At 43.4% G+C, this 119,400-nt stretch overlaps 2 protein-coding genes across 8 annotated transcripts; one reads left to right on the top strand and one right to left on the bottom strand.

Moving 5' to 3' along the window:
• Window positions 1–1,571: 1,571 nt before the first annotated feature.
• Window positions 1,572–66,773, bottom strand: SEC11A (SEC11 homolog A, signal peptidase complex subunit). 5 transcript variants are annotated; one of them, XM_005602764.4, is made up of 8 exons: window positions 66,596–66,773; window positions 63,852–64,016; window positions 61,319–61,459; window positions 19,192–19,301; window positions 14,073–14,222; window positions 8,215–8,334; window positions 2,306–2,363; window positions 1,572–2,097 (listed from the first exon to the last, which is right to left on the bottom strand). In XM_005602764.4, exons 4-8 carry the CDS (start codon window positions 19,272–19,274, stop codon window positions 2,047–2,049), a joined length of 462 nt encoding a protein of 153 aa, XP_005602821.1. In that variant the 5' UTR covers window positions 19,275–19,301; window positions 61,319–61,459; window positions 63,852–64,016; window positions 66,596–66,773; the 3' UTR covers window positions 1,572–2,046. The 5 variants fall into 5 exon arrangements, with proteins under 5 accessions (XP_005602821.1, XP_070086743.1, XP_023505224.2 ...); XM_070230642.1 differs by lacking the exons at window positions 61,319–61,459; window positions 63,852–64,016; window positions 66,596–66,773 and adding exons at window positions 7,646–7,683; window positions 41,147–41,903; XM_023649456.2 differs by lacking the exons at window positions 61,319–61,459; window positions 63,852–64,016; window positions 66,596–66,773 and adding exons at window positions 7,646–7,683; window positions 25,674–25,810.
• Window positions 66,400–115,484, top strand: ZNF592 (zinc finger protein 592). 3 transcript variants are annotated; one of them, XM_014733696.3, is made up of 11 exons: window positions 66,400–66,525; window positions 76,682–76,790; window positions 81,155–81,235; window positions 96,106–98,368; window positions 104,565–104,743; window positions 110,521–110,697; window positions 110,977–111,136; window positions 111,237–111,524; window positions 111,761–111,873; window positions 112,518–112,653; window positions 114,074–115,484. In XM_014733696.3, the coding sequence occupies exons 4-11, from the start codon at window positions 96,125–96,127 to the stop codon at window positions 114,590–114,592; spliced, it is 3,816 nt and encodes a 1,271-aa protein (XP_014589182.1). In that variant the 5' UTR covers window positions 66,400–66,525; window positions 76,682–76,790; window positions 81,155–81,235; window positions 96,106–96,124; the 3' UTR covers window positions 114,593–115,484. The 3 variants fall into 3 exon arrangements, with proteins under 3 accessions (XP_014589182.1, XP_023505213.1, XP_001916274.1); XM_023649445.2 differs by lacking the exon at window positions 66,400–66,525 and adding an exon at window positions 67,053–67,207; XM_001916239.6 differs by lacking the exon at window positions 66,400–66,525 and adding an exon at window positions 67,433–67,670.
• Window positions 115,485–119,400: the final 3,916 nt, after the last annotated feature.

Here is a 119,400-nt window from a genome sequence, read left to right as displayed (position 1 = left end):
TAAACACCAAATCAGACATGTCTGGCATTTCTTATATTTTCAAAGGGTTTGTAAAATACATATTTACTAGTAAAATCTCCCAGTTCTAAGTTTTAGCTTTTAGCACTAAAACTAGACAATATAAAAACTGGGAACGTAATACCTCTCTCCACAAATTAACTTTTTACTTTTGGCTAATACAGTGATTCAACTATTTTTAAATGATTTGATTACTTTTCAGAGAAATTTAGCTGTTGCTTCCAACTAGGGCATCCAGCAAAGGAGGCAAAACAGTAATTCCACAAAATTGGGTGTGAAAATATACGAGTGAGGAAAATAATGTTTTCCTCCCAATAAGTGTGTAAGGAGAAATCCGGACAGCCAAGTATGTAAGTGCAGGGATGGTGACACTCAGGCAGGCTAGGCTCACAAAGAACCCTGGATCCCAGCGTTGGCCAGCAAAGCACACTACTTCTCCCCTAATGTACTCCCAGAAAGGCTGATACGGAAACAGAGCCAGGACACTCACGAGGAGGAGCCGTTAACCCCTCCTCTCCGGGTGACTAGGAGGAAAAAATGGAGCAAGCAGCAATTTTCTGCCATTCCTCACCCAGAGGGCTACTTCAGCACTCTCCTTGGCTCAGGAGAAATGTAAGTACCAGAGAAGCCTCACAGACAGCTTCAAAGAAGCACTTGTTAGCAGTGACCTGCCAAGTTTCATCCTCTGTTGAGATCACTAAGAGCCTGTATCCAGAGGTGGAGGGCTAAAGCCTAGTTAATGGACTTAGGATGTACTCTTCTCTACAGGCGAGGGCTTTAGAAGAGGAACTGTCCCTACTCTCATTCCATTAGCATAAAAGTATGCACTGATATCCACCTCCGTTGAACAAATAATAGGAACTGTTCGTTTAACCCAACACAGATAACGTGCTCACTTTGAGATTTCACATTAATACAAGAAGAGATCAGAAACGAGAGTATTTTGTGCTTAAAATACATTGGCTTCCGCTACACTCCCTACTTCCTAAACTGTCTCCATATTAACAGAAGAAAAACACAACTGGGCTTTGCATTCACTACTTCAAACCTTGCCTTCTTTAAGACCGCATCAGAGCAAAGCCAAGCCAGGCACTTAAGAGAACAGGTTCAGGCAAATTAAGAGTTTAAAGACAACAAGTAGCATGCTTGCCCTCCGGCACCTTCCTCATGCCCCCTCCCGATGCTAAAATGCACTGCCATGGTGTAGGCAGGCTGAGAACGACTCAAGTGCAGAACAGGTTACGAGTCTTTACAGCCTAGTGAGATTTTCTCAACCTCTCAGCCACGCTAGCTGGGTAGACGCATCTGAGTCACGCCCTAGTGAAGAATCAATTTTACAACTAAAAGATTTCCTATGAACGTCAATGGCTACTTTTGCCTCACAAAAACAAAAACAAACAAACAAACAGAAAAACAGTTGTTAGTATTAGGACAACCTTTTTAGCTGAAGGACTGTTCACATCAAAGCCTTACCTCCCCAATGTGTGCTAAGAACAGCACAGGAAGGCAAATTTCAGAAGCTTTCCCGACAAACACAAGTCAGGGATAAGGGGTTCAATATGCAAAGTCTTTTATTTAAAATTTTGAAAAGTTAAGTCTTGTGATCACCTCAGTATATGCCATTCCCATTATAAGGAGAAATGACGGTTTTAAACTCGTGTAGAGCTGCATTTTCATGTACAGAACTCTGTAGGCACTTTAGAAGTGAAGCTTGGCTTCAAAATACAAACACTGGGGGCTTTGGCTCAATCTTTTAATATAAAAAATTCACTGATGTACAAAAATGTGAAAGTGTGACAATGACAACATATGAAATTCTGTGACTGAAAGTCCCCTTGAGTGCCCGCCGTGGCGCACGTGCACCAGCCCACACACATTCTGGCGTGGAAACATAAACTAACGCAAACCAGTGCTACCAAGAAGCGCCAACCGGTGTGTTCTCCATTCCACCAATCACAGACCGATAGCTACTCCAAACATTCAGTAACAGAAAGGACGGCATCTTCCAGGAACAGCAAGGCGGATTTGTTACTCACGATGGACCAGCACAAATAAACCGAGCAGAAAGAGTACTGCATACTAGAAAACAAACACAGAACCACAAGTCAGAGAAGTTTTTACAGGTTCACATGTCCTTACAGTTAATTAATAAACTGGCCTTTGTGACCATGATAAATTACTAAACTACCCAATTAGTCTTTAATCTTTTAACAGTAATCTATTTAACAGTTTCCAAAATTAAGCAAAAGATCACAATTTTAGTGAAGCATATAATTCAGGATCTTACCTTAAATTTAGGATAGTCATTCATGAGGATCGTCACAATCCCAATATAAGGAACAAATCTAAACAAACAAAAAATTGATCATCACAGAACGTCCTAAGTAGCTGTTATCATTTCCTGAACATTCTCAATATCTTCCATAGAATACTAATTTTCAGTTCACAAAGTCCACTTGTGTATACTGTCCTATTAGACCCTTTCAACAGCCCATGTGATAGGGAAGTTAGGAATATCGCCATTTTATAGATGAGGAAACAGAGGCTCATGCCCAAGGTTATATAGCTTCTGTGTGGCAGAACCAGTACCAGATCTGAGGTCTTAGACCTCTAGCTGGCAACTTTAATGCATTACATGCTGATTCAGTGCTAGGGGCTGGGTTTGTCATCAGAACCGCTGTCAATCTAGTTGGGAGCCAAGGCATACACAGCCAGAACGTTACAAGGTACTTCATGTTAAGTGTCCAAAAAGTGAGTATAAGAGCTCTATTATAGTACTTAAGATTTCACCACCCTCTCATTTTTTAACCACTGTAATCTGGCTTTGGCTCTTTTAATCCTGAAACTTTTTCTAGAACGGTTTTAATCACTGCACGCAGCAGACCAGTCTCAGTTCTCATCTTCCTTTACATCTCTGCAGCATTTGACTTTGATGACCACAAATTTGCCCTTGAAATCCCTTTCTCCTTGGTTTCTGTAACACACCACAAATTTATTCCTCCACCTAACTCTTGGCTGCTACACCTTTGTTTTTTTTTTTTTACTATCTCTTTCTTTCCTCTTGCCCCTAAAGTCTGTCCCCTCAAACTAGGTAAAACCACCTGTTCAATAATCTCACAGCACCTTATATATTTCCTTTGAAGTCTTCATCACAATTTTAATTATGTAATTAGTTGTATCACCAGCTGGCTAGTGCCTGTCTCCCCTACTAGACTCTAAGGTCTACAGGGGCAAAAACAATGCCAATCTCGTTCCCCACTGTATCCTCAAGGCCAAACATAATGCCTTGCACATGGTAGACATCCAGCAAACACTGCCTGATTCAAGTGTCAATGTCCAGGACGCTTCTTTTCTTTTTCCCTTAAGGATCTCATGTTCTCCCAGGACTTCAATTCTCCCCTCAATGCAAAAGATTCTTCAACATCATAAGAATTCAGGACAGAAAGAGAAAGTTGGCAGGGTACCATCAATGTGGTAAATGGCAGTTAGCAAATGTACCACTTTCTTCTTTTTCCTCCTCTTTTACTGCTGGACTCCAGAGTGGACAAGGTGATACTGTCCTAGAGAAGGGAGGTTGGGCTGAAGTGGAGATTGACCTTTGTGCACTTTAAAATAGCCCAGATACTTTTATTCAGGGCATTCACAACATTTGCACCATGCGAAAGGTGCACAAACAAATTACCTCCCACATAACACCTCCACCATCAAAGCCTTAGGCAAATTTGAAAAACAGAAATTTTGGCTTTAATGCATTTCACTTCCTTTAAAGAACTCCTCTTACTTCCTGTTCCCTGTCCTGCCACTCTCCCTTCTGGCAGCATTACTCAGACCCATCTCTCTCCCCATTCCCAAACTCCCATTCTAGAAGTTGATGTTTCTTAAAACCTAGACCTCCTTTGTCAGAATCACTTGGATAGCTTGTTAAAAATGCACATTGCTACATGTTCCCCAGACTTACTGAGTCAGAGCATTTCTGGAAGGTGGGGCCCAAATGGTGCTTCCGTACACTAAAGTACAAGAAGCACAGTTCTAGCAAGTGAGATGCATGGAACAGGCATGTGGTGACAAATAATATCCCCTCTCAGGGCCCATGCTTTGCTTTCAACCCCTGGAACATCTAAGAGCTGAAAAGTAAGTCACTACAGAAGGGCATAGCTAAGCTCCAGGAGGGTGGGTACAGGTTTTCTGCATTTTTAATACACATATTTTTCCTTTTTAATGTAATAACTTATTTCTTTTGTCTCATTGATAACACTTTCATAAAAGCAATAGCTTTCAATGAAGGTAGATTATCTCATTTAAGAATGCAAAGGCAAATGCCCCACAGTAAAACGTAGATTAAAAGCTATAAAGGAATCTGTGATTTCCATTAAAACAATATCAGGCTGCTAATTCTGGTCTGCTTATCAATCATTCAGCACGTAGAGACTTTCACTGTTACCTCCATGCAATGACATCTATGCTCAAAGAACCACATCCTTTGGCTCCCAATGATCACACAGTCTGCTTATGAATTATTCATGGAAACATTATTTTCCCTAAGGTTTTTCCTTGCCCAGCATAAGTGAAATGGAAGCAGCTTGATCTTTAGGAGTAATATAAGCAAAACGTACGGCTGCCAGAATATGACAGGCAGTCCAAAGTCAAACAACAGATTTAATTATCTGCACCACTCTCTCTCTCCATGGACAGAGACAGCAAAGAGCTGCTAATCAAGTGCACGATGCTGCCATCATCAGTTATCATAAATTTATATCAGATGTTCTTTTCCCCTACTCCGCTCACATAAACTCTGCTAAAGCAGAGCTGATAATGAGGTTTAAAATAAGTAAAACAAATGTCACCCATGAAGCCAACTCCAACACCAGCCTGTGCCAAGTCAACATCTAGAAGGCAGAGTAGGGATAAATACACGTCCCTGGGCGTTCCTGGGGTCAAAGTTGCTGCTAAGGAAGGAGCCTCAGAAGGAAGAACTATCTGCTGATGTTTTGGGAGAAAGTAATTTTGTCAGATGTCAAAAGAGGTCTATATCTGGGAAGTCCCAACTCTGGTTGGGATCACTACTTTTCTCCCACAATGATATGTTTCAAGTTAAGTAAAAAGTACATTTTCAAAGTCTCATCCATTAAATTGGTTTCAGTCAAGAGAGAGCACAATTCCGCTGCTCCTTCTTTATATTTTTATTCCTCTTTTCATTGTCAGTGTTCCTCACCTCCCTGGCCACCTGCGTCTTTCATCCCCTGTCCCCCGCCGCCCCCCGCCCCACGCCGCTGCTCTCTACTCTGCTTTGACCAACAGGTCCTCTTGTGTTTTCAACCTCCTCAGTTTAGAAAGAATCACCCCTACTAAATACTTAGCTGGCTCAGTATTAGTTTTATTTTCCAAAATTGTTCTTATTACATGGTACGACACGAACGAACCTGGAAAACGTTATGCTAGGTGAAAGAAGCCAGACACAGAAGACCACATATTGTAAGATTCTGTTTATATAAAATGCCCAGAACAGGCAATCCAGAGACAGAAAGTAGATTAGTGGTTGCTAGGGGCTGTGGGAAAAAGGGGATGGGGAATGACTGCAAATGAGTATGGAGTTTTCTTTTTAGGGTGTGGAACTGTTCTGGAATTATATAGTGGTAAGGGCTGCACAACCTTGTGAATACAATAAAACCCACTGATTGCACACTTTAAAATAGTAAATTTCATATCCCAATATATGTGAATAATACCCCAATAAAAATTTTTTAAACTTGTTTTTATTTATGGCCTTAGGCTTCAGTTTAAAATTTTTTAGTGTGCAGCTGCTTGAAAAAAAAATTTTTTTTTAATGCATAAAGATATTTGTACCACAGTCACAGACTGGTCTGCAGAAAAGCTCTACTCTTAAGGTTTGGGTACAGTCTGACTTTGAAATATCAGTTTAGTGTTTGACAAACACAATTTCCACAAAAGGAAGTGTGATGCCCCATTATGTGTCAAGGTAAGCGGTGGTATAATCAACGGAAAGTGAATTGGTACAGTTAAGATTCTGTGCTCTCGCTGTTCATGCCCCAGATGTTTATGCTTCACGGAAGTGAGCACCAGGCTATTACATTTTTTATTAAAAGCCACACAAAGGTCCATATTTTCAATGTTGGGATTTTAGAAACAACATTGTATATAGTTTGGGATTTTTCAAAAATTCTTCAGAAACACAAATTACCTGAGTGAAAGCCTGGCTCTCCTACCCTTTTGTGGGATAACGCATCTTTTCCCACGACAGGGGGCCAGAGTGAGCAGACAGGAGCTGCATTAAACACCTAAGCATCAAGATCCAGACAAAGGGACACTCTGTTATACTGATAGGAGTATAAATAAAACAGTATGGCAAAATTTGTCAAAAGCCTTGAAATATGCATGTTTCACCCAGTAATCCCACGTCTAAGAAGTGACTGTGAAGAAATGATTGGGCAGAGGACTGAGATTCATGTCACAAGGATGCTCATCATAACACTGTTCACAATGGAAAAAATGGAAACAATCAGAACATCCTACAATAGGAGATTGGCTAAATAAAAATATCCATACAGTGGAATAGAATACAGCTTTGAAAATAATGACATGCAGATAAATCTTTCGATTTGTAAAGATACTAATAACTTTGAGGAATGAAAAAAGATATAAACAGTGTGACCACTCTCTCCCCATAGATAAAAGGTGTCCCTGTATGTATACACATATATATTAATAGCTGCATCTTTATACATAAAGGCTAAAAGAACATAAACCAAAAAGTTAAATATTCATGGAGAGGGAGGGGAAGGAGAGAAGTGACGCTGCTTTTTGATGATTGCTGTTTTCTTATGTTTCTACATGAATCTGTACATTTACAATTAAAGGAAAAACATGGACTCAAAGAAGTTGATAAGTTTGAATAACTATATTAGCAGCATCTTGAGAAATGAGGGAGATGGGGACTATAATTTCTCCAAGGCACTGATAATCTAATTTAGATTATAAAAGTATGTTTAGCTCCATGACAGAAAATGCAGTGCCCTTGAACTGTAGGCATGCACAGAAAACCAGCTCTGCAGGAGACAAAACACACTGGTGCTTGCTCTGCTCTGCTCTGATCCCTGTGGCCCCGAAATGAGTGTCTCTCATGCTGTAACTGAGGCAGGCTTCACTTAATGACTCACATTGACTTCTCTAAGGGACAGAGTCTCAGGGTGGTGGCCCGTGTGCTAGCGTAATCACTCTGAATCCACAGTGTCTCTTCTAGGTCAGCAGGGGCAGATGTTCTGACAGTGGTAAGAGTACCAGGTGGCATCTAAATAGCGAGAATCAGCAGCTACTCATTTCAGAAGTGTTATGCCAGTAATTCTGGTGTGATGGTTAAGAGGGTGGACTCCGGAGTCAGCCAGCTTACCATCAGTGTGACCTTAGATAAGCAACCTAATTCGTCTGTGTTTCCTCATCTGTAGAATGGAAATATTAGGGTTGTTCTGAGGTTAAAATGAGGTAATACTTGTAAAGCACTTAGAATGAGTCTCTGGCACACAGTACGCCCTAATGAATGTGAGTTATTGTTAATACTATTAATAACATGAAGGTAGTAACAATCCCATACTTCCTCATACCAATAACTTACAATTCCTGTCCTCCACTGATCTGTTCTCCTGATAAAATCTGAAATAAACAGGCTTAATATAACTTTTTAATTTAATTTGACCTCAATAATTTCAAGACTAGAAATAAAACAGTATGGAATAAACTAACATGACAAAGTTAATTTAGATGAACACTTTAAGTTGTTGACTTAGTAACTACTTAAGAACTGTAAGTTTCATGAAACAGGATTAATACTGCTCTGGATCCCCAGAGCCAAGCACAGCACAGACATTAGAGCACATGGAAGGTGCCCAATAACATTTCTTAAATGAACTAAATAAACAAATGAGTTTTTAAAATTGTAACTCCAATTCCATCTCATCATTAACATTCTATTCTTTATTGCACCCCATTTCCTCCCCTCTGGAACAGTATCCGTGAAGTTTCAGATGCATTTTAAGATGCGTACTTTTCTAAAGGACACAAGGTCACTTGGTAGAACCAGGACCAAACCATTATGTTCAATTGTGGATGACCAGACTACATGACTGAGAGAGCCATGTTTCAAGTGACCTGAAAAGCTCAGGAAATGCTCCCCTTTATACTTACCCCCTCGCTCTCCCTACAACATCTTTTTTCTCTAGCCAATGTTGTCCTTGTTTATAGAGGCCTCGGTCATCAACTGCATTATTATCTCCTTTGGTCAAAAACTTGATATGTCCATTTTGCCTTAAAAGAACAAGGGAAAGCCAAGTCATCAAACACCTTCATGCCATTTGAAAGCACAAAATTTGCTCTTATTAACCAAAAATTCCTGTGGAACTGTGATATTTTATCATCATTCCTAATATCAAAATTACTTATTTAGCTAAAAGGATGTTCACAGCTGTGCTGTTTATAATAGGGAAAAACTGGAAACAGGCTAAAAGTCTAACACTCAGGAGTTGAAATACTATGCAAACATTAAGGATGATATTATAGAAGAATAGTTAATGGCACTGGAAGATTATACAAATTTTATTAAGAAAAGATTACAAAGTAGCATATACAGTATGATCTCATTTTTATATTAAAATAAACACAAACCACCAATTTTCTGGAAATACAAAGAGCAAAGGGTATAATCCTACCTCATAGAATATAATTGGCAAAATGAAGACTATGGGAAACTACAGAAAGACCCAGTTTCTTCAACCAATAAGTTGCAAGGAACAAAGAAAGTTGGAGAAGGAATTTACAGATTAAATACAAGAGATTATAAAGCCAGATCAGCCAATCGCAACTGAGAACCTTACTTGAATCTGGATTCAAACAAACTGTCAAAAAAATTACGACACAACTGGGAATTTGAACAAAGACTGGAAACTAATGATATAAAGGAATGAGTGTTCACTTTTTTTAGGTGTAATTCTAATTGTAATCATGCTTTTTAAAAGCTCATTGCCTATTTTATAGATATTTCCTGAAATACATACGACATAACATATCTAGGATTGATTCAAAAGAATACAGGCAGGAGGGCAGGAAGAGGTGGTAGCGTAGGTGGGGCAGAACTGGCTGGAGATTAATAACTACTGGGACTGGGTGATAGGTACATGGCAGTTCTTTATACAGTTTTGCCTATTTTTGTGCATATTAGAAATTCTCCATTTTAAAAAATAAAAGCAAAGAAAAAAGATATTAAACAATATCTAAAATGATAGACCAAGGTGTAAATAGCAGCTATCTATGGCTTTCTTTATAATTTTTTCTTCAGCAAACACACACAGCTTTTACACACCAGGGTTTATAAGGACAGCATCTTACTTGATCAGAAAATTACTAGTTTAATCATACTAAAGAACCATGAGGTCTCTAATAATTTTAAAATTTAATTGAACGCAAAGTACTTTTTACAGTTGATAAAGACTATCTTAAAACTACTTCAAGTGAGTTTGGGTTAACCACTACCCTAAAAAGAAAAAATCAGCTTCAGACTGCCACTGACTAATATCTACTTAGATTCTAAGCCAGAAACTGGTTCACTAGACACTAAATCTGCAGATGAAACTAAATTGAGAGGTGTTGCAAACACCAAAAACACTTAAGTGCAAACAGTCACTCTTAAAAATTAGATTCCAATTAGAAAAAAATGCAAATATATACAGAGAAAAATAATCTGTAGCTGACAACTTGGTAAGTGAAAGAATGTCTGAAAAGTCTGGGAGGGTGAAAGAGGACAGGTGCTAACAGGGGCTAGCTGCAAGGGTGAAAGTCAGGAGCAGCAGGAAGAAGAGTCAATTCAACCAGGAAAATAACAGCAATCCTACAGAGGCTGAAGAATCAAGTCAGATATGAGGAGAGAAAAGCTGGGAAATGGGAAACCCCCCAGGAAAGGAAAGGGCTGCTACAGGAGATGTGGTTATTCCCAAAGATGTGATTTGCCAACAAAACAAGCCAACAAACAGACCCCATTCCCCTCTCTGGAATGTAATCAGGAGACTACTACAGCTGTTTGAAAAAGCACAGGTCCCAGGGCCGGCCCTGTGGCATAGTGGTTAAGTTCAGTGCACTCTGCTTCAACAGCCAAAGTTCAGTTTCCAGGTGTGGACCTACACCACTCATTGGTGGCCATGCTGTGGTGGTGACCCACATACAAAATAGAGGAAGACTGGCAACAGATGTTAGCTCAGGGCAAACCTTCCTTAAGCAAAAAGAGGAAGATTGGCAACAGATGTTAGGTCCAGGCCAACCTTCCTCAGGGAGGGAAAAGAAAGCATAGGTCTCCATCTCCTTTATGTACTTTATAGTGTAACAAGTATTACTGATGGCAACCAGTTCCTATTAGACTTACTACTAAGACCTACTCCAGGATTCATAACTCACAGGCCCAAAATACTGATTGACGACACACTTATACAGGACTTTTCCCTGGCTAGCACAGGGACCAATTATTTAACATCTACTTTCAAGGAGCTCAAAGTACTTATAACTTAATTCACCTATCATAATACTGTGATGTTAGGAGGGAGGAGACAATCATTTTATAAAAATGGGTGCAAAATAATATATCTATCTGCATAGAAAAAGCAAAGCTAAGGACTAAGCCACCCTGATGGTGAAATTTCTCTTTCCAAATACTTGATTGCTTGCCAGTATCCAGTATCATCACCTCCTACAGGCCAAACTTACTAAACACATATTAGAGTAGGCTATAAAATAAGATAAAGTAAGAGTTTATGTGTGGGGAAAATATAAGTATTAAGAAGAGCTGACTAAAAGGCCAATATGAGGAGCTATCCAAGAGAATTAAGTCAACTGATAACATTTAAAAACAATCTCACCTTCTAAATTAAAAAAACAAACTTCATTATCTCCTAGCTCTCTCCTAACTCATCTATTTTGGAAGAAAATGGAAAATAAGAGAATAGGTAAGGGGGGAGGATTCAGAGAAGAGACTTCTCGCTGTTTGCCACAATACATACAACCTTGCCTGTATTCCTATCTCATATCCCTCATGTAGCAGTGAGGAATAATGATTCTCCTTTTTTTACTTAATTAAAAATATGGTAACTATAATAAGTGCAACATAGTTGTGTCTTTTTAAAAAACAATGCCAACCACTTTCTCTCAATTTACTGTTGTCCCCAAATACTAGAAGTTTCTCCATGTTTCTGACAAGGGAATTTTGCTTGAGCTCAGCAGCATGTTAGAGACGAGCTCTGGATTGCGTGTGCTTTTCCACTGCCTCGTCAGACAGTTCAGTCCACATAATTGGCGTCATCTGGAGAACAGGTGGGACCAGGCAAATGACTACACCGAGCACAAAGAACAGGTTCCAATTCACAGATCCATTACCATTAGATTAAGCAGTACTTGGCATGCTGATTTTTCAGTTCAGGGATTCTTTGCATATGAGGCAATACCAGGTATACTCTACCATATGTTTCTGATATAATCACATTACAAAATAAGATTGAGTAGATCCCAGTGTTATTTGGGGGAAAAAAAAATCTATGTTTAAAAAACAAAAAGAGAATCACCCAAAATTTAACATTACCTCTGGGTACTAGGACTACATGTGATTTTGTTTTCTGTATTTTCCAAGAACACACATGTAATAAGAATGTTTACAAGACGGAGATTCAATAAATGAAAAAAGAGCTTTATATGATGTTTATAAATTTATAAAGGTACATTACATCAGAAGCAGGTGGTGAAGGAAAGGAGGGATGGGACAAAAGAGAGAGGCCAGTTCAACAGTTCCTACCTCTATTCCTCTTAAAGCTCAAGATTTTATTTCTTAAAACAAGGTTCAAACGAGAAATGAACAACAGTGCAAAAACCAGGCTGAAAACGTTCAGGACACATTTACTACAAAAACTTAATTCATTTTTGTTGCCCTTTGGTCTCATATTTAAGAACAATGTTAATACTATTAAATCAAATGATTATTACAATCAGGTATTTTAGTCTCCCCAAAAGAAAAAAGGAAATTGGAAACTTCATTATATATATTTTTTTCTTCTTTAAAGCCCCCCAGTGCACAGTTGTATCTTCTAGTTGTGGGTCCATCTAGTTTGTAGCATGTGGGACACCACCTCAGCATGGCTTGACGAGTGGTGGTAGGTCCGCGCCCAGGATCTGAACCAGCGAAACCCTGGGCTGCCAAAGCAGAGCGCGTGAACTTAACCACTCGGCCAACGGATCTGCCCCTGAAGTTTCATTATATTAATAGGATCTGTTATCTAAACAGGGCTGCAAGTTGAAGGCATCTCAAGAATCTAAAATAAATCAGCAAAACTCCAGATTACAAGTACCACACACCTTAAAATACTCAGAATGCTGTTGAAAATTGTTTTTAAAATGTAAGGGATCTGTCATTGATAGGGTATCTGTTAATGAACCTGCCCTCAAACAAGAGGAACTGTTTTAAAATGAAAAATTCACTCAATTTCACACATGAAAATGGACAACTTCTGCCGCACTCAAAGCAAGGCCTGTTTTAATTTGATTTTCTCCGATTCAGGGGATTCAGGGGAAAGTTAGTTCTGTTTTGTTCACAACAGGCAGCACTAAGAACAAACACAAACCCACTGTGAGAATCTGCAAAACACTACCTGTACTGAATAAGCCTTCACAATTCCAAAATAAACTTCTAAAACAATTAAGTTCTTCCTTCCTAGTCAATAATAGAATGTCATTTAAAAACTATAATCTTTCGGGGCCAGCCCGGTGGTACAGCAGTTAAGTTCACACGTTCCGCTTCTCAGCGGCCCAGGGTTTGCCGGTTCAGATCCCGGGTGTGGACATGGCACTGCTTGGCAAAAGCCATGCTGTGGTAGGTGTCCCACGTATAAAGCAGGGGAAGATGAGCATGGGTGTTAGCTCAGGGCCAGGCTTCCTCAGCAAAAAGAGGAAGATTGGCAGTAGTTAGCTCAGGGCTAATCTTCCTCAAAAAAAAATATAAATAAATAAATAATTAAAAAATAAATAAAAATTATAATCTTTCAAAATATATACTGAGGTCCGGAAAAAAAGAGCAGTCAGATCTTTATTTCATAAATGAAGAAAGAACGCTTCTAAAATAGAATGTTTGCAGGGATTTTAAAAAAGCAACAGCTGACAGTTGCCTCTTCTTCAAGTGGAGAAAATAAAATACTTCAGAGGGTGGTAAGAAGAAGATAGTATTTATTTAGGGCTTCATCATACTCAAATCACCCCCACGGTTTCACTCGCGCTCTCTGTGTCCTCCAGGACGCCTCCCTTTTCCTTCATTTCTTTCCTTCCCTTCTGCAAATTTTCCAAACCTAGAAATACCATAGCTTTGGAAGGGAGGGGTGAGGAATATGCAGTAGGACAGGGGAGCACAGGCTTGGAGCTCAGAGGTCTCATGATTCATCTTCCTGAACTCTTTATATTACAGATAAGGAAACAAACCCAGAGGTAAAAGCTTTTCCTCACTGTTATGCCCCACCTTCACCCCCAGGTGACTCTCAAGGTTTTACATATGTCCTTTCCAATTCTAAAAGGCAAGAGACTATATTTAAAAGAGTAACTTAAGATTTGAGAAATTTTCTTTGGAATTTACAAGTTGATAAATGATTCTTATTTGAAATGTCTGTTACAATGCCTTAAAGATCTTTTTTTTTGGAAAGATTAAGGCTACCTCATCCATTATATCAGAAGATTTTACTTTTATTTAGGATCAATCTTTATGTCATGTCTTTTTGGGGGTTATATACTGGGTTACTGATTTAGTGGGAAAGCAATAGGAAACCAAGAAAAACCTTCAGGGATATAAATAAATTAATAACTATTTGGTTTTCCGAATGTTCACCAAACCTTCAGACATTCATAAAAATGGATTGGAAGAGGGACCTAGGAGTTCCCCACCCTTTCTTAATCTTTAGGTTATCAAAATTAAATACTGTAAAAAATAAAGCATAAAAATATTTTAAAACAGAGAAGATATAGTTTGCACATACTTTTCATGAATCTTCAAGACTCGGTGAACTATAGGAATCTCTCTCCCTTCTATCCGGAAAACAACAATTTCTCCCACTCGTATGGGATCTTCAACTCGATTTGTTAGAAAGAGAAGATCTCCTCTATGAAATGCAGGTTCCATGCTGCCACTGGGAGGGAAAGAAGAATATAAGAGTAAAAAGAAAGCCTGAGATTAAATTTACTTTCAAAATTAGATATTCCACAAAACAATCAAAAGTATCACCTTTGGAGTATATGAGATACCTTAACAAATATATCAGCATAAATGTGTACTGTTCTCTAAATATGGTTTCCTCAGACTGAGTTATATTAAAGTTTTCTTTAGTTATTAGCTTTCACTAACTAGTTCCATTTCAAGCATTACTATTCAAAGGAGCTTAAATTTTGAAAAGGGCAATGTTACTAAATTCCTTAACCTTTTAAAATTTCAAGTGACAAATAGAATATAAAAGAATGAACTTTATAGTCACTGCCCTTATTCTCACTTCATCTGAAAACGCTAAACATATTCAAATATTCAAATGAGAGCTGGATCATCATCTTCTGCCATTTACAAAGATACAGACCAAGATGACCTTATAGTTTCAACCCATTAAGAAGGAAAAACAGCTCCTCAAGTCAAAGAATAGTCAGCTACGGAGATAATGCTTGTGCTACCACTTTAATTATTTATTTATTTTTAAAGGAGAAACAAGAAAGAAACCCAAGGACAAGAGCAGACATTCTTGCCTAAGAATTTCAGAAATGAGAAAAGGATTCAATTCCATGGTAATTAGTGAGGACAAACTTCTACAGTGTCATCTCACCTCTCACCTGTTCTACCTTATACCAAGTACTTCAAAGGTCTAAGATATTTGCACTATTTAATGAATTTTTTCTTTCTATGAAGAAGTAACCCATCAGTACTATTTTCAGAAACTCAAGCTCCAGTTTTCAGTTACAGTAGATTTAGTAAGAAGAAAATGGATCGACAGGGAATAAAATTCAATACAGAATAACTACAAAGTGCAAACACTTCTGTTTGAAGACTTTGGTCCTTCTACATAAGGGAATATGGCAGTGGTTCCCAAACTTTTTTTTTTTTTTTTAAGATTGGCACCTGAGCTAACAACTGTTGCCAATCTTTTTTTTCCTGCTTTTTCTCCCCAAATCTCCCCAGTACATAGTTGTATATTTTAGTTATGGGTCCTTCTAGTTGTGGCATGTGGGATGCCACTTCAACATGGCCTGATGAGCAGTGTCATGTCCACACCCAGGATCCAAAGCAGCGAAACCCTGGGCTGCCAAAGCGGAGTGTGCCAACTTCACCACTCAGCCACAGGGCAGGCCCTGGCTCCTAAACTTTGCTGCACGTTACAATGACCTGGGGAACTTTTAAAAAAATCCCACTGCTAAGGTCATATCTCAAACCATTTAAAGTTTTTTCTTTCCTTCTCCCCAAATCCTCCCAGTACACAGTTGTATATTCTAGTTGTGGGTCCTTCTAGTTGTGGCATGTGGGATGTTGCCTCAGTATGGCTTGACAAATGGTGCTAGGTCCATGGCCAGGATCCGAACTGGGGAAAGCCTGGCCCGCTGAAGTGGAGCACACGAACTTAACCACTTGGCCATGGAGCCGGCCCTCAATCCATTTAAATTAGAATATCTGGGGATGGGAGGCAGGCGTCAGTATTTTGTAAAGATCCCAGGTGATTCTAATATATATCAAAATTTGGGAACCACAAGGAACATGGATTTTCAGTATATATTTATTCTTAAAACTTTTGCTAAAGTTCCTCATGGGGCAAAGAGTTCCCTTTTACAGAAAGTGATCCGAAGGAAGACAGGATGTGTTTGGTGAAAATATCATAGAAGTTATCCTAGATATGTAGTTTTCAAGTTTTTACTTTGATGGATTTATTAAAATCAGTGACATCCTTTGTTCAAATAAAACCTTGTTTGAAAATTATATAAATAAAACAGGTAAAAGCTGAGTTGCTCTGGTTGAATGACTCTTCTTTATGAGCACTTATTGTATGCGAAGTGCTATTCTAAGTTTTTGGGGTTTTTTAAACAATTTTCAGAACAACTCTATGATGTAGGTACTATTATTAACGCAACTTTATGGATAAGGAAACCGAGGCTTAGAAAGCCCTAAAGTTATAAATCAAAAAAATGACAAAGGTGAGATTTGCACCAAAGATGTACAGCAGGATCCACTCTCTCTGTGCTAAAGTGCCTCCGAGCCACTCAAGAATTTTAAGCATGGAGTATCATAATCATACTTGCATTTAAGAAACACCAAGTCAAAAGTTAGAGTATATAGAAGACATTCAAATATTTATTGAATTAATAAGTAAACTGGAAAAGATAAAAAGTAGATTGGGAGACCAGTTCTCCAGGCTATTACTTATAATTAAATACTTGGCAACTATTAAAAGTGTTATTAAAAACATGAAAACAGGAGAATAAGGGGAAAAAATTGAGAAAAGGATGCACGAATAGAATTACTTCAATTACGTAAGAAATAATATACCTGAAAAAAGAGACTAAAATATTAATAGTGATTACATCCCAGAGCTATGGGTAACTTAGTTTCATCTAGATTTTTTGTGTGATTTCAACATTTCATATAACGAAAATATATTATCTTTTTTCTGATTATAAAAGCATTTTTTTAAAGGTCACTATAGCAGCCTAGGCAGGAAATGATGAGGGCTTGAAACAGAACAGCAGGGAGAACAACTATAAAAGGGTAGAATAGAGAGAGGGAAAATAACAAATCTGATGGCCAATTGGATACGACACAAGAGGGGATCAAAAACAACTCCTGGATTTTTAACACTGGCAACTGAGCGGATGGCAGTGACAGTCACAGAAATAGGAGAAAGAACAGGTTTTGTGGGAAAGGGAGATAAATTTCACTTTCATTACATGGAGTTTCAAGTACCTAGTCAACATCCAGATGGAGATGTTCAGTGTAGGGTGAAAACAAGAGTCTAGACTTCAGGGAAGAAAGTTGGATGAGAAAGAAAAAGATTTAAATGTTCAGATATAGATGGCAATCAAAAACAGATAAAAGTGTGTAGTGAGAGGACCGTTAAATAAACCAGGGGAAAATTTTTAAACATTAAATAACTATTAGTAAACATTATTATCTGATTAAACTATACTTTTAAATTTAATACACCAATCATGGTAAATTTTATAAGATATATACAAACCATTTAAATATTTTTAAACTGACTTCAGTTATATAAAGAGGAAAAAACCAGTTTTGAATGTTCCCCGAAACTTCAGTTAATAAAATAAATAATAAGAAAGTATTTGTCTTTACCCCCAATGGCTTCACAGAAGTCCTAAAAGCAGATTCTCAGGTGGCCTGAGTCCTCTGAGGCATATTTGGTTCCAGGGAAAAATTAGATCCCTTGAAGTTACAAGAAACCCTAGCCAGGCAACACCTACTTGGCCACCCAATCACGTAAATTACCTTTCTTTAAGGACTGTTCCTTCCAGGCTTGACCAAATTCTCTTCTAATATGTCCTGGTCTCTCAAGTTCTTTTTTTTATTCCACACTGGCAATCAGAAAAGCTTAGTATATAAACAACCTACCTACCAAATAACTTAGCCAAATACCACTTTTAAATCCCAACTGATATCACAAATTTTCCAGCTATAGCAAATTGGACTATTTTCAGGACTATCCATGTGTTGAGCAGATCCTTAGTCTAGTCCCCTGCTCACTCCAACACCCCCAGTTTAAAGGTCATTAGATTGTCCATAAACATCTCCACTGAAGGGAACTCAATCTGAAACAATCCCAGAAGAATCACCAAAAGCCCTCCTGGACCCTCGCTCCATACCTTTCCCCAAAGCGCCAATTAGTGTGGCTTCTCCTTCTGTTAAGGTTCAAACACTTCACAAACTGAAGCTCTCCACTGAACTCAAGACTGTCTGAGAACTCAGGGCCACATAATTTTAGAATGGGAAAGGTCTTCTGACATCATCTAGGTCTACACTTCATTCTATAGATGAGCAAACTATGGTTCAGTGAATAGGGGGCTTGCCCAAGGCTATAGTTAGACATGAAACAGCTAGAGACCCAAGTCTCTATTCTCCCAGAGCAGTACATTATTCATGCTTTCCTAGCTAATAAAATCCACACATTTCTTTGGATCTCTAAAATTACAGTCGAATTTGATCATTAATAAAGACAGAACTAAGGTATGAGTAACAGTACAAGTAAGGTACAAGACACTGTAGATCCAGTGCCTCCAATCACTTGTTACTGGAAGTATATCCTAGTAATGACAAAGAAGGAGTCAAATTCATCTTGTCAAGAGTAATGTACTATTATCCAGACTCTAGGTAACGTTAATGATTGCATTTATTTTATATTTACACTCTATTATCTCCAGAAAAGACTTGAGACAGCTTACATAATTAAGCCCAAAATAAGACAGAACTATAATGATTCAATTAAATAACCAAGTGGTAATTATCCAAAAATGAGCTACTAAATTAGGTTTTTAAATCACTAAGAGTATGAGTACCAGATTAGGGAAGAAAATTTGGTGGAGAAAAAATTCAGCATTATTTGTCACTTTAAGAGATGGCATTAATATCTTTCAAAACTCCTGAAGTCTATTTAGAAGTGATATTTAAAGGTCAGCAGGAAACATGGAAATAATTAGTGATGCTTCTGCAGAAAATGAACATGCTGCAGAAAAACTCAATTCATGGAGATGATATATAATCTAACAAACAAACAACTAAATATCAATCCTGATGTATCAAAGCAAAGTGTGTAAGAAAACAGAAGAATTTCTGGAAAATAAAGTACATTGAAAGACTTTCTTAAGAGACGTGCCAAAAATAAAGCTCATATAGTAAACATTTTATAGAAAAGTCATGAGCCCTTTGGGGTCTGAAAGGAAAGTGCCTAACAAGGTTGAGAATTTCTCACAATTGAGAAATAGCAACTAATTTTCTTCCAGGCCCTCTTCTGGGAAAGATTAGATTATAAAGGAATGATACAACAGTTGTTCAATATCTCAATTTTTCTCCCAAGTAATGCCAGGCAATTCCATGCTTTGAAAAGAAAAATTAATTGTTACCTGAGCACCACTACAATTGGACTTTCACTTCCAGTTATGACCATTAATCCCTTCCAGATCATTAGTGCCGAGGAGACAATCATTCCAAAATTTAGGACTTGATAATAGAGCTGTAAGAACAAAAGAGAAGAGATCAGATCCATAATTATCCCCACCAAGAAAGCAACTGAGAGTAGTAACAACTTAAAGTTTCAAGTAGCCCTATTAGGACAGCTGACGTTCTGAGACACTCTGTAAAATGCTGTACTAATCCCACCATCGGCATCCCGGAAGAGCCCTCCTTCTCTCGCCCAAAGTATCCCGCTCCATTTTGTTTGTTAAACGTGTTATATTTATATAATAACTTATAATTTTCAGAACCTGCCACATAAGTTGTTTTATGTGGGCTTTACAACCATTCAGCTTAAATTCAATCACACCCATGATACATACCAGCCAAGAGGAATATACCTCCACTTCTGAACTCGAGTACTTACTTTTCTACAACACTTATCCTTTGATAATCATCGGCTATTCAATGACTTTTAACTCCACCCCTCATTTTATAGTTGAGGAAATTTAGTCTCAGAGAGAGGAAATGACTGCCAAAGTCATACAGCTTGTCAGTCACAAAGTTAGGACTTGAAGGCCAGCCTTCTGTCTTACTAAATTTCCACTACTCAACAAACTAAAATTCTGTGGCATGAATAACCAGATACAATACCAGAAAGCCATTTCAAGTGAGGGAAATAATGTGAGCTAATTGTGTTGGTCTAAGGGTGGACCATGGGTAAAAATAAAGAGGATGACTGGACACCATGGCAGAGAGGTCAAGGAATGAAAAGACGGTGCTGGAGAGCACTGGAAGAAATGTGCAAAAGCATGTTAAGCTCAGATATGGAGAGCCTTGTATGTACGACTGAAAATGCGGAACTGAAAAGACATTCATAAAATGTTGTAAAGTGAAAAAAACAAGTTTCAAAAATATGTACGAGTAAGGTCATTCTTGTTATTTTAAAAAATATATGTGCATGTGGACATTCTGCAAGACAACTGTTCTAGTCTTCAAAAGTTCAATGTCATGAAAATAAAGGTGAGAGATTGTTCTAGATTAAAAAGGACTAAAGAGATATAACAACCAAATGTAATGCACAAACTCTGACTGAATCTTGGTTTAAAAGAACAAAATGGATATAAGAAAAAATCCCAACTATAAAAGACATTTTGGGCTCAATTGAGGAAACTCAATATGACAAATTTTTTGTGGGTGTGAGGAAGATTGTCCCTGGGCTAACATCCATGCCAGTCTTCGACTTTGCATGTGGGACTCCACCACAGCATGGTTTGATGAGCAGTGTGTAGGTCTGTGCCTGGGATTAGAACCTGAACCCTGGCTGCTAAAGCAGAGCACACACACCCAACCACTACTGGGCCAGCCCCTGTCTTAAATACTAAATGATACTAGAAAACTAGGGTTAATTTTCTTAGGTGTGACAATACTATGGGGGTTATGTAGGACCCTGTCCTTATTCGTAGGAGATGTGTGCTAGTAGGAGTCAGCTAGCAGTAGTAGGTAGGGATGAACTGTCATATCTGCAACTCGCTTCATGTGAGTCAGAAAAAAATTTATATATATGCACACACACATAATTACATATAGAGCAAATATGGCAAAATGTTAACAATTGTTGAAGCTATGTGGTAGCTTACAGGTGTTTGCTGTACTACTCTCAATTTTTTTTTAGCTTTATTGAGGTATAACTGATGCATAAAATTCTAAGATATTTAAAGCATACAACGTGATGATCTAATATACGTATCCTTTGTGAAAGAATTCCAACGGATTCATTAACACATCCAACACCTCACATATTTATCTTTTTGAGTGTGTGTAAGATCTTTCAATTTTTCTTAAAAATTAAAAAAAGAAGTATAGGGGCTGGCCCCGTGGCCGAGCGGTTAAGTTCGCGCGCTCCGCTGCAGGCGCCCCAGTGTTTTGTTGGTTCGGATCCTGGGCGCGGACATGACACTGCTCATCAAACCACGCTGGGGCAGCGTCCCACATGCCACAACTAGAAGGACCCACAACGAAGAGTATACAACTATGTACTGGGGGGCTTTGGGGAGAAAAAGGAAAAAAAAAATAAAATCTTTTAAAAAAATTAAAAAAATTTAAAAAAGAAGTATAGAAATAACTGGAAGAGAATAAACTAAATATGTCAGTGGTTACATCTGGGGCTATAACACTACGCAATATTGTTTCATCTTGTTTACTCGTATTTTCTACTTTTTTCCTTTTTAAATTAATTTTTATTTCCCTTGAAATATTATATACACATAGAGCTAAGAGATACATGTGAGAAAAACCAGCAATATCCTGGTGACGGCAGGCCAACTCCAGCAATCATTTTTGTGTCTTTTAGCTACTTCTTCTGGTATTTACTCTCATCCTTTTAAAAACTAATTGCTTCTCTTGTTTCCATAAATTTGGAACATCATCTATTAACTACCTATCATGATGAGGATTTTAGCGCTCTCAGACCATTTTCTGTTTGTGTTCGCTACAGTAATTACCTGTCTTTCCTATATATTTTTTTGAAAAGTTTCAAGTTGCATCTTCTTATAAATGCATAGGTAATCTCTGGAAGGATACCCAAGAAACTGGGGACAGTGGCTGCCTCTGGGAAAAGGAACTGAAAGTCGAGGTGGAAGGAGGATACTTTCCAATATATATGTTGCATGTTTTTAAAGTTCTTACTAAGTGCAAGTATCACCTTTTCAAAAATAAGTTGTTTAGGTTTGTTTTCTTAAGTCCATATTAACGGCCAGAACATTATCTTTCTGGCATTCCAACGAAGTATGACACACTCTATCAATATAATTAATGTCACCCACAAAGGAAGAAAGAAACTATGGGTATTTTCTAACAGACTCTATTTCTAACAAATAGTTGCTATTCTTTGAGTAATGGAGTAATATGAGCATACAGGTATAATCTGAAACCCAGTTTAATACTTCTATTTATAGGTGAGGAAACTGAGGCACAGAGAGGCTAAGCAGTGCACTCATGGCTGCACAGCTAGTGGCAGGCAGAGTAATAACTGCTAGAACTGAGGTCTCCTAAATTCCACCTCTTTAAGATGGCAGCTTTAAAAAAAAAAACTTTTTATTCAGAAGACAGAGTTAAGGAAATGGAGTGGGAGAGGCTAGAAGTAGGAAAACTAGCTTCTAAGAAGTAATTATGGTCAACCAGTGGATGAGCAGTCAGCAATTCAGCTAAAGGTTCTATTTTCCAAACTTTCCAAGCTAAAAAACTGACCTACAGTACTGATTAGGACAATAGATTCCGGGCTCCAATCCAGAATCTTTGAGGGAGGCGCTGTGGGGTTCCATGGAAACTATACACTATAGTTCCATGATCCCTTATTTAAAACCTTTGGGGGTCAGATGTTTCATAATTCAAAATTGGCTAATTTTGAAAAAGTAATACCAGCATGTACCATGTATTATCTGACACCCCTAGCAGGGTCTATGACAATGTCCCATTATCAAGTATATTGATATTTCTGCAGCAAAACATAAAAAAGTTCACACTGAAATAAAAACTAAAAATAGCCATGTCAGTCAGTTCAAGTTTGTTTTGTTGAGGAAAATCTTTCCATTTTCAGAAGGGCACAGATGTAAGGAGTGGCAGAACAGGTGTGGGATATCCAATAACCGTTCTTTAAAAGAAGAATGAGGGACCAGCCTGGTGGCCGAGTGGTTAAGTTTGTGGGCTCCACTTCAGCAGCCAAGGGTTTTGCCGGTTCTGATCCTGGGCGCGCACCCAGCACTACTCATCAAGTCATTCTGAGGATTCATCCCACATAGCAGAGCCAGAACAACCTACAACTAGAATATTTAACTATGTACTGGGGGGCTTTGGGGAGAAGAAGAAGAAAGAAAAAAAGAAGATTGGCAACAGATGTTAGCTCAGGTGCCAATCTTTAAAAAAAGAAAAATGAAAGGCTTTAAAATCATGATTTCTTATGTCCCTGCAAGGAGGTCACTATCCTATCCACAATTACCCTTCTCTTTCTCCTCAGACATGTAACGCCACCTTTCACTATAGAGTCATTCTTGTGAAATTTTTCTAGACAAGATCATCCTCATGACTATTATAGGGAAAGAGCTTAAAAGTCCCTCACCAGTATAACCGGTAATGTTCCTTAAAAGATGCCTATTTGCATACTGCTAAGTCTGTCTGTGAGCCAAAGCTAGGTAGAAGCACACTATTTGCTAAAACAAATGCCCTATCTGAGCAAAAACTTGAAAAACGTCATATTCTTTTCCCTTTCTTTTTTCTCCTCTTTTTCCCATCAATAATCATGACTCGAAAGACAAATATATTGCCTCCCTAGCCCCTGCTTTCTTTACCACTACATCTGAATGCTTATGAACGCACATTACCAGAAAAAGTGCCGTCTCCTTCTGGTATTGGCAGAAATCAGGTGGCAGCCACCTAACCTTCTCACACCATTTGGCCACACCAAGCTAACTATTAATAAGACATTGTGACGTATGTAGCAAAACAACGCAGAATTGAATAGTCCCATTATTTTTTCTCAGAAGTGACTGGAACAATACACTCCTCAGTGCTCAAGGTGAAACTAGAAAAGAATGTTATTAAAACCGATCAGAGCTCTATGTAATATCTCTTGGTAGGTATGGCATGGGGATTTGCGTCTGCTATTTTTCTTTTGCACTTTTAAGAAGTAATGTGTGGACTCCTTCCCCAAAAGTTCTGTGACAATTTAAAATGCACCGTAAGCAATATATAACAAGAATTTAAGAACAGCCTAGGACAGAAAATTCAGCAAAATAAAAAGCTGATATTTCCTATTCTTCTAAGAGATATCTGAAGTTCAGCATATAAGATATCTTCATAAAAGTCAGACCTCCAGCAGGCTCACGCAAAGACAGAAGTGACCATGGAAGCAAAAATGTATCTCAGAGGGGCAGGTCCGGTGGCGCAGTGGTTCAGTTCGCACTTCTGCTTCGGCGGCCCAGGGTTTGCTGGTTCAGATCCTGGGTGTGGACATGGCACCGCTTGTCAAGCCATGCTGTGGTAGGCGTCCCACATATAAAGTAGAGGAAGACGGGCACGAATGTTAGCTCAGGGCCAGTCTTCCTCAGCAAAAAGAGGAGGATTGGTGGCAGATGTTGGCTCTGAGCTAATCTTCCTCAAAAAGAAAAAAGCATTTTAGAGCTACAAAATAGCAGTTGGCCTAAGTCTTAAATTCAACTTATCTTAAGACCTCAAACTAACAGTCTCATTAATCTATAACCAAAATTTCCCTGCTTTCTAACTCACAGAATAAGAAGCAATTAAAAGCTAGGATATGTGAGGCGATATATGGACAGCAGCTAGAAGTAAAACTGATGTCATTGGAAAAACTGAAGCATGTTCAGAGTAGACATTGTTACCATGGCCCAATAAAATCACTGATATTCCCGGCGAGGATCTTAAATGATAACAACAACAACAACAAATCTTAAATAGTCTAAACAGACATAATATCACTAACAGTAAGACAAGTTTCATTTAAAAAATCTGTTAAATCTTTTTGAAGTCTGACAAATGAAAACATATCTACACAACATATGTACAGCAGCTTCATTCATAATAGCATCAAATTGGAAAAAACTCAAATGTCCATCAACAGATGAATAAATCAATCACAATATTTCATACAGTGGAATACTACTCAGGAACAGAAAAGAAAGAACTACTGACACATAACAACATAAATAAACCTCAAAAATATGCTATTTGGGCCAAGTTGGAGTAAGAGGGACTAAATTTACCTTCTTGCCTGAAATAACTAAAGCATTGCACAAAATAAATGAAACAAAGATTTTCAGACATTGGACATGTAACTGTGTTCAGGCAGTGTAGGATCATGACTACTCAGAAAGGAGAAACAAGGTGAGCCCTACGATCGCCCCAACTTACAGACTGGAGAGTTACCAGACCACAGGGCAAAGGGGAAATGCAGACAGAGCCTGGAAGTCTCCCTGACTTGAGGATAAAGAACTGGGAGTTTGGGAAGGCAAAGGGAGCTAGAGATTGCAGGCAGTACAGAAATGAGAGCTACATAAAGATCTGCAGAGGGTTTCCTCAAGTCTTCAGCTGAGTGATGATCAGCAATGATCAGTGCGTGCACGTGAGGAAATAACAAGGATGGAAAAAGAACCAACTAAAAGGAGTAGATGGAACAACTCTTAAAGCTCATAAGGGGCAGGAACAGATTGTTTCCACCAGCCAGAGTGGAAATCCTCATAACACATGGGCTTTGGGTAGAGTATTCAGAAAGGTACTGTTCAGTTGTGGTGCAAAATTAGCCTTAAACTAAAGGCTGCTCTGGACTTGCCCAACAATGCCTTAAAAGAGCCTGGAAAGAATTAAACTGTTTCCAAGTAACCTGACTGTATCCCAGAATAAAGCTCAAAAATACACATACAGGAGTTGGCCCCGTGGCTGCGTGGTTAAGTTCGTGTGCTCCGCTTCGGTGGCCCAGGGTTCCACCAGTTCGGATCCTGGGCGTGGACATGGCACCACTCATCAGGCCACGCTGAGGCGGCAATCCACATGCCACAACTAAAACATACAATTATGTACTGGGGGATTTGGGGAGAAAAGCAAAAAAAAAGAATACTTATGCAAATACAGAAATATCCAGCATCCAAAAAGGTGAAATTCACAAAGTTTGGCAACCAATAAAATATCACCAGATACGCAGAGGCAAGAAACTATGACCCATAATAAGGAGAAAAATCGGTGAATAGAAACAGACCCAGAAATGACTGACATGATAGGATTAGTAGACAAAGACATTAAAACAGCAGGTTCAAGAAGGTAGAGGATACATTGAGCATGATAAATAGAGACTTGCATGACAGAACCTAAAATTCTATACCCTGAGAAACTTCTTTCTAAAGAGAAGGAAAAAAAAACCTTGGGGCCGACCCGGTGGTGCAGTGGTTAAGTTCACACGTTCCGCTTCTCAGCGGCCGGGGGTTCGCCAGTTCAGATCCTGGGTGTGGACACAGCACCGCTTGCAAGGCGTGCTGTGGCAAGCGTCCCACATATAAAGTAGAGGAAGATGGGCATGGATGTTAGCTCAGGGCCAGTATTCTTCAGCAGAAAGAGGATTGGCAGCAGTTCAGGGCTAATCTTCCTCAAGAAAAACAAACAAAAAACTTTTTGAACACACAAAAACTAAAATAATTCACCATGAGCAGACTTACACTATAAAAAAAAGTTTTAAAAAGGTCCTCCAGGCAAAAGGAAATTACCAAATACACAAAGGAATGAAGAACACCAGAGATAGCATATGTTGGTAAATACAAAATATATTTTTTATTATTAAAAAAATTAAACATAACTGGCTATTTAAAGCAAAAATAACAACAAAGTTTTGTGGTAACGTGTAGAAGTAAAATGTATGACAACAGCAGCAGAAGGGCCAGGAAAGGGGAAATGGAAACATATTATTGCTATGTTCTTGTGCTATACATGAAGTTGTACAACATAACTTGATGGTAGACTGAGATAAGTTAAAAACACAAGTAACAAACCTTAAAGCAACTTAAATAAATAAATAAGGTATATCTAACAAGCTAACAAAGGGAATAAATTACAAACATTAAAAAGCTCAACTAAACCAAAATAAGGTGGAAAAAGAGGAATGGGGAACAAAAAACAAATGGGAGAAATAAAAAAAAAGATGGTGGATTTAAACACAACCATATTAATAATCACATAAAATTTAAATGACCCAAATACTACCCTTAAAAGGTAAATACTGTCCAACTGAAAAAAAAAGCCCAATTATACACTGCTACAAAAAATGCACTTTACATATAGACACAAATATTGTAAAAGTAAAAAGACAGAAAAACACATCATGCTAACATTAATCAAAAGAAAACTGAAGAAAGAAAGACAAATGGAGTGGCTACATTAATATCACACAGAGTACATTTCACAGCAAATAACATTACCAGGCACAGTGAGCGTCATTTCATAATGATAAAGAAGTGAGTTCATTATGAGGACACAAACCTAAATGTTTATGCAACTAATAACTTAGCTTCAAAATACGGGAAACAAATACTGACAGAACTACAAGGAGAAATAGACAAATTCACAGGTATAGTCTGAAATTTTAGGGCCGGTTCTGTGGCCTAGTGGTTAAGTTTGGTGTGATCCACTTCAGTGGTCTTGGGTCACGGGTTTGGATCCTGAGCACGAACCTACACCACTCGTCAGCCATGCTGTGGCAGTGACCCACATATAAAAAAGTAGTGGAGGACTGGCACAGATGTTAGCTCAAGGCTAACCTTCCTTAGCAAAAAAAAAAAAAAAACCAAGAAATTTCAAAATCCCTCTCTCAATAATTGATATAGCAAGATGAGAGAAAATCAACAAGGACAGAAAAGATTTGAACACTAACAACAATTTGACCTAAATGATATATATATATTTTTTTCTCCCCAAAGCCCCAGTACATAGCTATATATCCTAGCTGTATGTCCTTCTAGTTCTTCTATGTGGGATGCTGCCACAGCATGGCTTAATGAGTGGGTCTGAGCCTGGGAACCCTGGGCCGCCTAAGTGGACTGCATGAACTTAATCACTACATCACCAGGCCAGCTCCTGACCTAAGTGATATTTACAGAACATTCTGCTCAACAACAGCAGATACACACTCCTTTTAAGTACACACAGAACGTTACCCAAGATAGACCATATTCAAGACCACAAAAGAAGTCTTAATAAATAGAAAAGGATCTGAATTATGCAAAGTGTATTCTCCAATCACAATGGAATGAAAATAGAAATCAGTAATGAAAGATAACTGAAAAATCCCCCACATATTTAGAAATCAAACAACACACTTCTAAATAATCACGATAAAAGAAAGTATTTCGAACTGAATAAAAATGAAATACAACACATTAAAATCTGTGGTATGCACCTAAAGTAGTACATTGAGGGAATTCTATAGCAGTAAAGGGCTATAATAAGGAAAAAAGAAAGGTCTTGAATTATATGTTGCATTTTTGTTTACGCTCAGTTTAAAACATTTTGTAATTTCCCTTGTGAGTCTCCTTTGACCCATGGGTTATTTAGAAATGCACTGTTTAATTTCCAAATATTTGCAGATTTCCCAAATTAAGCTCCCACCTCAAAAGACTAGAAAAAGCAAATGAAACACAAAGTAAGTTACAGAAAGGAAATACTAAAAGGAGAAATAAACGAAACAGAAGACAGGAAAACAATAAAGAAAATCAACCCAACCAAAAGTGGGTTCTTTGAGAAGATCAATTAGCCAGACTAATCAGGAAAAAAAGGAGAGAAGATGAATTACTAATATCAGGAAGGAATGAGAGAGGTGACATCACTAGAGTAATACATGTTACTTTGTACTAATATACAAATATTAAAAGGATAAGTGAGCATTATGAATAGCTTTACACCAATATATTACCAATTCCTGAAAAGACACAAGCTACCAAAGCTCACTGAAGAAGAAACAGACAACTTGAATACAACTACAACTATTTAAAAAATTGAATTTATGGTTTAAAAACCTTTCCACAAAGAAAAACTCCAGGCTCAGATGGCATTCACTGGCAAATTCTACCCAGTATCTAATGAAAAAATTGTAACAATTCTACGCCACCTCTTCTAGAAAGTTGCAGAGGGAGTACTTCTCAACCTATTCTACGAGGCCAGCATTACTGAAACCCAAACCAGACAAAGATGTTACAACAAAACACAGAACAGTATCATGGATATAGATATAAAAATTATTTGCAACATTTTAACAAATCAGATCCAACAACATATACATCATAACCAAGTCAGGTTTATCCCAGGATAAAAAGTAGGAGACTTCAACATCCCTTTCGCAATAGTTGATAGAACAAACCAGAAAATCAGCAAGCATAGAGAAAACCTGAACACCATCAGCTAACTAAACATCTATAGAACATTCCACTCAACACAACAGAAAACACATTCTTTTCAAACACACATGAAACATTCTCCAGAGATCAGGCTCTAGGTAAGTAAAAAAGGGCCTCAAATTTTAAAAGACTGTAATCATACAAACTATGTTCTCCAATCCACAGTGGAATTAAATTAGAAATCAGCACTGGAAAGAAATTTGGAAAATCCACAAATATTTGGAAATTAAACAACAGTTTTCTAAATAACCCACAAGTCAAAGAGGAATCACAAGGGACATTACAAAATATTTTGAACTGAATGTAAGCAAAAACACAACATATCAAAATTTATGGAATGCAGCTAAGGCACTGCTTAGAGGGAAATTTATAGCTTTAAATACATACATTAGAAAAGAAAGATCTTAAATCAATAACCCAAGATTCCACCTTAAGAAACTAGAAAAAATAGCAAACTAAACACAAAGCAACCAAGGAAAGAAATAAAGTTTAGAGCAGAAATTAATGAAATAGAAAACAGCTAAACAATAGAAAAAAATCAATAAAAGTCAAATTCATAGAGACAGAAAGTAGAATGGTCGTTGCCAGGGACTAGGGGAGGGAGAATGGGGATTTTTAATGGATATAGTTCTAATTTTGCAAGATGGAAACTGGTTGCACAACAACATGAATGTAGTCACCACTACCAAACTCAACACTTAAAAATTGGGTTAAGATAGGGGCTGGCCCCGTGGCCAAGTGGTTAAGTTCACACACTCTGCTTCGGTGGTGCAAGGTTTCACGGATTCAGATCCTGGGTGTGGACCTAGCACCACTCATCAAGCCATGCTGAGGCAGTGTCCCACATGCCACAACTAGAAGGGCCCACAACTAAAATATACAACTATGTACTGGGGGGCTTTGGGGAGAAGAAGGAAAAAAAATCTTAAAAAATAAAAATAAATAAAAAATAAATATTAAAAACAATGTTTAAGATAGTAAATTTCATGCATATTTTACCACAATTTTTAGAAATTATGCTAAATGAAGGCAGCCAGTTGCAAAGGACTACATTTTGTGTGATTCTATTTAAAACTGTTAAGTAAAGGTAAATCATAGAGACAAAGCAGATTCGTAGCTGCCTGGGGCTACAAGTGGGAACAGGCACTGACTGTAAAAGATACGAAGGATCTTTCTGGGATGACAGAAATGTTCTAAAACTGGATTGTGGTAATGGTTGCACAACTCTATAAATTTACTAAAACTAGGAATTAGATACTTAAAATGGGTGAATTTTACAAATTATAGCTCAATAAAGCTGTTTAAAAAGAAAAAAAATACACATACAAAAATAATAGAAGAAAACAGAGTAGAAAAGGCCTTGGAGTAAGGGAGGTCTTTTTAACTGACCTGAAATCCAGAAGTCATGAAGAAAAGATGGGTAAATTTAACTACCAAAACAAAATAAAACAGCAAACAATAACCTAAAAATCCCACAACTATGCATGGCGAATTATACTATAAGCTAAGTCACAAGACAAATGACAAACTGGGAGAAAATATTCACCACATACATAACAAATGATTGAGTTTCCTATAAAAAGCTCCTAGAAATCACTAAGAAAATAACAATCCAAAAGGAAAGTAGGCAAAGGATTTTAAACTGTTAGTTCATGGAAAATGTATTAAAATGACTCCAAAGTCACAAGAAAATATCCTCAACCAAATTCATAATAAGGGAAATACAAAGTAAAACCTGTCCTAAGATACCACTTTTCACTTATTAGAAGGGCAAAAATCTGAAATTCTGAAAACACGCAATGCTGGCAACACTAAAGGATAAAGTCACTTTCACTTTTTTATTTTTGAACAATGTAAATATATCACCTATTAAATTTCATTCAAAAGGAGGAGGAATGAGTCCATGAACTTATTTCAACTACCTTACTTGTCTTTCTGAGGCATTTGGCACTTGATTAACTCTATTATAACTCCCTTATCCCTTGGTTTCTATGTCACCTGCCTCAGACCCTCCTCCTTTCTGATGTCCCCTTAAGTATGAGTGTTCTAGGATTCCAACCTTCGCCCTTTACTCTTCCCGTTCTGCATGCAACCTTGTCTACCTGTGGTTTCACTTACAACATATATGCTGATGACACCCAAATCTCTATCTCCATACCAGACCAATTATATCCAATTGGTAATTAGGGACTGAAAATTACGTAGACGTTACACAGACACCTTAAATTCAACATGTCCAGGGCTGAAGTCAATCATTTTCCTCAAGTCTCTTCCTCCTTCCACATTCCCTATCTTAGTGATTAGCACCACCAACCGCCCAAGTCCTCTAGATTTTACCTCCCCAACATCTCTCACATCCACCCCACTGGCTTTCTTCCCATGGCTATTGCCTTAATTCAGGTCTCGTCTCCTCTCACCCAGACTATTAAAATAATCCGACAATTCTACCTCTAGACTTGCATCCTCTAATTCATCAGCCCACATATAATTTTTATAAAGTGAAAATAAAACTATTGTACTGTCTGCTCAAAATTCTCTCTCACCACCTATAGGATAAAATCTGACCTCCTCAGTACACAAGGCCTTCCGTGATCTGGCCCCTGCTGCCCTCTCCAACCGGATTTCTTGCTCCAAGTGAGATTCCAGGCTCATAACCATAAAGATAATTTGGCTTGTAATGCAGTGTATCATAGTTTCTTAACAATGCTACTACATGGAGCAATATCTGAAGAAAATTCATAACCAATCAGAACTGAAAGTTACATGTTCTTAATAAGTCTGGATGATGAAAATAAAGCATTAGGTACCCTGTCTTAGCAAGACAATCATCGGCTTCTAGCAATGCCAACTTAAAAGAGGCTCACTCCATGTTTTTCTGACAGTTTCCTATCCCTGAGGACCTCTGAAGCAAGGAATCCATAGAAGAACTATGCTTTGATGGCAGGGCCTACTTGAGGGTTACATCAATTCTAGATCTTTCTCTCATAATCTGGTCGCTGGGGACCCTGATTGGCCCTCCATTCCACAGAGTAAACTTGTTCACTCTATTGATGATACTGGATGCTGACTAGACTTGGTGGTTGAACTTCGTGACCTAGACACCTTGGTAAAACACATACATGGCCAGAGTGTGGGGGATAAATACCACACAAGTTCTGATCCCAGTGAAAACTCTTGGGGTCCAGTCGTCCTCTTCCAAGACAAAGGACAAGTTGCTGCATCTAGTTCCTGCTACCACCAAGAAACGTAAAGCCTAGTGGGCCTCTTCAGATTTTGGAGGCAATGTATACCTTATTTGGGTGTGCTACTCCAATCTATTTATCTAGTAAACCAATTCTGGGCCAGTTTTGGGTAGGACTCCACAACAGGTCCAAGCTGCAGTGAAACCTGTTCTATCACTTGGGCCATAAGACCTGGAAGATCTCATGGTGACTGAAGTATTTGTGACAGATAGGGAGTCTCGAGCAGTCCTCTACAGGTGAATGACAGCCCAGACCTTTGGATGTGGGAGCAAAGTTATGCTATCCTTTGAAGTACTCTCCTCTTGAGTAACAGCTTCTAGCTTGCTACTGAGTTCGAGTAGAGACTAAACACTTGACCATGGGTCACCAAGTTACCACGTGACCTGAACTCTCCAGTATGAAGTGGGTGCTGCTAGAGCCACCAAGTCATAAAGTTGGGCATTCACAGCAGTACTTCATCATCAAGTGCAAGTGGTATACACGAGACTGGGCTCAAGCAAGTCCTGAGACACAAGTAAGTTGTATGAGCAAGTAACTCAGATACTCATGGCTCCTACTCACGCTATATTGCTTCCTCTCTCATCTTACACCTATTGCCTCAGGGGGAGTTCCCTACGACCAGCTAAGGAAGACTTTGGGCCTGGTTTTTAGATAGTTCTGCACGAACCATCCAGCACCAACTGAAAGTAGATAGTTGTGGCATTACATCCCCATTCAGGGTTGACCATGAAGGACTATGATGAAGGGAAATCCTCCCAATGGGCAGAACTTTGAGCGATACAACAGCTGTTCATTTTGCCTGGAAGGAGAGATGGCCACAGGTGTAGATTTACACTTATTCAAGAGTGACTAGCAGTTTGGCTGGATGGCCAGGGACTTGGAAGGGACATCATTGGAAAGCTGAAGACAAGAGGTTTGGGGAAGAGGTATAAAGACAGAGCTCTCCAAGTAGGTATATAGAATGTGAAGATTATTTGTGTCCTATATAAATGCTCACCAAAGAATTACCTCAGCAAAGGAGTATCTTAATAATAAGGTAGATAAAATTACCTGTGCAGTAGATGTCAATCAGTCTCTCTCCCCAGTCACCCCTGTCTTGCCCCAAGGACTCGTGATGAAAGTCACTGCAGCAGCTAAGAAGAAGGTTAGCAACATATCTTTCACTCGCCAAGACCAATTTGGTTCTAACCAATGATGAGTGCCTAGTCCACCAACCGCAAAGACCAACAATGATACTGGATCATTTCCATCACGGAAGGGGCAGCAATTTCTTCTTACTAGAATAGACTCTAGACAAGGATCTGTCTTCCTTGTCCGTGGTATTTCTGTCAAAACCACCATCCATGAATTTACAGAATGCCTTATTCTTCATCATGGTATTCCGTATAACATTGCTTTTGATCAGGAATCCTATTTTACGGGTAATTAAAGCACAAAAATGGGCACATGGTTATGGAATTCACTGGTCTTACTCTGTTCCCCATCATCTTGAAGCGGCTAGCCTGAAAGAATAGTAAGCCAGTTATCAATTTATTGCCTCTCAGCTTCAAATCCATCCTTCTTTGTGTCACTAGAGCTGAACCCTGTAAACAAATTCTCCTTTTCCAACTGGCTCAATGATGTTAGATTTTACTAATAAAAGATGCTGAGGGGACACTGCAAGGTGATAGAGGGAGGAAGCGGCTTCTCTTCTTGGTTCTGTGCTTTTATTTCACATACTAGTTAGTGGATCTATGTGCAGGGGGTCTGGTAGCACCCATCTCAGTGACCATCACAGACTGGCTCCCGCCCACACACACTCTCTGGCAAATTTCTCAGCCTCCTAGCAAGCCACTTATATGGACCAGCTCTAGCTCACTGCTCTGTCAAATGTCATTGCCATGTGGGTGCATGTTCCTGTGGTAGCCATACCCTCTCCAAAGAGGTCTGAATCTCAGGCTGGGGAGGTGGGTTGGAGGAAGGTGTTTTTTTAATTCTTTCCTTGTTCATTCTCCCTCATCCTAGAAGGTAGTGGCTATTTTCCACATATGCTACTTCTGAACCCCTTAAGCATCCTCTTACCCGTTTTAGTAGTTAACCATCCTTTACTAGCTAAAATTCTCTACATTAAATTTTTCCCTGTTCAATTACTGGTGTGGTTTCTCTATCTTCTGAGTGATACAAATGGCTTTTTGAGGACAATTATGGCACCAGCTGGCCACCAGCAACAATTTGTGGGGCTGGGATAACATCTAATGCCCCCCAGTATGTGGTGTATGCTCTGAATCAGCAACCAATATACAGGGTTATTTCTTCTATAGGTAGGATCCACTAGTCTAGAATTAAAGGGTAGGAATGGGAGTGAGTCTTCTCACTATTACCCCTAATAATCCACTAACGAAATTTTTGCTTCCCATATTCACAACTTTGGGTTCTGCTGGTTTACAAGTTTTCATTCCCAAAGAAGATACCCTTCCACCTGGGGACACAAGGGTTCCATTAAACTGGAAGTTAAGACTGCCTCCTGGCCACTTTGGGCTCCTCATGCCAGTGAACCAAAATGCAGAGAACAGGGGGTTATTTATTGGCAAAGGTGATTGATTCTGACCATCAGACAAAAATAGGGTGGTTACTACATAATGAGGGAAGTGAGTATAACTGGAATACAGAGAATCTTCTGAGGCCTCTCTTAGTACTCCCATGTCCTGTGATAAACGCCAGTGAAAACTATAACAATCCAATTCAGGCAGGACTACTCAAGACATTAACCCTTCAGTAATGAAGGTTTGGGTCATTCCAATAGGCAAGAAACTATGACCAACTTAGGTTCTTGCTGAGGGCAGAAGGAATACGGAATAGTTAATGGAAGAAAGAATATAGCTATAACCATGTGACTAATTACAGAAACAAAGAATAGCTGCATATTAGACAGAAGCATAATTTTGCTTTTATCTTTATTTGAAAAGTCTAATATGATTAAAGGAGGGTGTATAGATACCATGTTGACAAAAAGGTAGACTATAGTAGTTTTGTATTTTGCCAACTTGACTAAGCTATAACTAGGTCTCCCCAACCCTCTCCCTGTATGGGTCTGGGTTAGAGTTGGCCAAGGAGAGAAACTTGCCCAGGATCTAGAAGTTGAAAGGGAAGCAGCTGCTATTATGCTGAAGGTCACTGCGGTCAGAAGTAGTGAAAGACAGACATTAAGGGCCTGGCAAAATCCAGTTTGTCCTTGCTCTGCCCTGCTCCACATCCAGCTCTCTGGCTGACTAACAGAGACTAGATATAGCGGCAACAGCCTTCCACAGACTTCATCTACTCTCCTTTGGTGTGACTCCACTTCATCAGCCAGACATGGAATCCAGCCCCAAATTCCATGGCAAGCTTGGATTTGCCCACCCATCAAGAGCGTTTCAGAAGAGCTGGTTAGTGACATTTCTCCAGTTCTCCATCTCTCAGTTTTAGACTCTTATCCAGCTCATCCCATAATTGTGTAGGATCTTATTGCTATAATAAATCCCTTAATTCCATAACATTCACAGTGGTTCTGCTTCCTAAACTCTGACCAATAAACCACGTTTTCCAGACAAAGCTTTCTGTCCCTGTGGACATCATCTGTGTTTGGACACTACATCTCATCTCCTTTCTTGAAGTCAGAAAAGACAATTCTTTTGAAAAAAGAGTTACAGTCACAATTTCTGCTTAAGTGGAGTTTATCTTTATTGTTGTAGGCTTGTGCCATCTGGCCATGCGAATGAATAATCATGCTTGCCTTTATGTCCATGGAGAGAGTATTACGGGGGGTGGGGCGGAACTACCTAAAAAATATGAAGTATCTAGGAACAGTAACAGGTAAAAGCCTTAATCCTTACTATCGTCCTGTATTCTAGATTTTGTTCAAAGTTACAAAGGACAAAGAATGATTTCTGGACGCTCAAGAAGAATATACCCATTGATAGTAAGTGCAATTTTCAACATAATTTTACTTGTGATTTCCTTGTGTAGGTAGCGGAGACGGATGTTAGTATTTCTACACTGAAACTTGGCAACTCATTACTAAAGGCTGACACCCTGCCAGTGATAAAGATTTTCCTGATCCTAAACGAGACCAGATTAGTTTCCAACAATCACACACCTCCTATTTGCTGCATACTTACTCATATTAGGTCCAACTCTAAGAAAAATCTCCTAGGTTTCTTTGTGTTTCACTAGAGGGCCAATTCATAAATAAAAAAAGTTACCAAAGACATCCAGAATTCAATCACATACCACTAGAATAACCATTAAGGGTTAAGTGATCCTAAGAGATAGGAAGATATAAAAAGAAATAAGGATTCTGCCAAGTCCTAAGGCCTTTAGATTGAGGCAGGAAGACATACAGATAATTAAAATCCAACGAAATGCAAAATTCAATCAAGTAATATAAGAGGCCTAAGGAGGAGGTAATAAGCGAATTCTGTGAAAGTCAGATTAGTCCCATCAGGGCTCAGATGTGGATCTAGTCACATCCTGGCCAATATCCTCTGGTCATTAAGAATTTTCAGCAAGCAGAAAAGACAATCCCCCAAATCACATGTGAAAATAACATAGAAATTAACTGGGATGACACACTTACTCTCTTAGTGAGTAAACATCTTTTGACCCCAGAAAAGTTTATAATTAAGAACAAAAATGGGGGCTGGCCCCGTGGCCGAGTGGTTAAGTTCGCGCGCTCCACTGCAGGCAGCCCAGTGTTTTGTCAGTTCGAATCCTGGGCGCGGACACGGCACTGCTCATCAAACCACGCTGAGGCAGCGTTCCACATGCCACAACTAGGAGGACCCACAACTAAGAATATACAACTATGTACCAGGTGGATTTGGGGAGAAAAAGGAAAAAAATAAAATCTTAAAAAAATAAACAAAAAACAAAAATGCTTAAAGGAAATTAGGTATAGTTAATATTTTTATGTTAAGGACTCTGGGCATATCTGGTATTTTAAGTATTTGTAAAAGTGAAGAGAATTTGGCCTATTAAAGTAATAGGTCAGGTCTGCAATTCAAACTTAAAATATATAATCAATTTTTGTAGACTTATTATTTTAATCAGAAAGTTTACTATTAATACACACTGTTGAAACATTTGAGGAAACTTAAGAAACCCAGGATTTATAAAGATTAAATAACTATGCAGTGATGTTTATTGAATAATTGACATTTTTAAAAAGGAAATTTTTAAAATATATAAATTAAACGTATGGGTCTTTCTGTTTTGTTTTTTTTTTTTTTTTTTTGGTGAGGAAGATTGGCCCTGAGCTAACTCCTGTGCCACTCTTCCTCTATTTTGAATGTGAGGTGCCACCACAGCATGACTTGATGAGTGGTGTGTAGGTCCACGCTCAGGATCTGAACCTGCAAACCCTGGGCCCCTGAAGCGGAGTGCACAAAATTAATCACTATGCCACCAGGCCAGCCCCTGAATATTATTTTTCTAAAATGAAAGAAAATTCTAAGTAGGCTTTTCTGTACACAAAGGCCATCTCACTGGGGATCAAAAAACTAATCAACAACCAGTGGTGTGCTGGAGTCAACATTCTAAATTTTCAGGAATTTTGCAAGCTGATTGTTAAACACAGTCTTATGAAAAATCAGTACTATTAAATTACATTAAAAACTAAGGTAAAAAATATTCTAAACTCATCAGTTCCTAGTTATTTTACTATTACCTAAGTTCTTGAAGTTATCTTTTCTATTGTATCTATAAAGTCGAAATTACAGTTGCATGCTACCACATCTCTTCCTAGTTCCACATTCAGTGATGTCATGTTAGTAGCTTCAAATCAGCCACTTGGGAGTATTTACACTACAGAAAAAGGCAAACTCTATAAATCGGGGCTTCATGGATTAAGAGAAGCCTCAAGAAAACAGTGATCTGACACTCCAGCGAAGGAGCCACACTCCAAACGGGAGAAGAAAAAGTAGTATATAACAGCTAAAAGGACTTTAGATTTCACCTAATATTCTAGGGCAGTCCACAGAGACTCAGAAAGAACACAAGGGGAGTTCTGAAGACAGTTAATTTACGTACACAAGGTTGGAACAGAACAATGTTCATAGAGACAATGATATGAAATAGGTAGGAAAAGTAAACTGGGACAAGATTGGAACGAAAAACGGAAGACTATAAAATGACTGGGACTTAGTCCAGCTGCCATTCTGAGGAGCTCAGGCTTTAACCTACGAGGCAATGAGAACTACAGAAGGTTTGAGGGCAGGAGAGACAAGATTAATCTGGCAATAGTGTACAGGATACAGTGAAGGTAGTGAAAATTTTATTTTTGAAAATTATGAAGTAGACCCCCCAAATTACATTATATATAATAAACAACAGTCTCAAGTAAGGCTTTAAAAGTCAATTAAAACTCAAAGCTCTTGGGGCTGGCCCCGTGGCTGAGTGGTTAGGTTTGTGCGTTCTGCTGCAGAAGCCCAGGGTTTCACCAGTTCCAATCCCGGCGCGGACCCAGCACCGCTCATCAGGCCATACTGAGGTGGCGTCCCACGTATCACAACTAGAAGGACCCACAACTAAAATATATACAACTATGTACTGGGGAGCTTTGGGGAGAAGAAGGAAAAATAAAATCTTTTTCTTTTTTCTTTGAGGAAGATTAGCCCTGAGCTAACTACTGCCAATCCTCCTCTTTTTGCTGAGGAAGGCTGGCCCTGAGCTAATATCGGTGCCCATCTTCCTCTGCTTTATATGTGGGACGCCTACCACAGCATGGCTTTTGCCAAGCGGTGCCATGTCTGCACCCGACATCCGAACCGGCGAACCCCAGGCCGCTGAGAAACAGAACGTGCGAACTTAACCACTGCGCCACCAGGCTGGCCCCAATAAAATCTTAAAAAAGAAAAACAAAACAAAACCTCAAAGCTCAAAAGAACACATACTCTGCGATTCCACTTATATAAAACGCAAACCCTTCTATACTGACAAAAAGCCTATCAGTGGTTGCCAGGTGCTAGAGGAGCTGTGAAGCACAAGAGATCTTGTGGGTGACAGAAATGTTCCCTAGCTTGACTGTGACATCTAACTGTAGAAACCTGTCAAATGGTACAGTTTAAATGGACAGAGTTTATTGTATTCAAGTATTCCCCTAGGAACCTGATAAGAAAAAAAAGCAATTACAACTCAAACAAGTTAACCAGACATTTGATGATATGTATTCAGGCATAAATGGAAAAGTAACGCTAATGACAGCAACCTTAGAGGAGTCCTACCAAAGTTCTAGTTTCCCTCTTCTCTGATTAGCTCAGTGACTAATCACTGCCCATTTTCCCCCCAGACATGATGTCCAGGTAAAACCTCATTTCATAACTTTTCCTCACCTGTCCCCAAGCTACCCAACCCCTCCTGTCCCCTCCCAACGACCTCTGGGAGGCTGCCCCTTTTCTTCATCTGTATGGTGGGAATAACACTACCTCACAGGTGTCTTTGCCCTTCACACAGAGCAAGAGCTCACAACAGTTACGTTTTGCCTTAGTCACTTTCTACACATTTATGCTCCTTGAAGGCAGACTCTGTCTCATTATCTTTGCCTTTCTCTCACTGTACCTAACATGCAGTACGATAAATAATAGGCCCAAAATAAGTACTTCTTCAGAGAAATGTCTGTGGCACCTAGAAATTCAGATATGGATGAAAGAGACAACACTGTACAAAAAGTGACAATCTGAAGTGTTATCATAAAGACATAAACATTTTGTGCAACTTGAAAAGAGTGATCAATTGTGGCTGAAGGAATTAGGAAACACGTCTAAGAAGATGACACTGAGCTAGCTAAGGCCTCAAGGGGAGTAAGGGGAGGCTCCATGACTACTTCCCCAAACGCCGATTACAAATAGTGCAACACACAAGTCCGAGAGAAAAACCTTTCACAGTGACATCGGGATAATCCTTAACAGCCAAATACTGGAAAAAGGTCGGAGGTGAGCAAAACCAGGCTCTAGAGACACACCTGGTGCAGAGGACAAAAAGGGGCACCTTTTCTAACAACGGAAGGATCGCAACAGTATTCCCAGTACCCCTCAGCATGCGATCTAGAAGTTCAAGACGGAGCAGGGTTTGAAAACAAAACCAGATCTAAATCTCAAGGTCCCTGTGCCACCAAGGCTGGGCGGCACCCCCGAGGATTCTGAGGGCTGCCACCCTCGCGCCGAGCGCACTCAAGGGCAGGGGCAGCAACTGCTCCGGCTCCAGACTCAGCGGCGGTCCACGCCAGAGCCAGCAGCCGGCCGGGCCCAGCGGTGCGAGGAGGGCTGCGACCGGCTGTAAGCAGCAGAACGGCTTCCGCGGGGCCTGCGGCCGCCTCCCCGAGCATCCCAGGAGCCAGGGCGGCAGGGCGCCGCCGGAAGCCCTCGGAGTCCCCGCGGCGGGAGACGCCGGGAGCGCGCCGCCCGACCGAGCCCCAGCCGCAAGCACCCCAAGCCCCGCTCCCGCAGCGCCCCCGGCCGCCCCCTGCGCCCCCGCCCCGTGGGAGGCACGCGACGTAAGGACCCGGCTCCCCGCTCCGCCCCCAGCAGGCCCCAAATAAGCTGGAGGCTAAAAACAGGGGGCGGGGAAGCGACCTCCGGCCACAGACCCCACACACAAGCGGACGGACCCCGGCGTCAGAGCCGTCAGGCCCGCGCACAGGGGCCCCGCGAGGACAGCGTCGAAGGGACAGCGGAGCCGGGGACACAGCGGGCGGCCGATCTCACCTGCCGCTTGTTCATCCGCCGCACATCGTCCAGAAAGTCTAGAGACAGCATGGCGGGGCCGGCGAGGGGGACACCGGCAGGGGACAGGACGCGACGGCGACCAGCGGGCGGAACGGCAAGCGCACGGGCCGAGCTCCCTGGACCGGACCCCGCGGCGCCCGCTCTTCCGCTTCCGGGGCGGACACCGGCGCGGCCCCGCCCCTTGGCTGCGGAGAGCGGACAAAGGGGCTTGCGACCCTCCTGACCGGCCTCCGCGCCTGGCCCCGCTGTATGCGGGGGTCGGGGGGGGGGGCTCTCTCCCACTCCCGACCTCGCCAGCTGAGGACCGGCCGCAGCCCACTCCCCGCGCTCAGCCCCGCGGCCCCTCACGGGGCGGCGACCTGGGCTTAGCCGGGAGGCCGCCCTGCAGCCTCAGGGAGGCGGGCCCTCGTGCACGCCTGGCCAATAGGGAGCGAGTCTCCCGCGTCCGCGGGCAGAAGCGGCCCCTGAGTGGCCGGCGCGTGCAGCCTCGGTTGCCAGTCTGGGTGTGGCGCCGGCCCTGGTAGGGCCGGTTTTCCGCGCCGGTGGAAGCGGACCGCTCTGGGTGGTTCCCATAAGGGTTTCCGCGAAGGGTGGAGGTGTGAGAGGCTTTCAAAGCGCTGCCTGAGCAGCCCAGGAGCTTAAGGAACTCTTGGAAAGAGAGAAACCGCCAAACCTGGCGACAGCGGTGGAGCCGATTGTCACGAAGTCCCGCCCTCCCCGAGCGCGACTTCCTAACAGACGGGCCTCCTCCAGTCTCGTTACCTCGGGCGCCGTGATGCGACCCTCTTCTCGCCGCCTTCTGTCTCTATAGAAACAGCCTTCGCTTTGACTGGCTAACAAGAAGGACCAGAGCCGGTCTCTTGTTATTACTTGCCTTTTTAAAAGTATTGGTTATCTCTCGTTAGGCGAAGCAGAGTGAAGGATATGCTGGAACTCTTTGTCCTACCTTTGCAATTCTTTAAATCGAAACTTATTTAAAAATTAAAAAGTTAAATATGTTGGAGGACGGCTATAATATAAAAGACAGATGATAAGTTTGGGGAAGGATGGAACCTTCATAGACGGCTGGTGGGAATGTAAAATGGTGCAGCCACTTTGGAAAATAGACGGGCAGTTCCTCAAAAGATTAAATATAGAATTACTATATTAACCATATTAATCAGCAATTCTGCTCCAAGGTATATAGCCAAGACAATTGAAAACGTATGTCCACACAAAAACCTGTAAGTGACTGTTCATGGCAGCATTATTCATAATAACCAAAAAGTGCAAATAACCCAAATGTTCATCAACTGATGCAGGGATAAGCAAAATGTGGTATATCCATACAATGGAGTATTATTTGGCAATAAATACTGCAAAACGGATAAAGCTTGCAAACATTAGGTTTAGCAAAAGAAGCTAGTCACAAAAGACCACGTGTTGTATGATTTCATTTATGGAAAATGTCCAGAATAGGCAAATCCATAGAGACAGAAAGCGGTGGTTGCCTAGGGCTGGGAGGGTTGGGAGAAATGGGGAGTGACCACCAATGGGTATGGGTTTTCTTTTGGGGGGTGTGGAAAATATTCTAAAATTAATTGTGGCTATAATTGTACAACTTTGTGAATAGTAAAAACCATTGAATTGTACACTTTAAATTAGTGCACTGTATGGTATGTGAATAACACAATAAAGCTGTTATGAAAAAGAAAGAAAAAAGAACCATTGACGTCTTGTTCATTGTTAAATTCCCAGTGGCAAAAACACAACCTGCCATGTATTAGGCACCCAATAAATATTTGTGAATTTAAAATATGTTTGTGTGTGTATCTCCAGCTGCTGCCCCTAGGCACCCCATACTTATGGAGTTGAAGAATCAATTCCTGATTCCTCCAAATTAGGAAGTCCTGTGGAGGAAAAGACACATAAACCCCGTGAGGGCAGGGGCCTTGTCTTGTCCACCCCTCTACCCCAGCTCTCATAACAGTGCCAGACTCATTAAGCATTTGTTAGTAAATGTTGAATGTGGCTTCAAATCTGAATTCTGGATAATAGAGCACTTGGCCTGTGCTTGTTAATGTTGAATTCAAATCTAAAAGTGAGAGTCGGCACCATTTAAGTGGGCATGAGCCTCAGTCCACCTTTGTATTGTGAATAAAGAGCTCTAAGTGGTCCTGTGGGGCTTCAGGTATAGGAAAAGTCAATTTAGTTGGGGAGCTTAAAAGGGGCCTCAGAATGAAGAGAACATTTGAGATACTGATAAAATATATTTGATATATGGGTAAAGTTGGCAGGCAAAAAGGATATACTCAGTGGAAGGAATTGTAGCAATAAAGGTATAGAGGCAGGAAACTGGAAAATGTATTTGAATAATCCAGTCTGATTTCCAACCTTGCCCATATCTTAATGAACAGGGCTGGTTGGGTCTGCGGGTGCTCTCTCACCACTGATGAAACTTAGCAAGCCTGAAATGTCACTTGTTGGATATGCACACTTAGCACTCATGGGCACGTTCAGGTACTGCTCTATGTCTGAAACCTTATGCTCCCATAACCCACTTTCTGATGGTTACTTCTTTTTCCTTTCTCTGTGTGTTTTAAATTATACAAATAATACATGAGTACATTCTCATGATAAAAGAGTAAAACAAGACAGGCAATCAGCCATTCCACTTCTGGGCATAGACCCAAAAGAACTGACAGCAGGGTCTTGAAGAGATACTTGCACACCCATGTTCACAGCAGCATTATTCACAATACCCAAAAGGTGGAAGCAACCCAAATGTCCATCAATGAACAAATAAATAAACAAAATGTGGTATAAACTGACAATGGGATATTATTCAGCCTTAAAAAGGATGAAGTTCTGATACATGCTACAACATGGATAAACCTTGAACTTAGCATGACGTCATGCTTAGTGAAATAAGCCAGATACAAAAGGACAAATATTGTATGATTCCAGGTACATGAGGTACCTAGAGTAGTCAAATCCTCAGCGACAGAAAGTACCTGTCAGTGTACTTTGTACAGTGTACAAAGAACAGTGGTTACCAGGGGTTAGGGAGAGGAAGAAATGGAGAGTTACTGTTTAATGCATATAGACTTTCAATTTTTCAAGATGAAGAAGGTCTGGAGATTGGTTACACAACAATGTGAAAATATTTAGCACTACTGAACTCTACACTTAAAAATAATTAAGATGGTAAATTTTATATTATGTGTATTTGACCACAATTTGAAATAAAATAGATCAGCATATATAGAGTAGAACGTGAAGGTTCTCTTTGCTCCCCCAGTCTCTCCCCTTTCTAGAGTGACACCACTGTCAACAGTCTTTCCCTCTAGCGCTTTTTGCCTATGTACTTAAAATTGACACTCACTTTTTCACATAAATGAGATCACACTGTACATTTCCTTTCACTTTTTGCTTTCCTTTCATCTATTTATTCTTTTCCACTTCAAAAAGTTCTCTAGTCCCATCACTTTGCAATTTTCTCCCAATCTATCAGCATTCTTCCAAGTGGAGGTCCCTGGACTGGTGATCTATCAAGTTGTCTACAGGCTATTTTCAAGAGATGAGAAGCTTTATTCACATCTACTTCACAAATTTTAATTGTCACATTAATTACAATTTTCTCAGAAATCATGTTACACTCTCAATAGCCATTTTGCTCCTAAAGTTTAGGTTGTGTCGGGTCTATAGTTTGTCTCAGCTAATATTCGGTTAGTAGGATGTAATCTAAACTAACGCATTGTTTCATAATATGTGTTATTGTTTATGTGTTAAATTTGAAACTTCATTGTTACATTTTATTTTCAATTCACAGAAACAGATGAGTAATTCAAATTAGTTAGCTGAAAGTTAATTAAATCAGGATGCTGAATATTTTCAAACTCAGAAAAAAAAGTTGTAAGTGAAATGTTAACCAGGAATCCAGTGCAAATAAATATAGAAGACAAATCTGACTGTGCTGGGCTGGGTAGTCCACAAGTGTGATGAATTGGGATGAGCAGCTGAAAAAGAAAAGTGCTAATAAGAAATACGATGAGCCTCTAAGAAGAATGTTTTATTAAACTGGGAATCTATTTGCCCCTGGTTCCCAGTACATTATGTTATGAAACTTGGTCAAATAGTGGCATAAAGCCAATGAAGCATTAGTGCCACTTTTTTTTTTAAAGCTCAGTGGCCAACCTGATAATCAAAACAAATGTTTCCAAAGGAAGAAAAACACGCAAACTAATGCTTCCTAATAGAACATTGACAAAATTTCTCCCTGAAGAGAACTGCTCAAAACTATAACGGCATCCTTTAAAGTTGCACTTTTATAGCCAAAACACTGACAGGTCACATTCTTGCCAAGAAGCTTTTAAAATCAGTCATAAAGTTAAAGATAAATATGCTCATTTAGAAAGCCAAATAAGCTTTTGGTAAAATTCTTTTATCAAAAGATATTATTCAAAAAAGAAGGGGCTGGCCCGGTGACATGGGCAGTTAAGTTTGCACGTTTGGCTTTGGAGGCCCGGGGTTCACCGGTTTGGATCCCGAGTGCGGACATGGCACCGCTTGGCAAGCCATGCTGTGGCAGGTGTCCCACATATAAAGTAGAGGAAGATGGGCATGGATGTTATTAGCTCAGGGCCAGTCTTCATCAGCAAGAAGAGGAGGATTGGCGGCAGATGTTAGCTCAGAGCTAATCTTCCTCAAAAAAAAAAAATGAAGACACTGTTGGACACTGCACAGTATGAATGACATACAAAGTGGACGAACACATTGTCTGGGGTCGTCCAGGGCTGTTGAAGAAAGTCATCCACCCATGCTCAGCCCTAGAAACCCATCTCACCACTTTCCCCTCATTTTAATTGATCTGATGAATTGGTTATCTATTTCTGCATAACAAACTACCCCAAAACTTAGGAACTTAACACAACAAATATCATCTCACAGTTTCTTTGGGTCAGAAATTTGGGGCCAGCATAGCTGGGTGGCTCATGCTCAAGTCTCGTGAAGTTATAGTCAAGTTGTCCAGAGGGGCTGCAGCCTCATCTGAAGGCTTAACTGGGGGAAGATCTGCTTCTGAGCTCCATTCATATGGTCATTGGTAGGTCTCAGTTATTCCTAGACTGTTGGACTGAAGCCTTATTTCCTAGTTGGCTATTGACCATAGATCTCCCTCAGTTTCTTGCTTTGTGAGCCTCTCTTTACAGCAGTTTACAACACGGTGGCTAGTTTCCATCAGAGTGAATTATCCAAGACAGAAAGAACCAGCTCAAGACTAGGATGACTAACTCATCCTGATTTTCCCAGAACTTTCCTGGTTTTTGCATTGAAATTTCTGTATCCCAGAAAGTCCCTCAGTCCCAGGGAAACCAATATGGTTGGTTACAAGTTGCAATCTTTTTTATAGCCTCATCTCTGAAGTGACATCTTATCATCTCTTTCATATTCTATTCATTAGAAATGAGTCCAGTACAGACTTAAAGAGAGGAGAATTAGGTTCCACTTTTCTTTTTCTTTTTTGCTGAGGAAGATTCACCCTGAGCTAACATTTGTTGCCAATCTTCCTCCTTTTGTATGTGAGCCACCACCACAGCATGGCCACTGATGAGTGGTGTAGGTCCACGCCTGGGAGCCAAGCCCGGGCCACCCAAGTTGAGCACACCAAACTTAACCACTAGGCCACTGGGGCTGTCCCAAGTCCCACCTTTTGAAGGGAGGAGTATCAAAGAATTTGTTGAAATAGTTTTAAAACCACCACATCTAGAGTCCAGTTTCATGGGGAAAAGAAAGTATTAAAGAGAAACTCAACTTTCTACCTTGTTCCCTACCCAACTTACCTACCTCCACAATCATCCCTTCCTCCTTTGTTCTTCCTGTCCATGAAAGAGGCATTCCTCCTTCTGTCTAAAGGTAGTCCTTCCACCTGCCCAAAGCTTATCTCTTCCATCTCCTCAGAACCTTGTCTTATTCATCATTCCTTCTCTCCCTCAATTTCCTCCCTTGACTTTCTCTTTTCCCAGCATATGATCATATTCAAATATTTCTTATAAAATTTTTTTTTAAAGATTTTTTATTTTTTCCTTTTTCTCCCTAAAGCCCCCCCCCCCCGCACATAGTTGTATATTCTCCGATGTGGGTCCTTCTAGTTGTGGCATGTGGGATGCTGCCTCAGCGTGGCTTGATGAGCAGTGCCATGTCTGCGCCCAGGATTCGAACCAACGAAACACTGGGCCACCTGCAGCGGAGCGCGCAAACTTAACCACTCGGCCACGGGGCCAGCCCCTCTTATAAAATTTTTATGCTGAGTGCCTTATTGAGGTATAATCTACTTACTATAAAATGCATGAATAATATGTATACAGATTGATGAGCATCAACAAATATATCTATCCATTTAAGCATCATCTACATCTTTCCTCAATTCACTGAAAGCTGGTTTCTGCCCCAATCCCATGGCTGAAAGTCAGAAAATAGCCACTTGAAATCCTTTAGGTCCATTAGGTCAACTTTTCCAGTTTGCCTCCTACCTCTCTGGCTGGTGGTTCTCCGTCTCCAGCATGGACTCCTTGGCCTGCTCCTTAAGTGGTAGAATCTTGCACTGTCTTCTCACTCTACACTGCCTCTGGGTGATCTTATCTGCTCTCATGACTTCAACTACTTTCTCTGTACATTCATCTCTCCCACATCTAGAACCCTGATCTCCTACTGGATAACAGACCTTTATAGAAACTGCCTCTGGACATCTTCACTTGGATGTCCAACTGACAATCTCAAACTCACTATGTCCCAAATGTCACATCTCCCCATCCTCACTACTCCCCATAAGAGACCTGTTCTTCCTCTTATGTTCCAAATCTCCATAAAAGGCACCACCCAACCACAAAAGTAAGCAATCTGATTGCCATCTTTGATTCTTCCCACTCTCTCACCTCCCAAATCCAATTAGTCATCAAGTCTTAGTATTCTGCTTTTTTAAAAAAATAGTGATGCTTTAGTTTTATTTTCAAGTGATTTTTTTTTTTTTTTGGTGAGGAAGATTGGTCTTGACATAACATCTGTTGCCAATCCTCCTCTTTTTGCTTGAGGAAGACTGTCCCTGAGCTCACAGCTGTGCCAATCTTCTTCTATTTTGTATGTAGGACGCCACCACAGCATGGTTTAATGAGCAGTGTGTAGGTCCATGCCCAGGATCTGAACCTGTGAACCCTGGAGCACCGAAGCAAAGTGTGCAATCTTAACCACTGTACCACAAGGCCAGCTGCCCTACTTTCTTAATATCTCTCTTATTCATCCAGTTTCTCCATCCCCACTGTCACTACCTTGGTTCATGCTACTATCATTTATCCTGATTATTGCAATGAACTCCTAACCGGTCTTTCAGCCTGCAGTCTTGCCTCACTTCAATCCATTCTTCACTCTGCAGCCAGAGTGATTCATCCAGACTATAAATCTGATGATGCTTCTTCCTTACATAAAATTGTTCAGTAGATCCTCCTGACTTTCAGGATAAGATCATATTCCCAGTGGCTGGCCCTGTGGCCAAGTGGTTAACTTCTTGCGCTCTGCTGCAGGCGGCCCAGTGTTTCGTTGGTTCGAATCCTGGGTGCAGACATGGCACTGCTCATCAAGCCATGCTGAGGCAGCGTCCCACATGCCACAACTAGAAGGACCCACAGCTAAGAATGTGCAACTATGTAGTGGGGGGCTTTGGGGAGAAAAAGGAAAAAAATAAAGTCTTTAAAAAAAGAAAAAGATCATATTCCTCAGCATGCTACCAAAGTCACTTTGTGATCTGGCCCCTGCCTACCTCTCCAACTAGTCTCATTTTCATGTTTGAGAGTCTTTAGTTCCATGACTGCTGCATACTCTCGCTTTTGCGTAAGCTTCTTCCTTCCCTCCATCTCAACCCAACACTTTTCTCTTTTTTCGGTGAGGAAGATTGGCCCTGACCTAACATCTGCTGCCAATCTTCTTCTTTTTGCTTGAGGAAGATTGTCACTGAGCTAACATCTGTGCCAATCTTCCTCTATTTTTTGTATGTGGGATGCTGCCACAGCATGGCTTGACGAGTGGCGTGTAGGTCTGCACCCGGGATCTGAACCTGTGAACCCTGGGCTGCCAAACTAGAGCACATGAACTTAATCACTATGCTACCAGGCTGGTCCCTCACCCCAACATTTTTTATTCCTCCTTGCCTTTCAAATTCAGCTCATGCATTACTTCCTCTGGGAAGCCTTCACTGCACTTCTATCTGCATACTCGCCATCTAATTATATATCTGTTGCTCTCACCAGACTGAGTCTCCTGGGGCAAGGGCCTTCTCATTTATCTTTTTACCCCCAACATCTCACATGAAACAAACACTCGAAAAGGTTGTCAAATGAATGAATGGAGGTCTTAAAACCCAGGAGGCCCCGCCCACCCGGAGACAGACATCAAGAAAGACTCTAAGGATAGGATTATCTTTGCTGGGATCAGCGGGGATGGTGGCCCACAGTGTGTGCTCAAGGCTCAAGGCTGGAAGAGGATTTATCAAAGTAAAAAGCTGAAGATATAGCCCTAGTCCTTGAAGAGCTTTTCGGATCGTTTGAGGCAGAAAAAGAAAAAAAGGTATCTTTAGGAAAGGAAATCAGTTAAGGTATAACTGCTAGCCTATACATGCTATAGAAACTCAGAGAAAAGAAAGGATCTTGCAAGCAGGGCCTTAGTCAAAGGAGGGAAGCTGGGCCACAAAGCTGGGAAGCTTTGCATTGTAAAAGAGGAAGCGTTATGTCAAGCACAGATTAGAAATGGGGTTAGGTGTGGGGAGAGGGCTAACACCCAGGCTTCCTTCCTGGGAGCAAACAGTCTTGAGGAAAAGACGGACTGAGCAAGAAATAATTGGGATGAAAAGAATCCATTAGGGCAGAATTGGACCTGGAGGGATTAAGGTAAACTGGGTGGATCTGGAAAAGCTTAATGAGGTTTCCCCACAGTGCTGGGGTCTATGCAGTGCCTCTTATGAAAATAATTCAGATATTTACGACAGGTGATCCCAGACTAGATAAAGACGTAAAGCCTAAGGAATTAAATTTTCCACATTTGCAAAATGGGCTGCCAATCTCCCTAACACAAAAGTCTTTTGGACCCCGTCAATCACAATGGCATGTCTGGTATTTTCCTTCATATATAGCCTGCTGGCGTGCCTGAAGGAAGCACCTTATTATAGAAGTTAAGTCAGACCCACTTGACTTTGAATCACACATTAACCACTCACTAGCTGCCTAATCTTGGGCCAGTTAGTTAACACTTTTTTATCCTCAGTTTTCTGGTGTGTAAAGTGGGAATACAAAATCACTTTCATCATTTGAAGATTAAGCAAGACAGTACGTATCAATAAAGCTGTTGGCACAATGGATGACAAATGGTAAGTGGACAATGAATGTTAATAATTATTAAAAACAAGAAGTGGGTTCAAACTGATGTCCTCATGCTTAGGGTGAAGAAAGTCTGTCACTATACTTGAACCCTGGTTAATCACTTCTGTACAAACCAAGTGTGTCTACTAGCAGAAGCAAAGTCACCTCCGTTTTTAAAAACCCTATTCAAAATAACTACGATCTCATCCATTTCTCCTTGAACTTCCCAATGAAGGAAATGGTGGGTAGAAGGAGAAGGTGTCCCTCTGACCCTGCCAGGAAAGGAAGTGTCCCAGGCATATTAGGGCAAGCCAGCAGCACACAGGCCACACTGGCAGTCTAGCTCTTCTCCAGCGCCATCTCCCAAAAGGATCTATCTGGGTTTGCTGGGAGGACCCAACCACCCAGCCTCCCCAAGGTCAGGTCAGGGGCTGCAGAGATGGGACTTTCTGCCTACCAACCCAATGGCTATGGACATCAGAGACCATGGCTTTAAAAGATGCAGCAGCTCTGGATAACATGGGGTATCAGGAAGAAATCTCATTCCCAAAAATCAAAGGTGCCTTCTGTTCAAAGAGATTACTAGAGTCACTCAAGTCCCTCTGGAAGACTTTTGGAGAGCTCTCTTTAGAAAGTCCTGAACAGCTGCAGGGGCAGCTGGGAGAAGGAAGCGCCAGCCTTCTGGGTTGGTATGTGTGCATATGTGGTGGGGGGTGGGGGGGGGCACCAATTTCCTGTTTGGCCATTCTGCTTTGGCTAAAAGAAGAAAGGGACCTTGCTGTTTGTTTTGTAAGTTCTTAGGAGAGAGCCGTGTTGCGAATGTGGAGGTCCTGTGGATGAGGGCTGGGAGTGGGGGCAACCTTGGCCCCTCTTCTCTAACGGGGGCTTACTCCTCCTCCAGCCCTGCTGAGTTGCCTTTTGAGGTTTTGCATCTCCTAGCTAAGGACAGGGGCTTGCCTCCTCTTGACAGCTTAAGGGATCCTATGAGAATCTGTTGAGGCAGTGAGTCACCACTGGAAATGTGGCTTGTGTAAATCTGGATTTGAATATAATAGTGTCTTAATGCAAGCACATTCATTATAATATAATATAATCATTAGCAGTCATTTATATATGCACTCAAGTAACCAGAAACATTTACCTAAAGGCTACTGTGAGCCTGTCTTCAAGGTGCTTGTGTTGATACTCTGCGTGATTTGGCCACGGCCTCCCTCATCAGTCTGATCTCTGACCTTCCTTGCCAACCTCTCACCCTACAATCCAGGCATAAGCAAACTCCGACAGCCCCAGGATGTGACAGAGGGGTTCATGAAGTGAGCTCTGGAGCCGAACTGCTCTACTCCTTACAAACTGTGTGACTCTAGACAAGTTACTTTACCTCTCTACCTCAGTTGTTTCTTTCCTTTTTTTTCTCTTTTTTTCTGCTTTATCTCCCCAAATCCCCCCGGTACATAGTTGTATATCTTAGTTGCAGGTCCTTCCAGTTGTGGCATGTGGTCTGATGAGCGGTGCCATGTCTGTGCCCAGGATCCGAACCCGTGAAACCCTGGGCTGCTGCAGCAGAGTGCACGAACTCAAACACTCGGCCACAGGGCAGCCCCATCTTTCTTTTTATTTTAAGGAAGACTTGCCCTGAGCTAATATCTGTGCCAGTCTTCCTCTATTTTGTATGTGGGTCACTGCCACAGCATGGCTCCCAACGAGTGGTGTAGGTCTGCACCCAGGATCCAAATCTGGGCCGCCAAAGCAGTGAGCACCGAACTTAACCACTAGGCCAGGGGGCAGGCCCCTCTACCTCAGTTTCTTTGTAGGTAAACAGGGACTGTGGTAACTAGGGGTTTTTATGAAGCTAAAATGAGCTAAGGATGTGAACCCCTAGAATAGTGCCTGACACTTAGTAAACAATGGTTATAATTATCAGGATGTTCTTCTGATTGGAGGCCTGACAAACTCCTATTTCTCCTTCCAGACCCTGTTCAGTGTCATCTGCTGTGTGAAGCCCACCCTGGCCTCCCCTGGGCAGAGTTAACACCCCTTCCTTAGTGCCACTCCTGTATTTTATATTTTCTTTTCTATGTCCTTTATTACATGGAACTTCAATCGTGTTCAATTTTCTGAATCAAAAATAAAGCTTCAAGGCCTGACGTACTCTGAAAGGAGAATAATTGCTATACGAGAGAGTCTCGCTTTTATAAACAGCTTGTTAACCCATTTGAATCTGCAACTAGTGAACTTGAACCAGTGAAGGAATATTTTTGGGGTGGAGCACTTCCTGTGCTGGGCCTGCCGATTCCAGATTTGTCAACATCCTGCCTTCCAACTCCCACTGTTAACTGGGCTGCCCAGAGAACAGTGCACGATACCAGCCTTACCTCTCACCCTGGGGGCCCCAACCACAGTGAACTTCTTTCAGTTCCACAAAAGCCTTCTGGGCCTTTGCTTCAGCTGCTCTTTCTGCCTCAAGCATTTTTCAGCCCTCCCTTCTCCCTTTTGCTTAACCATTCTTTATTCAGTCTTCATTCCCTCTTGCACCCCCAAGCCTTCTCTTATCTCTCAAATGGGTTAAATTATTCTCCGAGGTAGCCACACAGCCCCTCGTACTTCCCCTATCATGACACTCACAACATTTTATTATAATTGTTTGTCTGGCTTTTCTGCTAAATTGTAGGTTTCACAAGGGAGGGAATATACCTATAAAGCTAGCCCAGGGCACAGTCCCTGATCCAGAGTTGATGTTTAGTTCCTGTCATTAAGAGGAAAAAAATGAACAAATGAATAGAAGGAATGAATGTTTGGTCACAAGCACCTGTACCACATTCCCCTGCCTTTTTATCTTCCCTCGAGATTCTGTGCACCATGGGCCTTAAAAAAAAAAAAAAAAAAGAGCCAACTCTTGGGGATAGGAAGAAAATTGACTGGGAGAGCTGTACCCGAAACATTTAAAATTTCAAATCAGAGACTCTCAGAATATGAGCATTTTCTCCCACTTCCTTCAAAATCCAGCCCTAGACAATTCAACACATTTTGAAAGAAAGAAAAAAGAGAAGGAAAGAAAAAAAAATACAGATAAAATAGTTTAATGCCCAAATGTTAAGTATGTTTTTCTCTAAGCCTGTGCTGTCGGACACAAAAGCCAGTAGCCACATGGGCCACCCAGCACTTGCAATAGGGCCACTCGGAGTCAAGACATGCTACAGTGATAAAGTGCACCTGAGATCTTGAAGACTTAGTGTGAAGAGAGGAGTGTAAACTAATGGTCATTTTGATTACAAGTTGAAATGATCATACTTTTAATATATTGAGGTAAATAAATTATATGAAATTTCAGCCATTTCTTTTCACTGTACTTAATGTGGCTACTAGATCACCTAAAATTGCATTTGTGGGCCCGTGGAGGTTAATTTGCTAGGCCAGGTGGCTACCTTCTTTCTGCTCAGATCTGCTTTTTCAGTTCTTTCCTGGTCTACTACATGCTCTTGAGCCCTGACATTTTCTCCAGTGCCCTTGGTGTGACCTCTGGGGCTGGGACTCTGGTGTGGCCGCAAGGTCTGCCCCTGCATCCTGATCATGGGTCCTGTTGTCCCAGTTGGCTCGCCACAGCTCTCAGTTTCTGTCTCTGGCCGTAGCCTGTGACCGGACCATAACATTCCACAGTTCCCTATGGCCCATGGTTTGGTTTTGGTTTTCTCCATGTTCATTGCATGTGGGAGTTTGGCAAAGAGAAATGAGATCTGTTCTTTAGGCAGATATTCTGAAGTCACCTATCAGAAAATATTGATAGATGACAAATACGTCACAAAATGCCTCAAGCTGATAATTGTAACAAACAACTTGTTGGCATGTACAAACTGTTTTCCCCTCCATTCCTTTGAATTAAAGCAAGAGCAATTCTCCCATGAAACAACTGTTTGGGTGGAGGGTTGGGTGAACCGATTGGCCACACAACTGTCCCGAGTCTTCAGCTGTAACTTTCTTAGCCATGTCCAATTAATTCTGTCACCGCAGAAAGGTCAGCTCAGTTCTCTGGCCTGAATTTTCTTCTGCGTAAGGCGAGGCTTTCTCAATCCTGCCAACTTTAAAAGTCCATATGCTTCTATATGTGAATGGGAAGGAGAATAATTTTAAATAAACACAAATCGTAAGCACACACGTCTCTTCCAACTCTTTCCTCCTTTCCTTGGTGCCGACAGAAGCACTGCTCCTCCTCAGCAGCCAACTTTTCTGCTTGTCTGTGGCACAGGAGTAGACAAGCATTGGTGCTTTAGAGTCACATGACCTGGGTTCAAATCCTGGCTCTGCCACATTCTAGCAGAGAGACTTTGGTCAAGTGACTTAACTTCTCTGAGCCTCAGTTTCCTCCTCTGTAAATTGGGGATAACACAGTCTTTATGAAAAACCCCTGGTTCAGAGGAGCTGTTTATTACCATATTATGCTTGCATCATATCCCTGCTGCCTTTTTTGGGGGCCTAATTCTTCCCTTTCCTGCTGGCATCTGTAATTGCTACCTTTGCTTAAAAAAAAAAATTATACATATCATTTAAAAAATTATATATATTATAATTGCCTCACTTGACTCAGTTACTCTGTCTGGTCAATGTCTTATTTTTCCCTTTCATTTCATAGGCAGTGTTCTTGGGTTGCCTGTGGTTTACTGCCTCACCGTTCTTTCTCTCCTTTCTTCTCTGCTGTGTGTCATCTGCTCTGACCTATAGTGACCCTCCAGACACTACTTCAGTAATGACCAGTCAGTTGGCAAATCCAGCAGTCCCCTACCCCACCCATCCTTCCCGACTTCACTGCTGTGACATTCGGCACTCGTCACCCCTTCTTTTGATGCTTTTCTCCTCCTGTAGCTCATACGACCACCAGAAGAAGTTACCCGACCAGGCAGATCAGTATCCCTGCAAATTTACTGGCCCTGAGTAATCCCTGGCAATCTCGTCTCCTTCCTCTAGTCACTGCCTATCCCCTCTTTAAAATGGTGTGTCACAATTCTTCCTCTCCTCAGACCTCCCGCCAGCCACCATTCCCCGCCCTCCCCCACTGGTGACATTCCTTCTCGCTTGCCTGTGGTTACTTCAGAGCCAGCACCTGCAGCCACACCATACTTGACTCCTCCCCTCCAGTGCACAAGCGGAAGTGGCTTCCTAGCTAAAGCCGGGCCCTTCACCTTTGCCCTCGAGCCCTCCCCTCCTGCCACTTTTAGGGGAAAGAACAGACCGTCAGTGATGTGTCTTCAGCCTCTCCCACTCCGCTGCATCCTCCCTGTCAGGATTTAGGATCTCTTCCACCTTAAAAAAAAAAAAAATTCTTCCCTGCCCTCACTTCCTCCTGTAGTTACTGCCTTCTCTCTACCCCTCCATTTTAGCCAAAGTTCTCAAAATCAAGCACTGCTCTCTGCTTGCTCCTCTTGCTCTCCCCTCTGGGTTCTGCCCTCAGGCTCTGCCGAGGATTCCCTGCATGCCATGAATTCTAGGTGCTTTATAGGGATGTGGCAGGCCCTTAACGATGAGAGTGGTGATAGCACTGTCTCGGTAAAACACCTGCCGAGAGCACGTGGATCGACTAAATTAGCTAAGGCCACCTGGCAGGGGTTGAAACCAGACTACTGGGCTCAGAGTCCATGCTCTTGACCACCATGCCATACTGCACCCCGTGCCCCAAACTGCACGCTATCTGTTCTGAGCACTCAGCACGGTGCCTTCATAGGGCAGGAGAATGACGAACGTGTCTGAATGAATGAACACAGACTGTCACCACGGTTCAGGTCCTTATTCTCTCACTTGGAGCATAACCCGCGAACCTAAGGGTTCTTAAAAAGTGCATGGGCTTGAGTTTATGTCTATTTTTCTGAAAGAAGGTATAGTTTTCATAAGTTTTTTGTAGGAGTCTGTGTCCAGAAAAAGTTAATAACTTCTTGATTCATTCATTTTTCTGTCTTCGGTTTCATTTTCGCCAACCTCCTCCCCCTTACATCCTGTACATAGCCATTAGATAACTAGATTGTCAATGTTTTGTTTTAATTCTGTCATTGTTAAAAAATGTAAGAACAAATAACCTCTCTCCACCTAAAAAGCCTTGAACGCCTCCCTGGCTGGCAGCCTCCAAGATAAAAATCAGACGCTTTGGCCCAACGGCCAAGACTTTTCAGTAATCAAGCCCCAGCACATTTTACCATTACTATCTCCCATTTTTCTACTGCTTGAATCCTCTGTTCCACTCCAACTGAAGTCTCCTAGTAACTTCAAAACTTCCTTCTAACTTGCCTTTTAGCAGTGCATTCAGCAACAATGTATTACATTCCTGACCTAACTAGGCACGATGGGGGGGGCGGGGGGGCTGAGAATACAAAGATGGATGCAACACAGCCCTTACGCTTGAGAAACTATCAGTCTAATTAGAGACAGAGACGTGAAAACAAAATCCCCAAAATATGAAATGACAAACTATTCGTGAGAGTTATTCCCACTTGGAGGTGGGGTAAAGGAGACCTTCCCTTTCTGAGTCAAACGTGTCTGTATTCTTTACATGTTTCTTTTACAACAATTACTTTTGTAACCAGCAAAAAAGTGATTATCAGGCGAAGATTGTGATTAATTCAATTCTCAGCTCCTGAGTTCCAAGGGGGACAAACCATAAGTGTCACAGAATTAGTAAAATTAATGAGGAAAGGACAATCAACTGACAGAAAAATGGGCAAAAGCTATGAATAGACATTTCCTAGATGATGAAACATTTGTGGTCAATAAATAATATGAAGACGTGGTCAACCTCACTAATCATCAAGAGGTGCAAACTGAGACCACAATGAGATCCCATCTCATATCTATTTGAGTGACGAAAATTAAGAAATCCGACAATACCAAGTGTTGGAGAGGATCTCATATAGAACGTTGTTGAAACTGTAAATCAGTACAAACCACTTTGGTAAACAGTTAGGAATTCTCTTGTAGAGGTGAAAGTTCACTTAGCCTTTGACACAGCAATTCTTCTCCTCTATAAATACACAAGGGAAATTCTTGCACTTGTGCACCAGTAGTTTTTATATGAATATTCTTTTTTCAATTATTTTTTGAGGAAGATTGGCCCTGAGCTAACATCTGTGCCCATCTCCCTCTACTTTATATGTGGGACGCCTGCCACAGCATGGCTTGATGAGCAGCACGTAGGTCTGCGCCCAGGATCTGAACCACGTGTGAACTTAATTGCTGTGCCGCCGGTCAGGCCCCTATATGAATATTCTTAGTAGCACTTTTGCAATAGCAAAAACCTGCAGCAATCCAAATGCTCATTATTAGGAAATTGGGTGTGTTAGTTGGAGTTCCCTAAAAGCAGAGACTGGCATGAGGACTTGGGTGCAGGTTGCCTATTTGGGAAATGATCTCAGGCAGCAGGGGTGAAGAAGAGGGGAATAGTGAGGAAGAGTAGGAGGAAAAGTCGACGTAGGGAGCATGGTTCCATGGAGACCTCTGAGAAATGTACAAAATGCCTCCCAGAATTGTCCCCCTGAAGGATGGGAGCCTGGGGCATTTATCTCTTGGATCCTATTGCCCCACTACTTGAGGGTTAACTCTCTTTACTTTCAGGCTGTGCCTGGGAAAGGGCTGAGAAGGCTTTTGTGGCTTTCTAGAAGGTCCTGAAACAAACTAGAGAGGCCCCAGGCCTGGCACTTGCACTGGGAATTGTCAGTAACTGGGAGCTCCCATGAAAATGATCAACACATATTTGGCTAAAATCAGATGTTGGGGGCCAGGGCAGGCCACCTCAAAATATCCCACAACGGCACATTGATTATTTTGAACTAAAGTTTCTTGAGAAACAAAAAGGCCACTCTGACTCTCCTCTCTCTGTTCCCCCTTAAAGAAATGAATCTCCCCTGTGAAAGATGCTCTCCCTGCATCCTTGTCACCAGAGCCAGGGAAGTCAGAGCTGAGAAGCTGCACAAGCAAACCTTGTCACTTTTACTAATTTACTACCTCAAGCCTAAACTCTGTTTAAATTCCTCACTAATTATGTACCCCAAACTGAAGTTTCTTTGTCCTGTAATTTCTTCAGAAATGTATTGTTTCTTTATGCAAAAAGATATACAAACTGCCTGCTTTGTTCACTCAGAGAACATCACGTGTCTATGATCACCCATGTGCGCATATTAAATTGCTTTTTTTCCTCCTGTTAACCTGGTCTTATGTCAATTTTATTATTAGTCCAGCCATAAGGACTCTCCCTCTCTGAAACAGAGGGGGCCCAAGGGGAAGAACATAGGGCACCAAGAGCTTTTGCTGCCAAGGACAAAGTGATATTAGCATACTCACACCTCGGAATAGTCACAGCAGCCACAATAAACAAACTCAGCTGCATGCAACAAGCCTGAGACAAATCTTAGCAACATGACATGAAAAGCGAAAAAGAAGTCCCAGGATATTATATAGGGAATAATACTCTTTTAACAAAGAAAACAACTAAAGTTAACAATAGGTGTTTTGGGAATATGTATGTATGTTCACACACACACACATGCATACAAATAAACACTGAACTAAAAAAAAATTTTTTTTGAGGAAGATTAGCCCTAGCTAACAGCTGCCACCAATCCTCCTCTTTTTGCTGAAGAAGACTGGCCCTGAGCTAACATCCGTGACCATCCTCCTCTACTTTATATGTGGGACGTCTACCATAGCATGGCTTGACAAGTGGTGCCATGTCCACACCTGGGATCTGAACCGGTGAACCCCAGGCCACCAAAGTGGAATCGCACACTTAACCACTGAGGCAATGGGCCAGCCCACTAAAAAATTTTTTCTGTGTACTTGAATTCCAAGAAAAAAACCTGCAAAGGATTATTAAAACAACGTATAAAGCAATCCTGAAAATTAATGAGAAAAGAATAATGAATAGAAAAATGGGGAAAGATATGAACAGATAACTAAAGAGGAAATATGTATAACTAATGAATACACATATACACATTCAACCTCAACTTTTTATTTTTTTAATTTTAAGTTTTTATTTTGTTAAAAAAAATTTTTTTTTAATGAAGATTAGCCCTGAGCTAACATCCATTGCCAATCCTCCTCTTTTTTTCTGAGGAAGACTGGCCCTGAGCTAACATCCTTGCCTACCTTCCTTTATTTCATATGTTGGACGCCTGCCACAGCATGGCTTGACAAGTGATGCCTAGGTCTGCACCTGGGATCCAAACCAGGGAACCCCAGGCTGCCAAAGTGAAACGTGAAAACTTAACTTCTGCACCACTGGGCCGGCCCATCAACCTCAACTTTTTTAAAAATGTAAGACTTTTTAACTCTAAATTTTTATAAAGCTAGGGAAATTTTAAAAATTAATTTCTTATTTTTAATAAAATTTGTTTAGATAAAAATATTTGTAAGAGCAAGAAAGTGATACACACAAGATTAAGCACTTGGTGGGGGGGGGATATGTGTAAGTTGTCAATTCTAGTTTTTAGGGTGGATGATAAATAACAAAAGAGAACCACACATGAACCAATGAATGTAGGCTCCTGACCCACGGATTATGTTGAACCCAGTCCTGTACACCCAAGGCCCGAGAAATAAGGTGATATCATATGGTAAATACATTGAGGTACTGAGAAGATACGCTGATAACACAAAGGAGGGAGCTGGAAGATCCCCCCTCATAACTGGGAAGGTCAGAAGGCTGACCAAAGTGGTGGCAGTTAATGGGTGTAGAAGAATAAGGAGAGGATTGCCAAATTCGGGAGGAGGTGTAGGGTCTGGGAGGGCATTCCAAGTGGAAAGAGCAGCATGGGAAAAGGTACAGAAATGAGAGACAGTGAGGCACGATCAACAGACTACAGACAATTCGTGTTGGCACAAAAGGAGAATCAGAAAGGGGAAGACAAGTGATCGACCCAGAAGATAAGAAAAGGTCCACGATATGGAAGTTAGACATTATTCCACATTATAAGCAAACGAGCTTTGGAGAATTTTTGTTTGAAGAAACATGATTTGTTTCCGGAAGATTCTCACAGTAGGGTGGAGGATGGGTTGGAGGGTGCTGGAGGCAGGAAGATCAATCAGGATAGTATGACCTTGGTCCGGGTGAGAGGTCTGAAGGCCTAATTTACTCAGGAGCTCTGGTGTGTGGGGGCACGTGTGGTCTAAATCAAGAAGTTTTTAAGAGGTAGAATGGGCAGAATTTTATTTCCCCGCTCTCCTGTGCTTTTCTTTACAGTGCTTGTCACCTTGACATATTTACTTATCTATTGTTTTCTGTCTGTTCCCTCCCCCCGACCCCGACCCTGCCGCAGGATGTGAACTCCAGGAGAGCAAGATATTAACTTTGTTCCCTCCTCAATCCCCAGGGCCTAACAGTTCCCGGCGTATGATAGGTACTAAACAATTATTTGTTGAAGGCATGAAGTTTAGCTAGGAAGGAGAAATACAGGGTAATAGCCAATAGGTGAAGAATTTCCAATGTTCCAGTCTAATTTAGCTTCTGTACCTCCTATTAATCTCTCCCAGAGCTCAGACTCCAGCTAAGCATTTGACCAAACAATAAAGTGTTCTCACTTCTGGCTCTTATTCTTGTCTCAGTCTGAGTTAACAATCTTTCCTGCCTCCTTGACCTATCCTACCTGCTCTCTACCTCCCTCCACTTTTTATCTCTAGAAACTCTGGTTTTCTAGGTTCCCTTAAGGTCTCTGGCCATAGGCTTACACAGTTCTCACATTTTTTTTTTCTTTCTTTCTTTTTTTTTTTTTAGTTCTCACATTTTTATATGATCACATACCTGCTAGATATTCTGCCTTTGTCCCTGCAGATCCACTCACCACCTTTCTCCAGAGGCTGACCTTCAAGGACAGTGTCATTTGGGCTCACCTGCCCTTAGCCTTCCTCTTGGGTTCAGCCAGTGGGAGGTACCACAGGAGATCTGAGGGCAAGAGAGAGAGGTAGGGCTGTATTCCTCTAAGTTCCTGTTGGCCCTCCCTCTCCTTCAGCTATTGCTCTCACTGAGCACGGGCTCCATCTCTTTGCCCCCTCAGGCCTATGGTTGATAATGGCTTCTCAACAGATGCTAACCGTGGGGTGCTTCACTCTCCCTTGCTTGTTTCCCTCAACCCTGCCCACATCTTTGTACACTGTCCCCTCATTAACTGTCTTTAGTTACACATTTTGAGCTGGCCATCTGTTTCCTGCTGATCTTGGCTGATACAAAAGCAAAAATACAGAATTGTATCTTTTTTTAAAAATTGAGGCACGTTTCACAAAATTCACCCTTTTAAGTATACAAATTCAGGGGTTCTTGATATAGTTGAGCAAATTGTATCTTTTTTCATTTAATGTGTAATCAAATGTTTTCCACCTTACTCCATTGTCTGCATACTCAATGGTGAGTTACACAATGTTGCGTACCATAAGTTACTTAATCACTTATATGTTTCAAACTTTCACTATCACAAATAAGGCTATAGTAAATATTGTTGTTCCTGTGGCCATTCTGTTTTGGGGAGGATTATTTCTTAAGGAAAAGTTTCTAGGAGTGGTATTGATGAGTCAAAGGGAGTCACATCTCTATTAAGTTTCTCCAGAAGTACTGTCAAATTGCTTTTTAAAAGGATTATACCAATTCACATTGCCTCGGCTTTCATCATCTCATTAGCATTGGAAAGTACATAAGATATATATATTTTGCTAATGTAGTAAGTGGTATTACCATTTGAAATTCTTTGATAGCCATACCAATCCTTAGCCATTTAAAGCCATTTTTAGTTAAATGGAATTGGAGGAACAGTGATTTGAGGGGATAGGATAGAGAGAAGGTAAAGGGATATACTCCCCAAATTCCTTCTTCTCCATCCAGCCTCTTCATCCTGTTTATATGTCAGTTTCTTCCTCTTCTGTGAGCTATGCTTCTTCAGGGCATGGCCTAGTGCCTGGCACTGTCCTGAATATCAACAAACATTTATAAAATGGATAAATGATGAAAGAATATTAAGATATATGCACAGAGTTGGTCATACTAGTCTATGAGCATTAATGGCCCTCCTTTTAATGTACCCTTTAAAACAATGCTTTCTATCCCCTCCAAATAAACATATTGACTACTACTGCTGGCCTGCAGAATGCTTTGGACTAGTGAGTTCATCTCTGGACTACCTACACACTTCTTTCTACCAGTTAAGTTAGATGCCCAACAAGAATTTGTTCTGTTGGTCCCAAACCTGCTTATGACAGCTGTTTGCCAGAGTATAATGAATTAAATTAAAATTACATAAACTGTTGAAACTTAAGCATGAAGAGGAAGAGCTGTTTCTATGAAATGTTAGTTGAATGCTTTGGAAATATTAGCTAAAGACCCGCTGAAAATTACTGTCAAACTAGATGTGGATGAGACGATTACAAAGGATTTTTTTTTTTTTTTAAAGAAAGAGCCTCTACACATACTGCTTTGCAAGAAGTTTTAAGTCCTTAGTCAACTTTAAAGAAACAAATTGGAAAGCAGAGGAAATACATCATGGATATAATTTATGTAAGAAAGACAGCTCAAGAACTCTAATCAGCATTTTTGCTCAAAGAAAAGGTTTGGCCTCACATCAAAAGATGGACAAGTGGGTGTCCCTTAGATTTTAAGTGAAAATGAAATGTTAAGGTGTGTATTTGCCATTTTTGGGGGCGGGGGGTCACTCACTGCTTTAGCATACTTTTCTAATTAGCTGAACAACTAGTGGATCAAATCCAATTTGTTTTGGCAAGGATAAATCCTTATTCCCTAATCTCTTTGTTTTTATAGGATGGCAGGAATGGGAGAATTTGTCCTGGTTCTTCCAGAAGGAGCAACTTACCTAACTGGTGAATTTGGATCTGTGTGCCCCCAGAGAGTGTCATTTTCCCTAATCAGACATGGATAAGGTTGCCAGGCCTCTGCAAGGGGGAGGTTGAAGGTTTGGGGGAGATAATTTTAGTTCAGGGAATATTGAAAAGCCTATCAGTTATCATCCAAGCCACATTCTTCAGTTCAGCTTTATTGGTAATAAAGTTGATTTTTTTTTTAAAAAAGATTTTATTTTTTTCCTTTTTCTCCCCAAAGCCCCCTGGTACATAGTTGTATATTCTTCGTTGTGGGTCCTTCTAGTTGTGGCATGTGGGATGCTGCCTCAGCGTGGCTTGATGAGCAGTGCCATGTCTGCGCCCAGGATTCGAACCAATGAAACACTGGGCCTCCTGCAGCGGAGCGTGAGAACTTAACCACTCGGCCATGGGGCCAGCCCCTAAAGTTGATATTTTCATTGGCTCCAAACTTATAAGAAAGGGATGGTACTTACTGTCCCCAGAATACTCCAACAGTGTTGGATGTCTCCTATGTGCTGTCACAATCAAGATATAGTCCCTTTTATTTTAGTCCATGATTCTGTTCACTCAAATGAAAAGTCGTCTCTGGTTCGCAGGCGGTAGTCTAGCCCTGTTTGAAGTTCAGTCTGTATCTCAAGCTAGATGAAGAAGAAAACATGTACGGCTCCTGAGAAATACTGATATCAGGAAATATTTACTGAGAAGGGAAGAGGAACCCAAACATGACTCCTGCCAATCCTTCCATCCCCTCCCCCACTGTATCCTGAGAAAGTCCTGCCTGTTCTGTTGATTCCTGGGACATGTAAACATGGCAAACTTCAGGTCACAGCCTGGATGGCTACTCAAATGAGAACTGCAAACACAGTCGGGAATAGTCTAGCCTCTTTTCAATGTCCTTCAAGGTATTTTGTAACTCTATAGTGGGTCATAAAATCAAGGCGGCAGGTCCTGATCAGTCTTTAAAAAGAAATAAAAGAATAATAAAGTTGAAAATATCAGCCAGCATTGCATAAAATAAGGGTAGCATTTTACCAAACATTTGTCTCAGAGGTGCATGTATCTGTGCATGTGTGTTTACATTCTGGGTTGAGATGTGGAATATATTTCTTATGGAGGGTCACAGTCAAAAAAGTTTTCAGGGGCCGGCCCGGTGGTGCAGCGGTTAAGTGTGCACGTTCCGCTTCAGTGGCCCAGGGTTTGCTGGTTTGGATCCCGGGTACAGACATGGCACCACTTGGCAAGCCATGCTGTGGTAGGCGTCCCATGTATAAAGTAGAGGAAGATGGGCATAGACGTTAGCTCAGGGCCAGTCTTCCTCAGCAAAAAGTGGAGGATTGATGGCAGATGTTAGCTGAGGGCTAATCTTTTAAAAAAAAAAGAGTTTCCAAAGAATGTTATTCAGCCATAAAAAAGAAGAAAATCCTGCCATTTTCAACAACATGGATGGATCTCGAGGGCATTATGCTAAGTGAAATAAGTCAGAGAAAGAAAAATACTGTATGATCTCACTTACAAACGGAGTCTAAAAAAAGCCGAACTCGTAGAAAGTTGTAAAAAAAAAAAAAAAAAACAGTTTGCAAAGCACCGGTTTAAGGTGCACATTTCTTTTTCCTTTCATTTTTGCTCTTTGCTAATTTGTTCTGAAACTCTGCTGTGAATAAAAATTGTAGTAATTAGCAACCAGAGAAGCAAGAGCCAATTCTCATTATGTAAACAGCTGGAATGCAAAAACTGTTGCCCCCACTTCATTCCTCTGAGTCAATCAAATGTCCACAGATTATTAAGATGGAAGGGCTGAGATCTAGAACTTCATGAAGCAAGAGGTTACAGGAAAATTTCCTTTAAAATTTATCACCTGCACAGTTTAAGCCCCAGTGGTTCTTCCCAACAGACAAATTACAGAGTTCAGCCTGGCACTCAGGACCACAGCCCTCCCTTCCTTTCCACACTGATATGCCTCCTCTCCTCCCACCAAATCCTGTGCTCCAACCAAACTGGCCTCTTGCTGTTCCCCGCACACTCCGTCTCATTCTGTGTCCTTGATTGCACTGTTCCTTCTCCCTAGGGCAGCCTCCTTAGTTAACCCATCTCTGCTTGCCAAAGTCCCATCCATCCTTCAAACATTCATTTGCAATTTTCTTTCCTGCTTCCTAATATATCTTTCTTTTGAACTCCACAAATGTTTTAAAAAACACCTTTCTTAAAAGTACTTTAAAAATTTACTTTAAAATGTCATTTTTCCTGATCTCGAGGGACATATTAATATACTGTAAAAATAAGAAAATACAGAAGTCACGGAAGAAAATAAAAATCCCATTTTTTACCTATGTGACACATATTTATATATTATAATCTGGTATTATATCATCTTATGTGCTTTTTAACTACAAGTATTTCTCATGTCCTTAATCTTTCTCTTCAACACGATTTTTAATGCTTATAAACGAACTATAATTTATTTAATAATCATATAACATTGGACATTTTGCTTGTTTCCACAAACGGTGCTGTATTTTGGAAGAGCATAAATGGGGTGGTGTCCAGTGCACAGTGACAATTTCCTAAAAGCACAAGAATATTTTTTGGAAATAGGAAATTGGGGCTAGTGATAATTAGGAGAAATGTAAGTTCCCCCATGAATGTTTGGAAATACTGGCAGGTATGCTGGGTTTTCCACTTTAAGTGGAATGGGGGTTTGAGCCACTCAAGTTTTAAAGGACAGTGACCCAGCAGGTCTATGGATGACTTTGGCGGGGGGGGGGGGGGGGGTACGGGGGGAGGGGGGTCATCCAGGCAGCTGATCCATGGAAACAGGCAGGGTTCAGTATGAAAGAAAAAAAAATCTCCTCTCTCCTTTAATCTTACTCCCCCTTGAGCTACAGGCCTACTTTTCTCTCCCTCTCACTGCCAAACTTCTGGAAAGAACCATCACCCTTTACAGCCGTCACTGCTTCCCCACCGCACACTCCTCACCCAAGCACTCAACTCAGCTTGGTGCCTGGCACACAGCAGGCCCTGGCTGAGACTGAGTTCCACCCCTCTTGCAAATTGGCATCTCTTTCCTGGTTCTCCACGGCCAGCCACTAGGGCCTCCTCTCCGTGCTCCTCCGCCCGACCCGGCTGCCCCCTACTGCCGCCTGTCTCCAGGTACGCTGGCTTCTCTGCAGGCCCCGCCGCCCCCCGCCCCGCCTCCGCCCCCGCCTCTGCGAGTTCTCACCGCGCAGTCAGAGCTTCCTCAACGGCCCCGAGCTCCCAGTGCCCCCGGGGAGGCACCCGAAGCCAGTGCTGCAACTCGGTCCTCCGCGGGACTCACGGTCACCCCAGGGGCTACCCGTCAGAGTGCCCGTCCCCGCACCCAGCAACACCAAGCGTTCGGGGCGCACCTACTAAGCGCCGGACCCGCGACCTCGGGCAGAGCGCGTCCCCGCCCAGCGCCCTCCGCGCCGGGCGCCCGGGGGCCCGCGGCCTGGGTCGCAGGGAGCGGCCGCGGGGCGGCGGGCGGCGGGGCCGGGGTCCACCCTGCGCGCGCCGCCGTCGGGGCCGCGCCGCGCCGCGCACCCCGGGCGGGAGGCCGGGCCGAGCCGGGGCAGCCCCGCGGCCGCTCGCCCTGGGCCGGCGCCCAGGTCCGAGTCGCCTTCCGCCCGCCCCCCCGCCGCCGCCCGCCGAGGCCCCAGCCAGGTCCCGCCGCCAGCCCGGCTCCCGCCCCCGCTCCGCCCCCGGAGCCGCAGCCCCGCCCGCCACCGCCGTCGCCATGTTGTGGCTCCCGCAGCCGGCGCTGGGGACGCGCGCGGCCGAGCCCGGGGCCTGCCGCCGCCGCCGCCGCCGCCAGGTAAGCGCCTCTCGCGGGCCGGGCCGCCGCCGAGGCCGCCCCGGGCCGAGCGGGCCCGCGAGCCGGCGCCGCGCCCGTGCCCGCGCCCCGGCCGGGCCCTGCAGCCGGGCGGCCCCCTCCGCGCCCGGGGCGGCAGCCACTTCCCCGACCGCCGCCTGGCGGGCCCGGGCCGCCACCCCACCCCGCCCCCGGCGCGCGCCGCCGGCCCCTGTCGCCGCCCCCACCGCCCGGCGCGCGCCCCCCTCCGCCGCGGCCCCCCGGCCCGGCCCGGCCCGGCCCTGCGCGGATAACGGTGCCGCCTCGGCCGCCGGGACGCCTGTCAGCCACCCGTGCCCGCCGCCGCCGGGAGCCGCGCAGCCGGGGGCGGACACTTCGGGGCCCGGCCCTTCGCGGCGCCCCTCGGCGCCTCCCCCACCTCCGCCCGAGTTGTGACCTCGCGGGAGGGTTCTCCGGGGGCAGACAGGTATCCCTGCCCCAGAGTTGGGGGTCTTCGGGGGGCGACCCGGCCTGTTGATCCGAGTGGGAACTGCCTCTCTGCAGCGGCTCTTCCTGCCAACCTGGGGGGAAGGCTCAATGTGACCCGAGGGAGGACAGGGGAACGTCTGCTGGACAGATGGCCTCCTGGCCTTGGCTCAGCGTGGGTGAGGGGGAGGGGTCCGTGCGACCTGAGGTCTGCCTGCTCCTGAGAACCCCCCCACCCCCAGCCCCCACCCCGGGTCATTGGAGCTGCTCGGGGGATTTTTAACTATTGTTTTTTGGGGTAGGCCAGAGGTGGCATGAAAAGTCCTGGACTGGAATAAATCCACAGGCTCCCCTTCCCCCATCAAGGGAAGCATGTCTGGCACCCGGGAGTAGCCTAGACTAGGAGTGGCTGTAGGAGAATGGGACTTGGGATAAGGTGGTCTTTGGCCTGGGATTAGCCCTGTCACCTTCAGCTCCGTGTCCCTGTAGGGACTGTAGGACCCATCTGTTGATGTGTACAGTGTGACTGAGCATACAGGATGTGGACACGCAGATCCTGGCCCGGTGGGTGCTTGGTGGGATGTTAGGGATCTGTTTCCTCAAACTCACAGGCACCTTACACAGTGAAGGAGAGGAGCAAGCATGGTGCCAACACACATATTGTGACCGTTTTCCAATTTTTCCACTGGTTGCGGCTTTGATCCGCCCAGTACATTTTTATTGAGCACTTATTATGCACCAGGTCCTGCACTCGGTGTTGGGAGGAGAGTGGTAAACCAGAAAGTCATGTTTCAACTTGAGCTCATAGCCTAGTGGGAAAGCCCAATAATAAACAACTAATCTTGAAATTTCATTCAGCAACAAATATGTACCAGGCATTATTTTAGATGCTGTGAAGAAAGCAAGCAAAAGTAACTGCCGTTTTGGAGCTTTCATTCTAGTGGGGGGGGGGGAAGACAATAAAATAAAATATATAATACAAACTATAGTCTGTTGAAAAGTGCTAAATGCCAAGGAGAAAAAGAAAATAGGGAAGGAGAATATGAGATATCAGGTGGGGGATGACTTTACATTCCAGTGGCCTGGAAGGCCTCCTAAGAAGGTGTCTCTTGAGTAAAACTTTGAAGGAAGTGGTAAATAAATCATTTTGAGCTGTGATGAGTGCAAGGAAAGAAAGATGAAGAGCGTGGTGAGAGAGAGTAATGGGACTTGATTTGGGTTGGGGGCACAGGGAAGGCTTCCCGGAGGAAGTGACGTTTCGACTGAGACCCGAAGGAGGGTTAAGAGTTAACCATGTGTGGAGCAGCGCAGAGCTTGGCAAGTTGGAGGAAGTGAAAGGAGGCCCGTGTGGCTGGAGGGGGAAAGGGAGAAGGGAGATAAGTCTGTGGAGAGGTGGGTCAGGTCACGGGAGGCCTTGGGGACAGAATGCCTTTCCCCCTTCATTTGGATTGTAATTAGGAAGCTTTCAAGGGTTTTAAGCCAGTGACATGATGACATTTACGTTTTAAAAGATCTCTGGCCTCTGTTTGGGGACCGGTCTTTGAGGTAAGCAGGTGAGGCAAGGCTTTCTGTGTGGAGAGGCCTAACTACATACCTGATCTGCCTGGAAAGCCTCAAGCCATCTGGGGGAGATCCTTTTGCTCCAAGGGTCTGTTTTGCCCAGCTTTTAGGAAGGGAAAGGAAAATGAATTTGCATTATTGAGTGCCTGCTAGGTGCGAGAATCAGTGTTAGAGACTTCTGCAAATATTATCATATTTAACTTAATCCTCTCTGCATGCGAAGAGAAAGGGATGTCTTGCCCTTTGCAGATGCAAGCCCAGAGGGGACAGGGGACTTAACCCAAAGCTACATTTGTGTCATAATCGGTATTCAGACCCGGGTCTTCCTAATTCCAGAGCCCACTGGCTCTGGAGCCAGACTCCTGGAGTTTGTATCTTGCTTCTGCCACTTGCTAACGAAATGGTTTTGAGTTACTTAACCTCTTGTGCCTCAGTTTCCTGTCTGGAAAAACCTCAAGCTTTTCCCAGCTTAAATGCAGATAAAATTATCTGCCTCACAGGGTTTGATAAATACAGATAAAACGGTTTTTGTGCGGATCAAATTAACTAAGCCATGTAAACATTTGTAGCACTGAGCTCTGATGTTAGTTGCTGTTAGTACGTAAAATTTTTAAATATCCGTGCTGTCTCTCAGCCATACTGTGGTCATTTTGGATGAGAATAAATATATAGGTAATTTAAGTCTTGAATTTTGTGAGACTCTTTCACCCTCCGTTTTCCTCTAAACGACTTAATGCCAATGTTTCGTGTGATCAATCATTCGACATTGATTTCCCATTTCATTCTCGACGCTGTGCTAGGACTTATGGATATAAAGTGAATTCCTTCCCTCCAGAACCTCAGGGTCTCCAGAGGAGGTCATATATTTAAAAGGATGAGCTACAATGTACTTCATGAGTTCTGTAATGCACCTGTAGTTAAGAGAGCTGTTGGGAGCGAGAAGAACTAAATGCTGAGGGAAGTGGGGAAGACTTGGGGTGGAGGTGACTTTTGTACTGGGCTTTGGAGGAAGAATAGGAGTTTTATACACAAGTAAGACTGGGGAAAGGACGTTCTAGGTAGAGAGAGCTACGTGTGAAAGCGAGGAGCTGTGAGAGGCTTGGTTTGTCCCGTGATGAGACTGGAAAGCTGAGTTGGAGCTGCAAAAGGCAGGTCCAGTTTGGGTTTTATTCTATAAGCCACAGGGAGCTATCAGAGAGTGTTAAGTACATCAAACACATTCCACCACTGTGGGTGTCGCAGTTAGAGAGTGGAGACAGAGACCATCCTGGGGGGGCTTTTCTGACGAGATCCCTGTGCCTCAGCATCTAGCTCTCAGTTTCACAGACCCGAAATCCAGTTTTGTGGGGCACTCAGCTGGTTGTGTCCAGGGAGACTGACTCATTAACCAAACTTGGAAGAGACTGATGCACAAACTCAGAGTATTAACTGGCCATGAGAAACGAAACGGCGGAGTGACAGATGTTTCTGTCCTCTGGCCATTGCTCCCCCCCCCCCCACCCCCCTTCTGGCCAGGACTGGGACACACTGACAAATTCTTGCTCCTCAATTCCTGTTTGTCTTTCTCAGGCTCCATGAAAATTAACCCTTACTGTTAACATAATCTTTCCCCAAGCTTTATACAGTGTAGTCAACAATGATTTTTAATTGATTGAATGATTCTGTGTCATTTGGGTGGGATCCTGTGTTTGTAAAACTTAAGGAAGAGGAGAAATAACTTTTTTAGAAATAAAATATTGGAAAAGGGGCTTCCCTAGAGTTGGGTTACCGGAGAAGGCGTAGGGATTTTATGTGGGGTAGGTAATTTTGTGGCTGAGCGGTGCTTGTGGACAGATGCATTGGGAATTGTTCTGGGAGTAGAGGTTTGTGGACTCTTGGAGGGGGTGGGGGGGTTTTGGTTGCACTTGAAGGGGTGATTGGTTTAACATTTTCATCTTCCCTACACTTTGGAGACAGAGAAGAAAGTAATAGTTCCTGCCCTTTACTCAGCCTGGGCATGGTGAGCTTTCTTAGTAGATTGGAATCTTCGTGAGATTTGAGCTTCATCTTAGCACTTCTTTCTGCTTCGGCAAAACTGAGAAGAGTGGAGTTCTGAATCTGTATTTTTCTACAGTGAAAAATAAAATCCAAATAGACCAACCTAGATTGTGGATTAATTATTTTTCTTTTAAAACTCTAAAAATAATTACACGAGAATATTCGTGTAGAAAATTTAGGAAATGCAGATAGGTACATGAAGGAAATAAAACTAACTGATACATCCTATAACCTAGACCTACTGTCAGCATTTTAATATTTCATGTTTGTATTAGACCTTTATCTCCAGCTCTGTCTCTACATGTAAGTTTAATTTTTTCTTTTCCTACAAAAATAGGAACATCCTGAATAGGAGAGAGTTCTGAGTGTTGACCTCTGAAATGTACCCCAAATTCGTATCTGTTTCCATTTGTGGGCATCTGCGCCAGTGTTCTCCCCCTTCCTGCTCTAGGGGCACAGAGTGCGATACCCTTTAGCTAATTAAGTTTTAGAAATGTTTTTAGGGGCTCAGGTGCCACTTCACCCAACTATTTGCTTTTATTCGACAGCAGGAAGTGTGTATGTGTGTGTTGAAATGACATGTCTGATTCTTTTTATGGCTCAAAGAGAAGTTAATGAACACCGCTCGGGTTTGGTGTCAAACCCATCAACACTCTTGGGCTGTCCTCTGTTCACTGTGTGACTTTGGCTAAGTCCTTTCCCTTCTCCGTTTCAGATTCTGAAGGTGTTCTGTCAAGAGGTAACGGTGGCCCCCTTCCTTTCGTTAACACACTCCGCAAGATGACGAGGATGCTGACGTCTTTCTATGTGATCCATTGTGGAAAGACTGCCACAGTGTGGAGTGAGAAAGAGGGGGCTGCCTGTGGAACACACTGACTCCTGGCCTCGAAGCAGTGTGTGTGGGGCACACACAGGGGTCTCTGTGACTGTGTCGTGTCTGTTTGTGAGAGCTCCAGAATTATCGGGGCCTCCTGAAAACTTTTGAGTAGGCCAGAGGTGGCGTTCATGGTCTTCTGCAAAACTAAATCCACAGGCTTATCCTGAGAAGCAAGACCTACGCCCCAGGTCTATCTCAGGACAGGCTCACTCTGCAGAGCAGTTTGCTGTAAGCTCTGCTTACCTCTCAGTGGTGAGATTGGGTGGTTTTCACTTTTTTCTTTATATTTTTCCCTATCCTTTGAATTCTCTTTTGGCTTATATATCATCTTTACAAAAGCAAACAACTGGTAAATCTGTTTTCATTTTGGAGATAAACCTTGAATGCCCTCAAGCAAAAGTGCAAACTTCCCAGAACTATGTCCCTATAGAAGAGCCGGCCACCCCTCCTTGGTCAGGGAGGGGAAGATGCCTTTGTTAGATGTGCTGTAGAGATGGCTCTCCCAGACAGGTGAATTAGGCTAGGACCTCTGACTGAGATGTTCCGGAGAGAGCCAGGGCTGCACCCATCCGGGAGGAGCTGATGAGTAGAGTGTGACTTGGCTTGTAGCCTCATTTGTTGGGTGTTTTCTTTAGGGTGTTTCTAAGGAAATCACTTCTTTTGGGTGAGGTCCTGGGCCTTCTTGCATAGACTCAGTCTCCTGCACGTCAACGTGGGGGATGTTCTAGAGGCCTTGGTGTTACAAGCTGGGGGTCACAGGACTGTAAAGAGAGGGGTTCCTGTGTGTAAGCCTCATATGCCTTCCTGGAATTTCCCTCCCTCTGAGAACTCAGCCCATCCTGGTGGGGAGGCTGGGGGGTACTTCTTCCTCATATCCATCCAGTCCTTGGGCATAGGACCATTTTACCCACACTGCCCTTGGCAGGCTGGAGCTGAACGTGAGCCAGTGGAGTGGGCTCTGGCTCTGCTTTTGTTCCCCTGGTTTGCTGCAGTTTACAGCATTCTACTCCTATCTGCCAATTCAGTTCCTGAAGTTGAAGTTTTTCCTTAGCAAGCCAAAGGGCAGAGTGAGACCAGAGAGAGAGAGGTCTTGAAAGTAGATGTCCATTGTAAATGAAGGCTTCTCAGACTATTCCAGGGCCTGAAAACACATCTGAGGCAGAGCTTTGGCATTTTCAGAGGAGAAGGGAGCCCAGGGTGGGCAGCGAGCAGCTGTTCAGACTCTTCTGGGGCTTGGCCCAGCTGAGGCTCAGGTCTGTGTGGGCAAGGGCCCTGCCTTTGCCTTGTTAGACTCTCCAGACCTGAACTGAACTGGCTGAGGTTGTAAAAACTGCTTTATTGTCTGAAACTTCATTAAGGCTATAAATCTTTAGGCCCTTACAAATATCAGATGTGTGATTAATACTATTATTATTCTTAATTAGAATGTTTACTTGTATGTAAAATCCTGTGGAGCCTTTTTGCAACTGGGCATCATTGATCAGTAATCTACAGTTGCTTATGAAAGGCCCAACCTGGGCCCCAACCCAGAGCTGGGTGCTCTGTGGAGTATAAAAGAGTCACATGAGATGAACTTTGCCGTCAAGGACTCCCCCCACTGAAAGCAATTAGAGAACAGTTTGCTTCCACACCAGAAGGGTCTTAAGGGGGCTTTTCTTCCTGGGGGTGGTGGTTACTTTCTCACAGGTCAGCCCTCTGAGATGGCTGGGCTTACCTCTGGGGAACATTCTCTGCTACCCAAAATGGATTGAATGGCCATTTGGGAGGAGGGAGGTGGTGGCAACAATGTTGTATCATCTTTCATTGCTTCACTTGTCTCTCCTTGACACTGTGTCTCTAAGCACCTGTGCTCTTTAGGAGAAGATAGCCACCTACCCACAAAATATGAACCCCAACGCCTATCATTCCACCATTGTAGCTCCATTCCTCTGAGTCTAAGGCTTTTGCATTTCTACTTAGAGTCCCCTTTTAAAATATTTACACCCCCTGGGAGAGGTCAGACTCTTAGCAGTTCATCACCAAACAGTAGCTCTAATTACCAGGAATTAATTAAGTCAACTGAGAGAAAGACTGGGACCCAGACAGGCACTTGGGGCCAAGAATGTCCAAGGGGACACACTCCTGCAGGGCAGGAGAGAAGTGAGGGCAGTGAAAGGAACTTTCACGCACATTAGTTGCTGCAGGTGGGTACTGCTAACTCTGGGGCCACCTGGTGGTCTTGCTGGCTGGGGTGTCAGATACAGCATGACCTAGCGCTGGTACAGGGGGCTTTGAGGCCCATGTGGAATTTGCACTGAGTGGGGAATTTAGACTTAAAGGGTTGGAAGATTGTTTTTTCCTTCATTTAAAAAGTAATATATGCTTGGTTTAGAAAATTTTGGAACATTCAAGAAGAAAACAAATTCTTCTTAATTTTATTACCTAATGATAGATAGCTGAAATGTACAGGCAGAGGGACGAGATCTTTTTACAATGTAAGTCAGCATACCACTCCTCTACCCCAAGTCCTTCCTTAGCCTTCCATCTGAGAGCTGAAGTCAGTCCTTGCAGTGGCCCTCCGTTCTCCACCTCCCACCCCTGTCTCCTGTGACTCCCTCCGCTCTGGTTCGGGTTCCTTGAATGCACCAAGCACTTTCCTGGCTAAGGGCCTTTCTACTTGTTCTTCGCTCTGCCTAAAACCTCTTCTCTCCCATATTCACATGGCTTGCTCTCTCATTTGCTTCAGAATTGAGAATGTGGTCACTCCAATTTCCGTTCTGAGGAACAGGGGTTCCTCCACTGAAAGACTGCCTGACATACTATGAATCTGCTTGTTTGTGTCTGTCTGTCTCCTGGTGGAATGTCAGCACCACGTGGGCAGGGACTTAATCTATTCTGTTCACAGGTGGTATCCACCAGTGACTAGAACAAGGCCTGGCACATAGTAGGTGCTCAGTTAATATTATCTAATGAATGAATGCACGTGCATGCATGTGTGTAGTGTGTGTGTGTTGTGGAAATGGAATGGGAAAGGACCATGTTCCTAGAAGCTGGAGGGGGAGAGAATGGATGTGGATGATGTAGAGAGTGAGGATGCTCTTGGCGGGAATGGAGGCTGGAGATGTGGTCTAGTCTGTTCCAGTCTGTACAATCTCTTCTCTTACTGATGCTGTTGAAGGCGAAGGCAGTGATTTGGTGCTTTGAGGCAGGTGAAGAAGCAGCTGCTGAAATATAAAATCAGTGGACTTGGTCTAGGCCTCCATTATGGAGCTTCTCAAAAGCCTGGCCTGAGGGCTGGAGCTGATAGGGTAGGTTATAGGAGGCTATTTTTAGGTTTGTGAACAGGGTGAGGAAGTGTTATTTGGGGAGACATACAGGATGATAATAGCGGGAGACCACAGGTGGGGAGCAAAGATGTGGCAAGGATGGGGTGGAGACATGGAATAGAAGAGATGATGTCAGTGAGACTTGGCAATGACAGGGTGCTCCCCAGCTGCTGTGCGGCTGCCTTAACAAAGGTTTCCAGTGCTCCCAACTTGGTAGAGCTTAAAGTATTGTCGGTGGCTTCGAGTGAGTTTTGGAAGCAGGTGGTATAAGTGGGAGAAAGGGAGAGGGAGAGCCCTGAGGTTCATCAGGTTGGGGGGTCTGTAGTGGGGCGCCGGCGTATCCTGCACTAGGCCTACAACTCACAGACACAACCGGGGACAGGAGCCTGTCTCTTCCTCCTGGTCTGCCCAAAACCGTCACCTTCCCAGAGTGGCTGTCAGTGCTCTCGGGTTTTCTTCTGAACCTACACGTATACCAGGACGGTATCTGAAATCCGTTTGTTCCATCACCTTTCAACTTCATTTTCTGTCTCCACAGTATTGTCTATTTCTCAGAACAAATTGTCTTTGACTCACAGACCCACTTAGATTGGATTAATTGACTGGAAATACTTATTTCTAAATGGTTTCTGTTTCATTAGGCTTCTAGCCTGTTTTTTAAAAAGACTTTTGCCAAGATGAGATCAGCGAAGTGATTTTGGTATAATCTGCTTCTTTTTCATCTTTTGGTACAAGTTACGTTTTGAGATTGACATTTCAGATGCATTCATTCCTAGAATAAATATTTGAGTGCCTGCTATGTGCCAGGCACTATTCTAGGCACTGGAAATATAATAAGGAACAAAGTAAGCAGAGATCTGCCTTCGTGCTGTTTAAGACAGTGCTGTAAGAGCTTTACAAATGGGAACTCGTTTAATCCCTGTAACAGCCCCATTTTACAGATGGGAAACCCGAGCCAGAGAGGTGAAGAAACTGCCCAGAGTCACAAGGTCTAGTGAGGGGTGGAACAGGGGTTTGAACCCAGCAGAGTCTGTGCTCTGAACTGTCACGTGTGATGGGGGCGGGGAGAAGGGTTGGAGCTGGGGAATTTCTATCTTTGACTATGTGGGGCCTGCTTTGAATTTATGTTTAGAGATTTTTCTCAGGATCTGACCTATCTGCTTATTATTATTATTATCTTTAACATTTACCTTCAGGCCTATTAAAAATGATTTTCTTTTCTTCTCTCTTTAGGTGGTGTTTGGAAACTAGACCATGTGCCTAGGGAGAAGTGGTTCCTTTCTCCACAGCTCCACACCCCCAGCCACGCTCACCACACCCTTGTTTTGAGAACCTCATTGAGGTATGATGTCTAGGCTGACCTGAGCTGCCCTTGAGGAACCAAGAGTTTGGACGCGACTGATTTTTTTATGTTCCCTGGTAGTTATTTATTTTTAAATTGTGGTAAAATATACATAGCAAAATTGACCATTTTAACCATTTGTGAATGTACTATTCAGTACCACTGTCACCACCATCCATCTCCAGAACCTTTTCTTTCTCCGAACTGAAACTCTCTCCCCATTGAATAGTAACTCCCCATCCTTCCTCCCCTGGCCCCTGGTGACCACTGTTCCGCTTTCTGTCTCTCTGAATTTGACTGCTCCAGGTGCTGCATATCAGTGGAATCATACACCATTTGCCCTTTTGTATCTTGCTTATTTCACTTAGCATAATGTCTTCAAGGTTCATTTATGTTGTAGCCTGTGTCAGAACTTCATTCCTTTTTAAGGCTGAATAATATTCCATTGCACGTTTGTATCACATTTTGTTATCCATTCCTCCATTGATAGACACTTGGATTGCTTCCACCTTTTGGGTATTGTGAACAATGCTGCTGTGAACATGGGTGTACAAGTACCTCTCCAAGACCCTGCTTTCCTTTCTTTTGGGTCTATGCCCAGAAACGGAATTGCTGGATCATATAGTAATTCTATGTTTAATTTTTTCTGGGGGGAACTGCCATACTGTTTTCCATAGTGGCTACACCATTTTACATTCTCACCAGCAACGGCCAAGGATTCCACTTTCTCTACATCCTCACCAACCCTGTTCTTTTCTTCTTCTTCTTGTTTTTTTTTTTTTTTTTTTGATAATAGCGTTCCTAATGAGTGTGACCTTGGTGGCAATCTAGTTGGATCCGTGGAGTCCACTAACCAAGGGTCCGGTCCCTATTGTCCTGAAATGTACAAATGTAGAGGAAATAATATGATAAACCTCCATGTACTCCTTACCCAGCTCCAGCAGTTATCAATTCATGGCCAATCTTGTTTCGCTTATATACGCCCTCCCTGCTCTCTTCCTGCTGCCCTGTGGTATTTTGAGGCAAATCCCAGACATCACATCATTTTATCTGTAAATGTTTCACCATGTGTCTTAAAAAGATAAAGACTTTTAATAATCCATTTTGTCTGGTGATGGGAGGGCACATAGAGATGCTCCTGACACATTATTCCTCCTTCCCTTGGATCACCAGGGACATATACAGTGCGCACACGTGTGGACACCTGGATGTTGGATCCATTGCCTTACTGGGTGGTTGGTGAAAAGCTGTCTTGGCTGGGGCCCTGCTTTCCTGTAGAAGGTGACAGTCCTTAGGTCTGAGCCGTGATGAAGGAACCCACCCCGATCTCTGTTGAGAGGGGAAGGAGAGAACAGGGAGTGGGTAAGGAAGGAAGGAATAGTGAGAGGGAGAGGGATGGGAAAGGAGAAGAGCATGTGTGTAGGGGGGTGTGTGTGTGTAGGTGTGTGTGAGAGAGAGAGAAAGGAAGTGAGAGAGCAGAGCACCTGGGAGAGAAACTCTTTACCAGGCCTTTGACTCATCAGCTCCTAAACTCCTTAGTGATCTAAGGAGACCACAGAGATACTTCAAGACTAAAAGCATATCCCTTATGTCCGTGTGTCCTCATCCCCTGTCCCCCTGTGCCCCCGCAAACCTTTCAATTTTGGCATCTTTGTGCTACAGTTCTCCTGTGATGGATGAGACTGGTGGCACACTCAGAGCCACAAATACAGGGGTACCAGAGACAGGGAAAGAGTGACTTTGTGGAACAGCTGCTTTTTCTTTTCTGGGGCCCTTTTATTCAGGGACTAGAGGCTTGGTTCCCAGCAGGTCTGAGGCTGCTGGCTTATTCCTTAAATTTGGGGATCTCTACTACCTTGCTTTACTACGATGCTTTTACACAGTTTGGTGGGAGGGCCTCCTCGAGGATGGTGTGTGAACAAGAGGAACCCTTCCTGCGTTTTTTCTCAGTCTCTGGGTCCTGTTTCCTTCTGACAAAGTGCGGTTCCCAGTTAGTGCTGAGATGTCTGCAAGTAATGAAAGGCAGAGGGGGTACAGGTTACAAAATATCAGTTTCTATCTCAGTTCTCAGCCTGTTTAGACTTTGTTGCCTGTACCTAGTTTCCTCTTCTATTATCTCAGTCCGCTGCACAGTCCTGCAGAATGTCTCCTCCTTCCAGTTCCAGCCCCCTTTCTCTCTTCCTAGCTTTTAAAAAATATAACAGCTTTATTGAGATATAATTCACGACATACAATTCACACATTTAAAGTGCATAATTCTATGTTTTTTCGCATATTTGCCAGGCTGTATCGCCTTTTCTTAAGACTCCAGACTCCCCTGTGCCCGTCTCTTCCCTGTGGTTCTTAGAGCCACCTCTCTCCACTGATGCTGCACTGATCCCGTCTTCAAGACAGAAGACTTTATTATGAGGACAGTGCCAGTAGGCACTTTCCACTGGTAACATATTTAACTTAAGCAGCCCTGCATGGGCCTAGGATTCACAGACAAGTGCTACTTCAGGTAGACCCCTTCCCACTGGCAAGGTTCCATCACCACTCAAGGCCTCTCTATTTATAAAAAGTTAAAAAAAAAAGGTAAACACAAATAACGGTGCAAATTTGCCAGCTGCTTTGTTGTTAATAAACGTGCTTGGGAATCTGTGACTGTCCTTGATTAGTCTTAGTTCTGGACAGATGAGCTATCAAATCATTCCTCCTTTCCAGTGGCAAATTACCTTCCAGTAAACATGCTGGGGCGTATAAACCGACAGTAAAGAAACGAGCAATTATATACTGTGTCAGGTGGTAGTAAGGGTTGTGAAGAAAAATAAAGCAGAGTAAAGGGACAGAGATGGATGGTGAGGGCAGCGATTGGTGTCTTACATACAATGATCATAGAAGGCTCCTGACAAAGTCATGTTTGACTAAAGGCATGAAGGAAGCGAAGAGTGAGCCCACAGGGATCTGAGGGGAAGAGCGTTCCAAGCAGAGGGAACAGTAAATGCCAAGGTTCAGAGCAGGAGTGTGCCCCGCATGCTCGAGGAGCAGTGAGGCGGTGTGGGTGCGCCTGGAGCAGGCTGGCCACGGGGACGGGTGTGGGAGACGGAGGCAGTCTTCGCCAGGCAGGCCTTGGTAGAGACTCGGTTTTACACTGTGTGGGATGGGCTGGTGTTGGAACGCTTTGAGGAGAGGAGGAACAAGATCTGATGGATGTTTTAAAAGCAGCACCTGGGGCCGGCCCGGTGACGCAGTGGTTAAGCGCGCATGTTCTGCTTCGGCGGCCTGGGATACAGTGGTTCGCTGGTTTGGACCCGGGTGTGGACGTGGCACCGCTTGTCAAGCCATGCTGTGGTAGGCGTCCCACATATAAAGTAGAGGAAAATGGGCACGGATGTTAGCTCAGGGCCAGTCTTCCTCAGCAGAAAGAGGAGGATTGGCGGCAGATGTTAGCTCAGGGCTAATATTCCTTAAAAAAAAAAAAAAAAAGCGCACCTGGCTGCTGTGTTGCTGTGTTGAGGTTGAAGAGTAGAGGCCAGGGTGGAAGCAAGGAGACCAGTCCTTTGTGGGACTCCAGGAGAGACAGATGACGATGGTTGGAGATGGTAAGAAATGGTTGGATTTAGGTTTATTTTGAGGGTAGATTCACAGGATTTACTTATGGATTAGACGAAGGATATGAAGGAAGGAGAGGACTCAGGGATGCCAAAATCTGGCTGCGCAACATGGAGGGCGGAGTTGTCATTCACTGAAATGAGGAAGACTGTGGGAGGAAATCAGGAGTCAGAGTTTGGATGTAATTGGGTTTGAGATGCCTGTCCAAGTCCAGAAGTAAAGGGGTACCAGTTAATCATTTGGTGAGTGCCTATCGAAAGCTCAGGAAATAGCAGAAGGGAGAGCCTTTTGCTGAAATAGCTGTGGTGAATGTAGAGCATTATGCCATGAGGAGGAAGAAGCGAAATGAGGGAGCATTGGGAGTTGTGCGTTGACTTCTGATGGGGGTGGGCAGAGAAAGCCCTGCTCCTGTCCTTGCCTCTGGGAATCCCGTGCCCTTGATGAGCCTTCAGTGGCACCCACAGAGGGGTGGCTGCGGGTGTTTGCAGTGGGTGGTGTGTGGGGACACTCAGGAGCAAGGTCTGGGCCTTCCTGTTTTCCTCCGTGCCAGGCACAAGCCTTGGTGTTTGGTCAGTGTTTGATGAATGAACTTCTTTCGGAGCCTCAGTTCTCCACTTGTCGAATGAAGAGGTGGCCTAGACCATTGCAGGGAATCAACTGGGAAGCTTTAAAAAAAATGCAGGGATCCATCCTGGATGTATTGAACCAGAATTTTCCTGGTGGGAGCCTGGGTGGCTGTGTTTTGAGTCACTCCCCATGCTGTTCTTTTGCAGGCAGTCGAGCAGTCTGCAGACGGGCGTTTGGAAGCCACTGGACCAGATCATTTCTGAGGTCCCCTTCAGCTCTGACATCCTGTGAGTCTTGTTAGAATGTTTGCAGTGTAATTCTGTTCTTGGGAAATGGGATTTTTGGCTGGGGTGGAAGGGTGTGGAGGGCGCTGTGGGCCGGGCAGGCAGGGGCATTACCAGGCTTTGGAGAAGCGTTGAGGAATGGTTCTGGGAGGGGTGGGAGTGGTGGTGGCGCACTTGCCACTGGGAGCCGGTGCACTAGGTCCTGGAAACAGAGGTAAAGGACATGACCCCAACTTTGGAGGGGCTCACAGACTGATGAGAGAGCGCGTGGTCTCCGCCTGCTGTGGGAAGTGCTGCCGTAGCAGCAGGCAGGCCCAGGTGTCAGGAGAAAATGGTGGAGGGGGGCAGAGGACCGGTGTTGCAGCGCTCAGAGAAAGCATCCCCAAGGAGGGGACCTGGAGCAGTACCTGGGGGTGAGGAGTTCTCAGGCAGGTCTGTGTTTGGTGCCTGAGTGGGGGGCATCAGGTGTTCTCTAGTCAGGGGACAGCTCAGGCCCTGACACAGCAGCATGAGGAGGTCTGGGAGAACCAGCAGTGAATGAAAGGGACTCTGGGAAGTGGCTGGAGAGGTGGGCAGAGACCAGATGGGAGGGGATCCTCCATTCTAAGCGAGGAATTTGAGGTCTATCCTGAAGATGATGGGGATTTTGAACAGGGGCGTCTCTGTGATCAGGTACATGTTTTTCAGCAACCGTCATGGCAAACAAAAGTGTGCCTTGGAGGGGCTATGGCTGGACGGAGGAAAAGACAAGTGAAAAGCTTTGTTGTTCCGTCTGGGTCCCTTGGGGCACCTGCTTTCTTTAAACTGCTGCGAATCTCTTTGGGCTGTTTTTTGCTAATGATTAGAATACCAGGTGCCTCATGGAATGAAACACTGGCCACTGAGATGACTCAGAACATCTGTGACTTGTGGTCCCGTAGACCTGTAAGCAGACCTCAGATGCGTATTCAGGAGGGCAGCGATGTGCACATGGTAGGGAGTCTACTTTTCCATGCTGGGAGTTAAGTTTTACGTAGCAATCCAATAGCTCTGGATTAATTGGCCCAGCCATTGCAGCCTCGCCTGTCCAAGGACTTGAGTCCTCCTGCCCAAGGTCTTCACGTGGGTAGCTGGTGGCAACCTAGGCATGAAAGCCAGTGCTTGTGGTTCGCAATTTCTTAGTCTTTTAGCTCCACCATTCCGAGTCTGGGGCTTCAGTCTGGGACCAGAAATGTGCGACTTTTTTTTTTTTTCTTTCCTGTTTCCTTCGATCCAGCTAAAGTTTCACTGAGCTTCTTTCTCTGCCACCCATGGAAGCAGTGTCTCTCTCTCTGACTGATATTTTAGGCAGAGTCCAGACTAAAGCTCCTGCAGGTCACGGGAGGAGCAGCTGACTTTCAGGCTTGCTTACTAATTCTCTTTCCTCTTGCCTACCTCCCACTCCTGGTCCAGAAGGAGAAGTTTCCCTACCTGGCAACCAACTCATGTCGTTTCTTCTGGTCTGAGCTTCTGCTCAGTAATTCTCTGTCTCTCTGTCTCCGTCTCTCTCTCACACACACACACACACAGCTTGAGTTATTCTTTGCTCTCTTGTCCCCTGGGATGCTCCTTTTTCTAAAATAGAAAGCTGAGGGTAACTTTCATTTACCTATTTTTAAACTCTTAACCGTTGTAACAATAATATCAATATGTAAGCCATATTCAGTCATGTGGGGGAGCAGGTGAAGAATTCACCCACAGGTTGTAAAATGTACTCACTCCACATGCTTCCTTCTAATCCTTGTCCAACAAACAATGGCAAATACAAGGAAGCTTAGTTTTGTGGTCTCATAGTCCAGTGTTCCTTAAGTCATGCTGCCTTCACTTTCGTTTTATAAATCTGTAACATGTTATTTGCTTTCTTGCCTCATTAAACAGAATATACTGAATAGAGGTCAGATTTTTCTTAATGCTTGTGAGTGCCTCTGCCCCTTTGATGTCCTGTTACTTAGCTTTTATTAATCTGCCTTTACTGAACTTAACATTGTTAGGAAAAACACATGACTAAGTTTAATGTTATTTGAAATTCAAAGATTTTCACTCTGAGAGAAAGAAAGCTCATGGATTGAGTAACAATTCCTGGTTCTTAGTTCCTCAGAGCGTCTTTTAAATTTGTAGATTTGAATAAATGTGGACATTAGTATATTTATATATTTTACCTCTAACATCTTCAGTATATTTTCTGACTAATGGATGAAGTCATCTTTTGTTTGTCTACGTCTTTTATTTCAAACTTCAAAATGCTGCCCTGTCCGCTCTAGTATTTTGAGGTTTGATGAACAAACCTGTACTCCAATCATGCTCTCTCTTTCCCCTAAGCCTTCGTCTCTTCAGAATAAAATAGAGTTCTAATTTTTAGGCTCTCATTAGAAAGCCCTTCTATCTACTTTATAACTTCAGTCTTGTCCCTCAGGACCTCCTCCAGCGCTGGTATGTCTTTCTTAAGTTCTGCAGCACATCTAGCTGTGCACACACTGAGTGGTTTTGAATATGGGCGGGATCACAAGTTTTATTTTGTTTTCAGTGTCCTTTCTGGCAGTGCCCAGTGTTTTCTGAACCTTTTCTAATGAAACATACAATGTGGTGCCTTAAGGGGACAGTCTAAGCTGAGGCCTCTTTGTTGTACGGTTGGGCTTAGAACCCATTATTCTAAAAGTGTAATTGGAATTGCTTTTCCCTGAACGTTCCTTCACATTTGCCTTCACTGATGCTCCTTTGCTGTAATTTCGCCTGTTGATGCAGCCTCCTGAGAACTTGTCTTTTAATTCCTCATTTTGATTTCTGGAACAGCTTTAAGGCCATTTGCAGTCTTGAAGGTTTCAGTTTATTGCTTCAACAAATATTTATTGAGTACCTAATGGAGAGTGCAGTGATGAACGAGACGCATAAGCCTCTTCCCTCATAAGCTTACAGCCTATTGTTCTGCTGGATCACTGGCTCCTGAAGCAGTTTGAGTGTGAGACCTCCTTTTTGAATTAATACTTTTCATGGGCCTTCCTCATTCAGTAGTGGTATTTTTTCCCTTTTTAAAAATTTAATTATTTTTTTGAGGTTATATTGGCTTATAACATTGTGTAATTTCAGGTGTACATTATTATATACTAATTTCTGTATAGACCAGTAGTGGTATTTTTAATGGCTGGTCACTGGGAACACATGTGGATATGAAGTTGGATCCCCTGTGGGTTGGGAACTGCCATTCTAGGTAATTTATGAAAGCATTAAGCTCCAGTCCAGAAATGATCAGTGTGTTAAAAACTCTGCTGTTGGGCCAGCCCTGCGGCCCAGGGGTTAAGTTTGGTGCACTCTGCTTCAGCAGCCTGGGTTTGGTTCCAGGGCGCAGACCTATACCACTTGGTGGTGGCCACGCTATGGCAGCAACCCACATATAAAATAGAGGAAGATTGGCACAGATGTTAGCTCAGGACGAATCTTCCTCAAGCAAAAAAACCAAAAACAGGCTGGCCTGGTGGCCAAGTGGTTAAGTTCACGTGCTCCGTTTCAGCAGCCCAGGGTTTCACTGGTTCGAACCCTGGGTGTGGACATGGCACTGCTCATCAGGCCACCTTGAGGTGGCGTCCCACATGCCACAACTAGAAGGACTCACAACTAAAACACACAACTATGTTCCAGGGGGCTTTGGGGAGAAGAAGGACGAATAAAATCTTTAAAAAAAACCAAAAAACAAGAAAACCCCCCAAAACTCTACTATTCATGGTTTCCAATAAATGACAGTCACATTCACACACGCAGTCTCACACACACACACACACACACACACACACACACATACACACACAACATACATTCACCCAAGTTCTGTGGAATTCAGTTCTTTGTTGTTGTTTTTTGGTGGAATTTTGGCATTTAAAGTCTATAGAAGTTCTGGCTACTAGTTCTGCCATAATGGTACTGTTTTTACCTCCTCAAAGAATTCTGATAGGCTAATTAGGCCTGATGAGGCCCTTTCAAAGTTAAGGTGTTCCCTCCCCCGCACCCAGTTGATAGGTTTACTCAAGTGTTTGGTAAAATTTCCTGGGCAACTAAGTAGACCCTGTAATAAAAAATGGGAACTTCTATTCACTTTTTTCCAGTTTCCAGATCTTCCCTGAGTAGAAACTTCTCCTGAGAGAGGATATGGTGTCAGTCTGCCGGTCCTGGGGTTGTTCTTGACTGCAAGGGGGGTTGCCCGTATTGCAGCGTGGTTCCGCTGTCTTCCCTTTGAGTGAGACCGGCTCTCAGTCTAGGTCCCGGAGAACTGGGAAGCCTGCTCTGCCTGTTGACTGGGCCTCTCTGGATCACTCGGTGAGCTCGCCATGCCTGGACCTGGCTTGTTCAGAGGCTTCGGGAAGAGCTCTGCCCGGGTCAGCCCTGGACATTGGGCGGGGCTTGTCACCAGGCCCTGGGCCCTGAGTGCTGCCCCCGGCACAACAGACAGCTGTCTGTGGTTTTCCCCGCCCGACTTGGGCGTGCTGCGTGCAACAGGTTACAGACGCTCTTGTATGTGGAAGCTTTTTATTGTGACTCCACCTTTTATTTTAATTAGGTTACTCCACTGATTTTCTAGCTGGCAGTCTCCTGCAGTCAGGCCAGATGTGCTTTAAGAATTTTGTATTAATAGTTTTTGGAGTTCTCTGTAAGAAGCACCTCAAGTCTTTTGGCCTGCCTAATTTCTTCTTCTTTTGTATATTAAAAATATAATTTAATAAAATTACATAAGCAATACAATTTGAAATAAATAGTTTGAATAAATGATTTGAAAATAAGGATAAATAAAAGAAAGAAAAGAATTCCATCATTTGTTGAGATATTTTTAGCATTTTGGATATTCTTCTAGCCTTTTTCATAAAAACTGTATATATTTTAAAATTGTTTTAAATAGAGATTGTACTGTATATATACTTCAGTATCCTTTTTTTATCATTTTATATTGGGAGCATTTCTCACAGTCTTATGTATTGATCTCTAATGATGCCTAGTTTTTAATTGTGTTAATATACCATAATTTATTGAAGGAGTTTCCACTTATTGGAACTTGAGATTGTCTCATTTTTTGTTGTAATTTTGTTATAAATAATTCTGTAATGAGTGTCTTTATCATGTGCCTCTCTCTTTCCTTAGGATGAATTGCTGCAGGTGGAATTATTGGACCTTATATATTATTGCTAAATGGCTCTTTAGACAGGTTGCATCAATTTATACTACCTTCAGAATGCTTATTTTGCCACATCTCTGCCAACAGTGGAGATTATTGTTTTTTGAAAACCTTGGTCAGTTTGATAAGCCAAAAATGTTTCTCCTTATTTTGATTTGTATTTCTCTAATCTCCTGTGAGTTTGCAACTCTTTTTTATGTATTAATTGTCCATTTGTTTCTTCTTTTTTTAATTGCCTGCTCATCACGTTTATTAATTTTTCTAATGAGTTGCTTGTCTTTTACTTACTGCTTTGTAAGGATCTTTTATATATTAATAAACACATTAATGATAATAATCATATGTTGCAAATATTCCTTTTGATTTGTTGTTTGCCTTTTAACTTTGTGCTGGCAGGTTTTTGATGAATAGAATTTTTTATTGGTAGTCTTTTTCTTTACAGTTTCTTCCTTTGCTTTTATAATAGGGCATATTTTGATTAATTTCTATTTTCTACTTATAAACAATGTCATACTTTAGAGCAAAGTTTAAAGAAATACAGACATGTAGGTACACCATGGGTCCCTTATTCACTATTACCAATTGCTGCTGTTTTTGGTTGTCCTTACTAGGGCTAAATAGAAAACAGGACTTGATCTTTGGGTTTTTATTTTTTATTTATTTATTTTTTTGGTGAGGAAGATTGGCCCTGAGCTAAGAGCTATTGCCAATCTTCTTCCTCTTTTTTTCGCTTGAGGAAGATTGTCACTGAGCTAACATCTGTGCCAGTCTTCCTCCGCTTTGTATGTGGGATGCTGCCACAATATGGCTTGATGAGCAGTGTGTAGGTCCACGTCTAGGACCTGAACCTGCAAACCTTGGGCCACCAAAGTGGAGCATGTGAACTTAACCACTACGCCACTGGACTGGCCTATATATCTGGCTTTTAAAAGCATCAGCTTTGGTATTTAAATCCAAAGGTTATAAAGGTTTTTCCTGCTGCTGATCTTGAGCTGCCACAGCACTTACCAGCTCTGATTTTCCTAGCAAGAGACCCCTCCCCTTTCCTCTGACCGTTCTCAGCCAATCCCTCAGATTTCTGTGTGAAGAACATTACTTTCTTCTGCTGTGATCTCTCTCTGCTTCGAGCCCCTGTGACTTGAGTTAGACAGTAGTAGGCACCCCGCTAATCCTTGCACACACCACCAACTGCTATCCTTCCTCCCCACCTGCTTTTCCCAGCTCCTTAAAGAGACCAACCTGTTCTGCCCTTCTCCTCAATCTTTTTTTCCTAGACAGTAACAGAAAAGGGGCAGGGGAGGGGGGGAGATACCACACAGGTGTTTCCATGTAGTGAGGGTCAGCCTGCATATTAGCCAGCGATGGCTTGGCGTGGGGATGCTGAGTGCTTCCACGGATGTCCTGTATATTCCCCTTGTTCATGGGCTCCAATACTTCGTGTTTCAGGAGACGATGTCATTTGTTGTCCTGAAACTTTACATCTCATTTCAGTGAGATATTCTGCCAACCCACATTTAGTTTAGATAATTGGTATTTCACTTTATCATTATCTACCATAATGAGCTATCTTCCCAGTGGGGGGTATTTTTCATTTTCTGTGAAAACTCTGAAGCAGGCAGATGTGTTTTGTTGTGGGTTGGGAGGAGGGCAAGAAACCAAACCTGTAAAGCTGTTGATCCCGTGGGGTGGTAACAGATACACCTCTGCCATGCCACCTGCTCCCCTGTGGTTCTAAGTGAGTTTTTTTCTTTATTTTCCCATTTTAAAATTATAAAAGCAATCTATCAGCACAAAATTTTAAAGATAACCCACCAGTAATCTCACCATCCCATGTAATTATTTTTCTCTTTCTTTTAATCTTGGATCAAATGCATACTTAGTTTTACATTGTTATAATCATAGTCTGACAAAATTTTTGTTTTTTTTTAACTTAATACTATAAGTAATTTTCTGTGTTTCTCTGTAGATTTCATAAGTAGAGTTTTTAATGACTGCATAATAGTCTATCAATTATTTAACCATTCCCTCTTCTTGGATATTTAGATTCTTTTTGTTTGTGTCTCTCTCTCTTTTGTGTTCTTTTAATAATACTATATACTTTTGCATATAGCTTTTGGGAAGTTTTGTTCTTAGGATAAATTTCTGGCAGTGGGGTCTCTGGGCCCAAGGACTTGCCACTTATCTGGTTCTGTACAGCTACCGTACTGCTTTCTAAAAGAGTTATGTCATCTGTGTCCAGAAAGGTTTTCAGTATAAACATGGTGTAAGAAATATGTGAGCCAGTCAAGCTCTGGGATGCTGAAGCATATGCAATATTTAAGGCTGAACAAAGGAGACGGTGGGCTTTTTCGTCCTCTTTCCAGAAGGTTTGAGCCAGCCAGCGTCACTTTTCCTCTAAGTGTGGGTGTGATCGTGATTTTCTAATGGAAGGCCTCTTTCCTAGAGCCTCGGGTTTCCTCTGTCACCATAGTTCTGTAGCTCTGCCTCACCACATCATGAAGGAAACAGGTGGATTTCTTTTCTCTGTGTACTACGTTAAAATAAAACTTCGGGCTTCCCCTAAACTGTTCCCTACCACGTTGATAACTGTGTGGTGCCTTGAGAGTCACCCTGCTCCAGGTTTAGTGATCCATTCACCAACCAATGATAGTTTTAGGGTAAAAATTAAGGAATCATGTAGACACTGGCTAAAGAAAAAAATACCTACGGGAGGATATAATCTAGAGTTTATTTAAGAGACAGCATAAATCATGGCAAAAGCAAATCATTTTGGATTTGATTGAATTCATGCAGCAAAAAACCAAAGTTATACAAAATTAATGATTACTAAGAGTAAATTAGCAGAGGGGCCGGCCCGGTGGCACAGTGGTTAAGTTCAGCGGCCCAGGGTTTGCTGGTTCGGATCCTGGGTGTGGACATGGCACTGCTTGGCAAGCCATGCTGTGGTAGGCATCCCACATATAAAGTAGAGGAAGATGGATATGGATGTTAGCTCAGGGCCAGTCTTCCTCAGCAAAAAAGAGGAGGATTGGCAGCAGCTGTTAGCGCAGGGCTAATCTTCCTCAAAAACAAAAAAAAGTAAATTAGCAGAAGTTATAGCCAAGTTTCATATATGAATCAGAAGTTTCCTAAGGAAAGGAAGTATTGAACCATGCATTTAAAAACATTTTGTTGAGGTCATCATAGTTTATAACACTGAAATTTCAGTTGTACATTATTATTTGTCAGTCACCATACATATGTGCCCCTTTAACCTTTATGCCCACCACCCAACCCCTTTCCCCTCTAGTAACCACTAATCTGTCCTCTTTGTCCACGTATTTGTTAATCTTCCACATATGAGTGAAATCATACAGTGTTTGTCTTCCTCTGTCTGGCTTATTTCGCTTAACATAATACCCTCAAGGTCCATCCATGTTGTTGCAAATGGGATGATTTTGTCTTTTTTTTATGGCTGAGTAGTAGTCCAGTGTGTGTAAATATATACCACATCTTCTTTATCCATTCATCAGTTGTTGGGCACTTGGGTTGCTTCCACATCTTGGCTATTGTAAATAATGCTGCAGTGAACATAGAGGTGCATGGGACTTTTGGAATTGCTGATTTCAAGTTCTTTGGATAGATTCCCAGTAGTGGGATGGCTGAGTAATATGGTATTTCTATTTTTAATTTTTTGAGAAATCTCCATACTGTTTTCCATAGTGGCTGCACAAGTTTGCATTCCCACCAGCAGTGTATGAGGGTTCCTTTTTCTCCACATTCTCTCCAACATTTGTTGGTTTTTGTCTTCATTACTTACAGTCATTCTAACAGGTGTAAAGTTATATCTCATTATAATTTTGATTTGCATTTCCCTAATGATTAGTGATGTTGAACAGCTTTTCATGTGCCTGTTGGCCATCTGTATATCTTCTTCAGGAAAATGTCTGTTCATATCCTCTGCCCATTTTTTGATCGGGTTGTTTGTTTTTTTTGTTGTTGAGTTGTATGAGTTCTTTATATACTTTGGAGATTAACCGCTTGTCAGATGTATAATTTGCAAATATTTTCTCCCAGTTGGTGGGTTGTCTTTTCATTTTGTTCCTGGTTTCTTTTGCCTTGTAGAAACTCTTTAGTGTGACGTAGTCCCATTTGTTTATTTTTTCTTTTGTTTCCCTTGCCCAAGTAGACATGGTATTCAAAAAGACCCTTCTAAGACCATTGTTAAAGAGTGTACTGCCTATTTTTTCTTCTAGGGGTTTTATGGTTTCATATCTTGCCTTCAAGTCTTTAATCCGTTTTGAGTTAATTTTTGTGTATGGTGTAAGATAATGGTCTACGTTCATTCTTTTGCATGTGGCTCTCTAGTTTTCCCAACACCATTTATTGAGAGAATTTCCTTTCACCATTGTATGTTCTTGGCTCCTTTGTCAAAGATTAGCTGTCCATAGATGTGTGGTTTTATTTCTGGGCTTTCAATTCTGTCCCATTGATCTGTGTGTCTGTTTTTGTGCCAGTACCATGCTGTTTTGGTTACTATAGCTTTGTAGTATATTTCAGTGTCAGGGTTTGTGAGGCATCCAGCTTTGTTCTTTTATCTCAGATTGCTTTAGCTATTTGGGGTCTTTTGTTGTCCCATATGAATTTTAGGATTTTTTGTTCTATTTCCGTGAAGAATGTCATGGGATTCTATTGAATCTGTAGATTGCTTTAGATAATGTGGACATTTTAACTATGTTTATTCTTGCAATCCATGTGCATGGACTATCTCTCCTTTTCTTTATGCTGTCATTTATTTCTTTCAATAATGTTTTATAGTTTTCATTGTGTAGGACTTTTACTTCCTTGGTTAAATTTATTCCTAGATATTTTATTATTTTTGTTGTGATTGTAAATGGGATTGTATTCTTGAGTTCTCTTTCTGTTAGTTCGTTAGTAGAATATAGAAATGCAACCATTTTTGTAAGTTGATTTTGTATCCTGCAACTTTGCTATAGTTGTTGATTATTTCTAATAGCATTCCAATGGATTCTTTAGGGTTTTCTATATGTAGAATCATGTCATGCGCAAACAGCAAGAGTTTCACTTCTTCATTGCCAATTTGGATTCCTTTTATTTCTTTTTCTTGCCTAATTGCTCTGGCCAAAGCCTCTAGTACTATGTTGAATAAGAGTGGTGAGAGTAAGTACCCTTGTCTTGTTCCTGTTCTCAGAGGGATGCCTCTCACTTTTTCCCCATTGAGTAGATGTTGGCTGTGAGTTTATCATATATGGCTTTTATTATGTTGAGGTACTTTCCTTCTATACCTATTTTCTTGAGAGTTTTTATCATAAATGGATGTTGGATCTTGTCAAATGCTTTCTCTGCATCTATTGAGATGATCATGTGGTTTTTGTTTCTCATTTTGTTAATGTAGTGTATCACACTGATTGATTTACGGATGTTGAACCATCCCTGTGTCCCTGGTATAGATCCCACTTGATCATGGTGTATGATCCTTTTAATGTATTGCTGTATTTGGCTTGCCAATATTTTGTTGAGGATTTTTGCATCTATGTTCATCAGCGATATTGGCCTGTAATTTTCCTTCTTTGTGTTGTCCTTGTCTGGCTTTGGGATCAGGGCAATGTTGGCCTTGTAGAATGTGTTAGGAAGTGTTCTGTCTTCTTCAATTTTTTGGAATAATTTGAGAAGGATGGGTATTAAATCTTCTTTGAATGTTTGATAGAATTCTCCAGAGAAGCCATCTGGTCCTGGACTTTTGGGAAGTTTTTGATGTCTGTTTCAATCTCTTTACTTGCGATTGGTCTATTCAGATTCTCTATTTCTTCTTGATTCAGTTTTGGGAGGTTGTATGAGTCTAAGAATTATCCATTTCTTCTAGATTGTTCAATTTATTGGCACATAGTTTTTCATAATATTCTCTTCTAATCCTTTGTATTTCTGTGGTATCCATTGTAATTTCTCCTCTTTCATTTCTAATTTTATTTATTGGAGCCTTCTCTCTTTTTTCCTTAGTAAGTCTGGCTAAGGGTTTGTCTATTTTGTTTGTCTTATCAAAGAACCAGCTCTTAGTTTCATTGATTCTTTCTACTTTTTTTTTGTTTCAATTTCATTTATTTCTGCTCTAATTTTTATTATTTCCCTCCTTCTGCTGACTTTGGGCTTTGTTTGTTCTTCTTTCTCTAGTTCTGTTAGGTGTAGTTTAAGATTGCTTATTTGAGATTTTTCTTGTTTGTTAAGGTGTGCCTGTATTGCTGTGAATTTCCCTCTAGGAATGCTTTTGCTGCATCCCATATGAGTTGGTGTATTTTCATTTTCATTTGTCTTCAGATTTTTTAAATTTCTCCTTTAATTTCTTCAGTGATCCAGTGGTTGTTCAATAGCATGTTGCTTAGACTCTGCATATTTGCCACTTTTCCAGCTTTTTTCTTGTAGTTGATTTCTAGTTTCATAGAGTTATGGTCAGAAAAGATGCTTGATATGATTTCAATCTTCCTTAAATTTATTGAGGCTTGCCTTGTTTCCCAACATATGGTCTGTCCTTGAGAATGTCCCATGTGCGCTTGAGAAGAATGTATGTTCTGCTGTTTTTGGGTGGAGTATTCTCTATATAGATAGATAGATATAGATATATATCTATTACGTCCATCTGGTCTAGTTTTTCATTTAATTCCACTATTTCCTTGTTGACATTCTGTTTGGATGATCTATCCATTGATGTAAGTGGGGTGTTGAGGTCCCCTGCTATTATTGTGTTGCTGTTAATTTCTGCTTTTAGGTCTGTTAATAGTAGCTTTATGTACTTTGGTGCTCCTGTGTTGGATGCATATATATTTATAAGTGTTATGTCCTCTTGGTGGCGTGTTCCTTTTATCATTATATACTGCCCCTCTTTGTCTCTCATTGCCTTTTTTATCTTGAAGTCTACTTTGTCTGATATAAGGATGGCAACACCTGCTTTCTTTTGTTTGCTGTTAGCTTGGAGTCTCGTCTTCCCTCCCTTCACTCTGAGCCTGTGTTTGTCTTTAGGCTGAGATGTGATTACTGGAAGCAGCATATTGTTGGGTCTTGTTTTTTAATTCATCTAGCCACTCAGTGTCTTTTGATTGGAGAATTCAATCCATTTACATTTAGAGTGATTATTGATATATGAGGGCTTAATACTGCCATTTTATCCTTGTTTTCTGGTTATTCTGTATTTCTCTTGTTTCTTGTCCCATGTATTTTGGACTGCCAGTTCAGTTTGGTCGTTCTCTATGATGGTTTTTTCAGTTCTCTCTTTATTTATCATTTGTGTCTTTGTCCTGATTTTTTGTTTAGTGGTTACCATGATGTTTCTATATAAGATCTAGTAGATGAGATAGTCCATTTTCTGATATCCTCTTATTTCCTTAGTCTAAGCAGGTTCCATCCCTTTCCTCTTCACTGTTTGTCATTGTTGTCACAACTTACTCCATTTTGTGTTGTGAGTTTGTGGTTAAAATGAAGTGATTATAGTTATTTTTTATGTTTTACTTCTCTTTATCTTTAATGTTATGATTGTTTGCTAGCCTGTTCTAATACAGAGTTGCAATTTTCTGATTTTTTTTTCTATTTATCTCCTTGCTCAAAACTTTGTAAACCCTTTCTTTTTCATTTTTTCCAGCTGTGAGGGCCTTCTTGATTGTTTCTTCTAAGGGAGGGTCTTGTGGCAAGGAACTCCCTCAGCTTTTGTTTATCTGGGAAAGTTTTTATTCTTCATGATAGCTGAAGGATGTTTTCACTGGATAGAATATTCTTGGCTGAAGGTTTTTGTCTTTCCAGATTTTGAATATATCATTCCACTCTCTCCTAGCCTGTAAGGTTTCTGCTGAGAAATCTGCCGAAAGCCTGATAGGGGTTCCTTTGTAGGTTATTTTCTTCTGCCTTGCTGCCCTTAATATTTTTTCTTTGTCATTGACTTTTGCCAGTTTTACTAATATATGCCTTGGAGAAGGTCTTTTTACATTGATGTAGTTAGGAGTTGTATTAACTTCATTTACAAGCAGTTCCAGCTCCTTCCCCAGGTTTGGGAAGTTCTGTTATTATTTCTTTGAACAAGCTCTCTGCTCCTTTCTCCCTTGCTTCTCCCTCTAGAATACCTATAATCCTTATGTTGCATTTCCTAATTGAGTAGGATCTTTCTCAGAGAATTTCTTCATTTCTTTTTAGTCTTAGTTCCCTCCGCTCCTGCATCTGAAGCAGTTCTATATTTCTGTCTTCTAAATTGCTAATTCTGTCCTCCATAATATCAGCTCTGTTGTTTAAGGACTCCAGATTTTTCTTGATCTCACTCATTGTGTTTTTCATCTCCAACATTTCTGATTTTTTTAAATAGTTTCAGTCTCTTTTGTGAAGATTCCCTCTGTTCATTAATTTTATTTCTGAACTCATTGAACTTTCTGAGTTTTCTTGTAACTTGTTGATTTCTTTATGTTACTAGTTTCTTTATGATAACTATGTTGAATTCTCTGTCATTTAGATTGTAAATTTCTGTGACTTCAGGATTGATTTCTGGGTACTTATCATTTTCCTTCTGGTCTGGAGTGTTAATATAATTCTTCATACTATTTGATGGGGTGGACTAGTGCTGTTGCATAGTGGTAATATCTGGTTGCAGGTTCTACCTGCTGCCACTGGGCAGTGGGGCAGAAGCTGTGTCCTCTGAGCCTGCTGTAATCTCTGGCAGATGTGCCTGTCCGTTGGAAGCTGTGTTGACAGGACTCGTCTGCGTTTGCCTGCTGGCTGCTGCTGCTTTACAAACGTAGATGCACAGTTGCTCTGCTGGGGGTCCCCTGCTCTGACTGACCAGCCGAGCTGGTGTACCAGGTGCAAGGATAGGGTGGGGTGATTTCTTTCATGTGCATGATCCCAGGCGACCCTGCTCTCCACTTGCTGTTTGCCCTCTTGGGCTGCTCAGCTTGCTGAAGACACCCCTGCGATTACTTAGCTGCCTCTGTGTAGAGTGTCTGCACGGGCTGGGAGGCCAATCTCAGAGGGAAGGTGTTCTTGCAGAGGGCTGCCCTCTCCCCCATCTCCTCTCATTGTTGTGTGCTGGCTGCCACGCAAGGTCCCATGTGCTAGATTGCTGCTGTTCAGGAGAGAGAGGAGATCCCCTTACCTGCTTCCACTGCCTCCCAGGGGTCCAGCACCTCCACCTTCAGACGTATGGCTGTGTGGATCTCTCAGACGTCTATTGTATTGTATGAATGTCCTCTGCTAGGTTTTGAATGTCTCTCTATGTTAGGGGTGAGAGACTAAGGGAAGAGCTCATTCTGCCATGATGCTGACGTAACCCTTGTGTTTTTTTTTTTTAAGAAGACTGAGTGATTGGTTTTTTGCTTGTACATGTGATCATGGAAGAGTGATATTCTCTGAGAAATCAAGGGCATGTAGTATGAGCATACCCTCTTTTTGGCTATGCAGCCAGCCAGGAATTTCCAGGTATTGAGGTTTAGGCCCTGCAGGTAGGCTTGTCACTACATATAAACTTCTCTTTCCACCCCTTGCCCAACATCCCCAGCATTTTGCAAACCCATTGGGTTAAAACTCAGGCGTGTGACTTCCCATAGTGTGGGGTTTATCGTGGGCATGCAGGCCATGTGTGTGTTAGTGTGATGGGTGTGGGATGACGATGATGCAGAGCAGAGTCCAGTAGGATCCTAGCGATCACTGATTCAGTTCTCTGTTTCTGTTACAGCTCTTGCCAGCACTCAGCCATGGGGGATATGAAAACTCCAGACTTTGATGACCTTCTGGCTGCCTTTGACATCCCAGACCCCACCAGCCTTGATGCCAAGGAAGCCATCCAGACCCCCAGTGAGGAGAGTGAGAGTCCCCTCAAACCTGCAGGCATGTGTATGGATGAGAGCGTGTCCTTGTCTCACTCAGGATCAGCCTCAGATGTGCCGGCCGTGAGTGTCATTGTCAAGAACACCAGCCGCCAGGAGTCGTTTGAAGCAGAGAAAGACCACATTGCTTCCAGCCTCCTACACAATGGATTCCGGGGCTCCGATCTGCCTCCAGATCCCCACAACCTGGGCCACAACTGTGGGAAGTTTGATTCCACTTTCATGAATGGAGACAGTGCCAGGAGTTTCCCTAGCAAGCTGGAACCTTCCAAGTCAGAGCCATTACCAACCTTTAACCAGTTCAGTCCGATCTCCAGTCCCGAATCTGAGGATGCCATCAAAGATAATGGGTTTGGGATGAAGCCCAAGCACTCTGACAGTTATTTCCCACCCACTCCTGGGTGTGGGTCTGTCGGGGGCCCAGTCCTGGAGGCTCTGTCTAAGTTTCCAGTCCCAGAGCTGCATATGTTTGATCACTTTTGTAAGAAAGAACCCAAGCCAGAACCCTTGCCCTTGGGAAGTCAGCAGGAACATGAGCGAGGTGGGCAGAAGGCGGTGGAACCTCACAAGGAGCTGGATGCCAGTCGGTTCTTTGGGGAAGCTTTGGAGTTCAACAGCCACTCCAGCAACAGTATTGGAGAGCCCAAGGGACTTGCCCCTGAGCTTGGTACCTGCTCATCAGTCCCTCCTAGGCAGCGTCTTAAGCCAGCTCATTCCAAGCTGTCCTCTTGTGTTGCAGCCTTGGTGGCCCTGCAGGCCAAAAGAGTGGCCAGTGTCACCAAGGAGGATCAGCCTGGCCACACAAAGGATCCCTCAGGGCCCACTAAAGAGGGCTCCAAAGGCAGCCCTAAAATGCCCAAGTCACCAAAGAGTCCCCGGAGCCCTCTGGAGGCCACTAGGAAGAGTATCAAGCCATCGGACAGCCCTCGGAGCATCTGCAGTGACAGCAGCAGCAAAGGCTCCCCTTCTGTGGCTGCCAGCTCCCCACCAGCAATTCCCAAAGTCAGAATCAAAACCATTAAGACATCATCGGGGGAAATCAAACGGACGGTCACAAGGATCCTGCCAGACCCTGATGATCCCAGTAAGTCCCCTATTGGGTCACCTCTAGGGAGCGCCATTGCCGAGGCCCCGAGTGAGGTGCCAGAGGACGAGGTCACTGCCCTGCCTGCAGCAGAGCACTTTCCTGAGGTGGGCACCACTTCAGGGAGCCCTCAGGATGACAGGAAAGGGGATGAGAGCGTGACGAAGGCCAGTGAATCTTCATCTCCCTGTTGCAGCTCTGGGTCCCGGGCCCCAAAGGGGGCTGCCTCGGGCTCACAGATGGGCAAGAAGCAACAGCAGAGCACAGCACTGCAGGCATCCACCCCGGCCCCTGCCAACCTCCTGCCCAAAGCCGTGCATCTGGCCAACCTGAACCTGGTCCCCCACAGTGTCGCCGCGTCAGTGACGGCCAAGTCCTCGGCACAGAGGCGGAGCCAGACACAGCTGACGCAGATGTCGGTGCCCTTGGTCCACCAGGTGAAAAAGGCCGCCCCACTGGTGGTGGAGGTCTTCAACAAGGTCCTCCACAGCTCCAACCCTGTGCCCCTCTACGCGCCAAATCTCAGCCCGCCTGCGGACAGCAGGATCCACGTGCCGGCCAGTGGATACTGCTGCCTGGAGTGTGGGGACGCGTTTGCCTTAGAGAAGAGCCTGAGCCAGCACTACAGCCGGCGGAGCGTTCACATCGAGGTGCTGTGCACACTGTGCTCCCAGACGCTGCTCTTCTTCAACAAGTGCAGTCTGCTCCGGCACGCCCGCGACCACAAGAGCAAGGGGCTTGTCATGCAGTGCTCTCAGCTGCTCGTGAAGCCCATCTCTGCGGACCAAATGTTCGTGTCGGCCCCTGCGAACTCCACGGCACCAGCAACCCCGGCCGCCCCCGCCTCCCCCAAACATGGCCTCACTTCGGGCAGTGCCAGCCCTCCCCCTCCAGCTTTGCCGCTCTACCCAGACCCCGTGCGGCTCATCCGGCACAGTATCAAGTGTCTCGAATGTCACAAGCAGATACACGACTACATGGCTATGGCTGCACATTTCCAGAGGACGACGGAGGAAACCCAGGGGCTGGTAAGCAGACTCTGTGATGGGTGTCAGGCCCCTGGTGCACACGGGCTCCATGACTGGGCATGGAGAAAAAAGCTCATTGATGTGGGGGCAGTGGTGGCATCTTACAAGTCTTAGAAGAGGACATCTTGCTTGATGGTTAGTGACCCACCAGAACATGTCGTGCTTGGTGTTTATTGGGAAAAGCGTCCTGCCCACAACTGAGGGGAGACCCTGAAGATTTAGCGAGTGTATTTATGGATACTTAGTCCCACTCCAGTGGGCCGTCAGGGCCCACTGTTGGGCTTGGGCTGGGGCTCTACTGGATGGTCCTGTGGTCTCTGTCAGCTGTCTTAGCAGGGGCCCAAAGAACTTGGGGACAGAGGTAGGTGTGTCAGTGCCCCACTCCTCACTCTGTACTTCTGAGAACCGTGTCTTTACTAAGTTGTTCTGCCCTGCAGTGGACAGAGCTGTTTTTGCAATCTCTTAGGGGAAACTGCAGTAGGGCCCGTGGCAGGGCTGATGTGGAAAGGAGAGTAGACTGACATGTGGACCCTGTGGCAGAGGCTTTTGGGGCCCTCATCTTTCAGCTGGTTCTCACCACTCCAGGAAAGCAACTATGCTCATCAGCCTGTGCTGATTCTTGGTTATGCTGGATGAGATGTGGTTTTTTTTTAAAAAGGGCATTTGTTGCTGAAAATACCCTTTCCACCCTCTATGTCAGCGGTTGTCTGTATCAGCAAGCCCCTAGGAAGAGGCAGGCCTCCAGATGTGGCTCCAGAAGGCTCTTTTCTTTCTCCTCTAGGTGGACTCACGACTTAGCTAAGCTCACCCCTCATTGAGCCTCCCTGAACCAGGGCTACAGAGGCCTGGGGGGAAAGCAAGACAGCTTCTTTTACTCCTGTTCAGCAGGGGCCTGCACCCCTGTTGGTGGCCGATGAGCTTTGCATGTGTGTTCCAGGTGCCACTGTGTGCACAGTGGCTGTGTCGAACGCAGGGCTGCCAGAGGAGGGAGTCGTACCGTTCTTCTGGGAGCTCGCGACGGCTCAGCAAGGGCAGGGCTCACCACCCAAACAGCTACAGTGTGCGGCAGAGGAAGACTGGGGCTGGGAGAGGCTTATAAACATAGTTGCATAGAGTGCCTCGGAGGGACTGCTGCCTCCTGGCTCCAGGTGTAGGGAAGGAGCTGTGTGGACCTGACATGGAAGGTGAACCTGCAAGGATGAGCTTGGAGGAGGGAGACGGGCAAGGGTGTTCCAGGTATAGGGAACAAAGCTTTGTGAGAGTGCATCTGAGGAACAAGGAGTTGTTGGGGGTGATGTCAGCCTTGGGAGTGTTGGGTAGAGAGAGGAGGTGGAATTGCCGGGCGGCCCCCAAAAGGGCCAGCAAGATGCCATAGGGCTGCTGTTGCCTCTCGTCTTCACCTTCTCTGTTTTAGTTGGCATTTTCTTCGTGATGAGTCAGGTGGAGTGTGGCCATCCTGGGCCCTTTCTTCAGGGTCCTCAGGTAGTCCTGCTGTACCAGTGTGGTTGACTTGGGCTGGGATTGCTTCTTCTGAGTCATGTGATCAGAGCCATTGCCAGTCGAGGCCTGATGCCTGGGCTGTGATGTGTTTCCCACGCTGTTCCTTGCCTGCTTTCTAGAATCTGAGCAGGCAGAGGTCTGGGTGTAGGATCCCAGGCTGCCAGCCTTCTTATCCTGCATCGTCTTTGTGTCTTTCTTCTCTGGTGGGAACCTGACAAAAAGGCCCCCAGACAGGAAGGGAGGGAGTGCCCAGGAAGGCTGCCAGGCTTCTCTGAGCCTTGTTCGAATCCCTCACAAAATCTCCTGCCAATAAATGTGGCCTCTGAGTCTCAGAGAAAGGGTAAAGCTTGAGCTCTGGGATCAAAACCTAACCTTGAGGGCTGGTGGACTTGGGTTTCCTGAGAGTGTACCCAGGCTCTGGGCCGTGTCGGGGGCGGGCAGGGGACGAATGGGGTGGCATTGGGCTCCCCTCTAGAGCAGGGATTGCAGGGCAGCACGTTTGGGCCTCCGTCCTTCTTCCTGGGAGTCTGCCCCGGGACCGGACGTGCCTCTCTCCGCAGTGGCTGCACAGGTCCTCCCCTGGCGTTCCAGCCACCTTGTTGGATAGGATGTCAGCACAGAGACACTATTTCTTCTTGTTCTTAAGCTTTTATTTAACTTAACTATGATGTTATTGTCACACCTAACAGAATTAATAATTATTCCTTAATATTACCTAATACAAGTCCACATTGAAATTTTCCTTTCACGTCAAAAAATTGTCATTTTACAGTTGGGCTTGTTTTGAATCAGGATTCAAACATGGACCACACGTTACATTTGTTTGTTATCTCTTTTGAATTTCTCAATCCAGAACAATAACTCCTTCCACTCCACGCCTCCAGCCCCTCCCTTTTTTTCACGTCATTGATTTGTTGAAAACTGGGTCATGTGTCCTGAGACTTTTTAATTCTGGGTTTAACTGCTTCCTGAGAATTTTCCAGGACAATTTTGGGTTTGACTGATTGCTTCCTCGTGCAGTTAGTTTGTTCTTCTCTGCCCCATGTTTTGTCTGTAGCCTAGAAGTTGGCGATAAAGACTCGATTAGATTCAGGTTCAGTTTTGAGGAGGGGAGCACTGTGTTCTTCATGTGTCCTGACTTCAGGGGCTCAGAGTGCATCACTGTCTCAGTTTTAATGATGTTCAACTTGATCAGTGAGCTCAGGTGGTGATGTTCTAAGATCCCTTCATTGTAAAGTTCCCTGTCTTTTACCTAATGATTTTTGTATCTGTTAGTAATTGCTGCTTGAGGCAGTAAGTTTATTAGGAGTTACAGAGGATGTTTTTCTAATTTCATCATTTCTTTTTCATTTGTTAGCTGGAATTCTGTATAAAACATCTTCCCCTCTTCCATGAGGGCTATTTGGTTACCCTGAAATATAGTTATGTTGGAAAATGGGATAGACACTTAATTTGTTTCCCTTAGTTAACAATTTTCACAGTTGATGCCCTAACAGCCTCAAGTAGTGTTTTGAGAGTCCCTTCTCTATTATTTTTTTTAAGTTGTGGTAAAACACACACAATGCAAAGCTTCCCATCTTAATCGTTTTTTAAGTGTGCAGTCCCGTAGTGTTAAGTACTTTCACATTGTTGTGCGATCAATTTCAAACTCTTTTCATCTTGCAAAACTGAAACTCAGTACCCATTAAACAACTCTCCATTCCCCCTCCCCACAGCCCCTGGCAACCACCATTCACCTTTCTGTGTCTATTAACTTGACTGCTCTAGGGACCTCATATAAGTGGCATCTTAAAGTATTTGTCTTTTTGTGACTGGCGTATTTTACTTAGCATAATGTCCTCAAGGTTCATCCATGTTATAGCATATATTAGAATTTCCTTCCTTTTTAAGGCTGAATGATATTCTATTCTATGTATGTACCACATTTTGTTTATTTATGCATCCATTGACGGACACTTGGGTTGCTTCCACCTTTTGGGTATTGTGAATAATGCTGCTGTGAACATGGGTGTACAAGTATCTTTTCTAGACCCAGCTTTCCATTCTTTTGGGTATATACCCAGAAGTAGAATTGATGGATCATACGGTAGTTCTATTTTTAATTTTTTGAGAAACCTTCATACTGTTTTCCACGGTGGCTGCACTGTTTTACATTTCCACCAACAGTGGACAAGAGTTTCAGTTTCTCCACATCCTTACCAGCATTTGTTATTTTCTTTGTTTTTGATAGTAGCCATCCTAATGGGTGTGAGGTAACCTCCTCTGTTAGTTTTAGTTAGTGTTAGAATGAACTCATTGGTTTTTATATATTTCGTATGTTCATGAATTCAGTCATTCTTTTTGATGCTCAAGTGATCCCATCTTTGGTCAGTAGGAGCCCCTTCAAGTTGGCTCCTGTGTCCTCATTAAGCCTGAGAAGCTTCCTTACTTTGAGCCCCAAGAAGGTGTCCTGGGCACAGTCTTGTGCTAAACCTGGAATCAGCAATTTCCCCAAGGAGCCAGGTTTCTTTTGAGGAATGGTATTTAGAGGGCACATTCTGGGTACCAGAGATGCTCAGTGCTACTGGCTATATCTTTGTTTCTAGGCCTTTTCAGTGGCTAGAGCTAAGAACTGTAAACTTTTAAAAAGAGAAAAGAAAGATCGTGAGTTTATACTGATATTCAAATGTAAGATTTTCAGGTTTTTATGTAAATGATCTTATGCTGAAAATCTTGGTTCTTAAGATTTTCCTACTACACACACATACATTCAGACACACAAATTTCAAAATATCAAAACCAATATTATTTCTAACCTTAGGACAACTGTATAAAGTTGCGGGTGTATTTTCAGTTCTTGTCCTTAGAATCTATCACGTTAAGGATGTATAAGTTAAAACACTGTTTTAAAGATCACTGGTGATAATTCTTTCTCTGTATGGTTATGTCACCAACTTGATATGTAGTTAGGTTATTTGTTTCTGTTTTTCAATATTTAGGGAGTTCTTTTGTTTATTTAGTTTAACTTTATATTATTATTTTTTAATTATGTAAAACATTTATGTGATTACAGAGTTAAAACTATAAACAAGGTACATTCAGAAAAGTCTTGCTTCTGTCCCTGTACCTTTCACCCTGTTCCCCCTCCTTCTCCATAGGTAATCATTTTTATTCGCTTTTGGTTTATCACTCTGTTGCTCCTTTTTTGCAAATATAGGCAAATATGTGTCCTTTTCTTACACAAACTTAACATACTTATTTACTGTTTTGCACCTAGAATAATACTTATATATATATATATAAATTAAAAAACCCCAACTCTTTATTGTGGAATGTCCCAAACATATAAAAGTGGAAAGAATAGTGTAATGAGCCCTCATTTAACAAAGACCAACTCATGGCCCATCTTGTTTCATGTATTTTCTTGCCTGCCCCTTCCTGCAATGGATTATTTTTGAACAAATCCCAGTGTCATTGTGTCTATAATTATAATTTCAGTATGTATCACTAAAAGATAAGGGTTTTTTCTCCCTAAAAAAAATAGATATACTACATCACATCTCAAAATTAATAATTCTTTGTTATAAGCAAATCTTAATATGTGTCAAATGTCCCAATATTATCATCAAATAAATGTTCAAATAGCTCTGATTGTCTCATTTCTTTTTACACATGGCTTGCTTGAATCATTAGGATCCAAATAAGGGCCATATATTGCACTTGTTGAAAATTTCCCTTAAGTCTCCTTTAATCTGTAAGTTCCCCTTCCCTCTCTACCTTTTTTTTTTCCTTGCAATTTATCTGTTGAAAGAACTGGGTTGTTTGTCCTGTAGAGGTCCCACATTCTGGATGTCACTGATAAAGGTGGAGACCTTTTCCTGTCTTCCCTAGCACTTGTTCCTCTGAGCATCTCCTCTGACCCCAGCTCAGTGGCCCTGCAGTGAGTGGAGCAGCTGTCTCCTTTTGCCAAGAAGGGCTTCTCCAGATGCAGGCACCAGCTCAGTCCCTTGCTTTCCCGCTCTGGGCTGTCTGGGCACTGCCCACTAGAGAGCTTCAGTGAGTGGGGCCACAGACTTCTTGTCCCCTGGTTCTCCCCTGGGGCCAGGAACAAAGGAACTGCTGCCTTTTCTGCCCTTTTGTGTGGGTGTATGTGGTGAACTGTGGCTCAGGGCACCCCTCAGAGTGAGCAAACAGGGCTGAGGGAATGGAAACTGGCAAGGCCACCCAGTCAGTCTGTGTTGGGGGCTTCTGAGGACCAACCAGGATGGGCTCAGGTCCGTTTTGGGAGTCACCGAACCATCTGACTAGAGGGGTTGAGTAGGACCTGCCTCTGCTGAGCTAGGGCAGAGGTTCTGGTGAGTCTGGCGGTGTAGTGAGGTCTTAGAATTCAAGAAGTGCCTTAGGCCTCTAGAAAAGCTGGTCCTCTGTCAAGCCAGAGGGAAGAAACACCCACAGTTTTAGAGGTAGGATTAATCTTTGGGAAAACAGGGTCAGGTGTATCTCTAGTTAATACGATGAGAGGCAAAGCTTACTTGGGTATCAGTATCAACACCTAATGAGGCCTGGGGTGTCACAGGTATCCTAGGAGAGTTGGCAGAGAGATGAGGTGGGAGAGGAGGTGGTTCTGACCCCTCTCCTAGGAAAGCCAGACAGCTCTGATTGGAGAGCCACGGGCTGCCGCACCTGTGTGAACTGTTTTCTTGGTGTTCTTTCCTAGACTTGCCAGGTGTGCCAAATGCTGCTTCCCAACCAGTGCAGTTTCTGTGCCCACCAGCGGATCCATGCACACAAGTCCCCCTACTGCTGTCCGGAGTGTGGGGCCCTCTGTCGCTCTGCCTACTTCCAGACCCACGTAAAGGAGAATTGCCTGCACTATGCCCGCAAGGTGGGCTACAGGTGGGTGCTGTCTGGCGCGCTGTCCCGGGGTTGCCCAGTGGCTGGTCCTTTTTCTGGACCAGAGCTCATGTAAGACTGAGTTTTGGTCTTAAGAGGCCTGGGCTCTAGCCTAATGAGACAAGAATGTTGATTGGTACATAGACAGACATTTTTATTTTGTAGAGAACAAGAAGAGCAAGGGGGAAAAGAGTAAGTTTAAAAAGTTAAACATTTAAAAAAATAGCTTCGAAGGGGAGGGTTTTGGGGGGATTAGTATATATATAACATTCACTTTGTCAGTTTGGTGTCTAAGAGTATATAAATTTAATTTGCTTACAAAGTGGCTGTGTGTGACATATTAAAGTACTATAGTAAATTTACTAACTGCGGTACTTTCAAATGCTCTCAGTTTTGCTCACATGGAGCTGCAAGTTACGAAACTCGAAAGGCTCCAGGATCTTTGTGCTCATTAGTTTTTGTCAGCTTATGAGAAGCAAGCAAAAACCTGAGAATGAAAAAAATGATCGCCTCATAGTAAAACCAAGAAAACTCTATTTTAGACTGAATCTCCTCCATTGTATCAAACATATGTAAGCAAGAAGTCATTTTCAGGAGAAGGATCAAAATGGGAGGAACACTCCCTCCAAAGCTCATTGATCTGTAACTTTTACATTGACCCAATCGGGTCTCCTTTACTGATTTACTGCAGTTGGGAGTTTCTACGTCTTCTGATGGTTTATTTTATTATTTCACTTTCAGAAATTAACTTTGCCCAAATTTAGTAGTTTTCTCCTCTTTTAGATTTTAAAAAATTTACTGATTTAGTTCACTTAATAAACTTTTTTTGAGTACTTATTATTGTCTTTAGCATTGTGCCAGACACTCAAGATACAAAGATGATTAAGACATTGCTCCTGCCCTCCAGAGGGCTTCAGTCGGGTAGGTTACAAACATATGTACATGAGTAATTATAACTCAGAGGGGTAGGTCCCGTAGTAGAGGAATGGCCAGGAAAGCTTCACAGAGGGGATCATGGGAGGTTTTCAGGCAGAAGAAAGGGGAAAAGCATATCTGGCAAGGGTATAGGCAGGGGCCCCAGCACACGCAGGAGGGGTTACAGGAATGGTAGGCATTCCTATAGATGTGGGTCAGGATGAACTGGGGGGAATGGTGAGAAAGGAGACTAGGGAGTTGGTGGAGGCCAGGCCGTGCGAGACCTTGTGTCCTTGGCAGACCTTCGGACTTTATCCAGTGGACAGTGAGGAGCTAGCTACAGAAAGACTTGCAGCGTAGGAGTGATCCGGCTAGACCTGTGTTTCGGAAAGATCATTTTGGGAAGCTGACACGGCTGTTAGAGAGGGGAGAGACTAGAGACTGGCTGAGAGGCAAGTGTGATGGTCCAGATGAGTTGCTGAAGGCTTCAGCTAAGGCACGGCTGTGGGGATGGACAGGAGGTAGATTTGAGAGAAACTGAGGATGTAGGTGCATTAGGACTTGATGATAGCTTGTATATGGGGGTGTGGGGTTAGTGATGACTCCCAGGTTTCTATCTTGGTATAAACATTTCCAATGTAGACTAATTTCTTTTGCTTGTTATGGAGCATGGAGAACCTAAAATGTACGAGAAGCAAAACAAACCAGAGATGGGGTTATATAAAGCCTTGCCACCACGTTGTGGAAGAGCATTGTTTGGCAGCATCCCAGACTACATTTTTAAACCAAACACCTGAACGTGCATTTTTGCAGTATCCTGTGACATTTGAAAATGGCTTTCAAGTGTGTGCTGCTTGTTTCAAGATCCAGTCCAATCCAATAGCAATGCAGTCAACACCTGAATTTTTATCTTTGAATCTTGAATCCAAGAATTTTTCGATAACACAGCTGGATTAATAGTATATTTTTTTGTCTTTTAATTAAATATTTTACTTTATTCTGTAAGAGTAAAAAGAAACATAGTGTCTCAACAGCAATTCAGTTTATGAAGCCTTTTTGTAAGAGATGTCAGACAAAAAAGTATTGTGATTCAGCTAGAGGGATTACTGAAGACATGGACATTAAAATCTTCAGTGATCTGTGGTTGAACTCAGAAGACATACACACTAATAGAGTATTCATTATACTTAAGATCTTCGACTATTAATATTTTTTATAACACTTTATTCAGTTATAATTCACATACCATACAATTCACGCATTTGAAGCGTACGATTCAGCAGTTTGTAGTATATTCACAGAGTTGTACAGTCAGTCACCACAATCAATTATAGAGCATTTTCATCACCCAAAAAGAAACCCTATATTTGCAATCTTTCCATCCCCCAGCTCTAAGCAACCACTAATTTACTTTCTATCTCATAGTTGTGCCTCTTTTGGACATTTCATATAAATAGAATCATATAATATGTGGGCTTAGCCTAACGTTTTCAAGATTCATCCATGTTATAACAGACAGCATTATTTCATTCCTTTTTATGGCCGAATGCTATTCCATTGTATGGATATATCCCATTTTGTTTATCCATTCGTTGCTAGACATTTGGGTTGTTTCCATCTGTTAGCTATTATGACTGTTGCTGCTAATGAACATTAATGTACAAGTTGTGCAACATATGTTTTCAGTTCTTTTAGATATATTCCTGGGACTCGAATAGCTAGGTCAAATGGTAACTATATGTTCAACTCTTTGAGGAACTGCCAGGCTGTTTTCCAAAGTGGCTGTACCATGTTTATAGTCCCACCAGCAGTGTATAAGAGTTTTGATTTCTCTACATCATTGCCAAATTTGTTATTGTCTGACTTTTTCTTTTTTAAAGATTGGCACCTGAGCTAACATCTGTTGACAATCTTCTTTTTTTCTTCTTCTTCTTCTTCTTCTTCTTCGTCTTCCCAAAGCCCCCCGGTACGTAGTTGTATGTTCCAGTTGTAGGTCCTTCTGGTTGTGCTGTGTGGGACACTGCCTCAGCATGGCCTGATGAGCAGTGCCATGTCCGTGCCCAGGATCTGAACCAGCAAAGCCCTGGGCCACCAAAGCGGAGTGCGCAAACTTAACCACTCGGCCACGGCACTGGCCCCGATTGTCTGACTTTTGATTGTAGCCATCCCTGTGGGTGTGAAGTGGTATCTCCTCATGATTTTGATTTACATTTTCCTGATGGCTTATGGTGTTGAGCATCTTTTCATGTGGTAATTTGTATATCTTCATTGGAGAGATATCTGTTCAGATTCTTTGCCCATTTTTAAATTGGGTTATTTGTTGTCTTCTTATTGAGTTGTAAGAGTTCTTTAGCTATTCTAGATACGAGTCCCTTGTTGGGTATATGATTTGCAAATATTTTCTCTCATTCTGTGGGTATTAATATTTTTTAGTAGATTCTCAAAAGGTACCTATGTTCCATTTCATTGAGCTCTACTATAGAGTCTTACAATAATATTTTATGTTTTGTATTAATTTTGCTTTTCTTGAGGAAGATGTATAAAGCCTGTACATTTATATATATTTTATGTATATATATTTATGTAAAATGTATATAGACATTATATATATTTAGAATTTTATAAATTATTTTGCTTTTTGTTGATAATTTGGAGAGTAATCAATGACGATATAAGGGAGCAAGTTTAGACTTTTTAATAATGTTACTTATTGTTTGTGATTGTTGGCAAAATTAAATATTTTACTGCTCTTTATCCTTTTGAAAACTTTATGTGTTTAACAACATCTGGTTCTATAATTGTCTCTTTTCCCTTAAACGATTGGTAAGGAGTGGTGTCATGGGGTGGATTTCTCTTCTGCACACTTTTTCATCCATCTGTCAACCTGGACAATTCAGGCCTCCGTGGAGGCTCCTTGGCCTGTGTCGCTTTACCTCTTCATGCTCTGGCTTTCCGTGAGGTTTGTCTGAAGAGTGTCTACGAGGTAAATAGAATGGATTTTCAGTTGTGGTTTTGAAGAGTATATTTATGTTGTGCCTGCAGGAGTTTGGTCAAACTGCACAAATAAAGCCACTGAAGAGCTTCTTCACAGGTGTGCTTGGCCACTTTGGATGAATTTTGAAATACGTGGATTTTTTTCTCCTCTTAATACTTTGTGGTATGGAAGTAGTTCTGTGTGCTAGAAGTCGGTCACTATTTTGTTTAGCAGGAGAGAAAAGAAAATATAATAAGTAGTTTGTGTAGAAACTCTAATTTAAAACATGTGCGCATTTAGTAATGAATGCTCATTGGAGTTAATTGCAAACAGCTTTCTGGTTCTGTGTACTGTTCCTCATTGCTAATTAAGCTTGGAGAGGTGAACTGTGTACTGCTCCTCATTGCTAATTAAGCTTGCTGTCCCTTGCCCCACCCCCCAAACACACACACACAGAAGGAGGAGAAACAAAAGAGTTGGTCAGGATTCTGTGAGGACTTTTGCGGATGGCCGAAGTGGGCTAATGTAGTAAAATGAAGGGTAATATTTGGGAGTCAAAGAATTCTTAAGTGAAGGGATGTCCTTTCTTTCAGTAAAGCAACAGCCTCTCCTCTAGGGCTTGCTGGGAGGTCAAGGTTACGGGAACAGGCCATACTGCAAGAAGAGGAAGATAAAGGTTATCTCGAGAGAAATAGCTGGGAGCAGGGAAAGTCTTTTCTCATGTAGGGGGACTTGTGTGTGTGTGTAGGTTGGAGGACAGACTGAACACACGAGAGGGTCTAGGAACCTGTGTGGATGCAGAGTGGCATGGAGGAAGCTCACATCATTCTCTAATACTGAAGAAGGACAGGCAGTGTTTATAGAGGGGGATTTTGAAGTGAAAGAAGAGTCCAACATGATAGTCCTCATGTTTCAGAAAAATGAAAAAGAAGAGTCCTCAATTTCAGAAAAATGGTTTAAGGCAGTTTGTACATTATGAAAATGTTATATTCACTAGACAAAACTCAGAAAATACAAATTGATAGGGAGAAAAACAAATAAAAATTTATCTATAGTCCCACCAAGGACTAATGAGCTGCGTGGTCCAGGATGGTACCAGGCACATGTGGCTGTTGAGCACTTGAAATGTGGCCAGTGTGACCGGTCATTTTACTTTATTAAATTTAAAAAGCCACGTGGACAGTGCAGTACAGAATGTTTCCATCACCACAGTAAGGTCCACGGGACAGTGCCACTCTGGAGCCTTTCTTCCTGGGCTTCCAGAGTGGTTTGTTTTAATGTGGCAGTTGTTATGGCGAGCACAGCATTTCCTGACTGTACGTTTTATTCAGTGGCCATCCCTGCTTATTCACTACCAGCCTGTGGGAAGGCACAGGCTTTCTGTAGCTTCCTTCTGAAATTCCTCCTGAACTCCCACAGTTGTGTCACACTTTCATGGGTACTGTTTATGTCATTTTTGAACCATTCCCCTCCCTCTCCTCTCCCACCAACTTCTCTTATCTGGGCTTGAGTTTTTGCTTTGCAGAAGAACATCCTCTGGCCAGGGAGGGGAGGTGGAGGTTTCTCCTCCCTTCTCTGTCAGGTGTCACCTTGGGCTTGGGGGACCCTTGGTGACCTCGTCATGCCCGATGGCAGCAGGCAGGCTCTCAGAATGTGTGGAAGTTTCTCTTCCCTTTCTTTATCAGACGTCGCCTTGGGCTTGGGGGCCCTTGGTGACCTCATCGTGCCAGATGGCAGCAGGCAGGATCTCAGAATGTGTGGAGGGTGGGAGGTTGAGTGCCCAAGGGACTGGGAGAGCGAGGTTCCCCGAGATGGCTCTGCTCCTGGCTTCTATTCCTCCTTTCTCAGTACCATCTCTGGGTCTCACCCCCTCCTCACTTCTACTTTTCAGGTGCATCCACTGCGGAGTTGTCCACCTGACCTTGGCCTTGCTGAAAAGCCACATCCAGGAACGACACTGCCAGGTTTTCCACAAGTGTGCATTCTGCCCCATGGCCTTCAAGACTGCCAGCAGCACCTCCGACCACAGCACTACCCAGCACCCCACCCAGCCCCACAGACCCTCCCAGTGAGTGCAACTGCAGGCCAGAAGGCCCTGTGGGGCAGAGCAGAGTGGTCCAGGTTCTGTGGGGGGAGGTGTTGGATGGACTGGGGAGCCGGGGCTAGCGTCAGAGAAGCCTGGAGTCCACTGGCGACATCCTGAGACAGGGGAGTATCCACATTGGCTCGGAGTAGTGCTTTCCCGAACCTGACCCTGGTCGAGAGAGAGCAGAGATGGGGTGGAAGGGCTGTGTGGTTCTGCCACCAGAGCCTTGGCCACCTCACACCCTGGGGCTTGTCTCTTCAGGCTCATTTATAAGTGCTCCTGTGAAATGGTCTTCAACAAGAAGAGGCACATTCAGCAGCATTTTTACCAGAATGCCAGTAAGGCGCAAGTGGGCGTCTTCAAGTGCCCTGAGTGCCCACTCTTGTTCCTGCAGAAGCCAGAGTTGATGCAGCACGTCAAGGTGGGATGCCTTGGGGGAGGAGGGCGTGTGCCTCAGCCAGGGGTCTGACTCCATGTGTCTTTCCCCTTGCCCAGTCAGTAATCACTGTCCTCATCTCCAGAGTACCCACGGTGTTCCCCGAAACGTGGACGAGCTGTCAAGCCTCCAGTCGTCAGCTGACACATCCTCAAGCCGCCCTGGCTCTCGAGTTCCCACTGAGCCCCCAGCCACTAGTGTGGCTGCTCGCGGCAGTTCCCTGCCTTCCGGCCGCTGGGGCAGGCCCGAGGCCCATCGCAGGGCTGAGGCCAGGCCCCGGCTGAGGAACACTGGCTGGACCTGCCAGGAGTGCCAGGAGTGGGTTCCTGATCGGGAGAGTTACGTCTCCCACATGAAAAAGAGCCATGGCCGGGTAAGTATAGTGACATGGTCACAGTGCAGTGCCAGATTCTCTGGACTTCTTCCTGTGAGGTCAGAGCCCCCTTATGTGTCCAACCCCTTAGGGTTCCTGGTGCTTTGGGCAGGGTGGGTCCCACAGATCTTGAGGACTTTGGGGCATCCTTCTTTCTGCCTACATCATCTGAGAAGAAAGATGTACTCAGAACTATCTTGTGGTTCTGATGCTTTGCATTCTGTCATCTCCCGTAGACAGTGAAGCGGTACCCGTGTCGGCAGTGTGAACAGTCCTTCCACACCCCCAACAGCCTGCGCAAACACATCCGCAACAACCACGACACAGTAAAGAAAGTCTACACTTGTGGGTGAGTTCCCAGAGTGGGGAGCCAGGAGGCCTGCGATTCACAAAAACTGTCCATGGTACCTCTGCCGTGAGATCAGAAGTCAAAGGCAAGAGATGAGCGAATTTCTAACGGAAAAACACTGTGGCTGGATCAGAAATCAGGGCAGGTCAGAAACCAGCTTTTAGGACCTGGTAGCTCCTGAACCCTCCCTCCTCCCACCTCCCTGACCCTGGGCGGCACTGCCAGTCAGCAATGAAGGGCCTTGAGGTGTGAGAGCAGTGGTGGTGATGTGGCTGTGTGCCTGTCTGAGCTTCAACACCATCTGTCTGTGCTTCAGGACGTACCCCGGCCTCTTTCCTGCCATCCACCAGCCCAGCACTTGGGCCTCTGGGCGGTGGCATGAGGGAGTGGAGAGTAAGATCATGGCCCAGGGCCAGTAGAAATATTCTGACTTGCTGTTGGCTGGCTTGCTGGCTGGATTTCTCTAGGGTACCCAACAGCACCCAGCCTGCCTGAGGACCGCCCAGCCAGCTCTCTGCCTCCTCCAGACTCTCCCCTGGAGCCAGAAGCAGCTTTCGCCTCCACCTGCCCGCCGGTCCTGCCGGGATCCACGGGGCCCTGGAGACTGTCATCTCACACGACCTCTTCTGGCTGTGCTTTTGCAGGTATTGCACAGAGGACAGCCCCAGCTTTCCTCGGCCCTCCCTCCTGGAGAGCCACATCAGCCTTATGCATGGTATCAGAAACCCTGATTTGAGCCAGACGTCCAAAGTCAGACCTTCGGGTGGACATTCCCCCCAGGTGAGTGTGGGGCTCTGCCCTCTGGAGCAGCCCGCTCCGTGAGCCTGGAGCTGGAGGGCACGAGGAAGCTACAGGGAGCCCATCTGTGACTGGGGCCGTAGAGCAGTGACAGCTTCCCTCCATGTGGGTCGCTCTCTAGCCCTGTGTGACCCTCCTGGGGACTCCACACAAGTAAAGGACAGGGACAGATACCCATGCAGCAGCCCATCGGCCTTTTGTTCCTGTTGTTTCCCTGTCCCGTGACCCCGTCCTCAGGTGCGGGCTGCACTCTGGACGCTGGAGCGCTTTCATGCACACCGTGCTGCTTCCGCCTCACTGCAGGTCTGGGAGGCAGGGCGGGCTGGCTGGGTGTCGGTGGGGATGGTGATGCTTGGCTGAGTCACACCCACCCAGCCCCCACTGGGTGAGGGCTGGGTGGGGGAGGAGCCAGCCTAGATTCCTGCTACCCTGGCCCCTTGTCCTATGACGTCATCCCATTCCATGCCCTTTTCCCATCTCTGGTGAACTACTGGAGCAACCTGGTTGCTCCTCCTCACTGTAGTCTCTTCCTACTCCATGGTAGGGGGCTGCTCCTCAGAGGGGTCGGGCATGTCTGGGGGACTCTGAGCTGCCTGGAATTCCAGAGCATTCTTTCTTGGCTATTCAGAGAAGGGTGCTGGTCACGAAAGGCCCTTTCACACATAGCAGGTGGGGTGTCAGTTGACATTTTGGCAACATCTATCTATGATTAAAATGCACACCCTCCCTTTCCCTCCAAAGGCATAAGCCCTTTGATCTAGCAATTCTGCTTCTAGGGTTTATCTGCCAGGTATATGTGCCTTTGGGCATAAGGCAGTTCCTTCAAGGATGTTGACTGCAGCGCTGTGTGCAGTAACAGTATGGAACCCGGCCAGACGTTCACCAAGGAGGACTGCTCGTCCCCACAGCGGGTTGTGTGCTGCTGTCAGGGGAACGAAGCCCCTGTGTGTGCTCTCGTGGAGACGAGCGCCAGTGTATGTTGTTAAGTGAAAAAAGCAGGGTGAAGAAAAGTGTGCATGTCATGCTATCATTTTGAGAAAGACAGCAGTTTTATTTTTGTATATGCATAGATAGACTCTCTCTGGGGGAGCCACAGAACCTAGGTAATAAGGTATTCCCTGGAGACCAGGCCTGGGCCGTGGGCTAGGAGGGCCTTAATTTTCTCCATACCCTTCCCATATCTTTGGAATGTTGTGTCACATACACATGTTACATTAAAAAAAAAAAAAAACTAAAAAACTAAAAAAAGGAACAAACCAAGTGTAAACCAGCGTTCGGTGCTGCGGTGACTGTGGCCTGGGCGGTGATCCTGCGAGTCCTTGGGCTGCACTAGTCACGTCTGGGGGCCCATGGCTCGGGCTCGTGCTTGGCCTGGACTCTCTCACGCTGTCTCCCCTTTCAGGTGAACCATCTGAAAAGACCAGTCAGCGGCGTGGGGGACGCTCCAGGCACCAGCAATGGCACTATCGTCTCTTCCACCAAAAGGCACAAGTCCGTTTTCCAGTGTGCAAAATGTAGCTTTGCCACAGACTCGGGGCTCGAGTTTCAGAGCCACATACCTCAGCACCAGGCGGACAGCTCCACAGCCCAGTGTCTCCTCTGTGGCTTGTGCTACACCTCTGCCAGCTCCCTCAGCCGCCACCTCTTCATCGTCCACAAGGTGAGAGACCCGGAGGAGGAGGAGGAGGCGGCGGAGGTGGCGGTGGAGGCGGCAGAGCCAGAGGAGGGCTCCGGGGAGGAGATGTCCGTGGAGACCAGGGAGAACGGACTGGAAGAATGTGCCGGCGAGCCTTTGTTGGGCGACCCAGAGATGAGGAGAGCACTGGGCCCGGCCCCTGAGGAGGACGGTGCCCAGGATGCTCAGAGTCGGCCACAGGCCTCTCAGGACCAGGACAGCCACGCGCCGTCCCCTCAGGTGTGACCAGAGGCTTTGCAGTGTGTGCAGTCGGGGTGGTGCCGTGGCGTCCTCCGCCTGCCGTGTGGACAGTGGGAAATAAAAGCCTCTGCCCCGGTGTGAGTGTGGCCGGCTGTGCCCTGGAGCAGTGTCTGCCCTGAGTGGAGAGCTGGGTGTCCATCAGCCCCAGGAAATGTGGGGTTGCCCAGGACCCTCAGAGCTCTGAATTTGCTTCTGTTATTTATGGCTTTGTGCTGCTTCTTGATGCCCCAACTCTTGTCTGTGTCCTTCCAACCCCAGGCTGCTTAAGTGGCCCAACCTCAGTGCTGTCAACTTGGCTTGAAACCCCTCGGTGGCTGTGCTCTTCTGGGAGGTTCCCTGCTTGCTGCCTTCAGCCAGGGGCCTCCTTGGAGCTCTCTTGGCCTGCGGGCGGCGGCTCTCCTCCTGGCCGTCAGAGCCTGCGAGGGGTGAGGGTGCTCGTGCCGTCCCTCTGGGAGAGCTCTGCCCAGTCTGGCTCGGCGAGGGGCCTTGGTCACCGTGCCCTTCCTTCCTGTCTTCTCTGATTCTTTTCCCCAAAAACAGTCCTGGAGAATTAATCGTCACGCTGGCTGGTCCTGCCTGTGTGGGTGGGAGACACTCGGGCAGCATACCTGTCTGGAAGCCGGGAGAGCAGGAGGTGCAGCCAGGGCGGGCGGGCGCCGAGAGGCAGGCCCCTTCAGAAGGAGCTGGGTGTCCTTGTTCTGCTGCTGTTCTGCCTTTCCTGGCAAGTGGGGTTTGGGGCACACAGACGTTGGAATATTTGTACTCTTGTTCCTGTGCCATTAGAGAGGCTGCTGCCCCAGGAAGGCCAGCCCCTCCTCCTCTTGGCTACACTCATGTTGCTCAGACTATATTTCAAATAAAAAATCTTCTTACCATGCAGGTAGCTCTTGTATTCCTCTTCAAGTAAGCCTGGCCCGACCCTGCTCCAGCGAGGGGTCTTTCCCAGACTTCCCCGTCTCTGAGGGAGAACAGTGTTTCCTACTGTCCATGCAAGATCCTTTCTAGTTTCTGGAGCTGTGGTTAGGAAGCCAGGGGCCCGGTGCTCCTGGGTTCTCTAGAGATCGTCTGAAATGGTGAGGGGAGGGTCTTCCTCCTGGTCCAAAGTCACCTCGTCTGAAATGGTGAGGGGAGGGTCTTCCTCCTGGTCCAAAGTCACCTCCAAGGTCTCCCCTCGGCTAGTGGCATTGGCTTTAGGGCCTCTTGAAATTTCCTGGGCACCTCCGTCTTTTCCTCCAGATGGATTTTCAACCTAAGAGAACCCTTTATTGGGGGAGGGGGTATAGAGGGAACCTGTAATTTTCTCTCAGTGTTCAAGAGGCCTTGGTATTGCCATTGCCACGGGGATCTCAGGTGTGGCAGAGTTGGTACCAGACACGGGCTGGCAGAGTTAGAGCCTCACACAGCACAGGCTGTGTGGAGGTATTACCTGACCTCCGGCCTGAGCGGCTGCTGCAGCCCTGCCTGGGTGGACATGGGGCTGGGCCCGGCAGGGTCTAGTGCAGCGAAGGGAAGTGGGTGCTGGCTGTGCTCCTAGAGGTGGTCTTTCAAGGAGGGCCTCAAACATCCACTATAAATTAAGTCAGATAAATATACCTGACCTTTTCGCAATTGAAAAAAAAATACATTTTCTTCCTCTATCAAATGCCAGATTTTTAGTGGAAATGCTAATGGCATTGGAAAAGGTTAGTGCTTGCCTTAGTTTCAGACAGACCCTGCTGTTTAATGACGGCTATACCTGGCAGGACCACCACATCCCTGCTTCCCAGGCAAACAGTGAGGGCAAGCCGAGCCTGATTCCAGCTGCCTGCAAAGCCAGAGCTACCCCAATGTAGCTGTCACCCCTTTCCTAACTGCGGTTGCAGCGTGCCCACCATGCACCCCAGGTCCACTCAGGAGAAGAGATTATAGAGGAGGCTGGTTTGGAATGGATGGCTGAGTCCCTTCCTGCTCAGAAGCAGGGCGAGAGATGGTGGTGAAACTGCAGGTTTGACCGCCCATCCCGACCCTAGGTCCGTCCTTCTTTCCTGGGAATGACATGCAGTGGAAAGAATGCCGAGCCGCTCACCAGGAAACCTTGGTCACAGCCTGTGTTCTGCCCTAAACCAGCTCTTAACAAACCCCCTAACTTCCCTGGCCCCTCCCCTTCAAAAGAGGGCTAGAAATTCCCATTCAACTGGCTTCACGGGCTTTTGGGAGTTGACGAACGTGGAAGGACTTTCTAGTGTATGAAACACTATATGAATGTGAGGGAATCCTGACTTTGGGGCTTGGAGGGTGGAGGGCGTCCTGCCTGCTCTTCAGACTTGGATGTTGATGGTCAGTTACAATTGGTCCAGGCCACCCCTCCATTATTTAGAAATAGCGATGATAACAGCACTTTAAGCCCTGCCCAGCATCTTGGTAAACACTTTCCAGTGATTCTCTCTTCATCCTCACAGAGATCTCACAGTTACCCTCCATTTCACAGAGAAGAAAACCGAGGCCCAGAGAGGTTAAAGGACTTGCTGGGCCACCTGTAAGTGATGGTGCTGAGTCAAGCCTGCCTGTTCTAAAGTCCACAGTGTCAACCACTGAGCCACCTTAGTGACTCGGCTCCTTTGGCTGGCTGCCAGCTTGTCCACAGTTTGCAGCCATCCAGACATCCACTTTCCTACCTCTCCTAGGGTTGGGGTGCCCCACTGAGTGCCAGGTTCTCTTTGGAGTCAACCTGTGCCTTGTCACCCGAGGAGAGCCCTGCACGTCACGTTTGCTTGTGATGTTCCGAAGCACATGCAGCATCTCTATGGCCTGTCATTCCCATTGAGATTTATCTTGCCGTTTGAAGACCTTCATTTGGTGGGGTGGGGAGGGGCAGGGTACCATTCTCGAAAAGATTACCCAACCTTCACAGGCAACATGGTTCCCTAAGAGTCCCATATCTTCTGCTCTTTTTTAAGATGTTTTTTTCTAATGGTCTGCTATCATTTGTTATCACGAGAAAACGCTTGCCGCAACAAGCACTTACCTGCACATTAGCTGGGTTGAACGCTCTGCTGATCCAGTTAAACAGATAAGATCCCCACCCTCCTAGAAACTACAATTTAATATACTCGAAGGCTTGACAAATGACTAGTATTTATTTTCCAACTGCTTTATCTCTGTACAATGATATGCTGAATTACTATAAGCTAATTGGTGTAGAAAGAACTATTCCCTTAACTTATGTAAACGGTCTGGTTTTTGAAAACAACAGTTGTGGCTCAGCAAGTTCAACACATAGCCTTCCCTGAGACCAAGGAACCCCCCCGCCTGCCCTGTTCACCACTGTATATTCAGCACTGGGCACACTTTCTTTGACTTGTTTTTTAATTTTCCTGTTTTTTGAAAAATTAATACATATACATGGTAAGACACTTAAATAGTACAAAAGTTTGCAGTGACAGGTGAGCTTCCAATGGTGGTTAGCCTTCAGTTCCCCGGACCCCTCTTTAGGGTTAATCACTGTTACCTGTATCTTGTGTATCCTTTCTGGGCAATTCTATGCATTTATAACTTTTAAATATGTATATTTATATATCTATTTTTAATACAAATGGTAGCATTTGATACACAGTGTACTGAAGCTTGCTTTTTTCCACTTATATAATGGCGGTTGTTCCAAATTCATCCAGTGGGTCCGTCTAATTCTTTGAAAGCTCCCAGCACAGTTCCTTTCATACAATAGTGGTTCATAGAGTGTTTGAATGAATGAATGAATGCATGCATGTGTGAATGGAAGACTCCAATTCAGCTGGTAGCTACAAAGTTCTCTCAGGGTCTGATCTGAGCAAGACAGGGTCTTCTGGATTCTAGAACATTCCCCCTGTCTTTTCCAAGGGATCCAGGCCGTTGTTAACCTTCTCCACCAACAGGTGCCACAGCAGCCTTAGGACTGGGCACAGGGAGCCGTGGGCCCCAGTAGGGGAAAGGGCTGGCTAAGACCCAAGTCCCAAGTATGGGCTTCTTTTGAGGTCCTATTTAAAATGCCTTTTCCTTATTGGAAAATGATAGGACATGATTAGAGAAAATAAAAAACATGTACATTTATAATCCCAACTTACCTTTGTAGTTTTCCTTTTTGCACATCACTTTCCAATCCTCATTCAGTTCAAAGCTGAATTAATGGTATAATTGTGTTGATAATGGAAGTTAACATCAGACTTTTCTATATGACGGACATTATTCTCACATTCATTCCCTTATTTAGCCTCATAACAATCCTATGAGATAGATACTACTGTTATTCTTTTGGAGGTTCAGAGTGGTTGAGTAGTTTCCCTAAGGCCACAGAGCTAGGAAGGGGCAGAGGTGGGATTCAGTTGGGTGTGGCGAGCACTACACTGCCTCTGATTTTGCACCCTACTGTTTTCTGCTTAACATTATGTCTGGACATTTTCTATATTTCTCCATATCCTTGAAATCATCATTTTCAATAATTTTCAAATCAACATAATTTACTTACCCATTTCCCATTTCACATTTAAATTTCCCACTCCATCAGTGCAATGAAGAGTGCTGAGCATATAGCTTTTTACTTCTGCAGAATTATTTCTCAGGAGTTTATCCCTATTTTTCTTTCTTTTTTGGTGAGGAAGATTCGCCCCAAGCTAACATCTGTGCCAGTCTTCCTCTATTGTGTATGTGGGACACTGCCACAGCATGGCTTGACAAACCATGTGTAAGTCCACCCCTGGGATCTGAACCCACAAACCCTGGGCTGCCAAAGTGGAGCGTGCAAACCTAATCACTATGCCACCAGGCTGGCCCTGTCCCTA

The sequence above is a fragment of the Equus caballus genome, chromosome 1 (genome assembly GCF_041296265.1).
Source record: "Equus caballus isolate H_3958 breed thoroughbred chromosome 1, TB-T2T, whole genome shotgun sequence".
NCBI classification, from domain to species: domain Eukaryota; kingdom Metazoa; phylum Chordata; class Mammalia; order Perissodactyla; family Equidae; genus Equus; species Equus caballus.
This window is presented reverse-complemented; position numbering and strand designations above follow the sequence as displayed.

Excerpts from the sequence above, each read along its gene's own strand:
- SEC11A (XM_070230633.1), bottom strand. The coding sequence starts at position 25,775 with ATGAGTGGTGCCATGTCCACGCCCAGGATCCGAACTGGTGGAACCCTG. Across the intron at positions 14,223-19,191 it reads CCAATTGTAGTGGTGCTCAG|TGGCAGCATGGAACCTGCAT; the intron begins GTAACAATTAAT and ends TTTCCCTCCCAG. Across the intron at positions 2,364-8,214 it reads GTTGTAGGGAGAGCGAGGGG|ATTTGTTCCTTATATTGGGA; the intron begins GTAAGTATAAAG and ends TTGTTTGTTTAG.
- ZNF592 (XM_014733696.3), top strand. The coding sequence starts at position 96,125 with ATGGGGGATATGAAAACTCCAGACTTTGATGACCTTCTGGCTGCCTTT. Across the intron at positions 104,744-110,520 it reads GCCCGCAAGGTGGGCTACAG|GTGCATCCACTGCGGAGTTG; the intron begins GTGGGTGCTGTC and ends TCTACTTTTCAG. Across the intron at positions 111,137-111,236 it reads AGTTGATGCAGCACGTCAAG|AGTACCCACGGTGTTCCCCG; the intron begins GTGGGATGCCTT and ends CCTCATCTCCAG.